The 113,614-nt window shown below is 45.0% G+C and overlaps 4 pseudogenes across 12 annotated transcripts; all 4 read left to right on the top strand.

The window, feature by feature from the left end:
• The first annotated feature begins 5,534 nt into the window (after window positions 1–5,534).
• LOC148107787 (cationic amino acid transporter 3 pseudogene) lies at window positions 5,535–25,428 on the top strand (annotated as a pseudogene). The gene is made up of 3 exons (XR_015721614.1): window positions 5,535–5,659; window positions 18,817–18,984; window positions 23,325–25,428. The product of XR_015721614.1 is annotated as a cationic amino acid transporter 3 pseudogene (transcript).
• On the top strand, window positions 5,572–65,628 carry LOC123781782 (cationic amino acid transporter 3 pseudogene; annotated as a pseudogene). Of its 7 annotated transcripts, XR_015721617.1 has the most exons (4): window positions 50,298–50,414; window positions 50,960–51,008; window positions 57,696–57,765; window positions 62,372–65,627. The product of XR_015721617.1 is annotated as a cationic amino acid transporter 3 pseudogene, transcript variant X3 (transcript). The 7 variants fall into 7 exon arrangements; XR_015721619.1 differs by lacking the exon at window positions 57,696–57,765; XR_015721618.1 differs by lacking the exon at window positions 50,960–51,008 and having other exon boundaries at window positions 50,326–50,414.
• A 21,881-nt stretch (window positions 65,629–87,509) lies between these two features.
• Window positions 87,510–113,341, top strand: LOC123781753 (cationic amino acid transporter 3 pseudogene; annotated as a pseudogene). 3 transcript variants are annotated; one of them, XR_015721611.1, is made up of 3 exons: window positions 87,517–87,615; window positions 101,729–101,901; window positions 109,792–113,341. The product of XR_015721611.1 is annotated as a cationic amino acid transporter 3 pseudogene, transcript variant X1 (transcript). The 3 variants fall into 3 exon arrangements; XR_015721613.1 differs by having other exon boundaries at window positions 87,530–87,615; window positions 101,747–101,901; XR_015721612.1 differs by lacking the exon at window positions 101,729–101,901 and having other exon boundaries at window positions 87,510–87,615.
• LOC123781752 (cationic amino acid transporter 3 pseudogene) lies at window positions 87,515–101,071 on the top strand (annotated as a pseudogene). Its single transcript, XR_015721610.1, has 2 exons — window positions 87,515–87,615; window positions 97,428–101,071. The product of XR_015721610.1 is annotated as a cationic amino acid transporter 3 pseudogene (transcript).
• Window positions 113,342–113,614: the final 273 nt, after the last annotated feature.

Below are 113,614 nucleotides of genomic sequence, written 5' to 3'. Positions count from 1 at the left end.
GTGTGTGTGTATGTGTGTGTGTGTGTGTTGAGGGGAGTGAGATGAACATGTGACTTTGGCTTTGTGCCCCAGGCTCTCATGTGTCCCTCTGTGTGGATGATGGCATGTTGGTCTGACCTCCTCTGTGCAATGTGTGTCTCCATGTGGTCATGTGTGGATGGTGTCTCTGTTGATTTTGTGTATTTTATTTGGCTGCATTCGGTGGAGGGCAGCGTGTGTGTAGGGATTGTGTTGTGTATTTGTGTATGTTTGTACACGCATGTCTGCGGGAGGGGTGGGCCCTGCGGGAGCCCTGGCTGCCCAAGCCTCCCCTGTTGTCTCTCCCTGCACGGGCTCCATCTGCTCCGCTGAGGTCCTGACAAGGAGACAAACAGCAAAATGACGAACTGCTCTGCCCGCAGAGACCAGAAACACTGTGAACCATGTCAGACTCTTCCTGCAGGGGAAACTGACACGAAGGGACAGAAGGCCAACAGACAGACACCCAGTCCCGCATACACAGGCTGCTCCTCGGAGCAGGTGCACACACGCACACACACACACACACTCTCTCAGGCACCCACAGGCCTACAAGGCACAGAAGGACACACAGGGACTGCCTCATAATCCCCAGTCCCCACCCCTCCTCCCAGCCCTGTGAACCCACCTTCCATCACCTCCAAAAGCCTCTTAGGACTTGGTGTGGGGGTGCTCATGGGAGCCTTGGAGCCACTCACCAGATAATTGCCCCTGTTGCCTTGGAGGGTGCGTGTGTGTGTGTGTGTGTGTGTGTGTGTGTGTGTGTGAGGGTGTGTGTCTGTTGTGTGTGAGTTTGTCTTTGTGTGTGTGTGTGCCCCTCCTTCACTCCTTTACCGATTCTGCCAGGTCCCTTCCTCCCCCCTTCAGGCCTCTTTTGTGGCCACTCCTGCTCCCTTTCTCCCGAAGCTGCCTCCACCCCGAGCTCCCTCTATGAGCCTCAGGCCCACATCTCCACAGGCTCTCTCCCTCCTTCTCTCCATCCTTTCCCTGGACTTTATCTTTCCTCCCTAGGCTCCTGCTATCGCTCCCTCCCTGGTGCTCTAGAGTCTGCAGCCTGGTTCCTCCCTGTCACCACCCTTCTGCTCTGTCCACACCCAACTTGGCCTCCTTCTGCAGGAGCTCCTGCCTTCCCGCGCTCTGCCCGTGGCTGGGGGCCACAACCTCCCATGTTCCCTCCAGGCCCTCCCTGTGTTTCTGCACTGGTTCTTTCTCACACTGGCCCTTCTCCTGCTCAGTTTCAAAAGTTGTCCCAGGGCTTTGCCCCGCCCCTTCCATGGGGCTCTCCTACCCCCCACAGAGTCCCAGTGTGGCCTATTTCCTCCCCTCCCTCCCTATCCTCAAGCTGCAGGCATGGCCTCCTGACTCCCAGGCTCTGCCAGGACTTCCCTGCTGGTGGGTGGGCAGTGGGGAAGCAGGAGGTCTGGGGCTGAGTTTGATCCCAGCCCTGTTCTTCCCCATGTAGCCTCCTCACCTGGACTCACTCACCTGTAACAGGTGGGGAATCCCTGTTAGGCTGCAGGAAATCCTTCACGGGGCTGCAGTGACCATCAGCGCTGTGCTGGGAAGGCCACAGACTCGCACACAGTGTGCGCTCAATAACTGTGAGCTCTTACTGTCTGCCCTTCCTCACTCTGCTCCCCTGGCACTGATGTATTAGACTGTATGAGCCAAAACTGACTCTCAGGAATTCCATTTGGTTCAGTCTAACATATGCTCTAAGCTCTGAACACAGGAAATGCCCGTGAGTGTGGACAAGCAGGGAGGATGGGGACTAGGTTGAACCACAGGACACAGGAACCCATGTGAATCAGCAAATTCACACCCAGGGAGGAAGGAGGCATTGCCCAAAGGCCAACCTGCATCCATCCTGCTGAGGCCGTGCTGGCCGCCCTCTGTCCCTGTGGTCACGGGCCCGTGTATGCTAGGAGCTGCCGGGGGTCTGCAGTCCAGCTCCCCCAGGACTCTCCCCTCCAGACAGGACCTGCACTCCAGTAACCTCACACCCACAGCCTCCTCTCCCCTCCCTGCATGGCAGGTGCACACATATGCACGTGCGCGCACACACACACACACACACACACGCAGGTACACTGGGATTTCTAGAGGAAAGCACGGCCCCCTAAACAGGGATTCCCTCCAGCTGCCTGCCGCGCTGACACTAAGGTTCACAGGGCAGTGGAGGCTCACATGTGTCCCTGCCTGGGTTTCTGTCTCAGTTCCCTCCTTTCTCCCTGGGAGCAGAAGCAGTGCGTCCCCCATTCCAGCCTCTCTGTGTGTGGTGGGCACCCAGCGGAGACCCAGAGGGAGCAGCAGGGGCCTGGCCTGGGGGGCTCCCTGACACCTGGGAGAGGAGGCTGACAGCAGGACAGGGAGACACAGCGCTCTGGGCGCTCCCTCAGCAAATGTGTGTCAGCTGAGTGGGTCAAGGGCAAGTGGACCAGACCCCATGACTCAGATGATGGGAGACAGGCAATGACCACAGGAGGGAAGATGGAGGCAGACACAGAAGTCTAGAAGGTTTCTGAGGAGACAAGAAGAATGATGCTCAGTTAGTCAGCAAGGAGCAGGAACATGGAGAGGAGAGGATCAGAGAAGCCAGAGCTTCAGGAAGTGCGTGACCTTGAGGGGAGGGAGTGTGTGTGTGTGTGTGTGTGTGTGTGTGTGTGTGTGTGTGTTGGGGAATGTGTGTGAGGGAAGTAGAGGGATGGAGGAGGCAGGGTCTGCTGGACATGGGGTCACAATATAAAATGTCCACGGTTGTAGCTCCAAGGTGACCCTGGGCTTGGTGGGCAGGACACTGAGAGCGAGGCTGACTTCCTGGCCTTGATGTGTCCTCCTAGGCTGTGAGGACGACTGAGCCTGGACCGCACAGGCTAGGGAGCCATGGCTGGGGGAATTGGCTGACGGGCCTGGACAGGTGGGAAGGAGGCCCCTGGAGGTCGGGAGACAGAAAGAGGGAGATGGGATGGGCTGGGAGGGGTCATGGGAAGACTAAAGGTTCTGAGTCCATTTTCCTGGCTCTCCTCTTCATCCACACCTTTCATGGACTGAATTCTGTGTTTAAAGCTCAAAGTTCTTCCATAAATCATGTGGTTTAGCCTCTCATCTTCAGAGGGTGAGGTATTCCTCAGGTGGGCTCTGGGAGGGACCCTTGGGTAGCGCTGGCAGCAGCCTCACTCTCTCAGCTTTCTGGACCCATCCAGGAACAGCAGCTCCTGAGAGGCGCCCAGTTACAGCAGGAGTCAGGTGAGAGGGAAGAGGCTCCTGGAGCCAATATGCAGCCCCCTCACTGGCCTGGCTCCCCCTCCTGCTGCACACCTGCCTCCTTCTCTCTCTGTGTGCTCCCTCCTCCTCCTCCCTGCAGCCCTCTCTGCTTCCTTCCATATTGGCCTCCTTCACCTTCATCTCTGTCAGCACATCTGTCTGTCTGTGGGCCTGTCTGTCTGCCTCTCTGACTCCAGATATTCTGTGGTCTGAGATGTCCCAGGATTGGGTCTGCCCTCAGCTCTCCCTTCCCCTCCCTATGTCCCTCCCTCAGTGTCTGAGGGTCTCTCTTCCCATCACATCTGTTGAGTCTCACCCTCTGAACCTTTCAGTGTCACCCCTGCATGTTATCCTGTCTGTCTCCTGTGCTGCCTCCCCCACCCCTGCTCCTTCTCTGCCCTCCCTCCCAGTTCTCTCCCTGCTTCTCTTATCTCTGTGTCTCTCAGCCTCTTCCCTGTCTCTGGCTCACACCCCTGCCTCCTTTCCTCTTCCCTCTTCCCCCCTGTCAAGGTTCAGACACTTCCTGTGACATCACCTGCATGGCCTCCACCTGCCAGGTCCCCCATTCTGTCCCCTCCTCCAGGAGAGACGTATGGCCCCAACTCTGCATCCTCTGCATTCCTCATGCCTGGCCCAGTTCTTTTCCTTACCTTGTGCTTGTCTGGGAGCCCTGGTATCTCATCCAGCCTTCCACCCTCTACCCTACAGCCAGTTAATAACAGAGGGAAAAAGCAGAAGGGATTGCTCTGGGGACCAGATACAAAGATAGAGAGACCCTCCCCCTGCACCTGCCCTACTTTCCCTCAAGCAGATGCACATCTGGGAAAATCCCAGCTTGAGGCAGGGAAGATAGCCTAGGACTCTTGGAACAGACACAGATCAAACACCCAGGTGTCCCTCCCTTACTGCTCTGTCATGACAGCCATCTTTCCAATTTCTGCCTGTCTCCTTTGCTTCTAGCAATTCTGCCTCTGTAGTCTTGGCTGGGCCACTCATCCCCTACCCAGCATAGTGCCTGGAACACAGGAGGTGCTCAATTAGTGCCCTTGGTCCATGCCTCCTGGAGATGTGTTAGGGCAGGGTCAAGATGGTTTGCACATTTTCCCATAGTTTCTTCCTGCAATGTGGAAGAATTTTTTCTGCTCCAAATTTAATGCTCTGTCTTAGTATAGTTACTATAGACTCTGTCCCCTTATGGACCTGCCGCTACCCTTCTCTCCCCTCCCTCCACCTCCACCCCATTCTTTAAGGAACTTAATCTAGGATTTAGAGGAATCTTGGCACTATCAAGTAGAAACAGTGGTGCCCCTTTTCCTTGAGACCCCTGGCTTTTTGGGCCATCACTTGTGCACTCCGCACCGGGTGTCTAAGTAGACCCCACCGTCTCCATCTCTGACAAGTCTTGCCTCTGTTGGAAAATTAGCATTCTGAAAAGGAGGAGGCGTCCTCCTCTGGTCACCGTTTCAGGGTTTGGAAGCTCTATGTTTTTGAATGTCTAAAATAAGCAGCTCTGTAGGCAGGGACTGTATCTTTTCCTTTACTTCCTCCAACACAAGGCTCAATGCACATTCAGTTAGCATAGGCTGTGAACACTGAGTGACTGTCTCAGGAAATCCCTCATGGTAAAGCTTAAGCTAATTCCCTTCTAGTATTATTCCTGGAGTGATCTGACACATAAGTGAGGGGGTGGGGATGGATGGTGGTAACAGAGGAACCTGTAGGATATTCTGGGAGAAGCAGCTCTGGGAGGGATGCTTCTGTCCTTGTTTAAAGAACTGCTGGATGGACTCTTTGCTGGATCTGGGACTGGCCTCCAAGTCACCACAGGCTGGCCTCCATGTGGCTCCCCACACTCTCCTCCTGCCCGCCAGGACCTACTCCATATCCAGGACATTTACTTCTAAATTCACATCTTGCTGCCCACAAAGTCTCCACAAAGTCCCATCCAAGGCCTCAGTCCACTTCCTCACCCATGCAGGGCCCCACTAGTCTTCCATTGCCTACCTCAGCTTTCCTCCTGGGTTCCAGCTTAGCTACCTCCTTCACCCTTTCCTTCTCTTCCCCTGTACCTGTCTCACAATGGCCCCAACTCTCTTAGATGCAGCCTTGCTAGGGCCCTGCCTCCTGATGGCTCTGCCTCCCTATGGCCCTAACTCCCTGAGGGTTAGCCTTGCACACACTACCTCTCAGGGGGCTCCTCCTCCTGATAGCCCGCCTTCAGGAGGGCCCCGCCTCCCAAGGGCCTTAACTCCCTGAGGGCCAGGTTAAGCTCTACTCCAAGTCCTGACTCTGCTTGGCCAAGCTCCTTCCCTCTCCTTGGGTTTGGCTTGCACTTCCTTCTCAGGTATCCCTCCTCTGAGACAGAAAAAGCCCGTAGGTAAGTGATTTCTCCTGTTTATAGAGTTGGCAGGAAAACTGAAACAGAGCCAGAGAGGAAAAGGCTGGGCTTGGAGCACTATAGGCTGTGGAAGCCCTGTGGGGTTTGAGCAGAGGGTATTTCATGGCACCAGAGCTAGACTTTGGATTGGGGGTGTGCCAATGAGAGGCCATGCAAGTTTGGGAGGGGCAGGGAGGTTTACTGGGGTCAGAGTGATTGGAAGCCTACACTCAATTCTGCTCCAGCCAGAAATGTTCTCAGCTCTGCTGAGGAAAATGTGAATTAGGGAAGGTTATTCCTGGGTGCTTCTCCTCCAGTGTCCTTCCCACCTCTTTGCCCTGCCCTCCTTCCTGACCTTTCCTTTCCCATCTGGGACAGAGCTTGCTTTCTTCATCTTAGTCTCTCCCACAGGGCCCAGCACATGTTGTGCATAGACCATTTATTGAACGAATGAAGATTTTTCCACCTGGCTCTACTGCCTCCTTCATGTTTTGCCTCGTTTATCACTTCAGAGTCTGAAAGACTCTGCGTCATATCTTCTTAGGGAGGACATTGGTAGGGGCTTTGCAGAACAGTTTGATAATGTGTTCATCATTATGACAGTGGATTTCAGGGTTTTCTTCCTCCAGGCTCAAGGAGCTAGGTATCTGTTTTTACACCTTGTAAGATATCTCCCTGCCTTTCTTATCTACTCAAAAAAGTTGTGGTGGGGATGTATTATAGGCCAGGTCCAGCTGTAGGAGGAAAGATTACCAAGTTCCCCTGGGGTGTGGCTGCCTAGTGGTCTTTAAAATACTGCGTCTCCAAGAGGCAGTTTTCTGTTATCACAAAACATATATGCAACTCTTTAATTTCAAAGTCCCTTAGAGTTTTAAACTGTTCTCCACTCTCCTCTCCCCAGTGGCATGTACACTGTGGGCAGTAGGCCAACACCAGAAGCCCAGACAACACTTATCCATGCATGACATCCGTTTTCTTGATTATATATTGCAAATGTTGATTTTTAGGTTGTCTTTCTCTTGCCCTGTAGCAGTTCTTGGGCACCTTCTCTCCATTATCAAATGATAAGTGTTATGTGCTTCCAGAAAGCAGAATAATTTTAACCTTAATTAAAGCAAAATCATGTAGAAAGGCCAATTCACCTCACCAAGTATATTCCAAATTGATAAATATTGTTTTTGTATTCTATTCTTTTGGTTTATCCTTGTCCCCCGTTTTTTTTTTTTTTATCATCGCAGAAATAAAAAAGCAGAGTGGGGATGAGAAAGAACTAAAGAAGAGGGATAAAGAGTGTCCCTTAAAAAGTGGCGGCAGAGGCTCTTTGTTGTAGATTATGTTGCCTGAGCTGGGGTGAGACAGATAGGTCTTGGTGGAAAAGTCATATGGATCTATATTTGGATAAGTACTTGGGACTTTAAGGCAGGATACAACTTTCATATGACTCAGATGATCTGGTGTCTTCCCTACAACAAAACAAAACAAAACAAAACAAAACAAAACAAAACAAAACAATTAAATTTCCAAGGGAGCAGGTGGTGGTGTGGAGCAACTATCTATGGTTATGAGAAGACCAAGCACAGTCTGGTGAGAGGACAGATAGACAGAGACAGCCTAGTCCTTACACAGGAGGACAGAAAAACAGATTAGGGATATGAAGGAAGATAACCAGAGAGATAGTTGGCCTTTCCTAAGCCACATTGTGTGTAGTGTATTACTGAGAATGTTTATTGGGAGGAGGTACATGGAAGAAGGAGCCATGGGCTCTGACCACTCACAACTGCTAGTCTAAAAGTGGAGACAGAGTATACAGTTGGATGGGATCACTGGATGGATTTCTAGATTCTGTGCTTACTAAGAAAGGAAGGATTTGGTGGAAAAAACAAAAGTGTTTAGTAAGGCTTCTTGGAAAAAAATATGTGGATCAGTTCTCATTGTACACAAAGGCCATCCTATGTTACAGTTGTATTATGGAAAACATGGTGGACAGGCAAATGGATTTCCTTCTACTGCTTTCTCCTGAGTACTTTTATTAGGTGCTCTGTGTTGACAGGATTGGGGATTGAGAAAAAGGTGTAGAGAATCGTAGAGGGAAGTAGAGAAGAAATTGATTTTCACTGTTGACATCAGTGTATCACATCACTTTCCAATCCCTTAATTTCACACCCTTCCTGGCTTTTTCCAGTCTCTTCCTGATTCTTTTTTGGAAAATCTCATGCTGGCTGTTCCTTGTAGCCCATGTAGTTTCTGAAGACCTCTTGAAGCAGAAGCTCAGGCTTTTCTGATTTGTCAAGTTGGTCATCTTGTTTTGGTCTTGCACTTGGTCTCCACTTGTGTGGAGAAAGATTTGTCCTGTTCAAGCAGACAGATACAAAAGGTTAATAGTAAGAGTAAATGGTAGAAAAACAGTGAAAAGAAATATTTAGAACTATAATCATAGAAGTTTGGACTTACCAAGAGCAGGAAACTGCAGGTCTGGTTAGGAGTGTGTGTGCATGTGTGTGTCTCTTTTTAAGACTTGAGGGAAGTGTCATTATCCAGAAGGAAAGTAGAGAGCACTCACACTTCAGTTATCTGATGCAATGTAATCATCAGGAAGAATGTGATTTAGAGGTTCATCCTGCTTTAAGGGTGGCACTCTCTAAAGGCTGCTGGATGAATCTAAGTGAGAGCTGAGAGGATCTCTTTGCTCAGAGTTACCATTTCATGGACCCGGATGGTGGACCAGGGAGTATGGCAGGAGGCTGGCTCTGGACATGCAATATTTGAAAACAATAGGAATGAACCTACTAGATGAGGTCTAGTGTGGACAAGATGCTAAGTGTCTGACTTCATGTCAGCTGAATTGAATTGAGGTCTAGGTTGGTGATCCTCTATTATCTACAAGCAATGATTAAAGTTGGAATTTCTTAGATTTATTCCAAATTTTTACGTGATTTCCCTGAATAAAGGCAGGATCCTTAGAGGCTGCATTGTCAATCCCCTTGATTCTAGACATATTTGTAGCTTTCTTCCTTTTAAAACTAAAATAGAAAGGCAATCCTTTATCTTCTCTCTTGATCTCCCTATACTAATAGCATGTACCCATTATCCCTTATCTCACATGCATATTCCTTAATAACTTTGAAAGGTAATGAGGAGATCCAAAAATAGACAAAGAAGTCAGTACTGATGCCTGATGTTCATTGGGTTTGTGTTTATTTCCATGGGTGATTAATAAATACTAATAATTCCCTAGGTGTTTTGAGCTCAGAGCTGGTCATGGACATGGGTCACAATGGGAAGCATTAATGCCCATTTTATATTCTACTAGATCAGGTCTCTGGTTGTCAACAAAAGCAAGTCAGAATAATCAATCTGACATCGCTGAATTCCTTTTTTCCCAGTACCACCCTGAATTTTTTATCTCTGGAATGGGCTTAATCATATTTTGGAGTGACTGGGTGAGCTGACATTTTTCTGGTACTGGTTCTTCTGGGTTAAGGATGAAGAAGATTTGCATTCTCTGGCAAAAATTCCCAGCCTGCTCCTGATTGGCAGCCAAGTCTGGGGATCAAATGGCCAAATGAATTAGAGAGCTCAAAAAGATGATTAAACTGGCACCATCTTCCCTCCTACCTTCTTTTGTCATTGTTGGGACTGTCCTTTGTGAGAGAAATTTCCTAATGGTCTGTGCAGGCAACGTCTGAATGCCTCAGATGATGGCTGGGGTTAGAGAAACCCAAATGTAGAGGTATTCAGGTTGTCAGGAGATTGCAACCATCTTCCTGCCATTGGGCTCCCATTTTAGAAAATGTCTACTCCCCACCCCTATCTTCTTTACACCGTGAGAATCAAGGTTTCCTTTTCTACTCTAGCACTCCCTGACTGCACTGAAGATCGTCCTTTTTCTTCTTAAGAATGCGGTCGTGACTAGAAAAGATTTGGAGTAGAATGTTGAAAGAATAGGATGTTGAAAGAAGTCTAGGAGGGTGCCATATTTGGCATCTAGAGATCTGTTATCCTGTATTTCCATTAAAAGCCAAGCCAAGGAGATGGGCTAAAGTTGTGGGCAGGAATTACAATTAGTTGTAAAATCATAACTGGAACTATTGGAATAGGCATGGAGATGCTTTGAAATCTTTATTGGCCTCTAAAACGCTGGTGATGCGTATTAAGGAGGGCACGTATTGCATGGAGCACTGGGTATTATATGCAAACAATGAATCACGGAACACCACGTCAAAAACTAATGATGTACCGTATGGTGACTAACATAACATAATAAAAAATTAAAAAAAAATAAAATGACAACCTGGAGATATTTTGGTCCTAGATCAGGTTTGGATTTTAGCAGAACATGGTTTAGATGGAGCTTTCAGTTTTAATGATCCCAGTACTTCCAGCTCTGGCCTAACAGGATCTGTTCAGGAGAAAAGGGAAGACATTGCAGAGAGTGACCTGGGCACAAAGATAAGAACTGGCTCAGATACTCTTTACTAGCCATACCCTTGAGTGTTAACTCTTTGTGCAGGTAGGATGCTGCAGTAGAAACAACATGGTCTTTGAAGTAATAAAGAACCAAGTTCAAATTCCTGCTCTTCTTTTTACTGGCCTATGAGCTTAGGACATTTGTCTAACTTCTAGGTCTATAAAGTGGAATAATAATAATGTCATTGGGCTGTTATGGGGGTTAAATGAAATAACATCTGTGTATTACCTGCAGCTCATCAAATTCTTTCTCTTTCACCCATCTGTCTATGTGTCCCTATATCTTGCATATATGCCTGGTGCCCCTATTTGCCAAATACCATTTTTCTTGACCTCCAGCCTCTGCACATGTGCCCCAGTGCCTCTAGAGCTCAATTCTTGGACCCCAGTGCATTAGTTAGTGTTAGTCCCACAAAATGACAATATGTTTATTGAGTTTTTATAACTAAAGTAACATGAGCCAAGGTTGTGGTTTCTTTCCAGGAATTTTCACTTGCTGACAATTTTGATTGTAAATCAAAGACAGGGTTCTATCTCCCCATCTGCCCTTCTGATCTAATGTTCTTGATTTGGGGCTAGATTGTTCTGGGTGGATTTTGTGCCAACCAAAAGTGCTTGCAAGATTGTTTATAAAGGACATTCACAGAAGAAGAATGTGTGACCTTTACTACTGGGACATTCTTTTTAGTTCAAAAAATATCAAACCTACAGAATGTTGCAAGAGTAGTGTAATTAATACCCATTTATCTTTCACCAAGATGGAGCAAGTGTTAATATTTTGCCACATTTGCTTCCTCTCTCCAGTGTGTGTGTGTGTGTGTGTGTGTGTGTGTGTGTGTGTGTGAATATGGTCCATATTCAACTTTTACTAATTATCCGATTTTTTTTTTAATACTAAAATGTTGCTTCCTGATCCAGGTGCAATCCAGCATGCTGCATTGAATCTCATGATCATGTCTCTTTATTCTCCTTTAATATGCAAAGTTTCCTCAACCTGTCACTTTTGACATTGACAGTTTTGAACAGCGTAAATCAGTGGTTTTATAGAAAGTCAACTTTCTGTACGAAGCTGTTCTATAGAGAGATTGTTTCAATCATTACATTCAGGTTACGCATTTGGGGCAGGAATATGATATAAGAACATTGTTAAAGACAATGACTGCCATGTAATCGGGGAACGGGATTTTTCTCCCAATTGTATTTGTAGCATCGAGCACTGGCATTCATAAGGTACTTAATATTTATTGAATGAATGAATGAATGACCTGAGACTTTCACTGCAACTTAAGTCTATTATTTTTCTACTTGAGGAGTGGAGGAAGAGCTGCTTTCTCCTATATCCTAGTCCCCTTTTTATTATATGTTTTTGAAGGCAACCCAGGACTTCTGTAAAGAGCCCACAAGAAGGGAAATGAGATGGGGAGTATGATGTGAGGCAAGCTGTGGGGTCTCTTTACCCTGGGATGGGTGGTGATCATACTGTGTTGAGAGTAGATGATGAACAAAGTAGTCCTCAGCTAGAAAGAAATGCAACACACACCTAAGTATATGGCTTGTTACCTTGCTGAGAGAAATTAATTATTTAGGTTTCAGATTTTACTATATTTCCCTCCCCTAACCCCCATTTGAATCCTAAGAATGCCATAGTGAAAACTGATTTCTGTCTCTCCAACTTTCCCCGTGGGGACAGCCCCATAGTTCTCTCCTTCTCTACCCTCCATCTCTCCCCCATCCACACACACAAGTGTGTATTTCCAAACATTTATAAATGGTTTTGGATGGCTATTCTCTCCAGATTATTTGTTGTTGAGAAAATCTGTAATTTCTTGGACTTTTCGTTTGAATGTGGAAGCTTTCATCCTTATTGCCCAGAAGGAAGGGAGATTATGAGAGCTACTCTTTGCCTCTCAAAATGTATTTTCAGGCTTCCCTTGGGGGCCCTCTCTCTCTCCCCAGCTCTGAGCATCTCAAACATTTCTGACAATCCTTTCTGAGGCATCTGGGCTGGGACAGGATTCATCTATTTAATTCTGCAAGGCTTGTGAGTGCCTGATTCACATGGTTCACATGGTTCCTGCCCCCTTTTACCTACCCCTATCTTTGTAGTCCTTAATTTCACCAGGTTCCAGGAAAGGTGCCCTTTATCTCCATGTCAGCTCATGATTATCCTCAATAATGGTGGGAATAACCTAAAAGAGTGAACGATACTAAAATGGCTTTTGATTATTTTTAACTGATGGAGTTCTACCTATAGATAATCCAGACAATGAATAGCTTCAGTGAAAGCAATCTGTCATGTCGCTCCCCCATGGGTGGGTGTATGGCATCTCTTCTTCGGCATCTAGAGAGGGAGGCAGATGCAAGAATGCAGTTTGTTCAGCCCTCAGTGTGTTGTCAGAAGGATCAGACGTTTACTGGGAGCTCTAAAAAACCTGTCTTCATGCTTTGTTTTCGAACTCTGGAGGAGGCCTTTCCTAGGTTTGAGAACCCAATATTTACTTTATAGAACATGAAATCAGTAGGCAACATGTGAAACTCTGTTTTTCTAGTGTTTCCATCACACCCAGAGTAACAGCCTAAGTCCTCACAGTGACTCTCAGACCCTATGTGAAGGATCTGGCTTCCTGCTTTCTCTCTGACCACATCCCCTACTGCTTCCCCTTCAATCACTGTGTCCTGGCCCTACACACCTCCTTGTTATTCCTCAAAAATAGTCAAGTACCACTTCACACCCATTAAGATGGCTGCTATTAATAAAAAAATAATGAATATCAGTGAAGATAGGAAGAAAGTGGAATGCTTGTGCATTGCTTGTGGGAATGTGAAATGGTGCAGCCACCATGGAAAACAGTATGGAGATTTCTCAAAAAATTACATATACAGCTACCCTATGATCTAGCAATCCCACTTCTGGATTTATATCCCAAGGAATTGAGAGCAGGGACTAAAAAAGATATTGGTACACCCGTATTCAAGACAGCATTATTCACAACAACTAAAAGGTAGACGACCCACATGCCCATCAGTGGATGGACGGATAAGCAAGATGTGGGACATATACTCAATGGAATGTTATTCAATCTTAAAGAGGAAGGACACTCTGACACATACTACAACATGGATGAACCTTGAAGACATTATGCTAAGTGAAATAAGCTGGTCTGGTCATAAAAGGACAATATTGTACGATTCCACTTATATGAGGTACCTAGAGTAGTCAAATTCCGGCACAGGAAGTAGAATGATGGTTGCCAGGGGCTGTGAGGATGGAAGAATAGGGAGCTACTGTTTAATGGGCATACAGTTTCAGCTGAGGAAGATGAACAAGTTCTGGAGATGGATGGTGGTGATGGTTGCACAACAGTGTGAAGGTAAGGCTGACGGGACCACCCATTTCAAAATCACAGCACCCATTCTGAGCATCCCCTAATATTTTCTTACTTTCCTTTCCTCTGCAGCACTGTGAAAATTAAACACAATATATATTCCTATTACTTATTTGTTTTTTGTTTGCTTCCTACTGCAGAAATGTAAGCAACTTGATGGGAGAAATGTTTGTGTTTTTCTTTGCTTTATTCACATTTATATAAATGAGGATTGGTCTATTTGTTGAATGAATAAATGAAGGATCATGATTGGACACAGACTTCTAGAGAAGGCACAAACAGAAAGAGAAGATGGGAAGATTCCATTTTTCATTTGGTTGTGCCAACTAATTTACTCAACACTTAGATAGGAGACTGGACCCAGGGTTCATGGTGGCTTTTGCTCTGTTTACCTTTTCATATGTATTCTGACCTGTTTCCACTATGAAAGTGTTAATGTACACATGCACCACACTTACTATTTTTTTCTTATAATAATATTTTTTAATGATTTTTTATTATATTATGTTAGTCACCATACAGTACATCCCTGGTTTTTGATGTAAAGTTCAATGATTCATTAGTTGCGTATAACATCCAGTGCACCATGCAATACGTGCCCTCCTTACTACCCATCACCAGCCTATCCCATTCCCCCACCCCTCTCCCCTCTGAGGCCCTCAGTTTGTTTCTCAGAGTCCATAGCCTCTCATGCTTCATTCCCCCTTCTGATTACCCCCGCCCTTTCTTTATCCCTTTCTTCCCCTACCGATCTTCCTAGTTCTTATGTTCCATAGATGAGAGAAACATATGATAATTGTCTTTCTCTGCTTGACTTATTTCACTTAGCATTATCTCCTCCAGTGCCATCCATGTTACAGCAAATGTTGAGAAATCATTCTTTTTAATAGCTGAGTAACATTCCATTGTATATATGTACCAGAATTTCTTAATCCAGTTATCTGTTGAAGGTCATCTCGGCTCCTTCCATGATTTAGCTATTGTGGACAATGCTGCTATGAACATTGGGGTGCATATGGCCCTTCTCTTCAATACATCTGTATCTTTGGGGTAAATACCCAGTAGTGCAATGGCTGGGTCATAGGGTAGCTCATTTTTTAACTTTTTAAGGGACCTCCACACTGTTTTCCAGAGTGGCTGCACCAACCTGCATTCCCACCAACAATGTAGGAGGGATCCCCTTTCTCCACATCCTCTACAACAAGTGTTGTTTCTTGCCTTGTCAATTTTTGCCATTCTAACTGGCGTAAGGTGTTATCTTAGTGTGGTTTTGATTTGAATTTCCCTGATGGCTAATGATTTTGAACATTTTTCATGCTGGATTTCAAGCATCACACTTACTATTATTTCAAGCTCTTGCCCTGAACTCAAAATCTCTACTACTGTATTCCTGACTGCCCCCTACCAGAGTTGTAGGGTGCTAAGTTAGAAATTCAGAAACTCTGGGGAAGCTCAGTTATCCAAAAAACCTTATACTTCTTTGGGAGCCACTGGTTGAGTGTCTCTGGGGTTTTCATTGTCTGGAAATTTTAAGGAGGATGAGAGAATTTATATTCCTTGGGATCAGGAAGGAGCTGTGCTTAGATACAAAGAAATTGCTCTAATCTCTGGAGATGTTGAGTTTATAGTTCATGTCTCTGAAACTTTGAGGACTTAAAAAATAATCATTTAACACTCTCATTAACCTTCCTCTCAAGTCTTTATCAGACTCCTAGCAAAGCAACTGGTTCCAAACCAACTTTGAAGCTATTCGGGAGGAGCCACAAGGCCTACTTCCTGATTGGCAGGATCCAGTGGAACTTACTGCCTTGGACAAATGTTTTGGCAGGAAAGGTCCAGAGTGAGGGCAGTACCCTTCTCAGAGACAGAAGAGTGAACACAGTGACCTCCAGGAAAAAGGAAAGTGGACTGGGCTGACTGGGAAAGCAAGACATTCTGTAATTCAGTGGTGGGTTGTTGGATTTAACAGGACTTCTGGGATACTTGGAATGGATCTTTCGTTTTGGAGTTTGGAAGAAGCTCAGAGAATGAGAGAAACAGGGAAGGATGGAGGGAAGTGCAGAGCCTGGGGCCATGATGGAATTCATACAAGCTGGCTTCATGTTCCCTGGCCCCTCTCTACATTTCTTTAAGCACCTCTCCTGAGCAAGAACCTCCTTTGGAAGTGATTGTTTTTTAATTAAAGTGAGATTCACAGACCCAGGGCCCTTATTAGGAAATGTCCTCGGAACACGCTGATGATTGAGCATGTTCCAGTCTCCTGTTTCCTCCTCAGTTTGGCCCTTTCTCATTAAAAAAAATTACTTCAGGGAACTCAAGATATAGTAGTCAGTCAATACTTCTCTGCATTCATTTTCTCTGTCCTAAAAGCTTCTTTAGGTTGCTTGCTACAATCATGAGCAGATCCTTGTCCTGAGTAGTGCAGGTTGGGGTGGGAGTGTGGAATTCAGGAAGAGGAGGTATCTGGATCCTGGCCCTGAACTCTGGAAGCTTTTAGACTGTAAAGGAATTTAAGTGACACACCAGGACACAAGCTGATAGATAGGGAAAATTTGTTTCAGGTGAGCATCAGGAAGGGCTGTAAGTGATGGCAGGAAAGGGAGGAAGGTTGGAGATGGGGATCAGTCAGGATGGCTCAGGAAAGGCTTCCTAGATGTGGGGAAGAAGGTTGTAGAATAGGGTTGAGAAGAGCTAGGGTGTCAAGACTGGACAGAAAGGAGTGAGGAGGTTGTCCCTGGCAGGGCAGGTAACTTACCCAGGCCACAGGCTCATCACAGGAAGGGTAAGTCAGGATGTGAGGAGCTGAGTTAGGAAAGAGATGATGGGCTTGAGGGTAGGGGGAGAATTAGGTTGGGGCTGTGACAAATGGGTCAGAGAGTGTAGACTGAATAGAAACCACTGGAATAATCACAGATCATTGCACAGAAAAAGGGCATTTCTGAACATGGCGTTTTGAGGACTATGTTTCTCTGTGTCGTTATAAGCTGGATTTGTGGTAGGCTTTCTCAGGATTCCCAATCATGAGTTTGCTTTCTCTTCTAGAAGTTTGCTTCTTCATTTGTTTGTACTGCTTGCTTCTGTTGGAGTCATAAAATATGATTATTTAATTCCCAGATGTTTTGTTCTTTCAGTTGCTTCTCTGGTATTTTTATATACTTTGTCTGTAGGCCCGCTTTCCTTCATCTTCAGTAAAAGTGGAAAGAGTGCAAGGACCACCCTGCACAACCCTGTTGAGGGAAATAGAATTTATCAAAATTAACCCCTCTCAGATCCTGCCATTCAGATGGTCCTCTTCTGGGATTCCTGCTCAGGGTCTATGGATGGACCTTAGAAAAGTGTATGACATTTTTTTGATGTGACCAACCTCAGAGGGGTCTGTGATTCAACACATTTTAAGAACCACTGTGTGTCTTTGTTGGGAGGTAGGTAGCTGGGGATGGTTCCCCAGAGAGAGAAATGTGGTACAGGCATCCTAAGTGCCAACTGCAGGAACCTCCAAGGACAGTTGAAGGAGCTGAAAAAGAAAGAGGAATCGGGAGAAGGGAAATGGGTTCAGAGGGAATTAATAGGATGGGTGCCCCGTCTTCCTTGTTCTTAACCCTCTTTCTAGCAGGAATTTATTCTTTATATTCTCCATATCCTGATGATTACAGGATTCTGGTTTCCCTTCAATTTAAAGTTATTGAGTGCCTGCTATTATCAGCCTGTACCAGGTCCTCTCACAGTATTATCCCCTGCAATTCCTGTGTTGAATCTGCAGTGCACAGAGTGTGTCAGTCCCTCCCTCAGTCATGGCGCGTTTGCACCATGGCTTTCTGTCAGGCCCCTTTTCAATGCATTTTATTTTCCCATTTCATTATTTTCTCTCTTCTCATTTCTTCTCACAGCAGGCACTTGCTCTAGTGTATTTAACAAATGCTCTTCCAGTTCATGTTCTATATGTGTATTTATATACATTCATCCACTCAACAAATACAGTGCTGTGTGTCAGGCACAGTTGTACATGCAGGAAATACAGCCAGGAGCAAAACAGTGGAGAAAAAAAAAGTCCTGCTTTCTTGGAGCTTTCATTCTTCTACAGTGAGACAAATCATGAACAAATCAGTAAAACATATAGTATCTTAAATAGTGTTCAGTGCTATGGGAAAAGAAGGGCTGAGGATCAGGTCTGTTGTGGGTGGTTAAGAGAAGAGTGCAGTTGTATGTGGGGTGATTCAGGAAGGCCATGCTACAAATGTGCTGTTTTACCAAATGCAGTTAAAAGAGCAACCATGTGGCTGTCTGGTCCAGAAGTGGTTACAGGGGACAGCCAGTGCAAAGGCCCTGACAGGGGGTCTTGCCTGGTATGTTAGGAGGCCAGAATGGTTAGGAGGCCAGTGGTTAGAAAAAATGAGTGGGAAGAGAGAGAACCAGAAGGCTCAGAGGTACCTAGGTCAGTGACAAATACTGTAGGACTCTGTAGGTCATTATAAATGCAGACTTCGGTTTTACCCTGAATAAAATGGGAAACTAGTGGAAGATTTTGAGGAGTAGGAGATCTTTTTAACAGATCCATGTGTATCCTTGACACATCTGCAGCATTTTTTGACCATTTTAAAAAGTACATGAATGACATTGTGCTATATACCTCATCCTGCTTTTACTTCCCTACTTAACATTGTTTCTGAGATCAATCCACGTTGCTCTCTGTAAATCTATTTTATTATCTCTTACTACTGTGTAGTACTTCACTGTGTACACATGGCACATTTTACTTACATATTCCCCTAGTAACAGTCACTGGCATAGCTCCCACTTCTGCCACCACAAACAGTCCTGTGATGAACGTGCTCACGTGGGCTCCTTATGGACTCAGGAGAGAGTTTCCTTGGGGTGTGCACCTTGGAGAGGGATTGCAGGGTGGGAGGGTGTGTGCATTCTTAATTCCACTGGGATTGTGCTTCAGGATGGTGGCCCCAGTGATGCTCCCACCAGCAGTGCCTGATGGTTTGTATCTTCTCATTGAATATTCATGCTGACCCAGTGAGGGAGGTCAACTAAGGTCCTTTGTGGATGAGGAGACTAAGGCTTAGAGAAATAGAGCAAATTTTCCAAGTTCATGTGGAAGTCACGTGGTAGGACCAAGTTGAACACCCAGCATTTCTGCCATAATAGTCATTGCTTTTACTCTGTAGTACTCAGCACTGCCCTTCCAGAAATAACAGGAGGTATCCATAGGCACAGATGATGATGATGATGATGATGATGATGACGACGATGATCATATTTGAGTCTTGCGGTTTTCTGTTCTTTTTTTTTTTTTAGGGAGAGAGAGAGAGAAAGAAGGAGTGTGAGGGGGGCAGAGGGAGAGGAAGAGAGAATCCTCAAGCAGACTCCACGCTGAGCACGAATGTGGCGCTCAATTCCAAGACCCTGAGATCATCACCTTAGCCAAAATTAAAAATTGGCCACTTAAGTGACAAAGCCAGCCAGGTACCACAAGCCTTGCGTTTTTCATTGCCTGATCTAACTCAGTGAGCCTAGGACCCCAAGTGTTTAATACCAGCATGTATGTCTAATTAGAGAGCTTAGGGTTTTAGGGTTTCAAGGCAAATTATATGGAATAAAACTGATTTCATCATCTTATGAGGGCTAACTAACAGGCTTGAGTTTTAATAGGTGATTTTGAGACAAGACATTTATAAAGGCTAATTAATTGATTATTGACATTTGGGGACTTTGGATCAGATTTCAATATGAACTATTAGGTAGATAATATTAAGATCATATTGTTTGTTAGGCACTGAGCTAAGTACTTTACAGACATCATTTCCCTTACTCCTCACAACTAGCCTGTGAAGTATTTACTTTTACTCTGATTTGAGTGTCGTGGAAACTAAAGCCCTGAGAGGTGAACTAATTTGTCCAGAGTCACCAGCTGTGAGGTTGAGTTGTGAATGAACTTGAACCGTGTACATACAGAGCCTCACTCCTAACTACTAAACTGTGTTGCCTTCCTGTGAGGGAAGCTTTTACAGTCTCCTCCCCTTGAACTTGAGAACAATTTCATGTCAGTTGGGGTGGTTTAGAGCACTCACGGGAAGTGCAGGGCTAGTGGACAAGAATCTCCAGAGGGAGAGGGTCTGAAGTTTGAAAATGTTCCCCAGGTGTCTTCATTATGCCTGCCTCTGTCCCCCAAAGTGAGAACCTCTGCCTTAGGACATCCTACCTAGATTATACGGCCTCAGCATGATGCCTTCAAAAAAGTGGGAATTCTCTAACTGGGTGTGGGTTGTTGGTTGCCTATAACCCTAGGCAGCCTGATATTTTTAAACAAATGTCCTCAAAGGCAAACAATTCTTTTTTACCCTGTGTTGCTCATACTTGCCATGAATGATGTGCAGTCAAGGTTTTACCACAGTTGGTTTTCCCTCCACACTTCTCCTTTTGATTGCCTTATGCTAGGAATTGTAATACCTTTTATATCTTTACCTGATCCAGGCTTATTTATACAGGTTGCTTGACTACAAAGTACGCATCTCAATGTCCAGTACATAGGTATTCCAGATTATGTGCTCTTTCAGGTTTTGCTTCTCAGTTTGGTCATTTGTTCAACACATATTTATTGAGCACCCACCTCACAGTCTGATGGAGGAGATAGGCAGCTGACCTGGAATTTGGATACATTAGGATCAGTGGCACATGGGGGGAGCCTGGTGCTATGTGAGCACATAGGAAGGGCAGCATAAGGGTCAGGGGAGGCTTCCTGGAGAAGCAACTGCTGAGCTGGGAACTGAAAGAGAAATAGGAGTAGTTAAGCAAAGGCCCAAAGGGCATTAGAGACAAGGGAACAGGGTAAGTGCAGAATTTCGCCGCTGGAGCAGGAACTGGGCAAGGGATGAGGCTGGAGGAATTAAGCACAGGTCAGGTTATTAAGGAAAGAAGTACTATGAAGGAAAGGCAGTGAGGAAACACTGAAGGGTTTGAAGTCTGGGGGTGGGTGGGGGACACCTGAATCACATTTGTAGTGTAGAAAGTTTCCATGAGTTAGGAATTGACCCTCACTTGATGGGAATGCAAACTAGTGCAGCCACTCTGGAAAACAGTATGAGGGTTCCTCAGAAAGTTGAAAATAGAGCACTGGGTGTTATACACAATGAATCATTGAATGCTACATCAAAAACTAATGATGTACTATGGAGACTAACATAACATAATAAAATTAAAAAAAATTAGAGCTACCCTATGACCTACCAATTGCACTACTAGGATACATAAGGATACAAAAATAGTGATTGCAAGGGGCACATGCACCCTAATGTTTATAGCAGCAACATTCATAATAACTAAACTATGGAAAGAGCTCAGATGTCCATCATCGGATGAATGGACAAGAAGATGTGGCATATATATATATATATATATATATATATATATATATATATATATATGATGGAATATTACTCAGCCATCAAAAAGAATGAATCTTGGGGCACCTGGGTGGCACAGCGGTTAAGCGCCTGCCTTCGGCTCAGGGCGTGATCCCGGCGTTATGGGATCGAGCCCCACATCAGGCTCCTCCGCTATGAGCCTGCTTCTTCCTCTCCCACTCCCCCTGCTTGTGTTCTCTCTCTCGCTGGCTGTCTCTATCTCTGTCAAATAAATAAATAAAATCTTTAAAATAAAAAAGAATGAATCTTGCCATTTGCAATGATGTGGATGGAACTAGAGTGTATTATGCTAAGTGAAATTAGTCATTCAGAGAAAGACACCATATTATTGCTCTAATATGTGGAATTTAAGAACCAAACAGATGAATGTAGGAGAAAGGAAGAAAAAATAAAATAAGATAAAAACAGAGAAAGAAGCAAACTCTTAACTATAGGGAACAAATTGAAGGTTGCTGGAAGGGAAGTGGGTGTGAGGATGAGGTAACTGGGTGATGAGCATTAAGGAGGGCACATGATGTAATGAACACTGGCTGTTCTATGCAACTGATGAATCACTAACTTCTACCCCTGAAACTAATAATATGCTATATGTTAACTAACTTGAAATTAAAAAAAAAAAAGAATTGACCCTTCTTATCTATCTCATGTGCTTGTTGGTAAATAATAACATTGGAACTGGTGAGTGACAAATAAGGGGTCTAGATGGATTTCTAGACAGAAGGTCTGGTCCCCCATAACCCAAGGTTTCCTTTTGATCATCTATAGAGATCATCTATAGAGAAGACTTCGGTTTGACTTGATCTTTCTATCTTTATTTTTTTTAAAGATTTTATTTATTCATTTGACAGAGAGAGAGAGACAGCCAGCAAAAGAGGGAAAACAATCAGGGGGAGTGGGAGAGGAAGAAGCAGGCTCCCAGTGGAGGAGCCTGATGTGGGGCTCGATCCCCAGACCCTGGGATCACGCCCTGGGCCAAAGGCAGATGCTTACAACTGAGCCACCCAGGCGCCCCAGATCTTTCTATCTTTAAATAACTCTGGCAACAGTTCCCAAATTCTCGCAAAACCAAAGCCTGAGTCAGGAGGAGAGTGGGGGCTGCATGGCTATGTTCTTTCTGTTCTCCGCTACTCATTTCTGGGACATTGCTGTGAATTGCTCATCCAAAGCATTGCTCCCCTTGAGAAGGGGGCCATTTGAAGAGCAGCAGGGGAGGAGGGGGAAGAAGAACCACAAGTGGTGTGCCCTCATTAAGAAAATATATTTAGCATATTCAGACAACGATTCATGAGAGTTCAAAATATCTCCTTGTGAAAAACTAATCGGGAGTTATAAATGAATGTTTTAATACAAGCTCACAGAACAGGGCAGTTTCTCCAGACCCTTAGCAGCTGACATCACAGATGGCACAGGGTGTGTATAGAGCACAGTGTGTGTTGGGTGGGGTGTATTGAAAGTCAGAATTCATAAAAACACCTTTCTGTCCCCTCTCCCTTCTCAGTCATGGACCCTGGGTTGGCTGCTGACCCCATTTCTCCAGTGTTTCCTTACCAGACTGTCTGGTCCTCTCCTTCTTGCAGGTAGTTATGAAGGCCCTGCCCCTTTCTTCCTTTTCCTCTATTCACAGCGCCCCTGTGGGCCTATAAGGGTAAAGGGAAGGGGTGGACTCTACATTCTTGGCCATCAGAATGAGGAGAAAGGGAGTCACAATACCATCTGACCTTGGCTAGCTAATGTTGGGGCCAAGGGTTTTAAAACCTGGGGACCAATATTTGTATTTTAAACTCAGATGATATTTAAAAGATGGCTCTGTAATTGCAACGAGGCATCTAGTCAGTGAATTGATGTGTCATAGCTTATGCTCAAGTACTGTGCACACATCCCAAGTGAGACTATTGCGGAATACATATTCATGCCCTATTGTGTCTTATAGCTTAATTAGTACATAAAGATACACGAGTTAGATGAACCCAAGTAGGATTATGTCATGTGGTGTGTAAAAAAGGAGAAAACTGGGGGAGTTCCTGGGTGGCTCAGTTGGTTAAGTGTCTGCCTTTGGCTCAGGTCATTATCCTGGGGTCCTGGGATAGAGCCCTGTCTTAGGCCTCCTGCTTAACAGGGAGTCTGCTTCTCCCTCTTCCTCTGCCCCTACCCCCACTTGTGTGCTCTCTCTCTCTCTGATAAATACATAAAATCTTAAGAAGAAAACAAAATGTTGGGAGATATTTGTCACTTTTTCTGTGGGGAAAGCAGGTTGATTTTTTCTATGATGTCCATTGGTGTCAGTTTCTGTGATTTTTGGAATGCAACAGGTGACATGGGACTTCTGAGCTTTGGTTGGTTGGTTAAGCCACTGTCGTTCAGTTAATATTTATTGTTTATTAGGCATTATGGAGGGACAGCGCACACCAGAAGAAATACAAAGCAGCATATTTGAAGCCTGAGCAAAGGAAATTGGCAGCTCCAACCCATCTCAGTTTAACTCTGACTACTGAACCAGACCGGAGACTCTCAGCTCTCTTTATTGCTACAGCTCTCTGATCCTGGAATGCTCCTCAATTCTAGCTGGAATGCTGCGTCAGGCACTTCACAGATTTGGTCAAAAGTTGGTTCACAGATATACACTGGAGGAAGATCAGACTGAGGATGACAAATACAGATACCTGAGCACCTGGAATTTAGTGGCCATGAGTGTGAGCCGCACAATGGGAGTAGGTGTATTTATCTTTGCTGGTGAGGTGGTCAGCAGTCAAGCAGGACCATCCACTGTGATCTGCTTTTTGGTGGCAGGCCTAACTTCATTGTTGGCTGGGCTGTGCTATGCAGAGTTCGGTGCCCGGGTTCCCCATCCTGGCTCTGCATATCTCTACACCTATGTCACTATGGGTGAACTCTGGGCTTTCATCACTGGCTGGAACCTCATCCTCTCCATTGTTGCTGATTCAGTCATGTCTATCCGGGCATGGATGTTAGTTTTTGACAACCTGCGTGGGAACCGGTTATCTGAGACCCTGCTTGAGAACATCTCACCATATATTTCCCATGTCTTTTCAGAATATCTAGGCATCTTTGTTCTGGGTCTTATATTCTTGCTCACAGAATTGGAGATTTTGTATCTTCTTTGGTCTTCCCAGGTTTTCAAATCATTAACATTGGTGAACCTTTTGGTTCTCGGTTTTGTCATCATTTCTGGCTTCATAAAGGGGGATCTGAACAACTGGAAGCTCACAGAAGAGGACTACTTAAAGGCTGGACTCAATGATACCTCTGACTTGGGCCCTCTGGGTTCTGGAGGATTCATGCCTTTTGGCTTCCAGGGGATTCTCCGTGGAGCAGCTACCTGTTTCTATGCATTTATAGGTTTTGAATATATTATTACCGAAGTCAAAAAAGCCAAGAATCCCCATCGTTCCATCCCCATGGGCATTGTGATTTCACAGCTCATCTGCATTTTGGTGTATTTTGGTGTCTCTGCTGCACTTACACTTATGGTGCCTTACTACCAGCTCCAACCTGGGAGCATCTTGCTTGAAGTGTTTCTCCATATTGGCTGGGCACCTGCCTACTACGTTGTGGCTTGTGGATTTTTCTTTATTCTTACTTTACGCATCTTTCACTTTACCTTACCCATATATAGTATATTATCCATGATGGCACAGGATGGCCTCTTGTTCCCTGTCTTTGCCAGAATCATTTACAGCACATACACCCGCATCGTGACTGTTACGATCATTTGCATTATCGCAGCAATCATGGCTTTCTTCTTTGGATTCACTGATCTTGTAGATCTCAGTTCAGTTGGGTCCTTGATACCTCACTCCCTTGTTGCTATTTGTGTTCTCACCATCAGGTATCAGCCTGAGAGGAGAAATAGGGGAAATGAAGAGCAGGTGCAGGAGGAGAATGAACCTGCAGCAGTAAGGCTGACTCTACGGGGACTGTTTTTTCCAGGCAGCCCCACCCCCACTCCACTCTCTGGCAGGGTTGTCTATGTTTGCTCCTCACTGCTTGTTCTGCTGCTGACTCTTCTCTGCCTGGTGCTGGCCCACTGGCCAGGTCTGCTTTCTGGAGACCCAGGTCCGATCACAGTGGTTGTGCTTCTCCTGGTGCTCATCATTGGGCTCGCTGGGGTCATCTGGAGACAGCCACAGAGCTCCACTCCCCTTCCCTTTAAGGTCCCTGCTCTGCCTCTCCTCCCACTCCTGAGCATCTTCGTGAATGTTTACCTTATGATGCAGATGACAGCTGCCACCTGGGCCCAAGTTGGTGTCTGGATGCTGATTGGGTTTTCAATCTACTTCGGCTATGGGATCCACCAAAGCCTGGTTGCTCAACTCCACTGAAATTAGGGCCAAAACTGTCGACCTTGAACTCAGCAGTTTCAGTACATATATGGGTGTTTTTTTAAAAAAAGATTTTATTTATTTATTTGCAGAGAGAGAGACAGCCAGTGAGAGAGGGAACACAAGCAGGGGGAGTGGAAAAGGAAGAAGCAGGCTCCCAGTGGAGGAGCCCGATGCGGGGCTCGATCCCAGGACTCTGGGATCACGTCCTGAGCTGAAGGCAGACGCTTAATGACTGAGCCACCCAGGCGCCCCTTAGTATATATATGGTTTGACATCATCGCACTGAATGCAGTCTGGTCCCCTACACAATAATGGGGAGTACTCTTGAGCACATGGAAAACCAGGCCTCCCATGCATGTTGGTCGTTGAACGCTAATATAGCTCTGTATTTATTGTGGACTGAAGCATGTATCTTTCCTTCCTTCCTCTCTGTCTCTCCCTTTTTTACTTGCCTACTTTTCAATTGTGTCCATAGATGGTTACTGGCTTTAAAACATGATTATTACCATTTTTATTTTTTAAAATAATCATTAAAAGAAACTAGAAAAATGTTTTTATTTTCTTTGGTTAAATATCCAGTAGTTGCAGGATGCCTGCCTTGCTCAGTTGGTAGAGGATGTGACTCTTGATCTCAGGGTGGTGAGTTAGAGCCCCACTTTGGGTGTAGAGATTACTTTTTAAAAAGTTCAGTAGCAGAACTACTGGATCATATGGTAGTTCTATTTTTAATTTTTTGAGGAACCTCTGTGCTGTTTCCCAGTAGCTGCACTTGATGCAGTTTCACAATGGCACATGAGGGTTCCTTTTTCTCCATAATCTGTCCAACAGTTGTTTTTCTTGTCTTTTTTATTTTAGCCATTCTGACAGGTGTAAAGTGATATCTCATTCTAGTGTTACATTTCTCTGAATATCAGTGATGCAGAGTATCTTTCCTTGTGTTTATTGGTCATATATATGTGTTCTTTGGAAAAATGCCTATTCAGGACCTCTGTCCATTTTTAATTGGATTATTTGTTTTTCTGGTGTTGAATTAGATAAGTTCTTTATTTATTTTCAGTATTAACCCTTTATTGGATACATCATTTGAAAATATCTTTTCTCTATCAGATTTATTTGTTTGTTTTGTTGATGGTTTCCTTTTCAGTGCAAATCTTTTTAGTTGTACAAATTAAAAAATGTACATGCACCCCCCTGTTTATTGAAGCATTATAAAGCCAGGATATGGAAGAACCCAAGTGTCCATTGATAGATGAATGGATAAAGATGTGTGTGTGTGTGTGTGTGTGTGTGTGATGAAATGTTACCGAGTCATAAAAAAGAGTGGAATCCTGCCATTTGTCAAGAACATAGATGGACCTAGAGGGTATAATGCTAAGTGAAATAAGCCAGTCAGAGAATGACAAATACGATATGATTCCACTCTTTTGTACAATTTAAGAAACAAACAAACAAAAAACCCCTAATAAACAAAGAAAAAAGAGAGACAAAAACAAAACAAAACAAAACACCAGACTCTAAACACAAGGGAAACACTGGTGGTTGCCAAAATGTAAGCGGGTGGGGGGTTGGGTGAAATAGTTAAAAGAATTAAGGTACACTTATCTTGATGAACACTGAGAAATGTGTGGAATTTTTAATCATTATATAGTACACCTGAGAGTAATATAACAACACTGCATGTTAATAATACTGCAATAAAAAATTAAAAGGGACTAGAAAAAGACTTAAGAGATGAAATATGGCCCCTGCCCTGAAGGAATTTATATTCTAACACAAGGGGTAAAGCATAACTGTAACACAAAGTAGAAAGTGTTGTCATAAGTAATATACAAATTAAGTGTCTTAAGAATTCAGAGTGGAGGATTATTATTTGTGGCTGGCGCAGTGGTGAGGATTGATTAGTGAAATCAGAGAAGACTTTGTACAGGAATGGCATTTGAGTTGGTGGTCTTTGGGGATAGGATTTTCCACACATGGGCATCAGGAAGAGAAGGTAGGCAGAGAGAACACCAGGAGGAAAAGCACAAGAAAATGAAGCAGTGTTCAGAGTGCACCAAGCAGTCTATGTAGCTTGAGCCTTGGCTGTGTGAGGGGACAACAGAGCATGTGCAGGTGGATTGGAGCCAGCTTTCCTCTGAGCACAAAGCCCTTTGGCTTTGGACCCATTACCTATGCTGAAGATCCCTGGGGCTTGTTCTTGTACTTGTGATTTCTGCATTCTTGGACTTTAAAGTTTCTTGACTATTGTCTGCTTTGGTCCACCTGCTCAGAAAGTACACAGCTGAGAGCCACCTGTCCTGGGTTCTAGTCTGGTTTCCACCACTAACTAGCAATGTGACCTTGAGGAAACCACTCAGTTCCTTCCATGTCTGCTTATTTATCTGTAACATGAGAGGTCACTACTGATCATTTCTAAAATTCCATTTACTTAAAAAAATCTGAGATTTACTCTGGTTCTTCTGTCCTATTATTCTCTCAACTAGGTCTCTCTGGCTATGATTTGAATCTGCATCCTGCTCTCTCTTCACTACAATCTGTTGTTGGAGCTGTAAAGGTACAATAAATATGACCTTATTTCCCCTTTCCTATGTTTGGAACAAAATGAGAATCAAGACATAGAGACAGATGATTAAATCATCAGCTTTAGATTGCAGCCTAATTGGCTTGCTAATCCTGAATCACTAAATTAGAATTCCTCCTCATTGCAAGTAGTGCTGAGCACCCTCTGCCTCCCACCACAGGAGAGAACCTGATTTTATGATGTTTTCTTATGTATGAACAGGTTGGACTGCATGTATCTTGTGGGCAGTTGGCTCTGGATTAAGAGAAAAAAAAAAGAAAGAACATGTACAAAAAACTGGAAGGGGCCAAGCTGGACATGCTCAGTGCTGTCTCTTCAATCCGTAATTGAAGTCAGAGTGAGGGGAGTGCTGGATAGAGGCCAGGAATAGTACTCTGCCCAGTGGTGCACTCTGCTCAGTTGTGCTCAGACTTCAGTGGGTGCCACCTCCTCTGCTGGGTCCAGTCTCCAGCTTTTGGAATTCAGTAGGTCTGGGTGGGGCTCAAAACTTGTATTTGTAAGTTCCCAGGTGATGCTGATGCTGCAGGTCTAGGGACCACACTTTGAAAAACCAAAGCTCCAGCTGATGCCCTTCCACATGTAAAAAAGTAGGGAGGGAAACAAAAGTGCCCTTTGAACATTTACCTTCATTTAATGAAATGTTAAATTAAAACACCATCATTAATCCTTTCACAGTGGGGAAAATCATAGTGAGTCATTTCACAGTGTATATGTATATCAAACCACCACAGTGTACACTTAAAGTCTCTTACAATTTTATATGTCAATTTTATTTCAATAAACCTAAAATAAAAAAAATAGAATACCACAGTTACCTGCGTGTCTTTATTTTCTTTATTTTGTTCCTATTGTAGATCACAGGTAAGGAGTGTATCTTGTTCACTCACCCAGAGCATCCGGATGGGCACCAGACACATAATGGACATTTAGCAAATTCATGTTAAATTGAATTGAAATTGACACATTTCTTTGGTACAGAAAATTCTCCTTTCTTTCAGGCTAGCACTCTTTTAAAACTTTCTGGGAGGGGAAAGATGGTGGAGGAGTAGGGGACCCTATTTCAACCAGTCCCCTGAATCAAGCTGAATATCTACCAGACTATTCTGAACACCCATGCAATTGGCCTGAGATGTAAGAAGAAATATCTGGATAGCTACAAACAGAACATCTCTGGGGGTTGGTCTCAAGGTATGAAGAGGGGACCCGAGATTCTGTGGGCAGATATCAGAAGATAAATGGAAGGGTGAGGAAGCCTTCATGCTCTTGCACTGGGAAGGCAAAAGCCTCCCACGCTGGAGACCAGGCACAGACTCACAGAATGGTAGCGGCAGGGAAAGGACTTTAGGACAGCCCCCCAGACTGAAACCTGGAACTACAGGGGAGCATGCAAACTGGGGTCGGCTAGAGGTTTTAGATGGACAAAGGGCAGAGACCTGCTGGCCTTGGGGGAAAGGGCTGGGAGAAGTGGCTGTGGGCACACAACCCAAATGCTGTGGGTTTCTAGCAGCACAGACAGAAATGGAGACAGTGTGGCCTGTAGAGTTCAGTGAAGAGCAGACAGTGATCTCTCTATTCTGAGATAGAGGATTGGATATGGTCACTTTTTTTTTAACCGCTGAAAACTGCTTTAATTAATTAATTAATTAATTAATTAATTTTTATTATCGATACGATCACTTCTGCTCTGACCCTGAGAAGAGACACAGAAAGCCGCCAGGGAAAGTCTCCAGAGAACAAAAGCCCACAAAACCAGTTTTCACTGAGCCCATCCACCCCCACAGGGTGTCCAAACAGGGTTGCCTGAGTAACAGTGCAGCAGGCCCTCCCCCAGAAGACAGGCTGGAAGGACAAGAGGCCCACAGCCCTAAGATTGCTATAGAACAGGTGCATCTTGCTTGGGTTGTGGTCAATAATTTGGACTCTGTACATTCCCACAACCACCCCTCATCATAATGACTAAGAGGAGGAACCCCCAACAAAGGAAAGAATCAGAGACTGTGGCTCAGCCACAGAACAAATGGACATGGATATAACCAAGATGTCAGAAATGGACTTCAGACTAACAATTATCGAGGCAATATCTAGGCTTGAGAAAAATATTAATGAAAATATAGAATCTCTAAGGGCAGAAGTGATCTAATCAGGCCAAACTTTAAAATGCTATGAATGAAATGCAGTCTAAACTGGATGCTCTGACTGCCAGGGTAAACGAGGCAGAAGAATGAATTAGTGAGTTAGAGGATAAAATGATAGAAAAGAAGGAAAATGAGGTGACATGGGAAAAACAAATTAAATTTCAAGAAATTAAACTGAGAGAGATTAGTGACTCAATGAAACGTTTCAATATCAGAATTATTGGGATCCCCAAGGGGGTGGAGAAAGAGAGAGGTCTTGAAGACATATTTGAACAAACTGTAGCTGAGAACTTCCATAATCTGGTGAAGAAAACAGGCATTCATGTCCAAGAGGCAGAGAGGACCCCTCCCAAGATCAATGAGAACAGACCAACACCATGAAATATAATAATACAATTTGCAAGTCCAAGGAAACAATCTTGAAAGCGGCGAGATGGAAGAGATTTCTTATGTACAGAGGGAGGAACATCAGAATAACGTCAGACCTGTCCACAGAGACCTGGCAAGCCAGAAAAAACTGGCAAGACATATTAAGGGTACTAAATGAGAAGAACATGAAGCCAAGGATACTTAATCCAGCAAGGCTGTCATTCAGAATTGATGGACAGACAAGGAGCTTCCAAGACTGGCAGAAACTGAAAGAATATGTGAGCAAGCCAGCCCTATGAGAAATATTAAGGGGGGTTCTCTAAAAGGAGAAAGACTCCAAGAGTGATATAGAACAAAAATTGAAAGGGACAATCTATAGAAACAAGGACTTCACAGGCAACAGGATGATATTAAAATCATATCTTTCAATAACCATTCTCAACGTGAATGGCCTAAATGCTCCCATAAAACATCACAAGGTTGTGGATTGTATAAAAAGTCATGACCCATTCATAAGCTGTCTACAAGAGACTCATTTTGAAGCTAAAGACACATCTAGACTGAAAGTGAAGGAATGGAGAACCATTTTTCATGCCAACGAACCTCAAAAGAAAGTTGGGGTAGCAATTTCCATATCAGACAAATTAGATTTTAAGCTAAAGACTGCAGTTAGAGATACAGAAGGACACTATATCATTCTTAAAGGGTGTATCCAACAAGAGGATCTAACAATTATAAATACCTATGCCCCAACATGGAAACAGCCAACTACATAAGCCAACTGTTAAACAAAATAAAGAGACATATAGATAATAATACTTAACATAGGGGACCTCAACACTCCACTCTCAGCAATAGACAGATCATCTAAGCAGAAAATCAACAAAGAAACAAGAGCTTTGAATGGCACACTGGACCAGATAGACCTCATAGATATAAGCAGAACATTCCACCCTAAAACAACAGAATACTCATTCTTCTCCAATGCACATGGAACTTTCTCCAGAATAGGCCACATACTGGATCACAAATCAGGTCTCAGCTGATACCAAAAGATTGAGATTATTCCCTGCATATTCTCAGACCACAATGCTTTGAAACCAGAACTCAATCACAAGAAAAAAAATTGGAAGAAATTCAAACACTTGGAAGCTAAAAGCCATCCTACTAAAGAATGTTTGGGTCGACCAGGATATCAAAGAAGAACTTAAACAATTTATGGAAACCAATGAGAACGAAAACACATGGATCCAAAACCTATGGGATATGGCAAAGGTGGTCCTAAGGGGAAAATACATAGCCATCCAAGCCTCAATCAAAAGAATAGAAAAATCTAGAATGCAGACTCTATATTTACACCTTAAACAACTGGAGGAGGGACAACAAAGGAGGCCTAACCCATGCATGAGAGGAGAATTAATTAAGATTAGAGCAGAGATCCATGAATTAGAAACCAGAAATACAGTAGAGCGGATCAATGAAACTAGAAGCTGGTTTCTTGAAAGAAGTAATAAGATCGATAAACCATTTGCCAGACTTATCCAAAAGAAAAGGGAAAGGATTCAAATTAATAAAATTATGAATGAAAGGGGAGAGATCATGACTAACACCAAGGTAATAGAAACAATGATTAGAAATTGTTGGTGGGAATGCAAGTTGGTACAGCCACTCTGGAAAACAGTGTGGAGGTCCCTTAAAAAGTTAAAAATTGAGCTACCCTATGACCCAGCCATTGCAATACTGGGTATTTATCCCAAAGATACAGACGTACTGAAGAGAAGGGCCATATGCACCCCAATGTTCATAGCAGCATTGTCCACAATAGCTAAATCGTGGAAGGAACCGAGATGCCCTTCAACAGATGACTGGATTAAGAAGTTGTGGTCCACGGGCGCCTGGGTGGCACAGCGGTTAAGCGTCTGCCTTCGGCTCAGGGCGTGATCCTGGCGTTGTGGGATCGAGCCCCGCATCAGGCTCCTCCACTATGAGCTTGCTTCTTCCTCTCCCACTCCCCCTGCTTGTGTTCCCTCTCTCGCTGGCTGTCTCCATCTCTGTCAAATAAATAAATAAAATTAAAAAAAAAAGAAGTTGTGGTCCATATATACAATGGAATATTACTCAGCTATCAGAAAGAACGAGTTCTCAACATTTGCTGCAACATGGACGGCACTGGAGGAGATAATGCTAAGTGAAATAAGTCAAGCAGAGAAAGACAATTATCATATGATTTCTCTCATCTATGGAACATAAGAACTAGGAAGATCGGTAGGGGAAGAAAGGGATAAAGAAAGGGGGGTAATCAGAAGGGGGAATGAAGCATGAGAGACTATGGACTCTGAGAAAAAACTGAGGGCTTCAGAGGGGAGGCGGTGGGGGAATGGGATAGGCTGGTGATGGGTAGTAAGGAGGGCACGTATTGCATGGTGCACTGGGTGTTATACACAACTAATGAATCATAGAGCCTTACATCGGAAACCAGGGATGTACTGTATGGTGACTAACATAATATAATAAAAAATCATTAAAAAAAAAGAAACAACAAATGTTGGAGAGGAAGTGGAGAAAGGAGGTCTGACTTACACTGTTGGTAGGAATGCAAGTTGGTATAGCTACTTTGGAAACAGTGTGGAGGTCCCTCAAAAAGTTAAAAATAGAGCTACCCTATGACCCAGCAATTACACTTCTGGTATTTACCCCAAAGATACAGATGTAGTGAAAAGAAGGGCCATATGCACCCCAATGTTAATAGGAGCAATGTCCACAATAGCCAAACTGTGGAAGTAGCTGAGATGTCCTTCAACAGACGAATGGATAAAGATGTGGGTCCATATATACAATGGAATATTATTCAGCCATCAGAAAGAACAATTACCCAACATTTGCAGCAACATGGATGGGACTGGAGGAGATTATGCTGAGTGAAATAAGGCAAGCAGAGAAAGACAATTATATGGTTTCACTTATTTGTGGAACATAAGGAATAGCAGGGAGGACATTACGAGAAGGAAAGGAAAAATGAAGGGGGGGGGGAATCAGAGGGGATGAAGAACCTAGAGACTATGGACTCCTAGAAACAAACTGAGGGTTTTGGGGGGTGGGGTGGGAAGATGGGTTAGCCAGGTGATGGGTATTAAGGAGGGCACCTATTGCTTGGAGCCCTGGGTTTTATACACAAACAACGAATCATGAAACACTACATCAAAAACTAATGATGTACTGTATGGTGACTAACATAATATAAATAAATAAATAAATAAATAAATAAATAAATAAATAAATAAATAAATAAACAAACAAATAAAAGTTATTATAAAAAATAAATAAAACTATCTTCTGGGAGAATTCCTTGACAAACAGCATTTCTTTCCATCTAGAACTATACTGAGAACTGTATCTAGGTCTATACGCAGCATCTAGAACTGTACCAGGATCTTCTAGCTTTGCCTTCGTGTGCTGTACCTGAATTTTGGTGACTGTCCTGTCTATTCCATCAGAGTGCAATCTTGTTCCGAGCAATAAGTAAGTTCTGTCCTTCCTCTAGATCCAACAGTAAGAACAGTGTTGTTCATTCGAAGAACAACAGGGAAAATACAACCCTGAGATAGGAGAATGCCCCAGGAATGATATGACCTCCCCTGGTCCTGCTCCATCTATTCCTTTGGGATTTGGCAAGGGAACCAATAACTGAAATTGATAAGAGGCCCAACCAGCTCTGTCTGACTCCAGGGAATCCCAGAAGATTAGACCGGCTCCAGCATGGGCACAACAATTATCTTTCTTGATGCAGTCAGAGCCTTATGATTGGCATAGTAGGTTCAGTGTTTTTCTATTTTATTTACGTATGGGGCCTGTGGTGGGAGGGAACAATAGGAAGCTACTTTCTTCCCTGTGGGATTTCTCATGTTCCCAACATGGAGTAGGTGACTGCAGGGAACTCTGTTAGAAGCAGAATTACCCATATACTTACCTACTCCATTAGATGTTTCTTTGAAGGACTGATGCAAAAACCTCATGAAAGCATCTACGATTCCTCGGGGAGAGAGAGTTTATACACCAACTGGGGAGAAAACCCCACTGAAATAGGAGGAATTAAGAAATGGATAGGGATTGAAGCATCATTCCTTTGGAAGGGAAGTATGAGTAGAAACTGAGAGAGAGGTATTGGTCAAGAGACACTTCCTGGAGGAGGATGCCTTTGGAGCAATTTGGGTAAATAAAAGAAGGACACATGAGTTGGAAAAGAAATGGGACAGTAATTATAGTTTGCAGGGGCCTTTCAAAGTCATGAAAGAATGATACTCATGAAGAATGTGTTTTTCCACATTTGAAGGGAATTTACGAACCAGGTTTGTATTGTGTGTTGTGCCATACAGTGAGATTCCTGAATCAGGAATGGATAAGATATAATTGTCACAGTCATCTGGAGGATAGACAGACAGAAGGATATAGACAGAGAGACTCTCCCTGGGAAACAATTGTAGCAACTGCTACAGTTGTCTATATCCTTGTTCAAAGTGTGGTCCATGGACCAGTATTTTGGCTGTCTCCCGGGAGCTTTTTAGAAATGTAGATTCTCAGGCCCCAACCCAGACCTACTGAATCAGAATCTTCATTTTTAACAGACCCCCAAGTGATTTGTATGTCCTTTTAGATTTGAGAAGCACTGGCTTTAGATGATCAAGAAGATGTGGTCCATATATACAATGGAATATTACTCAGCCATCAAAAAGAACGATTTCACAACATTTGCAGCAACATGGACGGGACTGGAGGAGACAATGCTAAGCGAAATGTCAAGCAGAGAAAGACAATTATCATATTGTTTCACTCATTTATGGAACATAAAAAGTAGGAAGATCAGTAGGAGAAGAAAGGGAAGAAGGAAGGGGGGGTAAACAGAAGGGGTAATGAACTACGAGAGACTATGGACTCTGGGAAACAAACTGAGGGCTTTAGAGGGGAGGGGGGTGGGGGATTGGGATAGGCCGGTGGTGGGTATTAAGGAGGGCACGTATTGCATGGTGCACTGGTTGTTATACGCAAGTAATGAATCATGGAACTTTACATCAAAAACAGGGATGTACTGTATGGTGACTAACATAACATAATAAAAAATTATTATAAAAAAGAAATAAAAAAAGGATATGTGTCTGGCCTCAGATGAACACTATGGAAGGTGTGAAACTTTGTAATTGGGAGTACAAGAGGAGGGGCCTAGGCTGGGGAAATTGAATCTGGGCAAGAGGGAGGAGTGTGGGCCCTGGCTGCCCTCCTGTCTCCAGGCCTCCCATGCCAGCCACTATGCCAGGGTTTGGCACTCTGCCCACTTTGGGGAAATGCCTGCTGTCCCCACATTGGAATCTGCCTGGTCCTTAGGGGTTCCTCTGAGGCAGGTGTGTGTGTGTGTGTGTGTGTGTGTGTGTGTGTGTGTGTGTGTTGGGACTATTGCTAATTCTGTTACCCCTACTTCATGTGATTCCCTGAATGGGACTGGGGAAGTCATATTAGTCATGCCTCATCTCAGGACTGTACTATCCCTTAATCAAATGAGTGATAACTTGATGATACCAGTTGAAGAGGTTATGGAGGTTGGGGGATGAAATAGGAGTTCTCTACTATCTGTCCTGGATAATAGGATAGTTTCATCTTTCAAAATCTTTTTTTTATAATAATATTTTTTATAATATTATGTTAGTCACCATACAAAATCTTTAAGGAGAGACGAGATGATTACATGAAGGGTTTTACCCTGGTAGGTACTTAATTAATGCTTTTTAAAGGATCTTGTGGTGATTTTTAATTGGTTAATAGCAAAATATATGGGACCTATAATTCCAGAGACCTGGAGAAATAAGCAATGGAACAATGTTTCCAGGTGGGCATTTTAGAACTTTCTTCAAACTTTGAAGGTTTGGGTACCTCATCTCCAATCAGAGTGAGTGATAAAGTTCAATATTGAAGGAAAACAGATTGATATTGAACACAAGGAGGAATTTTCTGAGATCAGAGGTAGACAGGGGTTCAGAGTTCAGGTTCTCTGGCTGTGGGCATGGCTGTCTCACTTGGGTGTGGAAAGCTTCAAGTGGGCTCCTGCCCAGAAATAGGGAAATGTACAAAATCAACTCTCAAAATCTTTTTTATCCCACAAATTCTTCAGCCAACTCCTGAAATGAAATGGTGGGGTGGATGTGTGGTGGAGGTCAGATGGTGAGGCATGGGGATGATGAATGACAGAAGAACAAAACCAGTCTTATTAGAGCAATAGTATGATTGGCTCCCCTCTGAGACAGACAAGATGGGGTATGAAGATCAGAGCAAGCCAAGGTAGATTCTGGTACCAGAGCTGACATTAATGCAGGTGAATATGGGTAGATTTTCCCAAGGAACTTTATTCAAAAAATGGAGGAGAAGAGGATGGGAGATAAAGGAAGAGGGTCCTATTATCTTTCTGGGTTCACTTGGTTAGGGGATGAGAGAGAAGGGGAGGCTTCAGTAAGAATCACTGTCTCCATTAACTGCTTTACTTTTCTACTTCACCCTTTTATAACCACAATCTAAGTGATCAAAAATAGAAAATAGATTGCTAATAACTTCCCTGGTCTTCCATTCCACATCACATGAGTTTAGTTTATCTTGTCAAGTTTGAGTCCCAGGTTCCTTCCAGAACAGGCTCTGCCACAGCAAAGCAACATGTGTATTAGGGATTTCTCCCTTACACCTGACCTGTTGTTTTCCTACAGAAAAGCTGTCTGCCTCCCTCTCCATTCCTCTCCCTTGTTCCTCTGTTCACTCCTCACCAGGGCTGTTTGTTTCTATAACCACATGCTGGAGGTGGAGATAACGTTCTATACATTTCACTCCCTCTACTCTTCAGTCTTTTGTTTCTCCTCCTGCAACCTCTCCTCCCCTTCCTCCCATCCCTGTAACTCCTCTCCAGCTACTGTTTGCTCAGTTCTTCCTGCCTTCTTTCTGGGTCATTTCACTTCTTTTTCCTCTCAATCTTCTTCATCTATGATTCTAACTTTGATGAGATGGGAAGATACATTTAAGGGCAGCATCTGTGAGGGAGTGGGCTTTGGACACAGCAAGAGACATGGTGGTCAGGCATCAGGAAGAACCTGATAGGCACTGACAAAGTGGCCTAAGTGCCTCCTGACCCATCTTCCCTAATAGATGGGGCTGAGAATGCAAGTGACAGAGACTGAAATAAAATTGGTTTCATTAAGAGTCAAGAAGCCCTCTTTGCCTGATGTCTAGCATTAAGAATATCCTAATTATGTGGAATCATTAGAAAAGGGAGAAGACCTGTCAGGGATATGGACATCCCCATGTGGATCCTTTCTCTAGTCATAAAGAAAGTGGGACCATTCACTCCTTCCACAAGTTCACAGTTAACCCTATGCAGTGGGATACACTCTGGCATTTAAGGAGTGATTTTCTTATCTCAACCACATAGAACTATTCAAGGTGATAGTTGAATTACACATTTGTTGGGGAGTCCATCCTATTATTCATTTTTTAAGTAATCATATACCCAGGGGTCCTGTTATTATCCCCACTGAATAACAAGCATGAAGATTGTCTATAATGAAATATTGTGGCAAAACTCTGTTCCAGTTGTGTAGCTTAGGCAAACAACAAATATTGAAAGACAGCTAATCAGAACTAGAATTTAACATCCACAATTATTGAAACATAATTTTTCTATCTAAAGTCACCCTCATTTCCAAAGAGAGCCAAATTGAGACTACTTAACTTGAAAAACAATTCCAATTTTAACAAAGTTGTTGGGATTATTTACATAAGCTCAGCAAGAACAGTGATTGACCTTAGAGATTCTTTCAAACTGACTTCACTGGAGCTGTTCATAAGGAATCTTTAGAATGAACTTTTAATAGCCTCTAGAGGTTAGAAGCCAAGCCAAGTAGCTGCCGTTAGACTTGCATACAATACTTGTAGATTTTAATGAATTCCTTTTCTTGAGGTCCCTCAAATATCCTGAGGTTTCCTGCACCTGCCAGGTAGTGACACTCTTTATTCACCTGGAAGGGAACTCTGTAAGCAAGGGATCTGGCCAACATTTCCAAGGACTTTATTGGTTCCATGAAGTCAACCTTAGTTTTGTAACTCTGTCTGGTCCTATGGATGTCTCTCTCAAATATGACATCCCAGTCAGAGCCTTGGCAAAGTAACCAATGTTTCCAGTTTTGTCCTGTGACAAGGAGAACAGATTCCTGTTGACCTTCTGCAAACAACTACAATTGCCATGAAAGAAAGAATCCTCACTGACAGTTTCTGAATCTGGAGGGTTCAGTAAGAGAAGAAAGTTAAATGTTTCTATTTGTTCACAAAGTAATATTTTGTCATGTTTCTGTAAGTCATAGATACATTAAGAGAAATTTCCTTAAATCTGGAAGAGCCAAGATTAGAGAACCATCGATGTTTCAAACAAGAGTCCTAACTGCTATCACCATCTTCCTCCATTCATTAGGCCCCATGTTACTCATTCTTGTTCTGTTTAAATGCAGCTTTTCCATTAGTTCCAGTAATTCTTACCCAGTTTAGTTTTATGATTTTAAAGGTATCAAAACCCTGTTATTTGTCAAAAGTCCTTTCCATGTACTTTCTCGAAGAAGAAATTTGTTTCAGAAGATCATCAGAACCATAAGTGTAAATGACAAAAACTCAAAAATGGACATGGTTGAAGACCTGATGAGGGTTCATTATAATTCAGTGGACAAGGAAATCTTGTTATTTCTGTGACACACAACATTTCAACTATTAGAATATCACATGATAATCCCCTACCAGGACATATTCAAACTTCAGAAATTTCTTGGGGCACCTGGGTGGCTCAGTCGTTAAGCGTCTGCCTTCGGCTCAGCGCGTGATCCCAGAGTCCTGGGATCGAGCCCCACATCAGGCTCCTCTGCTGGGAGCCTGCTTCTTCCTCTCCCACTCCCCCTGCCTGTGTTCCCTCTCTCGCTGGCTGTCTCTTTCTCTCTCTCTGTAAAATAAAGAAAATCTTAAAAAAAAAAACTTCAGAAATTTCTTATATTTTCTAGCAGTGCTTATACCCCGACAGAACCTGAGAAGGTTTATCATCATTTTAAAAATAATGTTTCCCATGTAATTTAACATATCAAATAAGCAAGCCTAATTATTCAAAAATATTTCATTTAGAATTCAAATCTTGGAAAGTTTATTCAAATCCTCAGAAAATTCTAAAGCAAACACCTAAATAGGATTACAGATTATTACCAAACTTAATATTTAATTATCTGTTTATTTTATTTATTTATTTATTTTTAGCTTTTTTAAATTTTTTTTTATTATATTATGTTAGTCACCATACAGTACATCCCTGGTTTTTTATGTAAAGCTCGATGATTCATTAGTTGCATATAACACCCAGTGCACCATGCAATACGTGCCCTCCTTACTACCCATCACCGGCCTATCCCATTCTCCCACCCCCTCCCCTCTGAAGCCCTCAGTTTGTTTCTCAGAGTCCATAGTCTCTCATGCTTCATTCCCCCTTTTGATTACCCCCCCTTTCTTTATCCCTTTCTTCCCCTACCGATCTTCCTAGTTCTTATGTTCCATAGATGAGAGAAACCATATGATAATTGTCTTTCTCTGCTTGACTTATTTCACTTAGCATTATCTGTTTAAGCAAGCTGACAGTAAGAGACTTTCCAGAAGATTGTATAGTTGTTAGCAAAACTTAGCTCCTTTACTATAGAGAAGTTTTAGTTCTCTTAGGTAATCAAAGACCTGATAAAGACAAAACATAGAAAATTTGGCTTCTGGATAGACAAAACAACAATAACAACAGCAACAAAACAAAAACAAACAAACAAACAAACAAACAAACCAAAATGTTGCTCCAAAAGCCCATACTCAGGAGACAAGTTTTCATTGGAAAGGAATATGAGCTTTATTCAGGAGGCCAGCCACCTGGGGAGAAGGCAGACTCTTGTCTAAGGGCCAACTTCCAGGTTTCTGCCTGACCTAGGGGTTTTAAAGGAGCTTAGGGCAGTTAATCAGTAAGGGGAGTCCAGTGGTCCCTTATCTTTCCTGAACATGCGGACTCCATGGGACCAGCTACAGATGTTATCTCAGTGCTGGGAGGTTGTACAAGGGGTTCTGGTTCTTTGGTGCAGAGTAAAGTGTTGTGTAAGGGTCTCTGGATTCTGTTTCATGATGTGCAGAAGGGCTCTGTTCTATTCTAGGAAAGGATGCATGATCTATAGGGATATGAAGAAAGATTAATCACTCTTGTGGGCTCAGGGTGCTAGCTAAAGCTTAAAGAGTAGGAGGACAATAGTCCCTGACATGGCTCCCTGAGGAGTGATTAGCACTTCATGTCCATCTGATGCTCAGGTTCAGTGCTCCATCAGGAATATTTGGGCCATGGTCAGCTGCATTGAATGTTATTATGAAAAACCTTACCTGCAAATGAGTGAGAGGCATGAAGGACCAGGAGGGGCAGAGGTGGGGCAGGGGAGTCCTATGGAGCCAGCCAAGTCAGAAATCAAGTTTCCTGAAGTGTGGTGACTGACAGTCTGAGGCTGTAGGACACTGGGTTTCTGTGTCAGGTACAGCAAGACTGGAAGGGTGTTGGGTAAATGCTCACCAGAGGGGGAATGGAATGGGGTCGTTTTCCACAGGTGGGCATATTGCTGATGGAAGCTTTACCTGTCTTTTAATCCTCACAGAATTATTAGGTACATTTTTTTAACCCCACTACAGGTGATGAAATTGAGGCTCAGAGAAGTTATGCCAAGGCCCCAAAGTAACACAGCGTATAAAGAGGCAAAGGCAGGATTTAAACTCAGGTCCTTGACTCCTGAGCTCTTGCTCTTCCCCACACCACTGGACAGAAGGTCTTACTCTTTTGTTTTTTTAAAGATTTTATTTATTTATTTGACAGAGATAGAGACAGCCAGCGAGAGAGGGAACACAAGCAGGGGGAGTGGGAGAAGAAGAAGCAGGCTCATAGCAGAGGAGCCTGATGTGGGGCTCGATCCCACAACGCCGGGATCACGCCCTGAGCCGAAGGCAGATGCTTAACCGCTGTGCCACCCAGGCACCCCAGAAGGTCTTACTCTTTTAAGTGTCTGCTTCCGCTGCAGGCCTGGGGGGTGAGGGTGAAGTGGGGGGTGGCAGGTAGGTGCACACAAGTGTTGTTGTGTAAAGGACTGAGTTATCTCTGCAGGTTGCACTTCCACGGTGTGGGCCACAGTCCTGGAAACTCTGGTGGCAGGAAGGGGGATAGAGCAGAGCAGCTCCAGTGTGCTTGAAGAAACTGGAAATAGGCTCCCTGTTGGTTTCAGTGGTTTCTGCTGGATATTCTAGATCTCTAAGATCTAGAGGACTGGGCTCTAGGTCCTTTGAAGAAAGGAATACAGCAGTGTGTATATGTGTGGAAGTGTGTTAGATGAATGTATAAGTGTGTGTAAATTTGGGTGTGTATGCTATGTGTGTATTTTGAGGGTATGTGTCCGTGTGTGTGTATGTGTATGTGTGTGTGTATGTGTGTGTGCTGTCCCTAGGGAGCCTGATGATCATAGCTGAAGATGTCTGATTTGATTTGTGGAAAATTCCTCCAGGTTTGAGGCTGTCATACGGGGGCGGGGGGCGGCAGGAGAGGAAGGCTGTTAGTGCTGGCGGTGTGGGGGATGGGAGCCTGAGCAGTGGGTGTCTCTGTCCTGCCAGGCATGGGGGGTGGCCTCAGGGTCCCGGGTCTGAGGCTGGGTGGATACTGGGTCCTGAGGCCTGCACTCAGGCCTGCATGGGAAGAGCTCAGAGGTCCTGCTCTGACCAGGGAGGTCCAGAAAGGGGGGGGGCAGGGTGGGAGGGTGGCCAGACAGTGAAGGGTTCAGGCCTGCTGTCTCCCTGCCCCCACCCCCAGGATTTGGGAATGATGGAACCAGGCTGCAGTTCCTAACTCTAGACTCCACCCATTCTGCTTGAGGTCCTCAGAGTCCCCAGAAGTCCTTGTGTGTCCCCTGCTGAGGCTGGGATAACCAGAGTCACAGTGAAAATTTCTGTCCCTAGTCAGTGCCACCCAGACAGGTCTAGAACATGTCCTTGTCTCTTGGAGGCCTCTGGTAAGTCCATGTGTGCATTCTTACTGTATTTCATACAAGCTGAGGCTGTCACACCCCTTGTGCTGGGAAGTTCTTACTGAATCTAACTCAAATCTTCTTGTACTTTGTGCCCTATAAGGCCAGGCTGAGTTTGTGAAATTAGAGACCAATGCCCCCACCATGAAGCATGGGAGTAGTTTCCTCTGGATAGGAACATGGGTCAGAGTGTAGGGACACTGAGAGGATGTGGGTAAAGCCTGGTGGATCACAGATGGTCAGACCTTTCCTGGGCAGGAGGACAGTGATCAGCAGGGCAGAGTCAGAGAAGAGAGCTCAGAGACCTCCAGTTTTCCCTCTGGTTCCCCTGTCATTCCAGGCGGTGCCAGGGGAACTGGAAACAGGGGCTGTGGTAGGAGGGAGCAGATTAGAGCAGGGAAAGGGCTTCCCTGTGTGCAGCTGTGAGGAGCCTCTGGAAACACAGGGCAAAGAGCACATGATGAATGAGGAGAAGGTCCTCTGGCAGCTCAGGAAGTAGGAGGAGGGGGCGGGGGCTGTGGGACTCAGGAGCAGAGGGGGGCGTGTGCTGGGGATGGGGGTGTGCACAGCATGGTATGTATGGCCCACATGTCTGTGCTCCGTGGTGAACAGTCCTCTGTGCCCAGTTCTGTGTGTGGCATAGGTCACATGGGCAAGGGGGAGCTCTGACATTGGGGTGTGAACCCAGGGCTGTGAGCTGGCTTCCCACTGGGGCCCATGAAGTGTGCTTTGCTTTTAGGAGCTGCGGTCAGCACCCATGGGAAGACCCTGGAGTGGGAATCAAGAGCATGTGGGTTCCAGTTCTGGCTCTATTTCTCAGCTGGGCCCCTGTGAGGCCTCAGCTCTGGGAGCTGGGATGTCACCTGCTGTCCAACCATAAAAGAACAGCCAGGTGGCCCTTCTGTGCCAGCAGCCCCAGGGCTGGGGATCAGAAAAGGGAAGGGGGCTGGAGTGGGGTTGGCATTTTGGGCCAAAGGGAATAAGGTATGGGAGTGGGACAGAGGACAGAGAGGGACAGAGGTGGAGAAGGACATTGCTAGAGGCAGGGGTGTAGGAGAGAGAGGGGGAGGGAGGAGGAGGGCACCTCCCACTGCAGGAGGGAAAGAGGGGCAGGGGAGGCAGGGCTGAAGAGAAGCAGATCAGGGGCAGGGGGGAAGCAAGCAGGGCTCCTGTCCCCCCAGAGAGCTAGGCTGGGGTGACACAAGCCTGGGGTGAGGTGGGGAGATGGTCATGTGTGCTTCTCAGTGTGACCTTGTCCCTCTCTCCAGTGTTCACTGTAGCGAGTCTGTCCCCCTGCCTGTCACCTACTTCCCAGTGGCACTGACAGCCACCTCTGCAGGAGGCCGGCTCACGCTGGCTCCTCTGTGGAGATCCCTTCCCAGCCTGCAGGGCCGCTCTGAGCCACCTCACCAGGGGCACAGGGGTGTCCTTTATGGGGGATCTAAGTGTTGAGAATTGCCCAGGGTTCTCTGAGGCTGGAGAAGTAGGTGAGGACCCAGCTGGGAAGCAGTATTTCCAGTGGAAAACCAGGTGGATGTGGCAGACACCATGGAGGACAGGCCTCCTCCCACTTGGCTCTGAAGGTCACTGTGAAGGAGACAATGCAGCCTGTGACAGAAGGGGACATTCCTGGTGGCTGCTGCAGCCCCAGTGTCATTTTTCTGTGCATTTGTTAAAACCAGGTAGCAGTGGTCCCAGGACAGTGAGTCTCACAATTCACCCTCCTGCTTTCATCCTTTCCCCTGTACTTTATCTTTCCTCCCCATGCTCCTGCTATCTCTCCCTCCCTGGGGCCTTAGACTGCAGCCTGGTGCCTCCCTGTCACCTCCCTTCTGTTCTGGCTACACTGCCCTGACCTCCCCCTGCAGGTCCTCCTTCTGCCTTCCCGCACTCTGGCTGACTCTACTTGAGTCTCCCAGTCTCCCTTCAGACCCTCCCTGTGTTTCTGCCCTGTTCTTGTGCGTAGCCTCCCTTCTCCTGCTTAGTTTCAGGTGTGCTGCCTGGCCTTGCCCCCGCCCCTTCCATGGGGGCTCTCCTGGCTCCCCAGAGTCCCAGTGTGTCCTGTTTCTCCCCTCCCTCCCTGTCCTGAAGCTGCAGGCCTGGCCTTCTGGCTCCCAGGCTCTGCCAGGACTTCCCTGCTGGTGGGGAGCGGTGGGGAAGCAGGAAGTCTGGGACTGAGTTTGATCCCAGCCCTGTTCCTCCCCATGTAGCTTCCTCACCTGGACTCACTCACCTGTAACAGGTGGGGAATACCTGTCAGGCTGCAGGAAATCCTTCACGGGGCTGCAGTGAGCATCAGCGCTGTGCTGGGAAGGCCACAGACTCGACACACAGTGTGCACTCAGTAACTGCAAGCACGTGGTGTCTGCCCTTCCTCACTCTGCTCCCCTGGCCCCTTGGTCTGGAGTCAAGAGAAATGTTTAGAAAAGAGAAGAGTAAAAGTAATAGACTGTAGAAGCCAAAACTCACTGACTAGCAGGAATTTCATATGGTTCAGCCTAAGAAAGGCTTTAAGCTTGGAACACGGGAAATGCCCGTGAGTGTGGACAAGAAGGGAGGATGGGGACAGGATTGAAACACAGGACACAGGAAACCACGTGAATGAGCAAATTCAAACCCAGGGAGTAAGGACGCATTGCTCAAAAGCCAATCTGCATCCATCCTGTGGTGGCCGCACTGGCCGCCCTCTGTCCCTGTGGTCATGGGCCCGTGTGTGCTGGGAGCTGCTGGGGGTCTGTGAGTCCAGCTTCCCCAGGACTCTACCCTCCAGACAGGACCTGCACTCTTGGAGTCTCACACCCACAGCCTCCTTTCCCCTCCCTCCATGGCAGGTGCACACACACACACACACACACACACACACAGGTGTGAAAGCACGGTCCCCTAGACAGGGATTCCCTCCAGCTGCCTGCCACGCTGACACTAAGGCTCACAGGGCAGTGGAAGCTCACATGTGTCCCTGCCTGGGTTTCTGTCTCAGTTCCCTCCTTTCTCCTGGGAGCAGAAGCAGTGAGTCCCACACTCCAGCCTCTCTGTGTGTGCTGGGCACCCAGGGGAGACCCAGCGGGAGGAGCAGGGGCCCTGGCCTGGGTGCTCCCTGACAGCTGGGAGAGGAGGCTGACAGCAGGACAGAGAGACACAGCGCTCTGGGCGCTCCCTCAGCAAATGTGTGTCAGCTGAGTGGGTTAAGGGCAAGTGGACCAGACCCCATGACTCAGATGATGGGAGACAGGCAATGACCACAGGAGGGAAGATGGAGGCAGACACAGGAGTCTAGAAGGTTTCCGAGGAGACAAGGAGAATGATGCTCAGTTAGTCAGCAAGGAGCAGGAACATGGAGAGGAGAGGATCAGAGAAGCCAGAGCTTCAGGAAGTGCGTGACCTTGGGGAAGGACGTGTGTGTGTGTATGTGTGTGTATGTGTGTGTGTGTTGGGGAATGTGTGTGAGGGAGGCAGAGGGATGGAGGAGGCAGGGTCTGCTGGATGCGGGGTCACAGTGTAAAATGTCCAGGGTTGTAGCTCCGCGGTGACCCTGGGCTGGGCGGGCAGGACGCTGGGAGCGAGGCTGACTTCCTGGCCTTGATGTGTCCTCCTAGGCTGTGAGGATGACTGAGCCTGGACCACATAGGCTGGGGAGCCATGGCTGGGGGGAGATAGCAGCCAGGGCCTGGACAGGTGGGAAAGAGGCCTCTGGGGGAGTCAGGAGACAGAAAGAGGGAGAGGGAGACAGGGATGGGGTGGGAAGGGGTCATGGGAAGCCTGAAGGCTCTGAGAACTTTCTCCTGGCTCTCCCCTTCACCCACCCCTTCCATGGACTGAATTCTGTGTTTAAAGCTGAAAGATATTCTATAAATGCTGTGGTTCAGCCTCTCATCTTCAGAGGGTAAGGAATTCCTTTCCCGCTCCCCAGCTGAGGTCTCAACTTGGCAAAACTCTCCTGGGCAGGACATGCTGAGAAGGGCCCAGGAGGCAGGGCTTTAGCCCTCTGGGGAGAACCTTTTCCCTTCCACACCTGGGCCCCAAGCCTGGCTGCTTCCCAGGGCAGAGCCACAGGAGGGGCCCCCACAGCGTGGTCATATGACACTAGTCCTGTGCATGTGGGCTCTTCCCTCCAGGCTGCGTCATCATTCCTCAGAATGTTTGCCATGACTGGGGAAGGGAAACAGTCATCTCTCTCCTAGAGCTTAGGGTTAGAGGGGAATTAACTTCCTAATGTTCAGAGAGAATATATTTTATTCCGAGATGTGGGAAATATCATTGGATCAATCTCACAGGAAAGAAATAGAGTCAAGAGAGGGTTTTCCTTTTCCAGTTTGAGTTGTGGGAGGGGGTGCGGGGGTGTGTGGGTGTGTGTTTCTCTGTTTTTAGCATTTACCAACCCTAGCTCTAATGAAGTCCTTTCTAAAGTGTTCTAAATTTCTTTCATAGAAATTAAGTCCATGTCATTAGTGGAAACATTTCTAAAGTCCAGAATCTGTTTCAGTGTTTTTCATTAAAGAAGTATGTACATGGGGGAGATGGAGGGTAAAGGGTAGAACTTGGAGAACAAAAGAAATTCTAGAAGAAAATCCAGCTCCTAGCTTTAATTACATGGAAGCCTTGGACATTCTGAATTTTATTAAACTTCCAAGTGTCCATGGGAGTAGGATGGACCTGGTAGGTTTTGCTCCCTGGTCTTCTCTGCAGGACTTCTCTGGAAGGTTCCCTCTCCACTCTCCCTCCTGCTGCTAGAGAGACTCCTTGGGCTCTAGTTGTAACCATGTATCTGGTCTCTGGGAATGTCAAATGCAGGTGACAGAGAAGGGGGGGGTGACAATTCCCCTTTAGATTGCTTAAGTTAATGATCTTAGGATTTCCCCTGGCCTTGAGAGGAGCTGGGGAGTTGGTCCTTGCAGAGCCCCAGGAAAGCCTGGGGGAAAGGCAAGGCCCAGCTGCCATGCTAAGTCTTATAAGGGTCTTCACACACTTGGCTGGTTGATTCAACATTATTGTCTTCAAACCCATATTCAAGCTTATACACTGGCCTCAAGTTCTCAGTTTCTCCTTTTGTGGGTTTCATTTGTTTATTTACAGGGGCTTTTTAGTGAGGAGCTGCTTGAAAGCATTGATCCTGACTGTTCAGAACATGTCTACATTATTGACCCCAAACTATGGACAGTCTGTAGTAGGTTACTTTGCTCATACTGTGAGTGGTGCTTCTAGGTCCCAATGCAGACACAGTCTCAAACCTTAACCTGTCCTCATTCTCCTCCATGGGATCCCTAACCTGTATGTCCAGCACCTTCTCCAGAGCTTGTCAACATCCCTTGCCTCTCTGCCTCAATTTCTCTTTTTCCTTGGCACCCACTCCCCAGCACTAGGTGTGCCAGACTGCATGAACCCTGAGATATTAGGGCTGAGCTCAGGCCTCTTTGGATGGCAGCACTGTAGGGGGAAGGAAGGGAGGCAGTGTTCATATCCATGTAGGGCCTCTGAGCCCACCAGGTGGGCACTGGGAGGGAGGCCGGGGCAGCCCTGGCAGCACCCTCACCCTTGCAGCTTTCTGGGCCCATCCAGCAGCTGTTGCTCCTGAGAGGGGCCCGGGCTCAGCAGGAGTCAGGTGAGAGGGAAGAGGCTCCTGGAGCCAATATGCAGCCCCCTCCCTGGCCTGGCTCCCCCTCCTGCTGCACGCCTGCTTCCTTCTCTCTCTCTGTCTGCTCCCTTCCCCTCTTCCATGCAGCCCTGTCTGCTTCCTTGATCTTGGCCTCCTTCACCTTCATCTCTGTCAGCACATCTGTCTCTCTGTGGGTCTGTCTGTCCTCTGACTCCAGATTTCCCAGGACTGGGTCTGCCCTCAGCTCCCCCTTCTGGCTGCCTCCCTTCCTGTATCCCTCCCTCAGTGTCTGAGGGTCTCTCTTCCCATCACATCTGTGTGAGTCTCACCCTGTGAGCCTTTCTGTGTCTCCCCTGCATGTCCTCCTGTCTGTCTCCTTTGCTGCCTCCCCCACCCCTGTTCCCTCTTTGGTCTCCCTCCCAGCTCTCTCTCTGCTTCTCTTATCTCTGTGTCTCTCAGCCTCTTCCCCTGTCTCTGGCTCACATCTCTGCCTCTTCCCCTCTTCCCTCCTCCCACACCTCAAGGTTCAGATGCTTCAGGAGAAATCACTTAGATGGGCAGAACCAACAGGTCCTCCCATCTGTACCCCCCCTCCATGAGAGACTTATGGTCCCAAATCGTCATCCTTTGCATCCTCCCAGCCCTGGGCCAGTTCTTTTCCATACCTGGTGATTTTCTGGGGACCCTGGTATGTTCCCAACCTCCCACCCTCTAACCAGCAGGCAGTGAGTAGTACAGGGAGAAAGGGGAAGGATTGCTCTTCGGACCAGATGCAAGGATAGACAGACCTTCTCCTGAATGTGTCTTTCTTGCCCTCAAGCAAATTCCCATCTGGGAAAATCCCACCTTTAGACAAGGGAAGACAGCCTAGGACTGTTGGAACAGACACAGATCAAATACCCAGAAGTCCCTCCTCTCCTGTTCTATCATGACAACCATCCTTCCAATCCTGCCTGTCACCTTTGCCTCTAGCAATTCTGGCTCTGTAGTCTTGGCTGGTCACCCATCCCCTACCCAGCATAGTGTCTGGAACACAGAAGGTGCTCAATTAGTGCCTTTGGCCCATGCCTCCTGGAGGTGTGTTATGGCAAGTTTGGTGTGATTTGTAGGTTTTCCTCAGGTGGAGGTTCTTCCTGAGATCTGGAGAAATTTTTTCTGCTTCAAGTTCAATACTCTGCATTAGCGTAGTTAGTACAGACTCTGTCCCTTTAAGGACCTGCTGCTGCCTGCCTCTCTCCTCCCTTAAACTCCACCCCAGTTTTTAAGGCACACAATTTATGGTTTAGAGGACTATCAGTACTCTCAAGTACAGGCAGTTGTGTCCCTTGACCTTGAGACCGATGGCTTGTGGGCCCATCACCTGTGCATTCAGCCATTGGTCTCTAAGTAGCCCCACCTTCTCCATCTCTGAGAAGTCTTGTCTCTGAAGATTAACACTCTGGGAAGGAGGAAGCATCTTCCTTTGGTGTCTGTTTCAGGGTCTTGGAAGTCCTCTGTTTTGAGTGATTAGAGCAGGAAGCTCTCTAGGCAGAGGCTGTATCTTTTCCTTTACTTCCTCCAGCACAAGTCTCAATGTATATGCAATTAGAATATGCTATGAACGCTGACTGTCTCAGGAAATCCCTTGCAATGAAGCTTAAGCCAGTTTCCTTCTAGTTTTATTCCTGGACTGATGGGAAATGTTGGTGATGGGTTCGGCATGGATGGTGCTGGTAGAGGAAGTTAGTAGGAGATTCCGGGAGAGGGGGCTGGAGAGGGATGTAGGGGCTTCTGTCCTTGTTTACAGGACTGCTGATTGAGCCCCTTAGCTGGATCTGGGCCTGGCCTCCAAATCACCACAGCCTGGGCTCCACCTGGCTGCCCACACTCTCCTACTTCCAACCAGGATCTCTATACTCAGGACCCTGAAAAGCTTATTTACTTCCAAATTTACATCTTGGTGCCAAAAAAGTCTCCAACAAAGTCCCATTTAACCCCCAATGCACCTCCTCACCCATGCAGGGCACCACTAATCTTCCACTGCCCACCTCCATCTTTCCTCCTGGATTCCAGCTAAGCCACATCCCTCAGCCTTTCCCACCCCTTGCATGCACCTGCCTCTCTATAGCCCCAACTTCCTGAGGCTCGGCCTGCTAGTGCTCTGCCTCCTAAGAGGCCCACCTCCTGAGGGCCCCGCCTCCCCAGAGCCTTAACTCCTCGAGGGCCCCAGTAACCTCCATTCCAATTCCTGACTCTGCTTGGCCAAGATCCTTAATTGTTCCTGGGTTCATCTTGCACTTTCTTCTCAGGTCTTTCTCTCTGAGGGAGAAAAAGACCATTGGTAAGTGATTTCTCCTGTTTATAGAGTTGGTAAGAACACTGAAACAGAGCCAGAGAGGAGGAAGACTACGCTTGCAGTGTAGCTGGCTGTCCAAGCTCTGTGGGGTCTGAGCAGATGGTATTTCATGATTTCCAGAACTACACTTTGGATTGGGGGAGTGCAGACCAGAGGCCTTTTGAATTTTGGAAGGGCAAGTGATTTGCTGGGGTCCGAGTGATTTGGAAGCTTACATATTCTCCTCCAGACCAGAAAGGTTCTCAACTCTGATGAGCAAAGTATGAATTAGGGGAGGTTATTCCTTGGTGCTTCTCCTCCAGCATCCTTCCCACCTGTGTACCCTGCCCTCCTTCCTGGCCTTACCTTTCTGACCTGGTGCAGAGCTTGCTTTCTTCATCTTTGTATTTCCCACAGGGCCCAGAACATAGTATGCCTAGACATGTTCCTGGAATGAGTGAAGATTCTTCCACCTGGCTCTGCTGCCTCCTTCATGTTTTGCCTCATTTCTCACTGGAGATTCTGAAAGTCTCTGTGTCGTATCTTCTTAGGGAGGACATTGGTGTGCACTTTGCAGAAGAGCAGGTGCAGTTTGATAAGGTGGGTCCCCCATCACCATAGAGGATTTGAGGTTCTTCTTCGTTCAGGCTCAAGGAACTAAATATCTATTTTTACAGCTGGTGAAGATATCTCCCTATCTTTCTTATCTAATTTTAAAAAGTTGCGGTGGGGATGGATTATAGGCCGGGTCAACCTGTGGGAGGAAAGATTACCAAGTGTGGCTGCCTTGTGGTCTTTAAAACACTGGATCTCCAAGAGGCAGTTTGCTGTTATTACAAAACATATTTGCAACTGTTTAATTTTAAAGGCCTTGGAGTCTTAAACTTTTCTCCCCCCACTCCTCCCCATCACCATGTACACTGTGGGCAGCACCCCAACACAGAAGCCCAGACAACACTTATCCAGGCATGACACCTGTTTTATTGATTATATGTGGCAAATGTTGATTTCTAGGTTGTCTTTCTCTTGCTCTCTAGCAGTTCTTGGGCAACTTTTCTCCATTACCAATTGATAACCTGTTATGCATTACCACAAGGTAGATTCATTTTAACCTTCGTTTAAGCAAAATCGTGTGGAAAGGTCTAATTTCTTCATTAAGTATATTCCAATTTGATAAATATGATTTTTGGGTTATATTCTTTTGGCTTATCCTCATCTATTTTTCTTTTATTTTTGTAGAAATCTTAAAGCAGAGTGGGAAGAGTGGGAATTAGAAAGAACTAGGGAAGAAGGTTAAATAGTGTTCCTTAAAATGTGGAGTCAGAAGCTCTTTGTTGTAGATTATGTTGTCTGAGCTGGGGTGAGGCAGGTGGGTCTTGGCGGAGAAGTTGTATGGATCTATATTTGGATAAGAACTCAGGACTTTGAGGCATGATACAACTTTCATATGACTCAGTTGACTTGGTTTCTTTCCTACAACAAAACAAAACAACAAAACAAAACAAAACAAAACAAAACAAAACAAAACAAAACAAATTAACTTTCCAAGGCAGGTGGTGGGAGTGTGGAGCAGCTACCTAGGACTCTGAGAGAAACCAAGCACAGTATGGTGAGAGAGGACTGAGAGACAGAGATAGTTGAGTACTTGGGGTGGGGTGTAGAAGGACACACTTAAAGAAAAATATGAAGGAAGATAGCCAGAGAGATTGTCGACCCTTGTCTTCAGGATATTAGTGAGGGTGTGTATTGGGAAGAGGTTCATGAAAGAAGGAGCCATAGGCTCACAGGTGCTTTTCTAAAGGGGGAGATGGTATAGTGATTGATGGGACCACTGGGTGGATTTTGATTTTGTGTTTACAAGGAAAGGAAGGATTTTGAGGGAAAAACAAAGCTGTTTAGCAAGGCTTCTTGGGAAAAATGACTGTGAATTAGTGCTCATTGTAGAAAAGGCCATTCTATGTTATAACTATAGTTTGGAAAATGAGGTGGACAGGCAGATGGATTTCCTTCTATTGCTTTTTCCTGAGGACTTTTACTAGTTGCTCTGTGTGGGCAGGATTCAAGGTTGAGAAAAGGAAGTAGAGATAGAGAATCATAGGTGGACGTAGAGAAGAAAGCGATTTTCACTGTTGACATCAATGTATCCCATCACTTTCTAATCCTTTAATTACACAGCCCTCTTGGCTTTCCCAGCTCTCTTTCTGCTTCCTGTTTGGAAAATCTCATTCTGGTTCTTCCTGGTAGCCCATCTACTTTCTGAAGACCTCTAGAAGCAGAAATTCAAGGTTTTCTAATTTGTCAAGTGATCATCTTGTTTTGGTGTGATAGAAATGTTAAGAATTTCCAGAAGTGGATTCTGACTGAAACTAAACCTGTCAATGTGTCAAACCATGGATGAGGAATGTTGCATTTAACTGTCTTCTCTGCAGTTATCCCAGAGGGACTAAGAAAAGGCACCTGTTCACAACCATTCCAGAATGATACTGGATAATATGGAGTCTATACAGCCTCTAGAGAAGCTCTGGTTATCTTATTATTTACCAAAATAATAGTGTGTGCTTATAGCAGGGACTGCATATATTTTCTGGGAAGGAAGTAAAATGTTTTGGTCTACATCTACATAGATTTGGGGCTACATTTGGGTCGATGGATTTGGTCTACACACAGATGGTTTGCTGTGTGTTAGTCTGCATCAGGATGGGTTTTTACTAACTTGAAATTCAGCCTCTGCCACACTGGGATGGAATTTGAGAAGTGTAGTGCTGGGGTTGGTAGGGTAGGTAGATAAGTTGGAGGAAGTGGCTGTGTTTCCACTTGATCTAATGAGCAAATGGTTTGGGGCTGCCATGTCTTCAAGTTCAAATCTACCTACTTGTAATATTTACTTGCAGAATAAGAGTTTCTAGCCTCATTGTGAGAACATGAAGCAGGTTCTTCCCTAACAGTATTTATTTTAGAAAGGGAGACAAAGTCTTCTTCCAAGTAACATGCAAACTGAATATAGTACAAAGTAAGATCATAGGTGGGAGGATGCCTGATAAGTGATCCATTTGGTGAGGTTGTTCTCAGAAGACTCCCGGGAGATAAGTTTGGATATCTATTTTCTTTAGTATGTGCTGAATTTGGTGACTTCAGCTTTCTTTCCAATCTTTCAGAGAAATTATCTGACTTTACTTCTTTTCCCATCAGGGGAGAAGTTACATGTTTATTACTACTGCAATTGTTTCTCTCTCTTTTCCTTTCCTGCATAGACTAAGACTGAGAATTATTGTTTTTAGTTATTATTAGTATTATATCTTAGTATCTTGATCTGTATAAGTATCTGTAGCTAATATTTACCTGTATAAACTGGATTTATTATTTCAAGGTGTGCTGAGGTTTGTTTTGTGTTTTTGGTGGAAGGCAGGGAAGGAAGGCCTAGAAGCGGCTCTATTTATTGGATCATGGCCCAAGCTGAAGATGTAGCTTGAATTTTCAAGCTGAATTATCAAGATGGAGTAATTCCCCCCTCTTCAATGTAGCCTTCTCAGGCTGACCCACAGGGCACAGAAGATACTCAATAGTCTTTTTTTAAAAAAATTCTTTAGTATGTTATGTTAGTCACCATACAGTATATCATTAGTTTTTGATGTAGTGCTCCATGATTCATTGTTTGCGTATAACACCCAGTGCTCCATCCAATACATGCCCTTCTTAATACCCATCACTGGCCTATCCCAGTCCCCCACCCCCCTCCCCTCTGAAGCCCTCAGTTTGTTTCCCAGAGCCCATAGTCTCTCATGGTTCATTCCCCCTTCTGTTTACTCCCCCTTCATTCTTCCCTTCCTTCTCCTACCAATGTCCCTGCTATTCCTTATGTTCCACCAATGAGTGAAACCATATGATAATTGTCTTTCTCTGCTTGACATTTCACTTAGCATAATCTCCTCTAGTCCCATTCATGTTGCTGCAAATGTTGGGTAATTGTTCTTTCTGATGGCTGAGTAATATTCCATTGTATATATGGACCACATCTTCTTTATCCATTCATCTGTTGAAGGGCTTCTTGGCTCCTTCCACAGTTTAGCTATTGTGGACAATGCTGAACATTGGGGTGCATATGGCCCTTCTCTTCACTATGTCTGTATCTTTGGGGTAAATACCCAGTAGTGCAATTGCTGGGTCATAAGGTAGCTCTATTTTTAACTTTTTGTGGGACCTCCACACTGTTTTCCAAAGTGGCTACCAACTTGCATTCCCACCAACAGTGTAAGAGGGTTCCCCTTTCTCCACATCCTCTCCAATATTTCTTGTTTCTTGCCTTGTCCATTTTTGCCATTCTACCTGGTGTAAGGTGGTATCTCAAGGTGGTTTTGATTTGAATTTGAATTTCCCTGATGGCTAATGATTTTGAACATTTTTTCATGTATCTCTTAGCCATTTGTATGTCTTCATTGGAAAAGTGTCTGTTCATATCTTTAGTCTCGCCAACAATGGAAAATGTGGTCCTTACTATTCTTCCATCAACTAGGAAGCCATCTGGGATGTTGACATGCCCTTTGCCTTGACTGTTCATTTCTGATTGAGGAATACCCTTCCTGGTTCATAGTTTATATATCTTTAACTTATTTTGGGAGGTAGGGAGGTATTCATGAAATGTCCTTGATTCTAAGTTCCCAGAATGGGGAATGCTCTATTTGCCACCATTGTTTTGCACTGTGTGTAACTGAGTGTGTGATGATTTGGAGGTAATAGTGGTGGTATTGATAATTTAGGGAGAAGAAATATGTTGCTTTTGCTTGAGTTCTTTTGTACAAAGAATCAGTGTGGTGCCTGAATTTTCTAATTTGGAATTTGCCTTTTACATTTACACGGAGTTAAAATCTGATCTTTAATAGATTAAATCTAGTCCTTCCCACTTAGAAACTTTTTGTTGTTTCCACTTGAGGGACCATCCAATTTCTTACTTTAGACCCAATTCAAAGTACACAGAACCCATCTGTGTACTTATTTTCAGATAGCACAGGAAGAATGGCAGCAAATACAGGTAATTCTTTTCCCTGGGAGTTTACAATACAAGGGCATTTCATGGACATTTCCCTATCCTCCTGAAACAAGAGAAATGCTATTCTACACACCATGTAGTCAATTGAGTATTATCTTACTCCTCCCTTATGCAAACTAGCCTTACATGTAGTTATTGCAGCTTGAGTATCATGTCATGTTGCCTGATGCCAAAGCATTAAGTGACTTATTTTCCAAATAAAGTAAATCAGTGAAAGTAATAAAACTCTGCGTTGTCTGTCTGTTCAGTTGTCACACATCAAGGAGATGACACTGGAGCAAAACATAAATGTCACAAATAATGCACTTTGTCTCAGCTGACTTGGGTTACTTCCCTTGTACTTTCATTCACTTTGTTGTGGTGGAAGAGACTTGGATCTCAGTTTGTGGGTCAGATCTCTGACATTCTCACACTGAGTTATAGATCATGGGGTTCTTCCTTTGTTGTAGCTACTTAATTCTTTGGACATCAGGCTTCAGCTGGGGAGGGAAAGGCAAACTGGAAGCATCATCAGGCAGAAGCTTTGCTCCTGGCCTCCACCTCATCACCTACTACTCCTACCCTCTTCCCTAACTGGGATTCCCCCAGCACAGTGTTCTAGACCCTGAGTTATGACACTGGACATTAATGTGGGGAGATCAGGGGGCGAGGAGAGCATCCTGGAGAGATGAAATGCCAGTCTGTAGATGTGCCCAGAGAAGCTTCTAGAAGGAGGGTCATGTTGAACAGCGTTGGAAAGAGCATGTTCCAGGCAGAGAGGGACAGTCTGTATGAGGGCTGATGTTAATGCCAGCAAGATGTGCACATGTGGGGAAAGATTTGCCATGCTTAAGCAGAGATACACAGAAAAGGTTAATAGTAGGAGTAAGTGGTAGAAGAACAGTAAAATAGACAGACTTAGAAATACAATCTTAGAAGTTTGGACTTAATAGAGAGCAGCAAACTGCAGGTCTAGTTAAGAGAGAAAGAGAGAGTATGTTTCTTTTTAAGACTTGAGGAAAGTGTCCTTTACCGGATGGATGGTAGGGAGCACTCACATTTCAGTTATCTGCTGCAATGTAGTGGTCAGGAAGAATGTGATTTAGGGTGTTATCCTGCTTCAAGAAAGGACAACACTCTGTGATATCGGGTGAATCTGAGTGAGATCTGGAAAGATCTCTTTGCATAGAATTATGAATTTTATGGACTGGGAGGGTAGACCAGGGAGTATGGCAGGTGGCTGGCCATGCATATGCAGTATCCATAAAGTGTAGGAACCTACTAGATAGAGGTCTAGTGTGGACAGGGTGCAAAGTGTCTAAGTGGCAACATGTGAAACTATCGGCTTTTCTAGGGTTTCCATCATATCTAAAGTAACAGCCAAAGTCCTCACAGTGATGCCCAGGCCCTATGTGAAGGATCTGGCTTCCTGCTTTCTCTCTGACCTCATTCTCTATTTCTTCTCCCCTCACTCACTCTGCCCTGGCTCCACAGGCCTCCTTGTAATTCCTCAAAAATAGCCAAGTACCATTCCACACCCATTAAGATGGCTGCTATTAAAAAATAAAAAATAACAAGTGTTGGTGAGGATGTGGAGAAATTGGGGTGCTTGTGCATTGCTGGTGGGAAAGTAAAATGGTGCAGCCACTGTGGAAAACAGTACAGTGACATCTTAAAAAACTACGTATGCAATTACTTTATGATCCAGCAATCCCAATTCTGGATATATAGCCCACAGATTTGAAAACAGGGACTCAAAAAGATATTTGTAGACATGTCTTCATAACAGCATTATTCACAACACCTGAAAGATGAAACAACCCACATGTCCATCAGTGAATAGGCAGATAAACAAGATGTGGCATATACACACAATAGGATATTATTCAGCCTTAAAGAGGAAGGACCTCCTGACACGTGCTACAACATGGACGAACCTTGAAGACATAATGCTAAGTGAAATGAATGGGTAACTAAAGGACAATATTATATGATTCCAGTTACATGAGGTACCTACATTAATCAAATTCATAAAGACAAGAAGTAGAATGGTGGTTGACAGGGGCTGCAGGGAGGGAAGAATGGGGAGCTACTGTTTAATGGGTATGGAGTTTCAGCTGAGGAAGATGAACAAGTTTTGTAGATGGATGGTGGTGAGGGTTGCACTACAGTGTGAAGGTAAAGTTGGGTTGGACCACTCATTTTAAAATCACAACACACACTCTGAGCACACTCTAACTTTTTTGTTTTACTTTTCTCTGCAGCGCTGAGTACAAATCCAACACAATATACATTCTCATTACTTGTTCATTTAGTTTTTGCTTCCTACTGCAGGTATGTAAACAACTCAAATGAAGGGGTGTTTGTGTTTCTCTTTGATTTATCCACAGTGCTGAATAAATGAGGAGCAGTCTATTTGTTGAATGAGTAAATGAAGGACCATGATTTGACATAGACTTCTAGAGAAGACACAAAGAGAAAGAGAAAATGGGAAGATTCCATTTTTCATTTGGTTTTGTTAACTAATAATTGCTACCCTTGGATATGAGGCTTGGCCCCAGTGTTCATGGTGGCTTTTGCTCTGTTTACCAATTCAAATGTATTCTCAACTGTTTCCTCTTAGGAGTGTTGGTGTATATATGCACCACACTTACTATTATTTAAAGCTCTTGCCCTGAACTCGATGACTATACTTGTGTATTTCTGACTGTCCCCTACCAGAGTCTAGGGCTGATTGAGTTATAGCTTTGTAAACTCCGGGGAAGCTCAGCTATCTAAAAGGCTTTGTACTTGTTTGTTTGGGAGCTACTGGTTTCATTGGCTCTGTAGTTTTCATTGTCTGGAAATTTTAAGGAGGATGAGAGAATTTATATACTTTGGGATCAGATAGGACCTGTGCTTGGTTAGAGAGGTTTGGTATAATCTCTGAAGATGTTGCTTTTAAAGTCCACTTCTCTGAAACTTTGAGAAATTGAAAATAATGATTTAACAGTGTCATTAACCTTCCTCTCAAGACTTTCTCAAACTTCTAGCAAAGCAACTGATATCCAAACTATCTTTGAAGCTATTCAGGCCAACTTCCTGATTAGTAGGAGCACCCAACCACAGGAACCAGGGGAAGTTACTGCCTTGGAAAAATGTTTTGAAAAGCAAAGGCCCAGAGCGTGGGCAATACCCTTCTTAGAGACAGAAGAGTGAACATAATGACTTCCAGGACAAAGGAGAGTGGGTGAGACTGGCCAGAAAGCAAGACAGCCTGCAATTTAGTGGGTGGATTATTGAATTTGACAGCTCTTGGTGAGGTGGGATGGACCTTCTGTTTTGGAGTTTAGAAGGAAATCAGAGACTGAGAGGAACACAGGAAGGAGGAAGGAGGGAAGGGGTAGCTGGGGGCATTATGGAAAGCATACAAGGGACTTCATGTTCCCTGGCCCCTCTCTGCATTTCTTGAAGCACCTCCCCTGTGCCAACCACCACCTTTGCCAGAGAGTGTTTCCTAATTAAATTGAATGACGGGCAGTCAGGTTTTACCACAGTTGGTTTTCCCTTCACACTTCTCATTTTTATTGCCTTACATAAGGAAAGTAATACCATTTATACCTTCACCTGAACCAGGTTATAAAGGTTGCTTGGCTACAAAGTATGTATGTCAAAGTCAAGTAGATAGGAATTCTGGATTATGTGCCCTTTCAGGTTTCTCTTCTCAGTTTGTACATTTGTTCAACAAATACTTATTAAGCACCTAACTCACAGTCTGATGAAGGAGACAGACAGTTGACCTGGAATTCTGATACATTAGGATAAATTCCACATGCGGGAAACCCGGGTGCAGTGAGAACACATAGGATGGGCTGGACTCTGGGGAAAAAACCTGAGGGTTGCAAAATGGAGGGGGCTGGGGGGCTGGGGGGTTGGGGTAACTGGGTGATGGGAATTAAGGAGGGCATGTGATCTGATGAGCACTGGGTGTTATATGCAACTAATGAATCATTGAACACTACATCAAAAATTAATGATGTATTATATGTTGGCTAATTGAACTTAAATTTAAAAAATTCTTAAAGATCTTTAAAAAAAAAAAGGAAGGACAGGATAAGGATCAGGGGAGGTTTCCTGGGGAAGCAACTGCTGAGCCAGAAACTAAAGGAAGTGGGGATTAGCTAAGTGAAGGGGACCAGAGGGCATTAGAGGCAAGGGAACAGGGTGAGTGTAGAATTTTGCAGCTGGAGCAAGAACTGGGCAGGGGATGAGGCTGGAGGAATCAGCACAGGTCAGACTATGAAGGAAGGAAGGATTGAGAAGAAAGGGCAGTGGGGAACCACTAAGGGGTTTGAAGCCTGGGGATGGTTGGGGGACACCTCAATCAATTTATAGTGTAGAAAGATTTCATGAGTTAAGAATTGACCCTCCTTATCTATCTCCTGTGCTTGCTGGTAAATCATAACATAGGAACTGGTGGGTGACAAATAAGGAGTCTAGATGGATTTGTAGACAGAAGGGCTGACCCATAACACAAAGGTTCCTTTTGATTATCCATAGAGAATTTTGACTAGATATTTCTGTCTTTAGAAACCTCTGACAACATTTCCTAAAATTCTCTCAAAACCAAAGCCTGAGTAGGGAAGAGAGTGAGGGCTGAATGACTTTGCTTTCTCTGTTCTCCACTACTATTTCTACTATTTCCTGTGCATTGTTGTGAATTGTTCATACAAAGTCTTGCTGCCATTGAGGAGGGGACCATTTGAAGAGCAGCAAGTGAATAGGGGAAAAGAAGAACCTCATGTGTTGTTTGTTCATTAAGAAAATATATTTGGTGTATTCAGACCATGGTTTGAGCAAGTTAAAAATAACTCATTGTGAAAAATTAATAGAGAGTTAAAAGAGTTTTTGCTTTGTTTTCTTTTTAACTTAAATTCAATTAGCCAACACATAATACATCATTAGTTTCAGATGTAGTGTTCAACAATTCATCACTTGTGTATAACACCCAGTGCTCATCATATCATGTGCCCTCTTTAATCCCCATCAACCAGTTACCCCACCCCTCCATCGATCCCCCCTTCAGCAGCCCTCAGTTTGTTTCCCATAGTTAAGAGTCTCTCATGGTTTATATCCCTCTCTGATTTCTTCCCATTCAGTCTTCCCTCCTTCCCTTATGGTCCTCTGCACTGTTTCTTATATTCCACATATGAGTGAAACCATATATAATTGTCTTTCTTGGACCAACTTATTTCACTTAGCATAATACCCTTCAGTTCCATCCATGTTGATGCAAATGGCAAGTATTCACCCTTCCTCATGGCTGAGTAATATCCCACTGCACACACACGTGTGTGTGTGTGTGTGTGTGTGTGTGTGTGTGTGTGTGTGTATCCATTCATCTGTCGATGGACATCTCATCTCCTTCCACAGTTTGGCTACTGTGGACATTGCTGCAATGAACATTGGGGTGCAGGTGCCCCTTCTTTTCACTACATCTGTATCTTTTGGGTAAATACCTAGTAGTGCAAGTACTGGGTCATAGGGTAGCTCTATTTTTAACTTCTTGAGGAACTTCCATACCATTTTCCAGAGAGGCTATACCAGCTTGCATTTCCACCAACAGTGTAAGAGGGTTCCCCTTTCTCCACATCCTCATCATTTGTTGTTTCCTGTCTTGTTAATTTTAGCCATTCTGACTGGTGTAGGGTGGTATCTCATTGTGGTTTTGATTTGTATTTCCCTGATACCAAGTGATGTTGAGCATTTTTTCATGTTTCTGTTGGCCATTTGTATGTCTTCTTCGGAGAAGTGTCTGTTCATGTCTTCTGCCCATTTCTTGGTTATTGGGAGTTGAATTTGATAAGTTCTTTGTATATCTTGGATACTATCAGTTGAATTTCTATACTCTAACAATGAATGAATGTTTTAAGACAAGCTCACAGAGCAGGGCAGATTCTCCCGGCCCCTGGCAGCTGGCATCACAGACAGTACAGGGTGTGTATAGAGCACAGTGTGGCCAGTGAGGAGACTGTCTGCAGAAACGAACTCACTTTCTCCCTGGAAACCAGAAAGGGAGGAGACAGAAGAAATTATTTTGGTTGAGAGCTACTGACCTAGGTGACTTATTTCTCTTTTCTCTACCCACCACACTTTACAGCAGTTAGGACATAAAAACTGTAGTGAATTTTCCCTGATTGTTTTGGGTGAGGTGTATTGAATGTCAGAATATATAAAACCACCTTTCTGGCTCCTCTCCTGCCTCAGTCATGGACACTGGGTTGGCTGCCGGACCCATTTTTCCAATGTTTCCTTACCCAGCAGCCTGGTTCTCTCCTTCTTACAGATGGTTATGAAGGATCTGCCCCATTCTCCCTCTTCCTTTCTGTTCACAGCATCCCTGTGGGCCTAGGTGGGTAAAGGGAAGGGGTGGACTGTACATCCTTGGCCATCATTATAGCTAAATTGATGATGTATAATGAAGAGGAAGGGGGCCAAAGTGCCATCTGAGCTTAGCTAGCTGATTTTGGGGCTAAGGGTTTTAAGACTGGGGACCATTATTTGTATTTTAAACTCAGGTGATATACAAAAAATGGCTGTATAATTGCAATGAAACATCTAGTCCATGTGTCATAATTCATGCTCAAGCACTATGCACATGCCCCCTGTGGGAATTATTGCACAATACATTCATTCCCTGTTGTGTCTTACGGCTTAATTAGTACATGAAACTACATGACTTAGATGAACTCAAATAGGATTATGTCATGTGGTGTGTAAAAAAGAAGGATGTTGGGAGATATTTGGCCCTTTTTCTGGGGAGAAAGCAGGGTTGATTTTCTGTGATGTCCTTTGGTGTCAGTTTCTGTGATATTCGGCCTGCCACAGTTGACATGGGAGTTCTGAGCTTTGGTTGCTTTGTTGAACACTACTGTTTGGTAAATATTTATTGTTTACTTAGGCATTATGGAGGAATAACACATGTCAGATGAAATATGAAGCAGCATATTTGAAGCTTGAGCAATGGAACACAGCTGCCTCACCCCAACGCTACTGAATTCAGCTTCACTGAACCTGATCTCAGATTCTAGGCTTCCTGCACTTGCTACAACTCTCTGATCCTAGGCTCCTCTTCAATTCCACCTAGAATGCTGCGTCAGGCACTTCAAAGATTTGGTCAAAAACTGGTACGCAGATTTACACTGGAGCAACTGGTGGCTGAGCCTTCCCCTGCCAGAAGCCTGAGCACTTTGGATTTAGTGGCCCTGGGAGTGGACCACACCCTGGGTGCAGGTGTGTATATCTTGGCTGGTGAGGTGGCCAACAATCAAGCAGGACCATCTTTCTTGATCTGCTTTTTGGTGGCAGGCCTAACTTCCTTGTTGGCTGGGCTGTGCTATGCAGAGTTTGGTGCCCGAGTTCCCCATTCTGGCTCGGCATATCTCTACAGCTTTCTCACCATAGGTGAACTCTGGGCTTTCATCACTGGCTGGATCATCATCCTCTCCTATGTTGCTGATACAGCTATGGTGGTGCGGACATGGAACTTAGCTTTTGACTATCTGCGTGAGAACCAGATGTCTCAGACCCTGCATGAGAGCATCTCACCGCATGCTTCCCGTGTTCTTACAGAATATCTAGACTTCTTTGTTGTGGGCCTTCTGTTGCTGTTCATGGAATTGCCAGCTCTGAGGATCAGTCATTCTTCCCTGGTTAGCAGAGTAGTCACATTGGTGAAACTTTTGGTTCTCAGTTTTGTCATCGTCGCTGGCTTCATTAAGGGGGACCTGCACAACTGGAAGCTCACAGAAGAAGACTACATAAAGGCTGGACTCAATGACACCTTTGGCTTGGGCCCTCTAGGCTCTGGGGGATTTGTGCCTTTTGGCTTTGAGGGAATTCTTCGTGGAGCAGCTACCTGTTTCTATGCATTTATAGGTTTTGACAATATTGTTACCAGAGTTGAGGAAGCCCAGAATCCTGAGCGTTCTGTCCCCATGGGCATCATGATTTCACTGTCCATCTGTTTTTTGGTGTATTTTGGTGTCTCTTCAGCACTTACGCTTATGTTTCCTTACTACAAGCTTCAGCCTGGGAACACCTTGCCTCAGGCATTTCTCCATATTGGGTGGGCCTCTGCCTACTATGTTCTAACTTTTGGATTTTTCTGTAGTCTTTCTGCACGTATCTCAAGCTTTATGTTACCCCTTAATCTGGTGATATACAAGATGGCACAGGATGGCCTCCTGTTCCCTTTCTTTGCCAGCATGCAAACCATCACATACATCCGCATCACGGCCACTGTGATCTTTGGCATTATTGTAGCAATGATGGTATTCTTCTTTGGACTCACTGATCTCTTGGACTTCAGGTCAATTGGGTCCCTGATATCTCACTCCCTGGTTGCTCTCTGTGTTCTCATCATCAGGTATGAGCCTGAGAGGAAGAACGGGGGAAATGAAGCACAGGGGCAGGAGGAGAATGGACCTGCAGCAGAGAAGCTGACTCTAAGGGGACTGTTTTTTCCAGACAGCCGCACCCCCACTCCACTCTCTGGCAGGGTTGTATATGTTTGCTCCTTACTGCTTGTTCTGCTGCTGACTCTTCTTTGCCTGGTGCTAGCCCAGTGGCCAAGTCTGCTTTCTGGAGACCCAGCGCCAATCACAGTGGTTGTGCTGCTCCTGGTACTCATCACCGGGATCACGGGGGTCATCTGGAGACAGCCACAGAGCTCCACTCCCCTTCCCTTTAAGGTCCCTGTTCTGCCTCTCCTCCCACTCCTGAGCATCTTCCTGAATGTTTACCTTATGATGCAGATGGCAACTGACATCTGGGCCAGAGTTGGTATCTGGATGCTAATTGGGTTTGGTCTCTACTTCGGCTATGGAATCCAGCACACCCTTGTCACTTAACCTTACTTCACCCTTGGGATTTGGCATAGTCTGGTTAACTCCACTTCAGTTAGGGCTGAAACTGTAGAGCTTGAACTCCGCAGTTTCAGTACACATTCGTTTTGATATCATCACACCTGAATGCAGTCTGGTCCCCCTGTACAATAATGGAGAGTACTTTTCACACATGGAAAGCTAGGGCTCCCATGGTATGTTGGTGTGGGAATACTAATAGAGTTCTGTATGTATTGTGGAGTGAAGGATATGTCTTTGCTCTTTCTCTCTTTCGCTCTCTCTCTCTTTTTTTTTTTTTCTCGTCTACTTTTCAATTATGTCTGTATTGCATACTGGCTTTAAAAATTTATTATTAAAAGAAACTAAGGGTGCCTGGGTGGCTCAGTCCATTAAGCATCTGCCTTTGGCTCAGGTCATGATCCCAGGGTTCTGGGATCGAGCCCCACATGTGGCTCCCTGCTCAGTGGGAAGCCTACTTCTCCTTCTCCCTCTGCCACTCCCCCTGCTTATGTTCTCTTTCTCTGTGTGTCTGTCAAGTAAATAAAATCTTAAAAAAAAGAAACTAGAAAAAGTGTTGTCCTTTTCTTTGGTTAAATGTCCAGTATCACTGGGTGATATACGCAAATAATGACTGGGTGTTATACGCAAATAATGAATCATGGAACATTGCATCAAAAACTGGGGATGTACTGTATGGTGACTAATATAATAAAATAAAAATTATAAATAAATAAATAAATAAATAAATAAATAAATAAATAAATAAATATCCAGCATCAGAATGATGCCTGGCTGGCTCAGTTGGTAGAGCACATGACTCTTGATCTCAGGGTGGTAAGTTTGAGCCCCACACTGGGTGTAGAGATTACTTAAAAATATATCCAATAGCAAAATTACTGAATCATATGATAGTTCTGTTTTTAATTTTTTGAGAAACATCCATACTGTTTTCCATAGTCATTCCCACCAAAAGTGAATGAGGGTTCCTTTTCCTCCACATCTTTGCCAACACTTGTTTTTCTTTTCTTTTTCATTTTAGCCATTCTGACAGGTGTAAAATGATACCTCACTATAGTGTTAATTTACATTTCCCTGATGATTAGTGACGCTGAACATCGTTTTATGTGTCTGTTGGCCATCTTTATGTCTTCTTTGGAAAAATGTCTATTCAGGTTCTCTGTCCATTTTTTTTTAAAGATTTTATTTATTTATTTGACAGAGATAGAGACAGCCAGCGAGAGAGGGAACACAAGCAGGGGGAGTGGGAGAGGAAGAAGCAGGCTCATAGCGGAGGAGCCTGATGTGGGGCTCGATCCCGGAACGCCGGGATCACGCCCTGAGCTGGAGGCAGACGCTTAACCGCTGTGCCACCCAGGCGCCCCTCTGTCCATTTTTTTTAAAAGATTTTTTTATTTATTCGACAGAGATAGAGACAGCCAGCGAGAGAGGGAACACAAGCAGGGGGAGAGGGAGAGGAAGAAGCAGGCTCATAGCGGAGGAGCCCGATGTGGGGCTCGATCCCATAACACCGGGATCACGCCCTGAGCCGAAGGTAGACGCTTAACCACTGTGCCACCCAGGTGCCCCCTCTGTCCATTTTTTAATTCAATTATTTGTGGGGTTTTTTGGTTTGAGTTGTATAAGTTCTTTATGTATTTTGGGTATTAACCCCTTATTCAATATAGAATTTGCAAATATCTTCTCCCATTCAATAGGTTGCCTTTTTCTTTTGTTGATGATTTCCTTTTCACTGCAAAAGCTTTTTAGTTACATAATTCTAAAAGATATATGCACCCTTATGTTTATTGCAGCATTACTTACAATAGCCAGGATATGGAAGCAACCTAAGTGTCCATCCATAGATGAATGAATAAAGAAGATGTGGAGTATCTATATGGAATACTACTCAGCCATAAAAAGAATGGAATCTTGCCATTTGTAACAACATGGATAGACCTGATCTGTACAATGCTAAGTGAAATAAGTCAGTCAGAGAAAGACAAATACCAGTGATTCCACTCTTATGTGGAATTTAAGAAATAAAACAAACTAATGAACAAAGAAAAAAGAAAGACAAACAAAAAAAAAACCCACTCCAGACTCTTAAATACAGGGAATAAACTGATGATTGCCGAAGTTGAGGGTGTAAGAGGATGGGTGATTTAGATAAAAATAATTAAGACTACATTTATCTTTTTTAAATATTACTTCTTTTAGAGAGAGAGAGCTCAGGGGGAGGGGCAGAGGGAGAGGAAGAGAAGCAGACTCTTTGCTGAGCATGGAGTCTGACACAGAGCTTGAACCCAGGATCCTGAAGCCACAACCTAAGCCTAAACTAAGAGTAAGACATTTAACCAACTGAGTCCCCAAGGTGCTCCAAGAGTATGCTTATCTTGATGAGCACTGAGAAATGTGTAGAATTGTTGAATCATTGTATAGTATGCCTACAGTAATATAATGATAATGTATGTTAATTATACTTCAATAAAAAAAAAGAAAAGAAACCAGAAAAGGACAAAAAAGAAAGATGAAATATGGCCCCTGACCTTAAGGAGTGTATGTATGTGTGTGTGTGTGTGTGTGTGTGTGTGTGTGTGTGTGTGTGTGTTATATAATTTTTTATTTAAATTCAGTTTAGTTAACATATACTGTATTATTAGTTTCAGGGGTAGAATTTAATGATTCATCAGTTATATTTAAAACCCAGTGCTCATTACATCAAGTGCCGTCCTTAATGCCCATCACCCAGTTATCCCTTACTCCCACCCACCTCCCCTCCAGCAGCCCTCAGTTTATTTCCTATAGTTCGGGGTCTCTTATGGTTTCACTCCCTCTCTGTTTTCATCTTATTTTATTTTTCTTTCCCTTCCCCTATGTTGATATGTTTTGTTTCTTATATTACACATATGAGTGAAATTATATGGAATTTGTCTTTTTCTGACTGACTTATTTCACTGAGCATAATACTCTCTAGTTCTATTAACATCTTTGCAAATGGCAAGATTTCATTTTTTCGATGGTTCTTTAATATTCCCGTGTGTGTGTGTGTGTGTGTACCACTTCTTCTTTATCCATTCCTCTGTCAGTGGACATCTGCACTCTTTCCATATTTTGGCTATTGTGGACATTGTTTCTATAAACATTGAAGTGCATGTGTCCCTTCGAATCACTATGTTTGTATTTGGATAAATACCTAAAAGTGCAATTGTTGGATCATAGGGTAGTTCTATTTTTAACTTTTTGAGGAACCTCCATACTTTTTTCCAGAGTGCCTTCACCAGCTTGCATTCTTACCAACAGTGTAAGAGGGTTCCCCTTTCTTCGCATCCTCCCCAACATCTGTTACTTCCTGAGTTCTTAATTTTAGCTATTCTGACCAGTTTGAGGTGGTAACCCACCGTGGTTTTGATTTGTATTTCCCTGATGCCAAGTGATGTTGAGCATTTTTTCATGTGTCTGTTGGCCATTTGTATGTCTTCTTTGGAGAAATGTCTGTTCATGTCTTCTGCACATTTCTTGACTTGATTATTTGTTCTTTGGGTGTTGAGTTTGAGAAGTTCTTTATAGCTTTTACATACTAGCCCTTTATCTGGTAAGTCATTTGGAAATATCTTCTCCCATTCCATAGGTTGCCCCTTTATTTTGTCGACTGTTTTCTTTGCTGTGCAAAAGCTTTTTATCCTGATGAAATCCCAATAGTTAATTTTTGCTTTTGTTTCCCTTGCCTTTGGAGACGTGTCTAGCAAGAAGTTGCTGCAGCTAGTCAAAGAGTTTGCTGCCTGCATTCTACTCTAGGATTTTAATGGATTCCTGTCTTACATTTAGGTTGTTCATCCACTTTGAGTTTATTTTTGTATATGGTGTAAGAAAGTGGCCCAGTTTCATTCTTCTGCATGTGGCTGTCCAGTTTTCCCAACACCATTTGTTGAAGAGACTGTCTTTTTTCCATTGGATATTCTTTCTTGCTTTGCTGAATATTAGTGGACCATAGAGTTGATGGTCCATTTCAGGGTTCTCTATTCTGTTCCATTTATCTATGTGTCTGTTTTTGTGCCACTACCATGCTGTCTTGATGATTATAGCTTTTTAACAGAGCTTGAAGAAGGAGCTTATATTCTAATACAAGAGGTAAAGAATAGTTGTAACACAAAGTAGAAAATGTTGTCATAAGTAATATACAAATCAAGTATCTTGAGAACTCAGAGTGGAGGATAATCATTTGTGTCTGGCACAATGATGGGGTTTGATGTTGAAATCAGAGAGACTTTGTAGAGAATGGTATTTGAGTTGTGTTTCCCAAGGAGCAGATAGGATTTTGCCACACGTGGGGTGCAGAAAGAGATTAAGCAGCGAGAACAGCACTATGAAAAGCACTGGAAAAAGAAGCAGTGTTCAGAGCATACTGACCAGACTGTGTAGCTTGAGGCTTGGCTGTGTGAGGGGACAACAGAGCATGGACAGGTGGATTGAAGCCAGAGCTTTCCTCTGAGCATAAAGCACTTTGGCTTTGAATCCACTACTCATGCTAAAAATCTCTGGGGTTCATTCTTCTGCTTGTGACATCTGCATTCTTGGACTTTAAGGTTTCTCTACTGTTGTCTGCTTTGGCCCACTTGCTCAAAAAGTGCACAGCTGAGATTCAAGTGTCCTGGGTTCTGGTCTTGTTTGCACCACTAACTAGCAATGTGACCTTGAGCAAGCTGCTCAGTGCCTTCCATGCTCTGCTTATTTATCTATAACAGGAGAGGTCACAACTGATCATTTCTAAAGTTTTGTTTACTTAAACATCTCTAGGGTCTCCTCTGGTTTTTCTGTTATTCTCTCAACTAGGTCTCTCTACTGCATGTGATCTGAACCTGAACCTGAATCCTGCCCACTTTTCACACAACCCATTGTTGGAGCTGTAGAGGGACAATAAATGGCACATCATTTCCCCCTTGTATGTTTGAAACCAGTTGATAATCAAGACACAGAGATAGGTAATTAAACTGTCAGCTTTAGATCTGCAGCCGAATTGGCCTGATAGTCCCACATCACAAGTAGTGCTGAGCAATCCCTGCCTCCCACCACAGGATAGCGTCTGCTTTTGTTAGATTTTCTCATGTATGAACAGGTTGGAAAGCACGTGTCCTCTGGGCAGGTCAGCCCTGAATTTAAAACAAAACAAAACAAAACAAAACAAAACTGGAAGGGGCTGAGCTGGGCATGCTCAGTGATCTCTTCAACTCACTAATCAATATCACAGTGACAGAAGGGGATTGAGAGGCCAGGAATAGAACTTTGCTCAGTGGTGCTCAAACTTCAGCAAGTGTCACCTCACCTGGAGGGCTTGCGAAAACAGATTTCTGGGCCCTACCCCCAGCCTTTGGAATTCAGTAGGCCTGGGTGGGACCCAGAACTTGACCTAACAAATTCCCAATTGATGCTGATTCTGCTGGTCCAGGGACCACACATTGAAAACCAAAGCTCCAGATGAACCCTCTCCATATGTACAGATAAAGTGAAGGAAACAAAGGTGCCCTTTTAACACTTACCTTCATTTCATGAAACATTTAGATTAAAATATCATGGTTAATACTTTCAGAGTGAAGAAATCATAGTGAATCATTTCACAATGTGTATGTATATTAAATCACCACAATGTACACCTTAAATATCATATAATTTTATGTCAATTATACCTCAAAAGAGCTGAAATAAAAAATAAAATAAAATACCACAGTTATCTGTGTGTCTTTATTTTCTTTATTTTGTTTCCTGATTGTAGATCACAGGTAAGGAGTGTATGTTGTTCACTCCCCAGAACACACAACTGGGGGCCAGGCACATAATGAGAATTTAATAGAACTATATCTAGAACTATATCTAGATCTGTACTCATCACCTAGAACTGTACTCAGGCATTTCTAGTTTTTCCTTTGTGTGGCTACGCCTGAGTTCTGGTGACTGTCCTGTATGTTCCAACAGAGTGGAATTGTGCTGAGGGCAGGAAGTAGGTTCTGCCCCTCCTCTAGACCCAACAGTAAAAACAGTGTTGTTCATTCAAAGAGCAAGAGGGAAAGTACAGCTTCATAGGACCTCCCCTGGTCCTGCACTGTCTATTACCATGGGATTTGGGGAGCAGCCAAAGTACAGAAATTGATAAATAGAAGGCCCAATCTGCTCTATCTGACAGGAAATCCCTGAAGATGAGACTAGCTCCCGCTTGGGCACAATAGGCATCTTTCTTGATGCAGAGTTTTATAGTTGGCATAGAAAAGTCACTGTTTTTCTATTGCATTTATGTACGGGGCCTGCCTTCAGAGGAAGGGATAGTAAGCTACTTTCTTACTTGTGGAATTTTCATCTTCCCAACAGGGATTAGGTGGCTCCAGGGAAGTAGGCTAGAGGCAGGATTGCCCATATACTTACCCACTCCTTTAGATGTTTTTTTGAGAGACCAGTGCAAAAGTCTTTGTAAGAACATCTAAGATTCTTTGGAGAGAGAGAATTTACACCCCACATGGGAGAAAAATGGACTGAAATAAGAGAAATTCAGAGCTGGATAGGGATTGAGGCATCATTCCTTTGGAAGGAAAGGTCTGAGTAGAAACTGAGAGAGAGGTATTGGTCAAGAGACACTTCCTGGAGTAAGATGTCTATGGAGCAATTTGGGAAATAAAAGACAGACAGGTGAGTTGGAAAAGAAATGGGACAGTAATTCTAGCCTATAAGGACATTTAAGACACATGAAAGAATAAGACTTTCATGAGGGAATATATATTTTCACATTAGTAGGGAATTTATGAGCTAGGTTTGTATTGTCTATTGTGCCATGGAGCGAGATTCCTGAATCAGGAAGGGATGAGATATGATTCTCACAGCCATCTGGAGGATAGACAGACAGAAGGATGTGGACAGAGACTCTTCCTGGGAGATAGTTGTAACCTGCTACAGTCATCTACATTCTTCTTTTTAAAGTATGGTCCGTGGACCAGCAGCATGGGTGTTACCTGGGAGCTTGTTAGAAATGCAGCATCTTAGGCCCCAACCCAGACCTTCCGAATCAGAATCTGCATTTTAACAGGCTCTCAAGTGATTTGTATGCACTTTCCAGTCTGAGAAGTACTGGCCTTAGATGATGGATGACAGGTGTCTGGCCTCAGATGAGCACTATGAAAGATCTGAAACTTTGGAATTGGGAGCACAAGAGGAGGGGCCTAGGCTCGGGAAGTTGAATTTGCGGAAGAGGGAGAAGTGTGGGCACTGGCTCCCCTCCTGTCTCCAGGCCACCTCGGCCAGTCACTATGGCAGGTTTTGTCATTCTGCCCACTTTGGAAAAATGCCTGCTGTGCCCTTACTGAGGTCTGCCTGGTCCTCAGGAGCTCCCCTGGGGCAAGCATTGCATGGGTTGGGACTGCTGTCAGTTCTGTTTCCCCTACTTCATATGATGATCTGAAGGGGATTGGGGAGGTCACAATAGTCATGCCCCACCTCAGGGTTGTACTGTCCCTTAATCAAATGAGTGATAATGTGATGATAGTAATAGAGAAGGCTGGGAGGTTGGGGGGATGAAATTGAGTTCTTAAGGATTTGTCCTGGAAATTAGGTTACTTTCATCTGTCAAAAGCTTTAAGGAGATACCAGTTGACTGAATGAGTGGTTACAACTGGTAAGGGCCAAATTAATGCTTTATAAGGAATATTTTAAGGAATGATTTTAATGGGTTAATAACAGCATGTGCATGATCTATAATTCTAGAGACCTGGGCTATATACAATGGAACAGTGTTTCCAGGTGGGCTTTTGAAAATTTTCTTAAGCTTTTGAGGGTTTGTGTATCCCATCCCCATTCAGAATGAGTGATAAAGAGAGACCAATACTGAGGGAAAACAGATTGACAGTGAACATAAGGAAAAATATCCTGAGACAAGAGGATGATGGGGGAGATGGGATGGTGCAGGATCTCTGGCTGTGTGCATGACTGTCTCACCTGGGTTTGGAATGCCTCAGAAGGGGTTCTGCCTAGAAGCAGGGAAATGTACACAATGAACTCTCAAAAGTCGTTCTTGTGGTGTGTTTTTCCCCCTTGTCCTGGTTGACGTGTTTGTACCAAACCCTGATATTTATTCTTCATCACCTCTCAAGGGAACCTCAATGAGTTTTCTTTCTGAGAAGTTCATGGCTAAGATGCTGGGCTGCTGTGGAGCCCCATACATGTGCTACAATCAGAGGAGTTTTGGTTGTTTGTTTGATTTTTTGGTGTTTTGTTGTGTTTTGTTTTGCTTTGATCCTTATTTTATTTTATTTTATATTTTCTAATTTTATTTATTTATTTTTTATTATGTTCAATTGTCCCACATATATACAATGGAATATTACTCAACCATCAGAAAGGATGAATACCCACCATTTGCATCGACATGGATGGAACTGGAGGAGATAATGCTAAATGAAATTAGTCAAGCAGAGAAAGACAATTATCGTATGGCTTCACTCATATGTGGAACGTAAGGAATAGTGCGGAGAACCACAGGGGACGGGAGGGAAAACTGAATGGGAAGAAATCAGAGAGGGAGACAAACCATGAGAGACTCTGGATTCCGGGAATCAGAGAGTTTTGCAAAGAAAGAGAAACTGCGGCCACAAGGCAATCTCCTCTTGTCTTTTACTTTCTAGCCTAGTACACAGTCACGCTTGTATGTACACCACCCACATCACCACCTCCCCTCTCCAAGAACCTCTTCATGGAAGGTACTAGGAGAAGCTATTTTATTTACTTCTTCACCTCCAAGTGACAGTCTCTATTTGAGCCACCCCAAAAGAGGAAAATTAAAATTATATCAAATAAGGAATCTAGAATTGAGATTGTGAGAAACTGGTCGTTTGTGAAACTAATTTCATAGAAAGCAGTAGGCTTTGACAGAAGCAAGGTTGGTAAGAGGAGTTGAATGTCTCTGTTAGTTCTTTAGAAAACCTGAAACAAAGCTCCTGGAAGCAGGAGATAGGATGACTTACCCAGGGTTCGAATGCAGATACAACACAGGAACCCCCTCCTCCACCTTCCAGTGTCAGCACTTGGGAGACTTATTTATGACAAACTTTACTTTACATCTGACATTTCACAGCATCTCTTGTCCAGAGAAGGAGGAAATATAGATATTTATTGGTACATAGTGTCAGAAGATGGAGGAAAATTGACTATGGAATTGGAGGGAAGGTTTCTCCTTTTCCCTATGTATGCAAATTACCAAGTTATTTTGTGTATCTTATGCTCTTCTGTGCTTTGTTCTCCTCTCAGTAATGAGATGAAGAAATCCTTTCATTGCTAACAAAGAACTCAGTAGGGTGAGAGAGGAGATGAGACACATATAGATGGAGGCATTATGGGTAACCTGTCCCATTTGAACTGTACACCCTTTCAGTAAGATCAGGTGCAAGAGAAGTAGGGATAAATGGAACCTGAGCTGGGACCAGGTCTTGGCTTCTGTCTTCCATATTCAAAGCCTCCAGCTTCTGCAGTTTTACCTTGAATTTCACTGGTCCTTACATTTCACTCTCTCATGATGAACAGAAATTCAATATCAAATGATACCCAAAGTCAAGAAATCCTTCCCAGTAGCGATGTCTTTCCTTGGAATTCCCCCTCCCAATCTCTGACTACTGAAATCCTACATGATCATCACAGTCCAGTTTAAATGTTACCTCCTACCCACACAGTCCTGGATAATCCATGTCAGAAGCAATTTATTCCCTCCGACCTCCTCTACTCCTTTGTGTCTGTCTTACCACATCTCTTTCCTCACACTGTCTTCAGTTGTAGTTACCTTGTGTCTTCTCTTTCTCCTTCAGTCAAGTGGGAGCTCCTGGAGTGGGAAGACAGTCCTGTATATTTTTATATTCTTTCTACAGGGTTGAACACAGAGCTAAAGAATTGTTAAATAACTTCCATGCATGCTATATAGCAGTAGGGAAATAGGTTTTGGGTAGAGATTTAGAAGTAGGTGCATTATGAATATTGATTAAGGATATTATTGTTAACATAGGTTTGCTCATAATACTTTCAGATATAGATCATATTATTAGGGAATTTGTATCCTACCAGTAGATTTATCCCCATATAATATTATTTTTTAAATGTTTTTTTTATTATATTATGTTAGTCACCATACAGTACATCCCTGGTTTCTGATGCAAAGTTCGATGATTCATCAGTTGCGTATAACACCCAGTGCACCATGCAATACGTGCCCTCCTTACTACCCATCACTAGTCTATCCCATTCTCCCACCACCTCCCCTCTGAAGCCCTCAGATTGTTTCTCATAGTCCATAGTCTCTCATGCTTCATTCCCCCTTCTGATTACCCCCCTTTCTTTATCCCTTTCTTCCCCTACCAATCTTCCTAGTTCTTATGTTCCATAGATGAGAGAAATCATATGAAAATTGTCTTTCTCTGATTGACTGATTTCACTCAGCATTATCTCTTCCAGTGCTGTCCATGTTGCAGCAAATGTTGAGAACTCGTTCTTTCTGATGGCTGAGTAATATTCCATTGTATATATGGACCACAGCTTCTTAATCCAGTCATCTGTTGAAGGGCATCTTGGTTCCTTCCACGATTTAGCTATTGTGGACAATGCTGCTATGAACATTGGGGTGCATATGGCCCTTCTCTTCACTACGTCTGTATCTTTGGGGTAAATACCCAGTATTGTAATGGCTGGGTCATAAGGTAGCTCAATTTTTAACTTTTTAAGGGACCTCCACACTGTTTTCCAGAGGGGCTGCACCAACCTGCATTCCCACCAACAATGTAGGAGGGATCCCCTTTCTCCATATCCTCTCCAGCAATTGCTGTTTCCTGCCTTGTTAATTTTTGCCATTCTAACTGGCGTAAGGTGGTATCTTAGTGTGGTTTTGATTTGAATTTCCCTGATGGCTAATGATTTTGAACATTTTTTCATGTGTCTGTTAGCCATTTGTATGTCATCATTGGAAAAGTGTCTGTTCATATCTTCTGCCCATTTTATGATTTGTTTATTTGTTTCTCGCGTATTGAGTTTGAGAAGTTCTTTGTAGATCTTGGATACCAGTCTTTTATCTGTAGCATCATTTGCAAATATATTCTCCCATTCCATGGGCTGCCTCTTAGTTTTTTTGACTGTTTCCTTGGCTGTGCAGAAGCTTTTTATCTTGATGAAGTCCCACAAGTTCATTTTATCTTTTGTTTCTCTTGCCTTTGGAGATGTGTCATGAAAAAGGTTGCTTTGGCCGATGTCGTAGAGGTTGCCTTTATTTATTTTTTTATGGATTTTATTTATTTGAGAGAGTGAGAGAGAGAAAGAAAGAGAGAAGAGGAGGGACAGGCAGAGGGGGAGGGACAAACAGACTCGTCACCGAGGAGGGAGCCCAAAGTGGGATTCCACCCCAGGATCCCGAGATCATGACCTGAGCCAAAGGCAGATGTTTAACTTACTGAGCCACCAAGGTGTCCCAGCGTAGTTCTTTTACTATTGAGAACTTTTAGTTGTCTTAAGTAATCAAAGACCTGATAAAGACAAAACAGAAACTTCCATTTCTGGATAGATAAAACAACAGCAACAATAACAAAACAAAAACAAATAAACCAAAATGTCACTCCAAAAGCCAATACTCAGGAGACAAGTTTTGATTGAAAAGGGTTATGGGCTTTATTCAGGAGGCCAGCCACCTGGGGAGAAGGCAGGCTCTTGTCCAAGGACCTACTCTTGAGTTTTCTACCTGGCCCAGGGCTTATCAAATGAACTTAGGGCAGTTAATCAGTAAAAGGAGTCCAGTGGTCCCTAACATTTCCTGATTACATGCAGACTCTATGGGACTAGCTCTCAGTTCTGGGAGGTCGTGCAAGGGGGTCTTGTTCCTTGTTGTGGGGTAGAAGTTTGTTTAGGAGTCTCTGGATTCTGTTTCATGATGTGCAGAAGGTCTCTATTCTATTCTAGGAAAGGACTCATGATCTATAGGGATACAAAGAAAGGTTAATCAACCTTGTGGGCCCAGAGTGCTGATAAAGCTGAAAGACTAGGAGGAAGATTTTCTCTGACATGGTTCCATGGGGGTGATTAGCATCATGTCCATCTGATGCTCAGGCTCAGTGCTCCATCAGAAATATTTGGGCCATGGTCAGCTGCATGGAAAACTCAATCTACAAATGAATGAGAGGCTTGATGGACAGGAAGGGCAGGGATTGGGGCAAAGGAGTCCTATGGACCTGGCCAAGTCAGAGATCAAGTTTCCCCAGGTGCACACAACAGGGTCTGAGGCTGAAGGAGATGGGGTTTCTGTTCAGGGACAGCACGACAGGAAGGGTGTTGGGGAGACACTCACCACAGGGGCTGTTAAATAGAATGGGGTCACTTTCCATGGGTGGGCACATTGTTCATGGAAGCTTTATCTGTCTTTTAATCCTCACAAAATTATTAGGTACATTTTTTAATCCAACTATAGGTGATGAAATTGAGGCTCGGAGAGGTTATGCCAAGGACCCAAAGTAACACAGCATATGAAGAGGCAAAGGCAGGATTTGAACTCAGGTCCTTGGCTCCTGAGTTCTTGGTCTTTCCCCCATACCACTGGGCAGAAGGTCTTACTCTCTTATGTGTCTCCCTCAGCTGCAGGCCTGGGGGTGGGGGTGAGGTGGGGGCTGGCAGGTAGGTGCTCGCAAGTGTCCGTTGTGTGAAGGACTGAGTTATCTGTGCAGGTTGCCCTTCACGGTGTGGGCCACAGTCCCACAGACTACGGTGGCAGGAAGGGGGATAGAGCACAGGAGCTGCAGTGTGGACCAGGAAACTGCAAACAGGTTCCCTGTGGGTTTTCCTTCTGTCCCCTGGACATTCTAGATCTCTAGAATCTAGAAAACTGGGCTCTGGATCTTTAGAAGAAAGGCATAGTGTGCTGTGAATGTCCACAAGTGTGTTTCATGAGTGTATGAGTGTAAATTTGGGTGTGCATGCTATGTGTGTATTTTGAGGGTATGTGTCTGAGTGTATATGTATGAGTGTTAGCATCTGTTTATGTATCTGCATGTGTGTGTGTGCGTGCGCACGTGTGTGTGTGTGTGTGTGTGTGTGTGTGTGTGTGTGTCTGCCGTCCCAGGGGAGCCTGAGGACTCACAGCTGAAGATGTCTTTGACTTGATTGGTGTACATTTCCAGCAGATTCCAGGCTATGGTAGGAGTGAGGGGAGGTGGGAGGCCAAGAGAAGAAGGCTGTTAGTGCTGGAAGTGTGGGGGATTGGAGCCTGAGCAGTGGGTGTCTCTGTCCTGACAGGCACAGGGGTGTGGACTCAGGGTCCCGGGTCTGAGGCTGGGTGGACACTGGGGTCTGAGGCCTGCACTCAGGGCTGCATGGGAAGAGCTCAGAGGTCCTGCTCTGACCAGGGAGGGCCATAAAGGGGTGGGGGCAGGGTGAGAGGGAGGCCAGACAGTGGAAGGTTTAGGCCTCCTCTCAACCTGGCCCCACCCCCAGGATTTGGGAATGATGGAACCAGGTTGCAGTTCCTAATTCTAGACTCCATCCATTCTGCCTGAGGTCCTCAGAGTCCCCAGAAGTCCTTGTGCGCAGCCTGCTGAAGCTGGGTGACCAGAATCACAGTGAAAACTTCTCTCTGGTCATTGCTCCCCAGACAGGTCTAAAAGAAGTCCTTGTCTAAGGCAATGCATGCATTCTTGCTGAATGTCACAAGAGCTGAGGCTTTCAGACCCCTTGTTCTGGGAAGTTCCTAATAAGTCTATCCTCAAATCCTTTTGTCGCACTTTGTACCCTATAACACCAAACTCAGTTCGAGAAAGTGGAACCCAGCACCCTCACCACCCAGCATGGGAGTAATTTCTTCTGCATAGGGATGTGGGTCAGAGTGTAGGGACACTGAGAGGATGTGGGTAAAGCCTGGTGGGTCACAGATGGTCAGACCTTTTCTGGGCAGGAGGACAGTGATCAGCAGGGCAGATTCAGAGAAGAGAGCTCAGAGACCTCCAGTTTTCCCTCTGGTTCCCCTGTCACTCCAGGCGGTGCCAAGGGAACTGGAAACAGGGCCTGTGGTAGGAGGGAGAAGATTAGAGCAGGGAAAGGGCTTCCCTGTGTGCAGCTGTGAGGAGCCCCTGGAGACACAGGGCAAAGAGCACATGATGAATGAAGAGAAGGTCCTCTCGCAGCTCAGGAAGTAGGAGGAGGGGGCAGGGCTGTGGGACTTAGGAGCAGAGGGGGGTGTGTGCTGAGGATGGAGGTGTGCACAGCACAGTGTGTGCGGCCCACATGTCTGTGCTCGTGGTGAACAGTCCTCTGTGCTCAGTTCTGTGTGTAGCATAGGTCACATGGGGAAGGGGGAGCTCTGACATTGGGGTGTGAACCTAGGGCTGTGAGCTGGCTTCCCACTGGGGCCATGAAGTGTGCTTTGCTTTTAGGAGCCGTGGTCAGCACCCACAGGAAGACCCTGGAGTGGGAATCAAGAGCATGTGGTTCCAGTTCTGCCTCTAGTTTTCAGCGGGGCCCCTGTGAAGCATCAGCTCTGGGAGCTGGAATGTCACCTGCTGTCCAACCATAAAAGAAAAGCCAGGTGGCCCTTTGGTGCAGGCAACCCCAGGGCTGGGGACCAGAGTAGGGAAGGGGGCTGGAGCGGGGGGGATGGCATTTCAGGGGCTGAAGGGAATAAGGGATGTCAGTGGGAAGGGCGGCAGGAGAGGTTTTCTGAAAACGGAAACTCCTGGGGTGTTGCTGGAGCCGCAGACCCCCAGTCTGGGCAGCCCAGCCCTGTCTCAGCTCCCAGGGCCCAGGGCTGGCTCTGCAGAGAGTGCCGTTCTCTGCCGCCCTCTTGTGGCCACCGAGCCTTTTGCAGGTCACTGCTGAGAAGCTTCTGCTCAAGTCCTCAGTGCTGAGTCCCTCGCCCCCTGATGGAAATTGCGTGTATCACATGAAGCATTCTCTGATCCTCCAATCACACCAACTCCCCTGGTTTCTGGAAGCCCTCAGGACCTCCTTAAGCCTGGGAAAGTCTTCCTGAGCTTTCATCCTCTTTGCCATTGCCTGAAGTGTTAAGTTGTGGTTTTGGGGATGTGCGGTGGAGACAAAGGGCTGAGATCAAGATACTGAGCAGAGAGAGCAATGTCTCTTCCTCCTTGGGTTCCATCTACAACCTCAGCTCCCAGGGTCATGTGAGTTGTCAAAGAAAGATGGCAGGGACAGTGACATCCTGGAGAAAATGGGTCTGGAGCAGACCTGGCATTAGGAGTCTAGGCTTCTGTGAATTTGCACCTGAGCTCAGGCCGTCAGCCTCTGCAGGAGATGGACTGGCAGGAGGCAGGAGGCAGGAGGCAGGAGACAGGGATGCTGGAGGAGATGGCATATATGACAGATGCTGACAGGACTCCTTATCTCTAGCTCTGGAATCCCCTCCCCCATCCGGCTGCCCTGGGCCCTCCCCTTCTAGTGCTCAGTGCTCATTAGTGACTGCCTGTCCTTGGGGAGACACCCAGGGGGCCAGGATGCACTGGGGTGGGAGAGAGGGGAGAGGAGGAGGGAGGGACAGCAGGTAAGTGAGGGAGGAGGAGGGTTGGGATGAGTGTGATTTGAGCTGGGGTCCCATGATCCCTGGTGTGCTGGGAAGGCTTGGCAGGGGACAAGGTCCTGGGGGCAGATACTGAGGGGCTGGAAGTGAGGGAGTGGGGGTGGGGGTGGGGGTGGGACACAATATTGAAAAGGACTAAGTTCCACTGAGTAAGGAGCTTATTTTTGGAGAGCTGGTGACATAGGAGCCCATGACTTTATGGAGAGCTTCCTGTGTGCAAGGAAGGGTTCCAGGTGCTTGAGGGGATGAAAGAGGGACACATATTTTCTGTCCCCTTCCTATACTTGAAGACCTGCTGCACCTCCTCCCTGGACCGGTGGCCCCACGTGTGCCTGTGTGAGGCCTGCAAGGAGCCTTTGGGTGGTGCTGGCTGGGATGCAGACGCAGAGCTCCCGGACTGTTCCGCACACTCCTGCTCCCTTCCTGCAAAGCGCCTCCAGTGGGCCTCCCACCTCTGCTCACTCCTCCTCTAAGAGAATGGTCTTGATGGGTAAATACCTGGCTAAAGGGGACATTGAGTCCCCTCCCAGACTTTCCAGTAGCTCCTGTTTGATGAACTGGGGAAGGGAAAGGCCAAGCCTCATGGCCTGATAAGCCTTCATAATAGGCAGGGAGGAGACCAGCATCTGAAATTCTAGAGAATGTTCTGTGAGGAGCTGAGTGCTGCAGTTGGAGCCCAAGCCCCCTCCTAGTTTGCCAGCAGTCCATTGTCCACACAAAGGCTGCCTGTCTTGTTCCCTCCCCACCATCCTTGCCTAGAAGCATGGGTCCACCTTGGGTAGCACAGAATGGGAGAGATGGACACAGAGATAAGGACAGGAAGGACCAGTTAATTCAAGCCAAGACAGTACAATAGACCGAAAACAGATTCAACAGAGGCAGTGGGCAGCTGAACAGAGACACAGGGAGACAGAGCCAGAGACAGGAGAGAGGGAAGAGAGGAGCCTCCAGAGAGCAGAGTGAAAGATCTAAGACAGACACAGAGACACCCAGAAGCCAGAGATAGTACAGACACTTGGACTCAGAGACAACAGTTGGACGCAGAGCCAAAGACAGATCCATGACATGGGGTCAGGGTGAGGAGACAGCCAGAGAAGTGCGCACAGAGAGGGACGGAGACAGAGAAGGGAAAGGAGGTGGAACAGCAGGGGAGGCAGGAAGAAGGGGCAGGTAGAGGCACTGGGGGGGGGTGACTCTGAGTCAAGGGCTCTGCTGGCCTCTTGGGACCTGGGGCTCTGGTGGGAAGAGAGGCGTGTGTGTGTGCGTGTGTCTGTGTGTGTGTGGCAGGAACCCAGCAGTTCAGAGCTCTAGTCACAAGGCCAGAATCTCTTGTGCTGAACTGACCCCCACACTCCTCCCTTCTGTAGTCCCTGCTCTGAGCAGTAGGGGAGGGGGGAGACAGAAATTAGATGCAAGTCAGAGACAGACTGAGCTAAGAAAGAAAGGGCAGAGCCCAGACTGAGATCAGAGGGAGAGAAGCTAAGAGTGAGAAAGGGAGAAGAGAAAGAGACAGAGGACAGAGAGGGACAGAGGTAGAGAAGGACACTGCTGGAGGCAGGGGTGCAGGAGAGATGGGGAGGGAGGTAGCCTCTCACTGAAGGAGGGAGGGGGCAGGGGGAGCCAGGGCTGTGGAGAAGCAGAGCAGGGGCAGGGGGGAGGGAAGCAGGACACCTGTCTCCCCAGAGACCTGGGCTGACACAAGCCTGGGGTGAGGTGGGGAGGTGGTCATCAGTGCTTCTCAGGGTGACGTTGTCCCTCTCTCCTATGTTTGGTGCAGTGAGCCTGTCCCCCTGCCTGTCACCTTCTTCCCAGTGGCACTGACAGTCACCCCTTGCAGAAGGCCGGCTCATGCTGGCTCCTCTGTGGGGATCCCTTCCCAGCCTGCAAGGCTGCTCTGAGCCTCCTCACCAGGGGCACAGGGGTGTCCTTTAGGGCGGGTCTAAGTGTTGAGAATTGGCCAGTGTTCTCTGAGGCTGGAGAAGAAGGTGAGGACCCAGCTGGGAAGCAGTATTTCCAGTGTAAAACCAGGTGGATGTAGGCAGACACAGTGGAGGACGGGTCTCCTCCCACGTGGCTCTGAAGGTCATTGTGAAGGAGACACTGCAGCCTGTGACAGAAGGGGACATTCCTGGTGGCTGCTGGTGTCCCAGTGTCATTTTTCTGTGTGTTTGTTAAAACTAGGTAGTGGTGCTCCCAGGAGCACCCAGGCCTGGTGCTGGAGGGGGAGGTCTGGCATTTGCCTGAAATACTTGGTCAAGGGGTCCTGCCCTTGGGGAGCAGACAGTCCCCTCCCTGCTCACTCATATGCATAGTAACCCGGTGACACTCACCCAGCAGAAACCCACAAGTGCAAAGGACCAGGGTGAATTCAGAATCAGAGCCAGGGAGTTCATCGGGGAAGGCAGCCTGGAGGAGCGGAGTCCTGAGGGGGTATAGAAGGAGAAACCCAGCAGGGCAGGGATGGAGGAGGACAAGAGGAGGAGAACCTCTCTCTGTTGCTTCCGAAGCAGGATGAGCAAACCAAAGCCAGGCAGGAGCCAGCTGTGCAGGAATAAACAGCTGGATTGGGGACCAACATGAAAGGGAGTGGAGGGAGGAGGATCATGACACCCAGCATGGATGTGGTGAATTTTCTGGGAGATGTTGGGGCCACTGGAGGGAACCCTGAGATGTGTTGGGCAGTGGTGTGTATGTGCACAGTTGTCTGGAGACGTGTGTGCCCAAGTGAGCATGTCCTGTGTGTGTGTGTGTTTGTGCGTATTGAGGGGAGTGAGATGTACATCCAGGTGACATTGGCCTCATGTTCAGAGCTCTTGTGTGTCCATCTGTGTGGGTGATGGCATGTTGGTCAGCGCCTTTGTGCATTTGTGTGTCTCCATGTGGTCACATGTGGATGGTGTCTTGGTCGCTTTTTTTTTGTATTTTATTTGGCTGCATGGAGTGGCAGGGATTGTGTGCAGGGAAGCATGTGTGCAGGGATTGTGTTGTGTATATGTGTTTGTGTGTGTGCACACGTGTCTGCAGCAGGGGTGGTGCTTGCGGGAGCCCTGGCTGCCCAAGCCTCCCCTTCTGTCTCTCCCTGCACGGGCTCCATCTGCCCCGCTGAGGTCCTAACAAGGAGACAAACAGCAAAATGACGAACTGCTCTGCCCACAGAGACCAGAAACACTGCGAACCATGTCAGACTCTTCCTGCAGGGGAAACTGACACAAATGGACAGAAGGCCAACAGACAGACACCCAGTCCTGCAGGCACAGGCTGCTCCTCGGAGCAGGTGCACACACGCACACACACTCTCAGGCACCCACAGGCCTACCAGACACAGAAGGACACAGACACACTGGCTCATAACCTCCTTCTCCCCATCCCTCCTCTGAGCTCTGAGGTCCATTGTTCCATCACCTCCAAAAGCCTGCCAGGGTTTGGGGCAATGGGGTGGGGGCCCTCACCTGGACCTCAGAGCCAATCACCAGACAATTGCTCCTTTTGCCTTGGAGGGGTGTGTGCGTGCGTGTGTGTGTGTGTGTGTGTGTGTGTGTGTGTGTGTTGGGGAATGTGTGTGAGGGAGGCAGAGGGTCTGCTGGATGTGGGGTCATAATGTAAAATGTCCAGGGTTGTATCTCCGTGGTGACCCTGGGCTGAGCAGGCAGGACGCTGGGAGCGAGGCTGACTTCCTGGCCTTGATGTGTCCTCCTAGGCTATGAGGACGACTGAGTCTGGACCGCACAGGCTAGGGAGCCATGGCTGGGGGGAGACGGCTGCAGGGGCCTGGACAGGTGGGGAAGCACAGACAGGTGCCCCTCACCTGCTCTGTGACTTGAGGCCGGTGCCTTAACCTCTCCGTGCCTTAATTTCATTACCTGTAAAATAACAATGTTAGTGCCTGCTTCTGTAGCCTATTGTTAAGGATAAAATGAAATTTATGCAAAAGACCTGTGTACAATTTTAAAGATTTCTAGGCTCTGCCTCAGTGTGTTTCCTAGATGTGTGTCCATGGCAGACTGGGAGGGTAAAGGGTTCAAAGTGGAGGAGAAATGTAATTACCAGCTCCTGGCTTTAATCACATGATAACCCTGTATATTCTGAACTTTATTAAAATTCTAAGTGTCCATGAGAGTGGGATGAAACTGGTGGGTTTTGCTCCCTGGTCTTCTCTGCAGGATTTCTGAATGTTTCCCTCTCTACCCTCCCTCCTGCTGCTACAGACTCTCTTTGGGCTCTAAGAGTCACCACACATCTGGCCTCTGGGTCCTTCAAATATGTCTGCAGGGAAGGGGGCGGGGAGAACTAGACCCCTTTAGATTGCTTGAGTTAATGTTCTTGGGGTCTCCCCTGGCCCTGAGAGGAGCTGGGGGAGCTGGTCTTTGCAGAGCCCCAAGAAAGCCTGGGGGAAAAGACAGGGTCCAGCTGCCATGCTAAGTCTTCATTTTTCACACACTTGGCTGGTTGCTTCATATCTGGGCCTTTAAAACCTAAATTCAAGCATGTAAACTGATCTCAAGGACACTATTCTCTACTTTAGTTTCTCCTTTTGTGGGTTTCATTTGTGTATTTGTGGGGGCCCTTTAGTGAGGAGCTGCTTGAAGGCATTGATCCTGACTGCTCAGAACGTGTCTACATTGTTGACCCCAAACTATGGACAGTCTGTAGTAGGTTACTTTGCTCATACTGTGCGTGGTGCTTCTAGGTCCCAACACAGACACAGTCTCAAGCCTTAACCTGTCCTCATTCTCCTCCATGGGATCCCTAACCTGTGTGTCCAGCACTTCCTCCAGAGCTTGTCACCCTCCCTTGCATGCCGGCCTCAGTTTCTCTTTCTCCTTGGCCCCCACTCCCCTGCATGAGGTGAGCCAGGCTGCATGAACGCTGAGAAATTAAGGTTGAGCTCAGGCCTCACTTAATGGCAGCACTGTGGGGGGAAGGGAGAGGAGGCAGTGTCCATATCCATGCAGGGCCTCCGGGAGCCCCAGGGGGGCACTGGGAGGGAGTCTGGGGCAGCCTTGGCAGCAGCCTCACCCTCTCAGCTTTCTGGGCCCTTCCACCAGCAGCTCCTAAGAGGGCCCCGGGCTCAGCAGGAGTCAGGTGAGAGGGAAGAGGCTCCTGGAGCCAATATGCAGCCCCTCCCTGGCCTGGCTCCCCTCCTGCTGCACACCTGCCTCCTTCTCTCTCTGTCTGCTCCCTCCCCCTCCTCCCTGCAGCCTGTCTGCTTCCTTCCATCTTGGCCTCCTTCACCTTCATCTCTGTCAGCACATCTGTCTGTCTGTGGGCCTGTCTGTCCTCTGACTCCAGATGGTTTGTGGTCTGAGATTTCCCAGGACTGGGTCTGCCCTCAGCTCCCCCTTCTGGCTGCCTCCCTTCCTGTGTCCCTCCCTTAGTGTCTGAGGGTCTCTCTTCCCATCACATCTGTGTGAGTCTCACCCTGTGAGCCTTTCCGTGTCTCCCCAGCATGTCCTCCTGTCTGTCTCCTTTGCTGCCTCCCCCACCCGTTCCCTCTCTGGTCTCCCTCCCAGCTCTCTCTCTGCTTCTCTTATCTCTGTGTCTCTCAGCATCTTCCCCTGTCTCTGGCTCACATCTCTGCCTCTTTCCCTCTTCCCTCCTCCCACACCTCAAGGTTCAGATGCTTCAGGAGAAATCACTTAGATGGGCCAGAACCAACAGGTCCCCCCATCCGTACCCCCCCTCCATGAGAGACTTATGGTCCCAAATCGGCATCCTTTGCATCCTCCCAGCCATGGGCCAGTTCTTTTCCATACCTGGTGATTTTCTGGGGACCCTGGTATGTTCCCAACCTCCCACCCTCTAACCAGCAGGCAGTGAGTAGTACAGGGAGAAAGGGGAAGGATTGCTCTTCGGACCAGATGCAAGGATAGACAGACCTTCTCCTGAATGTGCCTTTCTTGCCCTCAAGCAAATTCGCATCTGGGAAAATCCCACCTTTAGACAAGGGAAGACAGCCTAGGACTGTTGGAACAGACACAGATCAAATACCCAGAAGTCCCTCCTCTCCTGTTCTATCATGACAATCATCCTTCCAATCCTGCCTGTCACCTTTGCCTCTAGCAATTCTGGCTCTGTAGTCTTGGCTGGGCCACTCATCCACTACCCAGCATAGTGCCTGGAACACAGGAGGTGCTTAATTAGTGCCCTTGGTCCATGCCTCCTGGAGATGTGTTAGGGCAGGGTCAGGGTGATTTGTAGGTTTTCCTCAGGTGGAGGTTCTTCCTGAGATCTGGAGCAATTCTTTCTGCTCCAAGTTCAATACTCTGTCTTCGAATCATTCTTAGACTGTGTCTGTTTAGGGACCTGCTGCTACCCTTCTCTCCCCTCCCTTCACCTCCACCCCAGTCTTTATGGAACCTACTTCAGGGGTTAGAGAAATCTCAGCACTATCTAGTAGAGGTAGTGGTACCTCTTTTCCTTGAGACCCATGGCTTCTTGGGCCCGTCACTTGTACATTTGGCCCTCTGTCTCTAGGTAGACTCCTCCTTCTCCAACTCTGAGAAGCTTGTTTCTGGTTTGAAGGCTAATGTTCTGGGAAGGATGAGGCACCTTCCTTTGGTCACTGTTTCAGGGACTTGGAAGCCCTATGTTTTGTCCAGAGCAGGAAGCTCTATAGGCAGAAACTCTATCTTTTCCTTTACTTCCTCCAGCACAAGGCTCAATGCACATTCAGTTAGAATATGCTATGAGCACTGAATGACTATCTCAGGAAATCCCTTAGGTGAAGCTAAGACTTAGCCCTTTTGGTTTTAATTCCTGGAGTAATAGGAAACATGGGTGAGGGGGAAGGGATGGATGGTGGTGGTAGAAGAACCTAGTAGGAGATTCTGGGAGAGGCGGCTGGTGAGGGTGTGCCTCTATCCTTGTTTAAAGAACTACTGAGGGGTATCTGGGTGGCTTAGTCAGTTAAATGTCAGGCTCATGATTTTGGCTCAGGTCATGATCTCAGGGTTGTGAGACTGAGCCCCACATCAGCCTCCATGTTGAGCATGGGGCCTGCTTAAGATTCTCTCTCTCTCCCCCTCTGCCCCTCTCCCTGCTCACCCTCTTTCTCAAAGGAAAGGAAGGAAGGAAGGAAGGAAGGAAGGAAGGAAGGAAGGAAGGAAGGAAGGAAAGAAGGGAGGGAAGAAGGAAGGGAGAAAAAAAAGGAAAGGAAAGGAAAGGAAAGGAAAGGAAAAAGAAAAAGAAAAAAGAAAAAGAAAAAGAAAAAAAAGAAGGAAGGAAAGAAATTCACTCCTGACTGGGCTCTTTAGCTGGATCTGGGACTGGACTCCAAATCTCCACAGGCTGTGGTCGACCGGGCTCCCTACACTCTCCTCCTGCCAGCCAGGACCTCCTCCATACCCAGGACCCTGGAAAGCTAGTTTACTTCTAGGTTCACATCTTCTTGCCAACAAAGCCTCCAATGAAGTCGCGTTTAAGCCCTCAGTCAACCACCTCACCCAGACAGGGCCCCACTAGTCTTCCATTGCCTACCTCTAGGTTTTGTCCTGGATTCTGGCTATGCCACCTCCTTAACACTTCCCAGCTGTTCCCCAAGCAATGGCCTCTGCAAAACCACGCCTCCCGGAGGCTCCGCCTCCCTGAGTGCTCCTCCCCCAGCCACCTCCGCTAAGCTTCACTCAAGTCCTAACTTAGCTTGGCCAATCCTTTCCCTGTCCCTGGGTTTGGTTTGCACTTTCTTCTCAGGTTTCTCTCCTCTGAGGCCAATAAAACCCATGGGTAAGTGATTTCTCATTTTTATAGAGTTGGCAGGAAAACTGAGACAGAGCCAGAGAGGAAGAAGGTGGGACTTGGAATGCCCCTGGCTATAGAAGCCCTGTGGCGTTTGAGCAGAAGGTATTTTATGGCTAGACTTTGGATTGGGGGCTGCAGATCAGAGACCTTGTGAGTTTGGGAAGGGCAGGTAGGTTTGCTGGGGTCAGAAAGATTTGGAGGCCTCCAGACCAGAAAAGTTCTCAGCTCTGATGAGCAAAATATGAGTTACGGGAAGTTATTCCTTGCTGCTTCTCCTCCAGGGTCTTTCTCACCTGTTTGCCCTGTCCTCCTTCCTGGCATTTCCTTTCTGACCTGGTGCAGAGTTTGCTTTCTTCATCTTTGTCTTTCCCACAGGGCCCAGAACATAGTGTGCTTAGACATATTCTTTGAACGAATGAAGATTCTTCCACCTGGCTCTGCTGCCTCCTTCATGTTTTGCCTCATTTCTCACTGGAGATTCTGAAAGTCTCTTTGTCATATCTTCTTAGAGAGGATATCAGTGTTCACTTTGCAGAATAGCAGCTCCAATTTCATAAGGTGGATCCCCATCACCAGAGAGGACCTGAGGGGCCTCCATGCTCAGGGAGCTAGGTATCAACTTTTTGCAGCTGCTGAAGGTATCTCCCTGCCTTTCTTATCTAATTTTAAAAAGCTGTGGTGGGAATGGATTATAGGCCAGGTCAGCCTGTAGCAGTCAAGATTACCAAGTTCCCCTTGGGTGTGGCTGCCTAGTGGTCTTTAAAATACTGGGTCACCAGGAGGGAGTTTGCTGTTATCAGAAAACATGTTTGCAACTCTTCAATTTTAAAGGCCTTTAAAGTCTTAAACTGTTCTCCTCCTCTCTCCCCTCCCCACCGCCATGTACAGTGTGGGCAGCATCCCAATGCCAGAAGCACAGACAACACTTATTCATGTACAGCACCTGTTTTATTGATTATATGTGGCAAGTGTTGATTTCTGGGTTGTCTTTCTCTCTCCCTCTAGCAGTTCTTGGGCTACTTCTCTCCATTATCAATTGATATGTCTTACGTGCTTCCAGAAGGCAGATTCATTTTAACCTTAGTTTATGCAAAATCATGTGGAAAGGCCAATATCTGTTACCAAGTATAGCCCAAATTGATAACTATGAATTTTGGATTATATTCTTTTGGTTTATTCTTCTCTCTTTTTTCTTTTATTATCATAGAAATTACAAAGCAGAGTGGGGATTAGAAAGAACAGGTCTAGAAATAGAAGCAGAAGCTTGGGCATTTCTCATTTGCCAGTTAGATCATCTTGTTTTGGTGTGATAGAAATGTTAAGAATTTCCAGAAATGGATTCTGATTGAAACTAAACCTGTCAATGTGTCAAACCATGAATGAGGAATGTTGCATTTAACTGTCTTCTCTGCAGTTATCCCAAAGGGACTAAGAAAAGGCACCTTGTTCACAACCATCCCAGAATGATGCTAGATAACATGGAGTCTATACAGCCTCCAGAGAAGCTCTGGTTATCTGATTGTTCACCCAAACAATGGTGCAATGATACTAGTGTGGTGTGCACATGTAGCAGGGACTCCATAGGTATCGCAGGAAGGAAGCAAAATGTTTTTTTTCTACATCTGCATAGATTTTTGTCTGCGTTTGGGTGGATGGACTTGATCTATATACGGTTTGTCTGGTGTATGTTAGTCTCCATCTAGATGCATGTTAGTGACTTGAAATGCAGCCTCTGCCAGACTGGGATGGAATCTGAGAGGTGTGGTGCTGGGGGTGGTAGAGTAGGTAGGTGAGTTGGCGGAGGTGGCTGTATTTCCTCTTGTTCTAATGAGCGTACAGTTTGGGGGTTGCCCTGCATTCAAGTTCAAGTCTTGGTTGCACTTAGTAATTAAGGCTTATGATTGCCTGATTCTCATGGTTCCTTCCCATTCTGACATTCTACCCTAATCTGTCTTTGCAGTCCTTAATTTCACCAGGTTCCAGAAATGTGTCCTTTATCTCCATATCCACTCTTGATTATCCACAGTAATGGTGGGAATAACCAAAATAGTGAATGATACTAAAATGACTTTTGTTCAAATTTTAAGTGATCCAGTCCTGCCTAGAATTAATCCAGAAAGTGAACAGCTTTGATGAAAGCAATCTGTCATCTCACTATCCCATGGGTGGCTGTATGGCATCTCTTCTTTGGCATCTAGAGAGGGAGGTAGATGGAAGCATACAGTTTGTTCAGCCCTTATTGTATTGTCAGAAGAACCAGACACCTATTGAGGGCTCTGCAAAACTCGTTTTCATCCCTTGCTTTCAAACTCTGGAAGAGGCCTTTCCTTAGTCTGAGAACCCAACACTTAGCTCAGGGAACATCAAAATCAGTAGGCAACATGTGAAATGACCACTTTTTCTAGGGTTTCCATCTCACCCAGAATAATGGCCAAAGTCCTCACAGTGCCTCTCAGAATCTATGTGAAGATCTGGCATCATGCTTTCTCTCTGACATCATCCCCTACTGCTTCCCCCTTATTCACTGTGTTATAACCTTGTTATTCCTCCAAAATAGTCAAGTACCACTTCACACACAGTAGGATGGCTGCTATTAAAGAACAGAGGATAACGAGTATTGGTGAGGATGTGGAGAAATTGGTATGTGCATTGGTGCCATGGTGCATTGCTGTGAGAATGTAAAATGGTGTAACTGTTGTGAAAAACAATATGGTGATATCTTTAAAAATAACATATAACTATCATATTATCCAGTGATCCCACTTCTGGGTACATATCCCAATGAATTGAAAACAGAATTGAAAAAAGATATTTGTACACCCATATTCATAACAGCATTATTCACAATAGCTAATAGGTGAAAGAACCAGCATGGTCATCAGTATATGAATGGATCAACAAGATGTGGAATATACGTACAACTGAATATTATTCAGCCTTAAAGAGGAAGGACATTCTGACACATGCTACAACATGGATGAACCTTGAAGACATTATGCTAAGTAAAATAAGCCAGTCTGGTCATAAAAGGACAGTATTATAGGATTCCAATTACATGAGGTACCTAGAGTAGTCAAATTCAGAGAGACAAAGTAGAATGATGGTTGACAGGGGCTGCAGGGAGGGAAGAATGGGGAGCTACTGCTTAATGGGTATGGAGTTTCAGCTGAAGAAAATGAACAAGTTCTGGAGATGGATGGTGTAGATGTCTATACAACAGTGTGAAGGTGAGGCTATCTTGAACCATCTATTTTAAAATCACAGTACCCACTCTGAGCACTTCCTAACCTCTTCTTGCTTTCCTTTTCTCTGCAGCACTGATTACAAACCCAAAACAATGTATATTTTTATTACTTATTTGTTTAGTTTTTGCTTCCTACTGCAGGAATGTTAGCAACTTGAATGGAGGGATGTTTGTATTTTTCTTTGCTTTATCCAAAATGCTTAATATTTGGGGACCAACTAAGGGTTGCTGGAAGGAAGGTGGGTGGAGGGATGAGGTAACTGGGTGATGGGCATTAAGGAGGGCACAGGATGTGATAAGCACTGGGTGTTATATGCAACTGATGAATAACTGAACTCTACATCTGAAACTAATGATACACTATATGTTAATTAATTAAATTTAAATAAAATAAGACACAATTAAAAAAAATATTTGAGGACCACTTTATTTGTTGAATGAATAAATGAATGACCATGACTGGAAACAGCCTTCTAGAGAAGGCACAAAGAGAAAGAGAAAATGGGAAGATTCCATTCTTCATTTGGTTTTGTTGACTAAATTCTTTTACACTTGGATATGAGACTCGACCCCAGTGATCAGGTGGCATTTGCTTTGTTTGCCTTTTTGTATATATTCTGACCCATTTGTGTTGGTGCACACAAGCACCACACTTACTATTTTTTCAAGATCTCTCCCTGAGCTAAATGCCTCTACTCTTGTCTTCCTGACTGCCCATAATGAGTTGCAGGGATGCTTGAGTTAGGACTTCAGAAACTCTAAGGAAGCTCATCTTACCAAAAAGCTTTACACTTCTGTGTTTGGAAGCTATTGGTTTGATTGGGTCCAGAGTTTTCATTGTCTGGAAATTTAAGGAGGATGAGAGAACTTATATAATTTGGGATCATGAAGTTGCTGTGTGTGGATACAAAGGGATTGCTATAATGTCTGGAGATGTTGCATTTAAGGTCCAATTTTTAGAAACTTTGAGAACTTGAAAATAATTATTTAATAGCCTCATTAGCCTTTCTTTCAAGTGTATATCAAACTTCTAGCAAAGCAACTGGTATCCAAAGTCTCTTTGAAACTCTTCAGGAGAATCCACAAGGCCAACTTCCTGACTGGCAAGAGTGGTAACACCCAACCACAGGAACCAGTGGAATTTACAGTCTTGGAAAACTGTTTTGAAAAGAAAAGGTCCAAAATGAAGGCTGAACACAATACCTCCAGGACAAAGGAGAGTGTGTGGGGCTGGCTGGGAAAGCAAGATAGCCTGCGATTTAGTACATGGTTGTATTTGACAGGAGTTCTTCTGGGAGACTTGGTTTGGAACTTTGTTTTGGAGTTTGGAATGATCTCAGAGACAGAGAAACACAGGGAGGAGAGGGAAGGAACTGGAGCCAGGGACATTATGGAATTCATACAAGCTGGATTCGTGTTCCCTGGCCCCTCTTTGTATTGTTTCAGCACCTCCCCTGAGTGAGCACCTCCTTTGGGAGAGACTGTTTCCTAATTAAACTGAGATTCATAGACCCAGGGCCCTCATTGAGAAATGTTATCAGGAAACAGTCTTGAAATAGATGCTTGTGCATGTTCTAGTCTCCAGTTTTCACCTGGGATTGGCCCTTTCTTTCTTCCAAAGGAAAAAAAAAATCCTATTTTGAGGAATCTCAAGATACAGTAGTCAATCAATACATCTATATATTCATTTTCTCTGTCCTAAATGTCTCTTATGGTTGCATGGTACAATTATGAGCAGATCCTTATTCTGGGGAGTGAGGGTTTAGTGTGGGAATGTGGAAATCAGGAGAAGGTACATGGATCCTTGTCCTGTGCTCTGGAAGCTTTTAGGCTGTGAAAGAATTTAAGTGACAAACAAAGGACACCAGCAGACAGAAAGCATCAGGAAGAGCATGTAAGATGAGCATCAGGAAGACATGTAAGTCCTGACAGGAAGGGGAAGAAGGTTGGAGATGGGGATCAGTTAGGATGGCTTAGGAAAGTCTACCTAGATGTGGAAGGAAGGCTGTAGAAAAGGACTGAGAGGACCTAGAGGCTCAAGACTGGACAGAAGGAGTGAGGTGGGTGCCCCTAGAAAGGCAGGTAACTTATCCAGGCCAAATCCTCATCCCAGGAAGGGTAAGTCAGGATGTGAAGAGCTGAATTAGGAAGGAGGTGATGGGCCTGAGGGGAGGGGGAAAATTAGGGCGGGACTCTGACAGCTGGGTCAGAGAGTCTACCTTGAATAGAAACCATTGGAATAGTTTTAGATTATTTCATGGAAAAGGGGCATTTCTGAACATGGTGTTTGAGAACCATGTTTCTCTGTGTTGTTATGAGCTGGATCTGTGGTAGGCTCTCTCAGGATTCCCAATCATGGGTTTGCTTTCTCTTCTGAAAGTTTGCTTGTCCATTTGTTTGTTCTGCCTGCTTCTGCTGGATTCATAAAATAAGATTATTTAATTCCCAGATGTTCTGTTCTTTGGGTTGCTTCTCTGGTATCTTTTTACTTTGTAGGCCCACTTTCTCTCATCTTCAGAAAAAATTGGGAAGAGCATAAGGACCATCCTGCACAACACAGTTGAGGGAAACAGAAATTAGCAAGTATTACCCCTCTCTGACCCTGCCATTCAGATGGTCCTCCTCTGGGATTCCTGCTCGGGATGCATGGATGGACTTCAGAAGGGTGTATGACATGTTTTTGAGGTGACCAACCTCAGAGGGGTCTGTGATTCAACACATGTGAAGAACCACCATGTGTCTTTGTTGAGAGGTAGGTGTCTGGGGATGGTTCCCCAGAGAGAGAAACATGGTACAAGCATCCTTAGTGCCAACGACAGGAGCCTCCAAAGATAGTTGAAGGAGCTGAAGGAGGAAGAGGAATTGGGAAAAGGGAAATGGGTTCAGAGGAAACTAGTAGGAGGGGTGCCCCATATTCCCTTGATCTGACCTGTCTTTCTAGCAGCTATTCCTTCTTTGTATTCCCCATATCCTGATGATTACAGGATTCTGGTTCCCCCTCATGTTAAATCTATCAGGTGCCTGCCATTTATCAGGCTCTGTACCAGGTGCTCTCACAACATTATCTCCTGCAATTCCTGTGTTGAACCTGCAGTGCACGGAGGGGAGTCAGTCCCTCCCTTGGTCATGACGTGTTTGCATCATTGCTTCCTGTGAGGCCCCTTTTCAATGCATTTTATTTTCCCCGTTCATGCTTATCTCTATTCTCATTTCCCCTCCTCACTGGAGGCACTTGCTTTAGTGTATTTAACAAATGCTCTTCCAGTCTGTGTTCTAAACGTGTAGTTAGATATTGTCATCCATTCAGCAAAAACAGTGCCATCTCTGTCAGGCACAGTTGTAGGTGCGGGGAATACAGCCAGGAGCAAAACAGTAAAAATAATCCTTCTTTCATGGAGCTTACGTGCTTATGGAGTGAAATAAATCATGAACAAATAAATAAGTAAAACATGTAGTACCTTAAATAGTGACAAGTGCTGTGGGAAAATGAAGGCTAGAGAGATGAGGTCTGTTATGTGTGGTTAGGAGAGGATTGCAGTTGTATGTGGGGTGATTAGAAAGGCTGTGCTACAAACGTGCTATTTCACCCAGTGCAGTGAAGGGATCCACCATGTGGATAGCTGGGCCAGAAGTGGTGCAGTTATAGGGGACAGCCAGTACAAAGGCCCTGAGGTAGGGTCTTGTCTGGTATGTTAGGAGGCAGAATGGTTAGGAGGCCAGAGACTACAGAGAAATGAGTGGGAAGAGAGAAACAGAAGGCTGAGCAGTCACTGGGTCAGTGATAAATACCGCAGGACTTTGTAGGTTATTGTAAATATAGACTTTGGCTCCTATTCTAAATGAAAAGAGAAACCAGTGGGGAATTTGAGCACAAGAATAACATGACATTTTAAACAGGTATACGTGTATCCTTGACAAACATACAGCATGTTTTGGCTGTTTTTAAAATGTACATAGGTGGCTTTGTGCGATACACATCCTCCTGCTTTTAATTTTCTTGCTTAACATTGTTCCTATGCAATTGCTGCTATAAATCTGCTTTAGTATCTCTGATGGCTGTGTCATATTTCATTGTACACAGGGCACATTTTGCTTACATATTCCTCTAGTAACAGATGCTGGCACAGCTCTCACTTGTGCCACCACAAACAGTCCTGTGATGAACGTGCTCACAGGGGCTCCTTATGGACCTAGGAGAGAGTCACCTGGGGGTGTGCACCTTGGAGGGAGAGGGATTGCGGCGTGGGAGGGTGTGCATTCTTAATCCCACTGAGATCCTGCCTCAGGATGGTAGTCCCAGTGACACTCCCACCAGCAGTGTGTGATGGTTGTATCTCCTCACTGAATTCTCAGGCTGATCCAGTGAGAGATGTCAGGTGAGGTCCCTTGTGGACAAGGAGACTGAGGCTTAGAGAGAGCGAACAAATAACCCGAATGAGGAAGGGCCGGGACTCATATGCAGAATTTCTGACATAATGGTCATTGCTCTTACCTCTATAGTACCCAGCACTGCCTCTTCCAGGAATAAGATGAGCCATCCACAGTCAAACAGATTATTATTATTATTGTTGTTGTTGTTGTTGTTGTTGTTATTAATACTACTATTATTATTGCATTTGTTCATGTCTGGTCTATTTCAGTAAGCCCAGGACCCCCCTTTAGCACCAGGGGATGATGCTAGAGGAGCAAGCCTAAGTCAGATTATGAAGGAAGGAGTGTGGGGAACCACTGAATGGTTTGAGCCTGGAGGTGGGTGGGGACAATTCAATCACATTTATGGTGTAGAAAGCTTCCATGAGCTAAGAATTGACCCTCCTTTTCTATCTTGAGTGAGTTGGTAAATCATGACACTGGAACTAGTGAGTGTCAAGTAAGGGGTCTAGATGAATTTGTAGACAGAAGGTCTGACCCATAAGTTGAAGGTTCTGTTTGACAAAGTACAGAGAAGATTTTCCAATTATTTTTATGTTTTTTTACATTTCTTTTTTGTTTGTTAAGTTAACATATGTGGTAATATTGATTATTGATTTCAGGAGTATAATTTAGTGATTCATTACTTACATATAACACCCAATTTCATCACAAGTGCTCTCCTTAATACCCATTACCCTTTTAGCCCATACCTGCCCAACTCCCTCCATCAGCCCTCAGTGTGTTCTGATTAAGACCTTTCAATTTTAACTTGATCTTTCTGTCTTTAAAAACCTCTGCAAACATTTCCTAAAATTCTCTCCAAACCAAAGCCTGAGTAGGGAGGACAGTGAGGACTGCATCACTTTGTTTTCTCTGTGCTCCAGAGTCCTTTTCTGGGCATTGTTGTGAATTGTTCATCCAAAGTCTTGATCTTCTCCTGGGAACTGATCATTTGAATAGCAGCAGGGGAGGAGGGGAAAAGAGGAACCACATGCAGTGTTCATTCATTAAGAATATATATTTGACATATTCAGACAATGTTTTGAGTGAGTTAAAAAGAATTCCTTGTGAAAATTAATAGGAAGTTAAAAATGTGTGTGTTAATACAAGCTTACAGAGCAGGGCAGTTTCTCCAGGACCCTGGCAGCTGACATCCCATTGGCACAGTTTGTGTAGAGAGCACAGTGTGGCCAATGAGGAGACTATCTGCTGAAGTGAGCTCACCTTCTCTCCTGGAACCCAGAGAGGAGGAGACAGAAGGAATTGTTTTTGAGCCACTGAGTTAGGTGACTTATTTCTTTTCTCTCTACCCATAATACATTCATAACCGTTGACATAAAAACTGTAGTGCATTTTGCCTGGTTGCCTTGGGTGAGGTATATTGAATGTCATAATTCACAAAACCACCTTCTTGGTTCCTCTCCCTTCTCAGTCCTGGACCCTGGGTTGGCTGCTGCCCCCATTTCTCCAGTGTTTCCTTCCCAGACAGCCTGGTCCTCTCGTTCTTGCAGGTGGTTATGAAGGTCCTGCCCCTTTCTCCCTCCTCCTCTCTGTCCACAGTGCCCCTGTGGGCCTAAGTGGGTAAAGGAAGGGGGTGGACTATACATTCTTGGCCATCAGTACAGCTGAATGGATGATGCAGAATGAGGAAAAAGGGGGCTAAAGTGACATATAACCTTGGCTAGCTGGTGTAAGGGTTATGGGTTTTAAGACCAGGGGACAAATATTTATATTTTAAACTCAGATGTTATTTAATAAATGAGTCTATAATTGCAACAAGTCATCTAGTCTGTGAATTAATGTGTCATAACTCACACTGAAGCACTGCGCACACATCCCTCATGTGAGAATTCTTGCACAAAACATTCATGTCCTGTTATGTCTTACAGCTTAGTTAATACATGAAACTATATGACTTAGGCAATTGCAGTGGGATTATACACATGTGGTGTGTATAAACAGTGAATGTTGGAAGGTATTTGGTCCTTTTCTGGGGGGAAAGCAGGATTGTTTTTTCAAGATGTCTTTTAGTGTATTTTCTGTGATATTTGGGCTGCAACAGGTGACATGGGACTGGTGAGCTTTTGTTGATAAGCTGAATAATGGGTTCAGTAAATAATGATTTGTTACCATGTCTTAGGCACTATGGAGGGACAACACATTTGAGAAAAATACGAAGCAGCAGCTTTGAAGCCTGAGCAACGAAACTCATCCTTCCCAACCCAACTGGGCTTAATTCAGCCTCACTGAACCTGATCTGAGTCTCTCAGTTCCCTGGGCTTGCTACAGCTCTCTGATCCTACAATCTTCTTCAATTCCAGCTAGAATGCTGTGTCAGGCACTTCTCAGATTTGGTCAAAAACTGGTACGGAGACGTAAGTTGTGGCAGCCACTGGCTGAAGATGAACAAGCCAGAAGCCTGAACACTCTGGATTTAGTGGCCCTGGGTGTGAGCTACACAGTGGATATTAGTGTGTATTTTCTGGCTGGTGAGGTGGTTAGAGATCAAGCTGGACCAGCCACTGTGATCTGCTTTTTGGTGGCTGGCCTATCTTCTGTGTTGGCTGGACTGTGTTATGCAGAGTTTGGTGTCCGGGTTCCCCATTCTGGATCTTCATATCTCTACACCTATGTCACTGTAGGTGAACTTGGGGCTTTCGTCACTGGCTGGAACCTCATCCTCTCCTTTGTTGCCTATATAGCCGTTGTGATCCGAGCCTGGACTTTAGCTTTGAACAACCTTTTCAGGAACCAGATCTCTCAGATCCTTCATGGGAGCATCTCATCACATGTTTCCCATATCTTTGCAGAAATTCTAGGCTTCTTTGTTGTGGGCCCTATGTTTTTGCTCATGGAATTGCTGACTCGGAATGTTAGGCAGCTTTCCCTGGTTACCAAAGGATTCACATTGGTGAACCTTTTGGTTGTCAGTTTTGTCATCATCTCTGGCTTCATTAAGGGGAACCTGCACAACTGGAAGCTCACAGAAGAGGACTACATACAGGCTGGACTCAATGACACCTCTAGCTTGGGCCCTCTGGGCTCTGGAGGATTTGTGCCTTTTGGCTTCCAGGGGATTCTCCGTGGATCAGCTACCTGTTTCTATGCATTTATAGGTTTCGAATATATTGTTGCCAAAGTCAAAAAAGCCAAGAACCCCCATCGTTCCATCCCCATGGGCATTGTGATTTCACTGCTCATCTGTGTTTTGGTGTATTTTGGTGTCTCTGCCGCACTTACACTTATGATGCCTTACTATCAGCTTCAACCTGGGAGCACCTTGCCTGAGATATTTCTCCATATTGGCTGGGCCCCTGCTTACTATATTGTAGCTTTTGGATTTTTCTGTAGTCTCTCTGACAGCTTCTTGGGCTATATGTTCCCCATAAGTCAGGCGATATACATGATGGCAGAGGATCGCCTCCTGTTCCCTGTCCTTGCCAGGATCGAAACTGGTTCTTATGCCCCCATGGCAGCCACTGTGATATTTGGCATTATTGGAGCAATCATGGCATTCTTCCTTGGACTCACCAATCTTCTAGACCTAATGTCAGTTGGGGCCCTGCTAGATTACTCCCTGGTGGCTTTTTGTGTTCTCATTGTCAGGTATCAGCCTGAGGGGAAGAATGGGGGAAATGAAGCACAGGTGCAGGAGGAGAATGGGGGAAATGAAGCTCAGGTGCAGGAGGAGAATGGGGGAAATGAAGCACAGGTGCAGGAGGAGAGTGGACCTGCAGCAGAGAAGCTGACTCTACAAGCACTATTTTTTCCAGGCAGCCCCACCCCCACTCCACTCTCTGGACGGGTTGTCTATGTTTGCTCCTCACTGCTTGCTCTGCTGCTGACTCTCCTCTGCCTGGTGCTGGCCCACTGGCCAGGTCTGCTTTCTGGAGACCCAGGTCCCATCACAGTGGATGTGTTGCTCCTGGTACTCATCACCGGGATCACTGGGGTCATCTGGAGACAGCCACAGAACTCCACCCGCCTTCCCTTTAAGGTCCCTGCTCTGCCTCTCCTCCCACTCCTGAGCATCTTCGTGAATGTTTGCCTTATGATGCAGATGACAGCTGCCACCTGGGCCCAACTTGGTGTCTGGATGCTGATTGGGTTTGCTATCTACCTCAGCTATGGGATCTGGCACAGCCTGGTCCCTTAACCCCACTTCAGTTAGGGCCAAAACTGTAGACCTTGAACTCAACAGTGCCAGTCTGTATTTGGGTTGACATTATCACACCCTGGCAGTAATGGAGTACCTTTGAGCTTATGGAAACCTAAGTCTCCCATGGGTAGTTGGTGGGAGAACAGTAATACAGCCCTGTATTTATTGTGGAGTAAAGGATTTTTGTTTGTTTTATTTTTTTTACTTGTCTCCTTTCAGTTGTGTCTGTAGATGCTTGATGCCTTTGAAACAATTATTATTAAAAGAAACTAGAAAAAGTGTTTTTGTTTTCTTTGGGTAAAAAGGGGAAATACTTAGGGGAAATACTGGATGATATGTGATGTAGGAAAGAATGTTAGGGTTCGAAGCCGACGGCCAAGAAAGAATTTTTGAGACGCTTTTGGTGCAAAAAGATGATTTTATTAAAGCGCAGGGACAGGGCCTGTGGGCAGAAAGAGCTGCAATGGGGTCATAAGGAGTGACCCATTATATACTTTCAAGTTGGGAGGGGTTAGGGATAGCTTAAGTCTCTAAGGAATTTCGGAAGCAAGGTTTCCAGGACCTTGAAGGGACTAGCTATTGTTGGGAAAAGGTCATTTATTACCGTCTAATAAAACCTTAGTCATGAGACCCTTCAGATGTATATCGGTGGGCCATATGCTTGGGGGGTTTAGAGATAAAGGAAATTTCCAGAGGAATTTTTATACGTTAAAGTAGACTTACCGGATCCTGTGTGTGTGTTGGGGGCAGGGGCTGTTCAACTAACACTGAGGCAGTTGAGTCCCTAGAGGAACATCACTGTCTGTTCCAAGGACTTGTCAATGGGCTGTGGGTAGTAAGGAAATTTAATGATTTTTCTTCTGCCTTTGTTTCCCACATCACTATGGTAATTCTCTTTTGAATTTGTTGAGGAACAAACATACCGTACCCCACAGTGGCTGCACTAATATGTGTTCCCACCAACAGTGCAGGAGGGGTCCTTTTTCTCCACATACTCACCAACGCTTGCTCTTCCTTGTCTTTTTACTTTAGTCATTCTGACAGATGTAAAGTGATATCTCATTGTGGTTTAGTTTGCTTTTCCCTGAAGTTTAGAGATGCAGATCATCTTTTCATGTGGATGTTGGGCATCTGTATGTCTTCTTAGGAACAACGTCTTTTCACGTCCTCTGCCCATTTTTTAGTTGGATTATTTGTGTTTTTTTCATGTTGAGTTGTGTAAGTTCTTTATGTATTTTAGATATTAACCCCTTATCAGATGTATCATTTGCAAATATCTTGTATCATTCAGTAGGTTGCCTTTTTGTTCTGTTGATGGTTTCCTTTGCTTTGCAAAAGTTTTTATTTATTTGAATTGGAAAAGATACATGCGCTACTAGGTTTATCACAGCTTTATTACAACAGCCAGGATAGGGAAACAACTCAAGTATCCATCAAAAGAGGAACCTATAGGCTCTGTATTGTGATGGTGAGCATGGTACATTTCACTGCCCATGCTAATGGCTTGTAATGCAGAGAGAACCAAATTCAAGTGATTTTACAACAATTCAAAAAAATATGAATAAAAGCTGATTATCTGTATAATGTGTGATGTCGATAGCCCCCAAAATGTCTTTTTTAAATAAACCAACAACTTTAAATTGACTTTAAAACTATACAAAAAAAAAGACATAAAGAAGATATGGATTTAAAACTATACAAAAAAAAAGACAAAGAAGATATATATATATATACACACACACACACACACACACATTACCTTGTTAATATTTATGTGTGTATATATATATTACATATATATTAAATACATATATATAATGGAATATAATTCAGCAACTAAAAAATGAAATCTTACCACCTAGAGGTTATAATGTTAAGTGGAATAAATCAGTCAGAGGAAGACAAATACGATATGATTTCACTCATATGCGAACTTATAAAATAAAGAAAAAAAAGACAAAAAACAAAAAAACAAAGAAAAAACAAGGCAAAAAGACCCCCACCCCAGACTCTTAAATGCAAGGAACAAATGGATGGTTGCCAGAAGGGAGGTGGGTGGGTGAAATAGATAAAGGGAATTAAGTATACACTTATCTTGATGAGTACTGAGCTATGTATGGTAATGTTGAATCATAATATTGTACACCTGAGGATGAATATATATATCACAATATGTTAATTATACTTCAATTAAAAAAAAAGAAACTAGAAAAAGACCAAAAAAAGGATGAAATATGATTACTGCTTTTAAGGAAACTATATTCTTTTTTTTTTTTTTAAAGATTTTATTCATTTGACAGAGAGAGACACAGCGAGAGAGGGAACACAAGCAGGGGGAGTTGGAGAGAGAGAAGCAGACTCTTCGCTGAGCAGGAAGCCTGATGCGGGACTCCATCCCAGGACCCTGGGATCATGACCTGAGCTGAGGGCAGACGTTTACCCACTGAGCCACCAGGTGCCCCAAGGAACTTCTATTCTAACACAAGGGGTAAAGCATAGCTGTAACACAAAGTAGAAAGTGTTGTCATAAGTAATATACAAATAAAGTGTCTTAGGAATTCAGAGTGGAGGATGATCACTTGTGGCTGGCACAGGGTGAGGGTTGAGTGGTGAAACCAGAGAAGACTTTGTAGAGGAATGGCCTTTGAGTTGGCTCTCTCCAGGGACAGATAGGATCTTGCCACACGTGTGTAGGAGGAGGAGATTGTAGGCAGAGAGAACACCACAAGGAAAAGCACAGGAAAAGGAAGCAGCATTCAGAGCACCCTGAGTAGGCTGTGTAGCTTGAGCCGTAGCTCTGTGACGGGACAACAGAGCAGGCACAGGTGGATTGTGATTTCCTCTGAGCATAAAGCACTTTGGCTTTGAACCCACCACCCATGCTGAAAATCCTTGGGGCTGGTTCTTCTACTTAGCGACATCTGCATTCTTGGACTTTAAAGTTTCTCTACTGTTGTCTGCTTTGGTCCACCTGCACAGAAAGTACACAGCTGAGAGCCACGTGTCCTGGGTCCTAGTCTTGTTTCCACCACCAACTAGCAATGTGACCTTGAGCAGCTGCTCAGTTCCTTCCATGCTCTGCTTATTTATCTGTAACACGTGAGATCAGATCCAACCATTTGTGAAGATCCATGTACTTAAATAAAAAACCTTAGATCTCCTCTGGTTCTTCTCACGTGTTATTTTCTCAACTATATTTTTTTTACCACACGCAATTTGAACCTGCATCCTGCCCACTTTTCACTACAACCCAAGCTATTCAGGAGCTGTAGAGGTCCAACAAATAACATCCCATTTTTCCCTCCTATGTTTGAACAAACTGATAATCAAGGATGCAGAGACAGATGATTAAACTATCAGCTTTAGATCTGCAGCCTAATTGGCTTGCTAATCCTGCATCACTCAGACAGATTGACTTACTCCTCATCACAAGTAGTGCTGAGCAACCTCTGCCTCCCAATTCAGGATCATACTTTATTAGATTTTCTTGTGTATGAGCAAGTTGGAATGCATGTGTCCCTTGGGCAGATTGGCTCTAGATAAAAAATAAAAAATACCCCAAAACCTGGAAGGGACTAAGCTGAGTATCCTCAGTTCTATCTCTTCAACTCACTAATCAAGGTCCCAGTGAGAGAGGGCCCTGTGGAGAGAGACCAGGAATAGTACTCTGCTCAGTGGTGCTCAAACTTCAGGGGGTGCCATGGCACCTGGAGGTCTTGTGAAAACAGGTTGCTGAGCCCCTGTCCCCAGAGTTTTGGAATTCAGTAGGTCAGGGTGGGGCCCAGAACTTGTACTACTAAGTTCCCACATGATGCTGATACTGATGGTCCAGGGAAACATTGAAAACCAAAGCTCCAGCTGAAGACCTTGATGATGTAAAGATGAACTGAGGAAAACAAAGGTGCACTTTCATTGTCTGGAAATTTTAAGAAAGACGAGAGTATTTATACACTTTGGAATCAGAAAGGAGCTGTGCTTGGATACAGAGAATTGGTATAATCTCTGGGAAAGTTACATTGAAAGTCTACTTTTCTGAAACTCTGAGAACGTGAAAATAATTATTGAACAACCTCATTAGCCTTCCTCTTAAGTCTTTATCAAACTTCTAGCAAAGCAACTGGTATCCAAACTATCTTTGAAGCTGTTCAGGAGGAGCCACAAGACCAACTTCTTGATTGGCAGGGGTGTTAACTCCCGTGGAAACCAGTGGAGGTTACTGCCTTGGAAAAATGTGTTGAAAAGGAAAGGTCCAGAGTGAGGGCCTTACCCTTCTTAGAGACGAGGTAGAACACAATGACCTCCAGGACAAAGGAGAGTCGGGGAGGGGTGCTGGCTGGGAAAGCAAGACAGCCTATAATTTAGTGGGTGGATTGTTGGATTTGTAAGGCGTTCTTCTTGGTGACTTGGGAAGGAACTTTTGTTTTGGAGTTTGGAAGGATCTCAGAGACTGAGAGAAGTTTCGGGAGGAGTGGGAGGGGAGGGGAAACTGGGGGCATTAAGGAATTCATACAAGCTGCTTCATGTTCTCTGGCTCCTCTCTTCATTTCGTTAAGAACCTCCTCTGTGCCAAGCACCTCCTTTGGGAGAAAATGTTTCCTAATTCAACTAAGATTCACAGACCCAGGACCCTCATTAGGAAATGTCCTCAGGAAATGTTCTTGAAATAGATGATGGTGCATATTCTAGTCTCCTCTTTATACTTCTGTTTGGCCCTTTCACTCTTTTTAGAATTAAAAAAAAATTTGTGGGGCACCTGGGTGGTTCAGTCATTAAGTCTCTGCCTTTGGCTCAGGGCGTGATCCCAGCATTCTGGGATCGAGCCCCGCATCAGGCTCCTCCGCTGGGAGCCTGCTTCTTCCTCTCCCACTCCCCCTGCTTGTGTTCCCTCTCTCACTGGCTGTCTCTCTGTCAAATAAATAAAATAAAATCTTTTAAAAAAAAGAATTAAAAAAAATTAAAAAAAATCTTGCAGGAATCTCAAGATATAGTAGACAATCAATACATCTATATATTTATTCTTTCTGTCCTAAATGCCACTTATAGTTGCTTGGTATAATTATGAGCAGATCCTTATCCTGGGGAGTGAGGGCTGAACGTGGGAGTGTGGAATTCAGGAGGAGGTACATGGATCCTGGCCCTGTCCTCTGGATGTTTTGGACTGTAAAGGAATTTAAGTGACATGCCCAGAACACCACCAGACAATTTAAGTAACAACCCAGGACACCACCAGCTGAAAATAGGTTTCAGCTGACCATCAGGTCATAAGTGCTGACAGGAAGGGAAGGAAGGATGGAGATGGGGATCACTTAGGATGGCTTAGGAAAGTCTTCCTAGATGTTGAGTAGAGATTGCAGAATAGGGCTGAGAGAAGCTAGATGATCAAGACTGGACAGAAGGAGTGAGGTGGGTGCCCCTAGAAAGGCAGGTAACTTATCCAGGCCAAATCCTCATCCCAGGAAGGGTAAGTCAGGATGTGAAGAGCTGAATTAGGAAGGAGGTGATGGGCCTGAGGGGAGGGGGAAAATTAGGGCGGGACTCTGACAGCTGGGTCAGAGAGTCTACCTTGAATAGAAACCATTGGAATAGTTTTAGATTATTTCATGGACAAAGGGCATTTCTGAACATGGTGTTTGAGAACCATGTTTCTCTGTGTTGTTATAAGCTGGATCTGTGGTAGGCTCTCTCAGGATTCCCAATCATGGGTTTGCTTTCTCTTCTGAAAGTTTGCTTGTCCATTTGTTTGTTCTGCCTGCTTCTGCTGGATTCATAAAATAAGATTATTTAATTCCCAGATGTTCTGTTCTTTGGGTTGCTTCTCTGGTATCTTTTTACTTTGTAGGCCCACTTTCCCTCATCTTCAGAAAAAATTGGGAAGACCATAAGGACTATCCTGCACAACACAGTTGAGGGAAACAGAAATTAGCAAGTATTACCCCTCTCTGACCCTGCCATTCAGATGGTCCTCCTCTGGGATTCCTGCTCAGGGTACATGGATGGACTTCAGAAGGGTGTATGACATGTTTTTGAGGTGACCAACCTCAGAGGGGTCTGTGATTCAACATATGTGAAGAACCACTATGTGTCTCTGTTGACAGGTAGGTGTCTGGGGATAGTTCCCCAGAGAGAGAAATGTGGTACAAGCATCCTTAGTGCCAACGACAGGAGCCTCCAAAGATAGTTGAAGGAGCTGAAGGAGGAAGAGGAATTGGGAAAAGGGAAATGGGTTCAGAGGAAACTGGTAGGAGGGGTGCCCCATATTCCCTTGATCTGAACTGTCTTTCTAGCAGCTATTCCTTCTTTGTATTCCCCATATCCTGATGATTACAGGATTCTGGTTCCCCCTCACGTTAAATCTATCAGGTGCCTGCCATTTATCAGGCTCTGTACCAGGTGCTCTCACAACATTATCTCCTGCAATTCCTGTGTTGAACCTGCAGTGCACGGAGGGGAGTCAGTCCCTCCCTTGGTCATGACATGTTTGCATCATTGCTTCCTGTGAGGCCCCTTTTCAATGCATTTTATTTTCCCCGTTCATGCTTATCTCTATTCTCATTTCCCCTCCTCACTGGAGGCACTTGCTTTAGTGTATTTAACAAATGCTCTTCCAGTCTGTGTTCTAAACGTGTAGTTAGATATTGTCATCCATTCAGCAAAAACAGTGCCATCTCTGTCAGGCACAGTTGTAGGTGCGGGGAATACAGCCAGGAGCAAAACAGTAAAAATAATCCTTCTTTCATGGAGCTTACGTGCTTATGGAGTGAGATAAATCATGAACAAATAAATAAGTAAAACATGTAGTACCTTAAATAGTGACAAGTGCTGTGGGAAAATGAAGGCTAGAGAGATGAGGTCTGTTATGTGTGGTTAGGAGAGGATTGCAGTTGTATGTGGGGTGATTAGAAAGGCTGTGCTACAAACGTGCTATTTCACCCAGTGCAATGAATGGAGCCACCATGTGGATAGCTGGGCCAGAAGTGGTGCAGTTATAGGGGACAGCCAGTACAAAGGCCCTGAGGTAGGGTCTTATCTGGTATGTTAGGAGGCAGAATGGTTAGGAGGCCAGAGACTACAGAGAAATGAGTGGGAAGAGGAAAATAGAAGGCTGAGCTGAGCGGTCACTGGGTCAGCGACAAATACCGTAGGACTTTGTAGGTCATTGTAAATACAGATTTTGGTTTCTATTCTAAATGAAAAGAGAAACAGGGGGCGCCTCGGTGGCGCAGTCCTTAAGCCTCTGCCTTTGGCTCAGGGCATGATCCCGGCGTTTTGGGATCGAGCCCCACATCAGGCTCCTCTGCTAGAAGCCTGCTTCTTCCTCTCCCACTCCCCCTGCTTGTGCTCCCTCTCTCGCTGGCTGTCTCTCTCTCTGTCAAATAAATAAATAAATAAAATCTTTAATAAATAAATAAATAAATGAAAAGAGAAACCAGTGGGAGGTTCTGAGCACAAGAATAACATGACAATTTAAACAGGTATGTGTGTATCCTTGACAAACATACAGCATGTATTGGCTGTTTTTAAAATGTACATAGATGGCTTTGTGCTATACACATCTTCCTGCTTTTAATTTTCTTGCTTAACATTGTTCCTATGCAATTGCTGTCTGTAAATCTGCTTTATTATCTCTGATGGCTGTGTCATATTTTGTTGTGCACAGGGCACATTTTGCTTACATATTCCTCTAGTAACAGACGCTGGCACAGCGCCCACTTCTGCCACCACAAACAGTCCTGTGATGAACATGCTCACAGGGACTTCTTATGGACTCAGGAGAGAGTCTCCTGGGGGTGTGCACCTTGGAGGGAGAGGGATTGCGGCGTGGGAGGGTGTGCATTCTTAATCCCACTGAGATCGTGCCTCAGGATGGTAGTCCCAGTGACACTCCCACCAGCAGTGTGTGATGGTTGTATCTCCTCACTGAATTCTCATGCTGATCCAGTGAGAGATGTCAGGTGAGGTCCCTTGTGGACGAGGAGACTGAGGCTTGGAGAGAGCGAACAAATTACCCAAGTGAGGAAGGGCCAGGGCTCATATGCAGAATTTCTGACATAATGGTCATTGCTCTTACCTCTATAGTACCCAGCACTGGCTCTTCCAGGAATAAGATGAGCCATCCACAAACAGATTATTATTATTGTTGTTGTTGTTGTTATTAATACTACTATTATTATTGCATTTGTTCATGTCTGGTCCATTTCAGTAAGCCCAGGACCCCCCTTTAGCACCAGGGGATGATGCTAGAGGAGCAAGCCTAAGTCAGATTATGAAGGAAGGAGTGTGGGGAACCACTGAATGGTTTGAGCCTGGCGGTGGGTGGGGATAACTTAATCACATTTATGGTGTAGAAAGCTTCCATGAGCTAAGAATTGACCCTCCTTTTCTATCTTAGTGAGTTGGTAAATCATGACACTGGAACTAGTGAGTGTCAAGTAAGGGGTCTAGATGAATTTGTAGACAGAAGGTCTGACCCATAAGTCGAAGGTTCCGTTTGACAAAGTACAGAGAAGATTTTCCAATTATTTTCTTGTTTTTTTTTGTTTTTGTTTTGTTTTCTTTTTTGGCTTAAATTCTACTTAGTTAACATATGTGGTAATATTGATTATTGATTTCAGGAGTATAATTTAGTGATTTATTACTTACATATAACACCCAGTTTCATCACAAGTGCCCTCCTTAATACCCATTACCCTTTTAGCCCATACCTGCCCAACTCCCTCCATCAGCCCTCAGTGTGTTCTGTATAAGACCTTTCAATTTTAACTTGATCTTTCTGTCTTTAAAAACCTCTGCAAACATTTCCTAAAATTCTCTCCAAACCAAAGCCTGAGTAGGGAGGACAGTGAGGACTACATCACTTTGTTTTCTCTGTGCTCCAGAGTCCTTTTCTGGGCATTGTTGTGAATTGTTCATCCAAAGCCTTGATCTTCTCCTGGGAACTGATCATTTGAATAGCAGCAGGGGAGGAGGGGAAAAGAGGAACCACATGCAGTGTTCATTCATTAAGAATATATATTTGACATATTCAGACAATGTTTTGAGTGAGTTAAAAAGAATTCCTTGTGAAAAATTTATAGGAAGTTATAAATGTGTGTTTTAATACAAGCTCACAGAGCAGGGCAGTTTCTCCAGGCCCTTGGCAGCTGACATCACAGAATTGGCCGGGCGTGTATAGAGCACAGTGTAGCCAGTGAGGAGACTGTCTGCAGAAGTGAGCTCACCTTCTCTCTCCTGGAACCTAGAGAGGGAGGAGACAGAAGGAACTATTTAGGCTGTGAGCCACTGAGTTAGGTAATTTATTTCTTTTCTCTCTACCCATAATACATTCATAACCGTTGACATGAAAACTGTAGTGCATTTTGCCTGGTTGCCTTGGGTGAGGTATATTGAATGTCAGAATTCACAAAACTACCTTCCTGGCTCCTCTCTCTTCTCAGTTATGGACCTTAGATTGGCTGCTGCCCCCATTTCTCCAGTGTTTCCTTCCCAGACAGCCTGGTCTTCTTCTTACAGGTGGTTATGAAGGCCCTGCCCCTTTCTTCCTCTTCCTCTCTGTTCACAGTGCCCCATTGGGCCTAGGTGGGAAAGGGAGGGTGCGGACTGTACATTCTTGGCCATCAGTACAGCTGAATGAATGATGCAGAATGAGGGGAAAGGGAGCTAAAGTGCCTCTGACCTTGGCTAGCTGATGTTGGGGCTATGTGTTTATTCAAATTTATATTTTAATCTCAGATGATATTTTCAGAATGGGTCTATACTTGCAATGAGGCTGACCAGTCCATGAATTAGCCTGTTATAACTCACACTCATGCTCCGCTCATACAACCCATGTGAGAATTATTCTACAGTAATTCATGCCCTGTTGTGTTTTATAACTTAATTAGTATAAGACACTACCTGAGTTAGATGAACCCAAGTTGGAATATGTCATGTAGTATTTATTTATTTATTTATTTATTTATTTATTTATTTATTTATAAAGATTTTTATTTATTCATTTGACAGAGAGAGAGAGACAGCCAGCGAGAGAGGGAACACAGGCAGGGGGAGTGGGAGAGGAAGAAGCAGGCTCCCAGCGGAAGAGCCCGACGTGAGGCTCGATCCCAGAACTCCAGGATCACGCCCTGAGCCGAAGGCAGACGCTTAATGACTGAGCCACCCAGGCACCCCTGTCATGTAGTATTTAAAAAAGCAGAATGTTAGGAGTCATTGGCCCTTTTTCTGTAGGGAAGGCAGTATTGATTTGCTAGTTTCCATGATATTTGTGCTGCAACAAGTGACATGGGACTTCTGAACTTTAGTTTGTTGGTTGACACCATTGTTCAGTAAAAATTTATTGTTTACTTAGGCATTATGGAAGCATAGCACATAACAGAAAAAATATGAAGCAGTAGCTTTGAAGCCTGAGCAACAGAACTTGGCAGCCTCAACTCAACTCAGCTTAACTCAGCCTCATCGAAACTGATCTCAGACTCTCCGCTCCTGGGCTTGCTACAGGTCTCTGATCCTAGAATCCTCTTCACTTCCAGCTAGAATGCTGTGTCAGGCACTTCACAGAATTGGTCGAAAGCTGGTACGCAGACGAATGCTGGAGGAAGATGTGAATGAGATGGCCCCTGCCAGAAGACTGACCACTCTGGATTTAGTGGCACTGGGCGTGGGCTGCACAGTGGGAGTAGGTGTGTTTGTCCTGTCTGGTGAGGTGGCTAGAGATATAACAGGACCATCCATTGTGATCTGCTTGTTGGTAGCCAGCCTATCTTCTCTATTGGCTGGTCTGTGCTATGCAGAGTTTGGGGTCCAGGTTCCCTATGCTGGCTCTTCATATCTCTACACTTACGTCACTATGGGTGAAATCTGGGCTTTCATCACTGGCTGGAACCTTATCATCTTCTTTGTTGCTCATACAGCCACTGTGGCCCGGGCTTGGACCTTAGCTTTTGACAATCTGCTTGGGAACCAGATCTCTCAGACCCTGCATGAGAACATCTCACCGAATGTTCCCCAGGTCCTTGGAGAAATTCTAGGCTTCATTGTTGTAGGCCTTATGCTATTGTTCATGGAATTGCTGACTCTGAGGAATAGGTGGATTTTCCTGGTTTCCAAAGTGTTCACAATGGTGAAACTTTTGGTTCTTAGTTTTGTCATCATGTCTGGCTTCATGAAGGGGGACCTGCACAATTGGAAACTCACAGAAGAGGACTACATAAAGGCTGGACTCAATGGCACTTTTAGCTTGGGCCCTCTGGGCTCTGGAGGATTTGTGCCTTTTGGCTTCAAGGGGATTCTCCGAGGAGTAGCTACCTGTTTCTATGCTTTTATTGGTTTCAGCATTATTGTTACCAGAGTTGAAGAAGCCCAGAATCCCGAGCGTTCCATCCCCATGGGCATTGTGATTTCACTGCTCATCTGCTTTTTCGTGTATTTCGGTGTCTCTGCAGCACTTACACTCATGGTGCCTTACTACCAGCTTCGACCTAGGAGCACCTTGCCTGAGGCATTTCTCCATATTGGCTGGGCAACTGCCTACTATGTTGTAACTTTTGTATTCCTCTGTAGTCTTTCTGTCAGCATCTTTGGCTTTATGTTCCCCATACGTAATCTGATATACATGATGGCACAGGATAGCCTCCTGTTCCCTGTCCTTGCCAGCATCCAAACTAGCACATACATGCCCAATGTGTCCACTGTAATCTTGGGCATTGTCGTAGGAATCTTGGCATTCTTCTTTGGACTCACTGATCTTCTGGATCTCATGTCAGTTGGGGCCCTGCTAGCTTACTCTCTGGTGGCTCTTTGTGTTCTCATCATCAGGTATCAGCCTGAGAGGAGGAATGGGGTAAAAGAAGCACAGGTGTGGGAGGAGAACAGACCTGCAGCAGAGAAGCTGACTCTACAGCAACTATTTTTTCCAGGCAGCCCCACCCCCACTCCACTCTCTGGACAGGTTGTCTATGTTTGCTCCTCACTGCTTGCTCTGCTGCTGACTCTCCTCTGTCTGGTGCTGGCCCACTGGCCAGGTCTGCTTTCTGGAGACCCAGGTCCGATCACAGTGGTTGTGCTGCTCCTGGTACTCATCACCGGGATCACTGGGGTCATCTGGAGACAGCCACAGAGCTCCACTCCCCTTCCCTTTAAGGTCCCTGCTCTGCCTCTCCTCCCACTCCTGAGCATCTTTGTGAATGTTTACCTTATGATGCAGATGACAGCTGCCACCTGGGCCCGATTTGGTGTCTGGATGCTGATTGGGTTTGCTATGTACCTCGGCTATGGGATCCAGCACAGCCTGGTCTCTTAGCCGCACTTCAGTTAGGGCCAAAACTGTAGACTCAGCAGTGAACTCAGCAGTGCCAGTCCATATTTGGGTTGACATCATCACACCTGAATGTAGTCTGGTCCCCTGTGATAATGAAGTACTTTTGAGCACATGGAAAGCTAGGCTTCCCACGGGTAGTTGCTGGGAGAACACTAAAACAGCTCTGTATTTGTTGTGAAATGAAGGATGTGTCTTTGCTCTTTCTCCTTTTTTGGGGGGCAGTCTACTTTTCAGTTGTGTCTATAGTGCATACTGAGTTTTAAAAAAGTTATTATTGAAAGAAACTAGAAAAAGTGTTTTTGTTTTCTTTTGGTTAATATCCAGTAGTGGAAATACTGGATAATCTGGTAGTTTTATTTTTAATTTTCTGAGGAACTTCCATATGATTTCCGTAATGGCAGCAACAATTTACATTCCCACTGAGAGTATATGAGGGTTCGTTTTTCTCTACATCCTTGTCAACACTTGCTATTTCTTGCCTTTTTATTTTAGCCATTCTGTCAGATGTAAAGTGATACCGCATTGCAGTTCTAATATACATTACCTGATGAATAGTGTTGCTGACCATCTTTCATGTGTCTGTTAGCCAACTGGTATGTCTTCTTTGGAAAATATTTATTCAAGACCTCTGTCCATTTTTTACTGGATTACTTGGTTTTTTTTTTTTTTTGGTGTTGAGTTGTGTAAGTTTTTTTATATACTTTGGATATTAACACCTTTTTAGATATATCAGATGTCCTGTGAGTAAGTTGATTCTGGATAAAAAAAGAAACCCAACAAAAAAGTGAAAGTGGCTGAGCTGGGCATGCTCCTTGCTGTCTCTTTAACTCACTAATCAAAGTCACAGCAAAGGGGGATGGAAAGAGAGAGGCCAGGAATAGTGCTCTGCTCAGTGGTGCTCAGACAGCAGCAGGTGCCACCTCACCTGGAGGGCCTGTGAAAACAGATTCCTGGGCCCCACCCCCAGCACTTGGAATTCAGTAGGTCAGGGTGGCACCCAGAACTTGTCCTTCTAACAAGTTCCTAGGTAAAGCTGATATTGCTGGTCCAGGGAACACAATTGAAAACCAAAGATCCAGCTGAAGGCCTTGATGATGTAAAGATTAAGTGAGGTAAACAAAGGTACGCTTTGAACATTTACTTTCATTTAATGAGGCATTTAGATTAAAATACCATCCGTTAATCCTTTCCCAGTGGGGAAACCAGAGTGAATCATTTCACAATGTATATGTAAGTCAAAATGGCTAACAGACACATGAAAAAATGCTCAAAATCATTAGCTGTCAGGGAAATTCAAATCAAAACCACACTAAGATACCACCTTACACCAGTTAGAATGGCAAAAATTGACAAGGCAAGAAACACTTGTTGGAGAGGATGTGGAGAGAGGGGATCCCTCCTACATTGTTGGTGGGAATGCAAGTTGGTACAGCCACTCTGGAAAACAGTGTGGAGGTCCCTTAAAAAGTTAAAAATTGAGCTACCCTATGACCCAGCCATTGCACTACTGGGTATTTACCCCAAAGATACAGACGTAGTGAAGAGGAGGGCCATATGCACCCCGATATTCATAGCAGCATTGTCCACAATAGCTAAATCGTGGAAGGAGCTGAGATGCCCTTCAACAGATGACTGGATTAAGAAGCTGTGGTCCATATATACAATGGAATATTACTCAGCTATCAAAAAGAATGATTTCTCAACATTTGCTGCAACATGGACAGCACTGGAGGAGATAATGCTAAGTGAAATAAGTCAAGCAGAGAAAGACAACAATCATATGATTTCTCTCATCTATGGAACATAAGAACTAGGAAGATCAGTAGAAGAAAGGGATAAAGAAAGGGGGGGTAAT

Source organism: Ursus americanus, chromosome 25 (genome assembly GCF_024610735.1).
Source record: "Ursus americanus isolate L20-20 chromosome 25, mUrsAme1.1.p, whole genome shotgun sequence".
Lineage (NCBI taxonomy): Eukaryota > Metazoa > Chordata > Mammalia > Carnivora > Ursidae > Ursus > Ursus americanus.
This window is presented reverse-complemented; position numbering and strand designations above follow the sequence as displayed.